A 104,552-nucleotide genomic window follows, 5' to 3' on the forward strand; every position below is an offset into this window, starting at 1 on the left:
TTTGTGGAAATCTGAGTAGTTCAGTATTTCATTTGATAGCAGAGAGATCTTTCAACTACAAAATTCTGATAAACTTACACCTGGATACTGTATTCATCCATTATTATATTATATTCAAGAATAAGCATTCATTGATACATTCTTGCTATATTTATTTACTGCCAACAAGTCCTTCATACCTGAGCATGCAACAAGCTGTTTTCTTGTCTTATTTAATTACACTGTGTAACAATTTATTTTTTTTTTTTTTTTTTTTTTGGTTCCTGGGTAGTAAGTGTTATTTCCTAATTGCTTATGCCTCAAAAGTATAGAAAATGGCTATTATTCCCCACAAACTTTGCTTTTGTGAACAGGACAGTGATATTTCAAAATATCACTATTTCCAATGGGAAAACGGGCAAATGTGTGTCTTTTCGTTCACATAAAGTCAGAAAAAAACAACATATGAATCCAAATTAACATGTATTTATACTAAAGTAATATAAAAATGACTACAAATGATTTAGAAGTGAGTAAAAACTACTCACTTCTAAATCTTTTGTAGTCATTTTTGTATTACTTTAGTATAAACACATGTTAATTTGGATTCATATGTTGTTTTTTTCTGCCATTTTCTATACTTTTGAGGCATAAGCAATTAGGAAATAACACTTACTACCCAGGAACAAAAATTGTGTTACATAGTGTTATTTTAGCCACTTGGTTTCTGATAACAGATAAGAAACTGTAAATGAAGTAGCCATTTATTCTGAGAAATCAAAGCTGTTAATTAATTTAATTGTTCTGCAAATTATATTTTGCCGAGTGGCAACTGCGTTAAAGTAACAGAGTACTTGGGGAGCTGTAATGTGTCCCTATAATTAGGACTATACTTTTAAGGAGAAACAGTCCTAAATGATTTGCCTTCTTAACCATTAGGAGCACTAGAGCAAATGGAATGCCAATTAAACAAGTCATGCCTTATCAGTGCCGCACAGCAGAAATTAAGGTCTTAGCCACGAAAAAAGCACTATACAAAACCAGTGAGCCTTGGACCTCACTGCCGCCTGGGGACGGCAATTCAGCAAAGCTTTCTGACTTTTGTAGTCCATGATGGGCGTTATACATACCTCTTTTCAACTGCTAATACCTCATAAACCATTCATACAGTTAAAGCAAGAAAGTTAAACAGCACCCTTCACTTTGATCTGTGACCTAACATAGTTGCTATATATTTTTGGTGTACAGATTGCAAATACCTACCGCTATGATAAGTGTCTTCATACTCTATACACAAATGTATTCTACATATCTCTTACTCAAGTATTTTAATTCAATTTCTATTTATTTTATTTATACTGCATAGTGCCTTTGATACAACGTATCTCAAAGCGCTTTACATGCCAGTTAAAACAGAACAAAAGTCAGCAGTATCAAGAAGTAATAAAAATGACAAAATAGCAGTAAATAGTTAATAATAATAATAATAATAATAATAATAAATAATAATAATAATAATAATAATAATAATACAATCTAAATAAAACAGTCAAAAATAACAAGAAATGAATAAGAGTACTAGATAAAACACAATGTCTAAAAACACATAAATAGTCAGATAAAATAGATCTAAATAAACAGTTATGCTTGTAAGTCAGGTTAAAAAGGCTAACTATAAAAGTACAGCTATTTCACAAGAAAAGTTGTGCTAGCCCTGTATGCAACACCTCACTACAGCTGTGAGATCAAAAGATTTGGTTTGAAAACCAAAAGCATTTTGTATAGACACTAAGCAAACAAACAAATAAACAAATAAATAAATAAATAAACAAACAAATAACAAATAAATAAACCGTTTGCAGTGGGAAGAGCTAGTATACAATCTACTGCAACAGTCTTTAAACAGTTTTTTTGTTTATTTTATTTTTTTTTTTTTTTACTGGCCTGCTTTAGAGAACATATAAACCAAACATTTCAAATTCAAAACAAAAATTGTTGTTTTAATAAAACAAGATAACAGTTTACAAAAAACGCTCGCCATCACAACAATATAAATGGTTTTAAAACACACTTTTTAAACTAAAACTATTTTAACAGCTTACGTAATTATAATGGTTAACAATTAACTTGAGTGTATCAGTTGGAGTTCCAAATGTGCCAGGCATGCATCACAGGCCTTGTGTTTATAAAATAAAACAAACAAACAAAAGAAAAAACATAACAAGTGTTCTGGCTTTTCTATTCCATACCACATCATGAATTGTTATTGCTGTGTTACCCGTGTGACAATGTGGGCAATAATCCTGACACTATCAGTGCACTAGAGCAGACATTTTGAAGAGCTTTGAAACAGACTTAAAAGTTATATGTAAAAAGTTGTCAGGATGTTAACAATGAAAAAGAAAAATTACAGATGTGTTACTGAAACAGTTGTAGCAACACAAGGGGACGTGTAACATTATATTTTTCTGAACCACCCTACTTACTCTTTAAAACTACAGGTGGCCTTTCTATCAATGTGAACAAATAATGGAGTTCACTGTATAACTTTGTCTTTTGGTTTGGTTAAATTGAGCAAGCATCTCAATAGAGGCAAAAAAAAACAAAAAACAAAAACCAAAAAAAAATAAAAACAAAACAAAAGCCTTGGCTGCTTGACACCTTTTTTATTTTTAATTAAATAAAATATGATATTCATGTCACTAGGAAATTGTTGCAAAATGTTATGGATACAACTTTGCATTGTGTTCATAAAGACTTTAAACTTGTAACTTTTTAAATAAGGACTTGTGTCACTGTTAAATGTTTGCAAGTCATTTCTGTGTCAGACACATTCAAGCTCTGTCCTGGGTCCTGGAAGTCGAAGCCTCCTATCTAGAGAAGTTCTTTGTTTTTGTCGCCAGGTGGCAGCATTACACAAGCAGAGCAATCTCCAGAACAGATTACTTAATGTGAAGTTTGAGAATAAATCAATTCTAACCAAATAATAAATGCTGTCCAAAATGTGATATGTTTTTTGATACCACTGAAACTGGAATCCAGAAGATATCAAAGAAAATATTTTAACATTCTTTGGACAATTATTATTATTTTTTTTTTATGAAAACAAATATGTACAGGTGTGTACTGTGTGTGAGAGAGGTGCATTGCGCAGGGCGGCTGTGTGTGTGAGAGGTACATCGAGCAGAACGGCTGTATTTGTGAGAGGTACATCAAGCAGATCGGCTGTATTTGTGAGAGGTACATCTAGCAGAACGGCTGTATGTGTGAGAGGTACATCTAGCAGAACGGCTGTATGTGTGAGAGGTACATCTAGCAGGACGGCTGTGTGTGTGAGAGGTACATAGAGCAGAACGGCTGTGTGTGAGAGGTACATAGAGCAGGACGGCTGTGTGTGAAAGGTACATAGAGCAGGACGGCTGTGTGTGAGAGGTACATAGAGCAGGACGGCTGTGTGTGAGAGGTACATAGAGCAGGACGGCTGTGTGTGAAAGGTACATAGAGCAGGACGGCTGTGTGTGAGAGGTACATAGAGCAGGACGGCTGTGTGTGAGAGGTACATAGAGCAGGACGGCTGTGTGTGAGAGGTACATTGAGCAGGACGGCTGTGTGTGAGAGGTACATAGAGCAGGACGGCTGTGTGTGAGAGGTACATCAAGCAGTGTGGCTCTGTGTGAGAGACTTTGGGTCTTTAAGAATCCCAATGATTCAACATAAACAACACGACTAGGTATCTCATTCTATACCCCCACCAGCGCTTAGTGTGAAGTGTCTCCTACCCTCTGAAGCTGAAAGTGAGCACAAGAAAGTAAAAACGGTGAGCCGACACTACTGTGAGAGTAATTTGCATTATGGATTTTCTTTTACTGGTAAACCATCTTGCCCTATTCCGCTATGTCTCGTGTGCAGGAACAAACTTTCGAATCAAGCCATGGTGCCAAGTAAGTTGAAATGACACCTTACAACCAAGCACCCTTCTCTTGCCAACAAGGATTATTTCAAGCGTTTGAAAGAACAAAATGAAAAACAGGTGCAAATGATGAAAGCCGTAACAGTGTCTGATAAAGTGCTGGAAGCTGAGCTTGTTGCGAAGACAAAAAAGCCACATACAATCGCAGAGTCTTTCATTTTACCAGCGTGCAAAGACATTGTACGAGTAATGTTAGGTTCAGATGCAATCAAAGAAATTGCAAAGGTTCCCCTTTCAGACCATAAGATAAGTCGCCACATTGACGACATGTCTTCTGACATTGAAACTGTTGCTCAAGAAAAAATGAAATCAAGCAGAAAATTTGCATTGCAGCTTGATGAGTCAACAGACATCTGTGGTCAAGCTCAGCTCTTGGCTAACGTCAGGTTCATTGATGGAGATTGTATAAAATATATATTTTTTATTTTGCAACCAGCTGCCAGGTAAAACAACTGGAGAAGAAATATTCATGGTGACAACGGCCTGTCTTGAGTGGGGAGAACTGCACAATGAGGGGAAGATGAAAAATTTGTAAGCAAAGTCAAAAAACAAAACACTGATGTGCTGGTGGCCCACTGTTTTCTGCACCGGGAAAAGCTTGCGGCCAAAACATTGCTTGAAAAACTCTCTTTAGTGTTGGATGGAGCAATAAAGATTGTGAACTTCATAAAAACATGCCCTTTGAAAAGTCGCCTTTTCTCTTGTTGTGTGAGGATATAGGAGAATTAATTATTTTTGTTTGTTATTATCCCTGCCATGGTGGATGTATTGTCACTCTGTAGCATTTTGCACACATCTAAAGAACCATTAACTTGTTTAACACAAATTGTTCATTTATCTAGACAACTCAAATGTCAAATACTGTCTGTCAATTTGTGGTCAAGCCTGGACAGACAAGCCTTAAGGCTTCTTGTTAGTTTGTACACAATGACACAATATTTAATAGCTGCTTTATAAATGTATTTGAATGTACTGTGTCCTATGCTTGCACTGTCTGCATGGGACCACTGAGTTTGTAGCCCCTGAGGCAATTGCTTTTAAGCCAGTGGGACTGGTCATGGACATGTGGACCATTGGAGTGATCCACAAGTGAATAAGGGAGCCGATGACAACATACACGTGGTCTCCCTGTGTGTACCAGTTCACTGAGAACTTGCCAGAAAAATGTGAGGAGCAGGCAAACAACTAGAACACTGGGTTCTGGTCTCTGATATCCATCTCGTCTTTGATGCTAAACAGAAAGGCACCTTTTACTCTGCCTGCTGGCGGAAGGAATACTCACCTGACCTCTGTTTGACGACAACAGCAAAGGACTGCTGCTCAATTGCTTCCAGGAGATTCGTAAGAACTAGCCCCGCTCACCACGTCGAGCCAGCATCGTACATGTAGGGATCATGGTGCTGATAGTCGCCTCGATCCCGAAACCAAAATAAAACTTCTGAAAGGCTTCATGGTGCACCTTCACGAGAATTGTCGACTGCAATAGTGGCCATGCGCAGTAGGCAAAGTATGAAAAATTGACGTGACACCTGTATTTAATTCTAAATAATAATACACTACAACAGCACAATTAGTTCTAATGTAATTTACAGACAGGAAATAAATTTTAGTTCAACCAGAATAATAGCAGGCATATGTTTTATATAGATATAGTGTATTTGATTTTCGCTACACAATATAATACTATTAATCCAATTCACTTCAAAGCTGTATTTGTAGGCTACAGTAAACAGTTTGGTCTTAAAAGTTACATAAGTCGGTTTTAATTGTGATTGATAAAAACGCAATTGCTACATTTTTATAATGGTTTTAGTTTTGGTGTTTTAGGCTTCTGTGATAGTGTTACGTATTGTTACTTTTCGGTGTGTAAAATTGCTGTCATACTTTTTCAGACAGGCGTGGCTGCCCTTAGACGCTGAGTAAACTCCAAAGTACCTCCCCGTAGAGAATAAAACATTCTAACTTCTGCATTATTCAACCTGTCTGGGCTGAAGCAGAGAACTGAGCTCTGCATGCTGTTTTTACATCTCGTGTTTTACAGAGAAGGATTCGACCCACAACATAATAAGATGTTTAAGATGTTCAGTTGGACTTTCTGGGTCTTTTCTGTGCTCTTACTCGTTACTTCTGAAGTTTTGGGTAAGTTTACGAATGTTTTCTAATGTTTAACACGTCTCTTTTTTTTAATAACACATTGGTTTTGGTACCCCGTGTTTACGATGTTATTTAGGTGTTTTTTTTTTTGTTTTGTTTTGTTTCGTTTTTGTAACTTGATATCCGCACATTCTTTTGCAGAGTAGGTTTGTCAGAGCACACATTGTACTGCATTTATGTATTTAAAATTCCAGAGAAGAATTTTCCAGATTTGTTTGTACTATTATTTAATCTGTGAAAATTCTCTGATCACAGTTAAATCATAAATATTTCCAGACCACAATATAATTATTTGATCTGATTTGATTCTGATGCTGTAAGAAACAGCAATTGTGGAATTTGTATTAACCCATTTAGTACCAAACAGTTTTCTTTGAAAAAATCAGAACACCAGCAATGTTTATGTAATTGGATACATTACTTTTGGGGTTATCAAAAATTTGGTTAAGTTATCATAACAATATCGTTAAAGAGAAAATTTAAATATTAGGTAGATGCCAATTGAAAATGCTCTAAAGAATTACAAAGCAGCCTGTCTGCAAATGAGGACAATGGCACAATGAATTAAGTAATAACAAACTCACAATGTGCCTAATGTTGAGCTAACCTGGTTACAAACATGGAAATATATTGCAATCTTTGCTGCTGTTTTCATAATACCAATTTAGAAATAGTTGTGGTTATATATCTCAGAATTCCCATGCTACATTGATCTAATGCTGCTTAGTTAAGGGCAGTTGCCATGTGAACTAAACTAAGGGTCCATATCATGCAGAGCTGCCAAACGCTCCTTTAGAATGATGTCATTAAAATGTTTAGTTTTTCACTTTAATACTGTATGAACTTTGCTTCACAGTTTTGAATTCTCTATCAGTAGTAAACTTTCAGTTCAGGAACTTTGATATTTCAGTATTAATGCTCTGCAGTTGGTAATTTCTTCTGAAGTACAACAGAAAACACAAGACAACTATGCCAAAGGGTTTGCAGTTAAGTGACTAACACTGATGCCTGCAGGCCCCAGGTGCAGAACAGCCACTGTTGCTCACTGTGGAAATGCTGTGGAAATTTTGTCAGCTCTATTAGTAAAAAGCAGCTGACCTATGACAATGTTCTGAAAGTACAATGAAATATAATGAGTGATACGGTTAAAAGGCACTACACCTCATTCTATAACTCCAGACCAACACCATCCCATTGCCTCTCCCTAATCTCCCCATAATTCAAGCAATCCAGCTAGGAATAGCTCACCTGAATGGAAACACCTACTTCTGAAATGACATTCACAATGCCAAACAGCACACCTGTAATACGAGCAGTATGCTTGCCTTGGGAGAAATCTTTTGCTGCCATGCCTCTTGTCACGATTTAATTGTATAAATAAACTAAAATGGCAAATTACTAAAGAAGAAAATAGGGTTTTTTTAAGAAGGGGGTGATGCAGGCTTGTTTGAAGGCAGAGGGGAAACAGCCAGAGAGCAGAGAGATGTTGAGAAGATGAAAGGGAGTAGAGCAGGGTCAGTAGCCTGGAACAGGTGAGTGGGGAGGGGGTCCAGAGCATACGTGGTGGGTTTACGGCTCAGGAGCAGGGAGCAGAGATTGGAGTCCGAGAGGGGCGAGAAGGAGAAGGAGAAGGATGGTAGAATATTTGGGGTTGCAGAGGGTGATAGGGAGGGAGTGAGCAGAGGATGGTATGGTGGCGAAGGAGGTGAGGTAGTGAAGGCATTGCGGATGTCTGTGATTTTGTAGGAGGAGGCAAAGTCATCATCCGAGATGGAGGAGGATGGAAACTTGGCGTCAGTGCTTATATAATGCCCTACAGGTTGAAAGCTGGTTGAGAGCTTATTCTAAATCCAGTTAGCTGTGCCCTGTGCGAGTTGCTAGATTGTTACACCAACACAAGTCGCTCATGTTACAACCTCAACTGGCAATCATTCACTTTACAAATTAAATATGATTTACCTGCAAAGCAATCGGTTGGTCGACTTCTAGCCTTCCTGCAGTATTGCTACTGCAGACCCTGACAGTTGCTGGGATATAAATAAGTCCTAGTTTCAAACAAACACTTGTGAATCGCTGGGAACAGCGATTGGTCTGTCGACTGCTAGCATTCCTGCAGTGTTAATGGTTTTTTATGTGTTTAAGCGCAATAGGCATTTACATGGATTGTGCTGTAGTGTATATCTAGCCGTTGCTTGGAGTTCATTTGATTGTAAAGTATATTTTCAGTTAGTATTGTGCAATATGTTTGCATTGGGGTGCAACCCGGCCGTGAAGATTGTGTATTTTGTGTGTGTGTGGGGGGGGGGGGGGGCTGCTTTTCTGCTATGATGTCCTGTGGGCAAAGCTACCTAAATCCAAGACCAAGGGCTGCTGCAGGTATATAAGTTTGTTTATTTGTTAAATGTTTTGTTCAAAGATTTGGTTTGTTTACAAGGCTGCACTTAAACAGCACTTTGTTGTTCGTGTTCCCTGTCTCGTTTTCACACTATGTCAACTCCTTTTAAAGACTTCAGTCATGTCCCCCCTAAATCATCTTCGTTATACGAGAAATAGATTCAGTTCTTCCCACCTTCTTCGTAGCTCAGTCCTTCAATCTCTGGGATTAGTTAGTTGCTCTTCAAACCCTGGGATTAGTTAGTTGCTCTTTAAACCGTGGGATTAGTTTGTTGCTTTTCATGCCCTGGGATTAGTTAGTTGCTCTTCATTCCCTGGGATTAGTTAGTTGCTCTTCATAACAAGAATTTAAAGAAGAGCAATTTAGTGATAATAAAATAAACAATCCCTGCAATATTTAAAGACAAATCTGCATAATTCTAACTTGTAAATATAGGGCCTAATTCCAAAGTTTTGAATTTGCAGCCATCCAAATCGAGGCTTAGTTTACTAAATTAGTCTGATTGTCTTTCAGTCCTTCTTGCAGGCTGTCAGCGCTATATATCATAAACAAGCCCATGAAACACTAGGGGCCGGTTTTTCAAAACTTGTAATCCTATATTTTATGATCGAGATTTCGTAATCATAATGATTCGTAAAATGGATAAATGTAATCCAGCAGTGACAATAATTTAAAACTTTAAACTTTGTTTCAAAGCTCTTTTCAAAATGGGTGCTCTAGTGCACTGATAGTTTCCGTATTATTTCTCACAATGTCAGACATGTAACACAACAATAATGATCCATGATGTGGTACAGAACAGAAAGCCACAGTACTTGTGGAGTTTTTTTTTTTTTTTTTTTTTTTTTTTTAAATCGCTCTTCCTGCAGTGACTTAGAGGACAGATCTCAAGCCCCAACGCATTAGAGACACCATTTTGAAACAAGCTTTGAAACAGAATTTAAAATTCTAAGTGTAAAAAGTTGTCAGGATGTTAACAATGCTAAGAAAAATTCCAGGTACATTATTTAAACAGTTGTAGCAACGTGTGGGCATGTAAGGCTATATATTTTACAGTGTCCCTCCCTATAACAGGTTTCGGAACACACACAATATGAGCATTATAACCGAAGAGTGTGCCTCCCTATAACAGGTTTCGGAACACACACAATATGAGCATTATAACCGAAGAGTGTTATAAATGGGGAAGGGGTGGGGGTGCCGCGGGACACATAACAACACACATCTGACTAAAATACAAAATAAAATAACTTCCTCTCTACAAGCACACATAGTGAAGCAAAAATCTAACTTTCCATGAATTAACCATCCATAAAGCACCATGTAATCAAAGTTATATTTTTTACAAAAAAAAAAAAAAAAAAAAAAAAGGTAACATTCCCCCTTGTGGATCATTTTAATTAGCAGTTTTTAAACTATAAATAGCCTGGTTAAATTGCGGTCTGGAGTCCAGTTTGAAGCGACAGACAAGCAAACCAAGTGCGAGAAGGAGAGCAGGTTGGGAGAGGGGAAGAGGGCATGGACTCGCCCCAGGTTTGGCTGTCGGAGCGGGGCTGAAGCGAAGCTTAAGCGTCTCGCCTCCCAGAGAAAGCCACAGCTCCTCTTGCAGCAAAAAAGTAAATACAGTAGGAAAGATAACCACGTAATAGGCCTAATATTTATTTAGTTATGAAACGAATGCTGAATAAGATGTCTGTTATAAACTGCCAGGGCAGCTTGTCTTCAGTTCAGATACTATATCAAAAGGGAGAGACAGAAACGGAAGTTAGACTGCAAAGTTGTTTATAGTTTGAACACTGGTACTGTATTTACTGTAGTAATATTGCATGAATCACTAGTATAGGGAATTGGGGGACATGCTGTAGGAGTGTTATATCCGAGGCACGTTATAACCGAGAGCCTTATAGCGATGGAGCACGGTATAAGTTTTCTTTAATCCTTATAAAAGTTTTTGCACAGTAATTTTGCATTGTTCCCATGCTTTTCTCAGGGTTATACTATGCATTTACCATGGTTCTATCTGTCCACTCAATTGCCAAGTGTGTTCTCTTGTCCTGGTCTCTGTGCTATGTTAGAAATAGTGGTTAGGGTTAACTGTATCAACTCTTTTTAAGATTGATCCAATAATGCAGAGCATTTTGTATTCAGCTGTCAGTGCTTTCAAATAACTTCAATCATCTTTAGAATAATTTTGTGAAAAAGAATGTAACTACAGTTGTGTTTCAGACGCCCCTGCATTTCTTCTTAATTACAAAATTCTACTTGCTGTGTCATGACCAATGATAGCTTGTTGGCCATATTTTTTCTACAATTGCCTCATCACTTTGTACATTACCAGTGGAAACTAGCAATGATCAGCTTCAGACAAGAGACAGGAATGATATGCTCCAGATGGCCTTGGGCAGTCGACAAGGGAGAGGCTGTGTCTGCATTGGTGTTCTGTAAGAGAATAGTTGCAGAAACTGTATTTGAAATGGTATGAAGAGGATGGTGTTTTTTTTTTTAATTTTCTCAGACAGACACATTTGAAACCCGCTTCTCCACTTATCCCATCAGGAGGGATCAAACTCGGAGCAGTTTGTGCATATCTTGGAAGACGTTGATTGCATTCAAACCTGCTGTACATACAATTACATTGTTAGGTAGAAGCATATGATTTAACAAACCTATACACTGCTAGGATCAACCACCACTGGATTTTACAACATTTGATGGATGCTAGAAGTCTACTATAGTAAAAGAATAGGAAAGTGTAATAAAGCATGGTAAAGCATAGGGAAGCATAGTAGGTGTAGTAAAAGGCTGGAATGTATCAACCACCTATCCTTGATTTTCAATTACCAACAATTATGTGATTGATGCAATATAGGTGGATTCCCCAGTGCTGTAAAAGACTGTAAAACAATCCATCTATCAATGACGAGGTTGGTCATGGATTTATAGATAAGCAGTGGATTGAGTACATTGCCATAGGTGTGTATTATGGTAGTATTAGCACAGGTTACTAAAATTGACATAAGATGTAGAAATGTTTGGAATAACATCATACAGACCATCACTGTTTGCCTCTTGCTAGTACGCTGTTAGTTGTTTGGTTTTACATTGTTACCTGTCCTTTATTGGATACAATTTAATCCTGAATCCAATTTTTATTTGTAAAGAGGGCCGAAGTGACCAGAACTTAGCAAATTATTCTTAGTGGGGTGGTGTGACAGAGACAGAGTGATTCTTGGTGATAAATCTCCCTCCCGACCTGTGAGGACGCTGTATAAAGGGGACAGAGTGCCCCGGACTGATTGAACTGACAGTTCATTCCCAGGGTTAGGTTGAAGTCGGCCATCTATAAAGGGGGCACAGCTGTGGTACGTTAAGTAATCGTTCCAAGGGGGCGTGACTGAATGTACGAGAAAGGGACATGGCCAGATGATCTGTTGCTTTGTATTTACCAGACTTGTATTCCACACCTTTGACTATTTCATTTAGTACGCCTGTTCAAACAGTCGAGGTGTAGTCTGTGAGGAAGTGACACATAGGAGTTAGACATGAGTTAATTCAATAGGGGGGATGCAAAATACAGGCCATAGCTATGCATCTTGAGAACTGTTGGTCTAATAGTTTTAATAATCTTTCACACATATTCTTAGGGGTATCAAATTTAGGAGGTCAGTTAAAGTCAGTTATTTACTGGTCTCTGATTATTTAATGATGTTGACATAAACAGTTTCGATAACTCAGTGGCAGAGTGTGCCGTGTTGTGATTTTGGATCGTTTGTGACGTTTGTCAATCCAAACTGTATCCCAATTAAAGTGAATGTTACAGACATTTAATCCTCATGACAGTTGATGTTGGCAGCAGTGCTAATTAGCTCAGACTAGGCAAACACTAATCTGATTCTAATGTGAGTAAACATAAATCTGCATTATTACTTTTCATCACCATTTTAGTAAACCACATTAACATTTTCCCAGGTACAAGCCCATGCAACAGATCCCTCTGGCTACAGAGGCAGCAGGCTGTAGCTTGCATTAACAAAACACTACAACACAAAACAAAAAGCAGCCAAGTTTTCTCGTTCTCTCTCTCTCTCACTCTCTGTGGGATGGAGTTGCATGTGAGATGCTGCAAGTTTTTTTTTTTTACTCTGTTTCTCTATTTTAATGTTTTTTAAAGGGTACATCAGCAATACATGAAAGATAAAACAAAACCTTGCCCACCTTGCTGTTCCGAATGTATTTGGTCATTGTTTAATAACCTGTATGCGCCCAAACATCTGCATAATGCCACACTGCTATGTCTAAAATTACTGTTCTTGAGGATCACTTCTGAGACAAAAAACATGACTTCCACGTGTACCCTCACATGTACTCTGAAACGTACCAGCGCATGCCCAATGAAACTTGTAGCTGCTTTCATTTTTCATACTGTCCGAATGCCCGAAGGATGAATTTTCAGCTGGAGCTATATCTAAGACTTTGGGGACGTATAGTGCAATAACACAATGCTGCTATAATTGTGGGTAGGTCCCTTCATTAGTTGAAAATGAGAACAACTCCATCTTGGTTTTCTTTTCCCCGCAACCACTTACACAGCCCAGATGCTTTTGTTTGTTTGTTTGTTTTTTATTATTGAATGCAATATTAACCGTAATGCGTCAAAATACAACATGTGAAGGAAGCATGTACATTGTGAAAGATGTCTCTACACAAAACAAAAGCAGGTACAAGTTCCTTATGGAAAATTAGACAGACCATGTTTGTCACACAGACTAGCATGTTTCCACACAGAGGTATTATAGCTTACACAACGCTTCATTGGGCATGCGTCAGTACATCTGACAGTACACGTGGAAGTCAAGTTTTTTGGCTGAGAAGAGATGCTCCAGAAGAATAATTTTGGACATTGGTAGTGTGGCTTTATGGAAATGTTTGGACACATACAGATTATTATACAATGACCAAATACATTTGGAACAGCAAGGTGGAAAAGTTTATGTTTTATTTTTCATGTAGTGCTAATGTACCCTTTAACAAGTTTCAAGCTACAGTAATCAAACAGTGCAGTGGGTCCTTGTTTCCACCAGGGGACCCAATATCTAATAGAGTGTAGGTCAGCTTGGGCCCTGTTACTAGCACTGGCCGCTACATTTTCAGGAATATCTAGTGGAATATTATGCCAATTCTCCTTCAGAGCGTTTGACAGTTTAGCGAGAGCTGGTGGTTTGATGCTTCAGGTGGCATTTCAAAATATCCCACAGTGGTTTGATGGAGTTTAAAGTGTCACTTTGCGCCAGGCGCTGCAAATTTTCAACATTATTCTCCATGATCTACTGATCATGCCGGTGCGGTGACATGCAAAATCTGGTCTCCCCAGGGAAAGGCTTGTGGTTGTTCAGCCTTTTGCTAAGCAAAAGACGCATTGAAGTTCCTTGCTTATTCAAATGGGATGGGGCATTATTGGATTTCATTTAATTACCCTGAGAATGTTTTGTGTTAAATAATAAAAGCATTGAAACTCACCATTTTGCCTCCGGGTCTGTCATAAAGATAATCGAAACGCTTTACCGCATTTATATCAGTATATCCACCCTTACTCTGGTCCCACCACAGTCACTATATGGGACCCTCTACAATTTTACATTCAGAAATATATACTGTATTCCATTTTAATAACATTGGTACACACATTGTAATGATCTCGGTTTAGATCAAGTGACCATGCAAGAGTACTAAAGACAGATGAACGCCTCAATAACAATGTAAATCTATCTGTTCTACAGGTGCTAACATTTGCACGTCCCGAGGAGTGAACATATGCAGGGAATGCCTCGCGGTCCATCCCAGCTGTGGCTGGTGCTTTCAGGAGGTAAGAGACACATTGGAATAGGGGTGGGACTCCCTCAGGTGCAGTGTCTACGGAATCAGTTTAGGCGTTGTGTTGTTATCAATTTACAGTTGTGAGACAAGGAGCAGAGAGAGTGCAGGACTCCATTCCCCAGAAGGCCATGGGCTGAAAAGCTTTAATTGTAAGCAGAGTAGCTGCTGAAAAAATGTTGCCATTACTCCGAATTAGGTTTTGTTTTCAGTTTGTTTATTTTGTCTAAAAATTAAAGAATAGCATAACCGTGCTTTGAAAACTCAAGTCCTGTGTGTGTCTGGGTCAAAGTGCTGGAAAAAGAACCAGAGAGAAGCAGCATCTCTCACTCAAGGGTGAGGGTGTATTTACAGCTGTGGTAGGGTAACGTGCATGCTACTGCATGTTATTATACACTGCAATAAAAACAAACCGGTTAAGTCCATTCAAAGCCCTTATAAAGACTACGTTTGAACACAACTCGTATTGATTGATACCTTTAAGATGTCACAAGCTTCTGCAGCTGTTGTCTTCCATGTTCAGTCTCCTCACTAAGACTGATAAATAGTTGCCATGGTGGTTTGTTTTTCAAAAACCTTTGACGCCTCTCTGACGAGGATATTTATGCTTAGACGAAACATGTTTTTGTATAAAGTATCCTCTTAAAATTTGTGGCTATAAAATTTTTTTGTACTGGATCATGTTTAGCTGTTACCAGACTAACCACTGTTTCAGAGCAGGTGCCAAATTCAAATTTCTAGGAACCAATTCAGAAACTCTGTGATAAAACTCTATGGGCCTGATTTTCCACTAAGCAAATTTCCCATGTAATGCATTTATTATAGATGGACTTTGTGTGTGATTCACCAGCAGCGAAAATATAAAATACATTGCTGAAACGGCACTCCCAATTTAGTTAGAATTACAACTGTTAAAAATTCAGAGTAAAGCAAAAAAATACCCTACTTACAGTTTTTGTCAATCATTAAAGCACAGTTACTGATATCATTAGCACAATTCTCAAAACAGTTAACAAAAAAACAGTTACGTGATTTGCAAAACATCGTTTCATATCGTTTAACTTTTAAACCAAAATAAAATACAACTTTCAATTGTAAATAGACCATGCAATCCAAAGGCTTACATTATCAAACAGAAAAGCGGTATACACAAAACTTATAATTTTTTCGTCATTTCATGGACACTATATTTAGACATTAATTTATAATTTTAAAAAACAATATACTTGCATGATCAGTGTCTGGTACTACAATTATATTTTCATTTTGCATCACTAAGCCGCTCGGCTCTGTTTGGTCACATCATTTAATATAGGTCACAGCGGGTGTTCTTCTTTCAATCCTAAAAAAAAATAATAATAAATGGAATACTGATATATTAATGCTGCAAACTCTATAAACAAATGTAATAGGTTACATAAAATACTGCTATTCAAACGTACCTATTCTCAGTTCTAAATGTACGAATTATAGATGTTGTTGTTGTTGATCGCTGCATATTTGGTTATTGTTTCCTTATTGTCATAACATGGTTGATGACATGGTCCACAACTGTTGCAAGGATTTCATTTGTTCCAGCAATATTCTGTGGTTTCAACTGGGCTGGCTGTCTCCTGTGTCGAATACCACGACCATGATCACCCCTCTGTTCACATCCGCATCTACGACCATGTCCACCAACTTGCTCATCTTCTCCTGAACATTTGATTATAGATTGATAAATTGTGAAATTTGCATTTCCATGTGTGGAATTTTTATTTAAAATAATGAGCATTCATTGTGAGCAACAGTGTACAGATAAGTGTTTTGAAAACAAGACACTCGCATATGAAACTTGTATTAAAGTGATGGAATTGCATTAAGTGAACCATAGAGATGGTTTAGAATTCAGCATTGCATGTGTTAACCAGAGAAATGTGTTAGTAGTTTTGCAAATTTTGGTGTTTGTGTTAACTGTTTTGAGAATTGTGCTCAAAGTTTTAGGAATTTTGCTTTAGGAATTTTGCTTTAACAATCGAGAAAATCTAACGAATTTAGTGGATAATGTTTCTGAGTTTAGCAGAAACAGTTAGGGATCATTAAAAATGTCATAGCTGTAAACTAAATGTAAAAGTGTACACGTTTTAATTTTGGCACCAATGCTCTGATACCTTTTTAAAACTACTGTAAACATTTCATGTGTTCCTCCTAGCATTACCAAATCTGGATCTGTTGTTTAAGACTAGTTAAAAACCTGGCATTGCTACAGTGAAACTAAAACATATGGTGAAACTCCTTCAGCTGACAGAAACACAGCACTATTTCCTCAGCGTCAATAGCTACGGCCCGTAAATGGGCATTTTCATTAAAGCACTCTTGAGTTCAGCTGGCATTCTTGCCATAACTATTATGCCGTTCAAACTGTTATGACAGAGGACACTGTGCAGTGATCGTTAACATAATGTCAGAACATGCAAGAGGAATGTTTATTCTAAAAACAGCTAACCCTTTTACCATTCCCTATATATATTATTTTGGAATTGTTTTTTAGAAACAGTAACACATTGCTTGACAGTCTATAAAATCCCAAGACACCCGTAGCTCTGTGGAATTAAAGAATGTGTTGATTGTATGAAATTGTAACTCTTTGTTTAGCACAACCATATAGTGGTAAATGGAGGTGATCGTACACTTTACATTTTTCCATCTGGAAATGCGCTAATCCAATTATGATGAAACTTGGTATTTCATGTAAAACAATTTAGCATAAGTGAGTATTAGATTCTGGCAATAGATTGAGGTGTCTGTCTGTCCGTAGATACTGTCCATCTGCATGTCACAATTACAAATATCTGATAAACCACTTACTAGATTGCAATTAAACGTTGTATTGTTTTAAAATATTTTAAAACGTTTTAAAGTATAGTGCACAAACAGTGTTATAAAACGCCAAATAGAGCACCAGATATGATCAAATACATGATTTATTCATATTTTTAAGTGGTGACCAGTCAACTATTTTTACCTTGACTATTAGACTGAAATTAGTAGCTGTTCTACCTATACTGCATACTGCAATTCAGACCAATGTACTGTAGAGACACACTCCCACTCCACACCCTTCAAACTTGCTTTTAAAACAGAAATTAAATGTGTTAAGATGACTGTTTAAAGGATAGCCATGTTATCATTTGGCAATTGATGAATAAGGTCATTAAAAAAGTGGGGATACTGTTTAACATTGAACGCCACTAACACCCTTTGCTTAATGTTTGAGTGATCTTTTTTCACACATAGCACTAGGAAACAATGTCTGGATTTGTTGATGTGTTGCAGGACTTTGGCCATGGAACAGCAAGCTCATCTCGCTGTGACCTCAAGGAGAATTTACTCCAGAAGGGGTGCAGTGAGCAGTTTATTGAATACCCCACCAGCACCTTGAGTAAGCAGCAGGACAAGCCCCTGAGTGGAACGGGATCCGGAGCAGGGTCGGATGCCACACAAATTTCCCCCCAGAAACTGGAAATTAACCTGCGACCTGGTAGGGAACTGAGTGTTTTACTGACTTGTCTTTCCCTATTGTATCCTGTTTTACAGAAATAAACAAAGCACAATCTGGGCTAACTGAAGTTTATGAATAGACAGAGGGGTTCTAGATAACTCTAATTGCCTTGTTTTTTATATGTCTCAACCAATTTAGTTTTTGTTAAGATAAACTAACTTAAATAATTATATAATAAAACTGTTTGATGTCGTGAAACCACTAAAAGGCTTAAAGATCACAGTAAGCATTGTAAATTGTAGTGGAAGTTACATAACAGATTAGAGGCTGATGCCTTAAATCCTTTTGTAAAAGTACACAAACCTATTGTGGACCTGTTTTTCCTAGGTGTCCAGCAAATTGTGTTGAATTGTCATATGTCGGCCTTTAAGGTTCAAGGGACATATGTGTCGTGCAATGAGGTGCACGAAACAGGTTTAAAATTGATTGACAGGTTGGATCTGCTCATTCAAATTATCATTTTCCTCTCAAATGTATTTTAAGAAGAAATGGTTTGAACAACTTCTCAGTTTCTTTTGTACCTTAAGGGGTGAAACTTGCTGCAGCATTACCACTGCCCCCTCAAATTTTGGCCCTTTGCATGATTGCACTTTCATTCCGGATCAGATTTATTAATTATAACGCTATAGAAAAATAAAAAATATTAATAATTTTTCCTGGTATCTAGTCACTACCTGTGCAGATGGTCACATGGCCTGATTGCAGTGAGACCAGTGAAGTGAAACAAAGCTGCAGCACAGGAAGTAGTTGGCACAATGTTGATCTGTTAAAAAATTTACTAATTTCAGCAAACAAATAGTGCATTTAGTGTGCATGTCCATTAAGACATGAAATATTATGTGGTACTTTTGCACCTGCTGAGATCTGTTTATTTGACTTGGATCTTTAAAAAGTGCAATAATTTGCAATAGTAGACTTTAGCGTTGTTATATCTGTATAAAATAAAAGCAAAGAACCCCTTTTTTTTTATAACACGAAGCTTATAACTAAAGTTCGGGGGGAGGGTCAGACACCAATCTCCGCATCACCAAATTGAATCATTCAATTTACACATTAGATAATTAAGATTACTAGCACTATAATACCCTCTTCACGTACCTCTCATTTGCGTTTTGATTTCATCGTACCTACAAGCATCATGGATCATATCATCGACTATTCTGTATCATCGGATGATGACCTGTTCACCATTTCCCCTGAGCCAGCTCCTTCTGCGCCTGAATGATCAACTTCACGACAACTTAAATCTACGATGTTTACAACACCAGCCTTCCTCACTCGCATGTCTACTCTTCCAGCGCCTTCATCTGATCCCCTGTCTCTCCTCCATAACCCAGAACAACAGCCATCTCGCTCTCTGGCCATCACAGCTTCCGTTTGGCCAGAATTTGTTCAATATCCTTCTCGTCGCAGGCGTTATGACGACATTACAGATCGTCGCTTTCCAGCTCACCCCGCACCCACTGGCCCATCTCTACAAAGCTCACTGCCTACATCCGGGAAACGCAGGAGGCCTTCATAACACCAGCCAGTCAAAGGCTCATTCAGCAGTTCCCGAGCAATCAGATCCAGAGACTGTTTCACAGTACCAGGGTGGTTCAGTGTGACGACCTCTCAGTTATACTTAAAACCTCCGACCCCCGCTTATTCAAAACACTCAGCATTTCCAAGTTAATTTTACCTTTCAGCAATTTCAGGAACATCATTTGCGAGTTCTATCCCGCCCACCAACATTAGCTGAATGATTATTCGTCCATAATTTTAAACCTGTCAGTTAGATTTGGCGGCTCCCATTTTTTCCAATACCACAAAGCCTTCTCTGCCAAAGCTGCTGCCTGTCTCCAACAGTGGAACCAGAGAATCTACTGGGGGGCCCTTGACCAAGACATATTCTCCCATTTTTTCACAGGTCTCCGGCAACTAGCATGCTCTGTATGTGGTTCCACTGCTCACCCAACCATTTCCTGTTTCCTGACCGACCATCCACCCCATCCCCTCGTGTTCCTCCCTTGCAATTCTCCTCATTCTTTCATCCCCTCAAGATCAAAAAACAGCCAGAGCTGAAATATTACATTCTCTGGAGGCCGCCAGATTTGTAACAATTTCAATGAATGAATCTGCTCCTACATCGCATGTAACTTCCTTCAAATATGCAGTCACTGTGGGGAAGCCCATTCCCAAATAGTTTGTTCCCTCCAACCGTAATCTTTCAGGTTACCCCCCGCCCTCACTGCAGGCACAGCAGGCAACTGCTGTGATCTCACTGGCCACTATGAGCGTCCAGCAGGCCACCTTAGTGGTCCCTTCTCTGTCAAATGCTTTTCATCCTCTCGCTCATTCTCTTACACAGTTGCAGATTTCAAGTTAGCTATAACATTTTATAAGTAACTTGAACTTAAGAGCTGAAAACAATTAAAAAGGTCTAATTAAGCAAACTCTCCGTTCAATTAAGGGTCTAGTTAAGTAATTGAGAGGTCAGTTGGAATGCAAACCAGCAGACAGAGGATCCCCAGGACTGGGGTTGAAAATCACTGATTTAAAGGACATTCACTGGATCTAAGTGGCCATTTTGAAAAGAGTTTAAAACAAAGTTTAAAGTTCTAAGTGTACAAAGTTGTCGGGATGTTAATAATGAAAAGAAAAATTTCAGCTGTGTTATTTAAACAGTTGCAGCAACATTTGAGGAGGTATAACAGTATATTTTTCAAAACCCCTCTACTTACTCTTTAAAGTGAGTGTAACTAATAAAATAATAGCTGTGCGCATTCATTCCCTGTACAGGTCTGACATGTGCAGGTGTGAATGAAGCAGATTCCCTATACAGGTCTGATATGTGCAGGTGTGAATGAAGCAGATTCCCTATGCAGGTCTGATATGTGCAGGTGTGAATGAAGCGCATTCCCTATACAGGTCTGATATGTGCAGGTGTGAATGAAGCGCATTCCCTATACAGGTCTGATATGTGCAGGTGTGAATGAAGCAGATTCCCTATACAGGTCTGATATGTGCAGGTGTGAATGAAGCAGATTCCCTATACCGGTCTGATACTTTCATCCTCTCGCTCATTCAGCAGTTTCTGAGCATTGGATCTAGAAACTTTTTCACAGTCAGGAGCGTCTGCTCCCACGATCCATCCCGGGGTCTCATCGGCTGCCACTTGTCCAAACCCCCCCCCCCCTCTGCGCCATTCCAGCTACAGGCTTTCAACAAGGCCCAGCGCAGCCCTTTCTATACCTTACGTCTTCACGGGTCTCCAGCTCCTAGCATGCTCCGTATACGGTTCCACTGCTCACCTCACCATTCACCTGCCCCATTACTGACCCTCCACTATTCCCTCAAGTCCCTCCCTTGCAATTCTCCTCTTTCCTCCCATGCATTCCCCCCCTTCCTTTATCCCTTCCAGATCAAAAGACAGTCAGTGCTGCAAAAATATGTTCCCCGGCAGCTGCCAGATCTGCAACAATTTCAGCGAAGAAGCCTGCTCCTATTCTTTCTGCCATTTCCTTCACATTTTCAGCCACTGTGGGGAAGCCCGTTCACGATTCATGTGTGCATGTAAGCCCAAAAAATCAGCCGAATTTTAGAAAAACAGATCTAATACTACCAATACACCTAAATCACCCTCGTCAAGTGATTAGTTTGTTATTTTTGGGGATTATTGAGGTTATATTAAAACAAATATGTAGATCTTAAAAAATATGCTCTTCATGTTAGTTGCCTGCCCCGGAGGAAGGGTAGTCTGATCAGCCAAGGAATCCCAGAGTTTTATTTCCCAAACTTTTTACTGTGATAAACTCTCATAGGAAACCAAAATAACAGAAGAAAGGGAGTTAGTGACAATATCACTGGTGCCAGTGAGATGTAAGAAAGTGGACTGGTTAACACTTCAGTTTCATAGTGACACGGTTTGCTCCACAGATGACTCTCAGAAGTTCTCGGTCCAGGTGCGGCAGGTGGAGGACTATCCTGTGGATCTTTACTACCTGATGGATCTGTCCTACTCCATGAAGGATGATCTGCAGAAACTCCGCACTCTGGGCAACGATCTGGCCACCGCCATGGGCAGACTCACCAGCAACCTGCGCATGGGCTTCGGGGCCTTCGTGGACAAGCCACTCTCCCCATACATGTTCATCTCTCCCCAGGAGGCCATAGCCAACCCCTGCATAGGGTAAGATCTGATACCATACAAGCCCTTTACTGCACGTAAAGTACACTTCTATGGGATTTGCAATAAATCAGATTCAACACTTGCATCTTAAATAGTAAATGGTGGGGTCCTAAAAAATATAGCGTGTTATACATCCCCAGGTGTTTAATGTACCTGTAGTTTTTCTTCTCATTGTTAACATGACAACTTTTTATACGTATAACTTTAAACTCTAGTTCACAGCTCTTTTCAAAATGGTCGCGCTAGTGCACTGATAAGGATTGTGGTCCACATTGTCAAACAGGTAACACAGCAATAACGATCCATGATGTGATACAAAACAAAAAAGCCAGAGCACTTATTGTTACGTTTGCTTTTTGTTTTGTAAATCACTCTTCCTACAGTGATTTAGAGCAGTGGTTCCCAACCCTCGTCCTAGGTCTGCTGGTTTTCATTCCAACTGAGCTCTCAATTACTTTACGAGACTCTTAATTGAACGGAGAGTTTGCTTAATTAGACCTTTTTAATTGTTTTCAGCTCTTACACAGTTGCAGATTTCAAGTTAGCTATAACATTTTATAAGTAACTTGAACTTAAGAGCTGAAAACAATTAAAAAGGTCTAATTAAGCAAACTCTCCGTTCAATTAAGGGTCTAGTTAAGTAATTGAGAGGTCAGTTGGAATGCAAACCAGCAGACAGAGGATCCCCAGGACTGGGGTTGAAAATCACTGATTTAGAGGACATTCACTGGATCTAAGTGGCCATTTTGAAAAGAGTTTAAAACAAAGTTTAAAGTTCTAAGTGTACAAAGTTGTCGGGATGTTAATAATGAAAAGAAAAATTTCAGCTGTGTTATTTAAACAGTTGCAGCAACATTTGAGGAGGTATAACAGTATATTTTTCAAAACCCCTCTACTTACTCTTTAAAGTGAGTGTAACTAATAAAATAATAGCTGTGCGCATTCATTCCCTATACAGGTCTGACATGTGCAGGTGTGAATGAAGCAGATTCCCTATGCAGGTCTGATATGTGCAGGTGTGAATGAAGCGCATTCCCTATAGAGGTCTGATATGTGCAGGTGTGAATGAAGCGCATTCCCTATACAGGTCTGATATGTGCAGGTGTGAATGAAGCGCATTCCCTATACAGGTCTGATATGTGCAAGTGTGAATGAAGCGCATTCAATATACAGGTCTGACATGTGCAAGTGTGAATGAAGCACATTCCATATACAGGTCTGACGTTGCAGGTGTGAATGAAGCGCATGTTATAATATTCATTTTCATTTTAAATCTGGAACTATACTAGAGTTCTCAGTTTTCATGCATCTGTAACGCTTGCACTTCCTGGGTCATTTCACTTCAGCATTGTCTTCTGGGTACTGTTATTGACTGAAAGCAGGTCAAGTAATAGGAGAAGCAGCTGGTTAATCTTGGCAAATGCTAAAATAGAAATACAAACTCAACTTCCGAGAGAAATGATTGAAAAATGATCTGCAGGCATGACTTACAAAAATAAATAACCAGTGTAGTACCGGATATCAGATGTCTTTCAAAACTGCACATTTGAGGCCTATATAATGAATACATGTGCACGTGATTTATAGAATTATTGTGTTGGGTCTTTTTTCAGTAACTCGGCAACAATATTATATTTGTCTTTAGTTTTGACGGTTCCTTTTCTTTTCTCAGCATTCAGACGACATGTATGCCCCAGTTTGGCTACAGGCATGTTCTGACTCTGACGGATCAGGTGAGCCGGTTCAATGAGGAGGTGAACAAGCAGGATGTCTCTCGAAACAGAGACGCTCCCGAGGGGGGGTTTGACGCCATCATCCAGGCTGCTGTCTGCAAGGTAACTCCCCATACATCATTCCCATTTATAAGCATTTAGAAATACTAAAAGAAGTTTTAAGCAATTGTAACTAAAAAAAATATATAATCTTACCCATTTTGTACTTTCATTAGCTTCATACTGTAGGTCTCAAATGTGCAGTTTTCAAAGAAAACAAAAGATGTTCTAGCACACATGTATTTAGTCTATTATTATGTTTTATTTTTGATTGATTTTTTGTTTTATATATTTCTGCTTGAGGCAAGTAACTCTTGAAACTAGGTCAAGTAGACACACGTTACATCTAGCGGCTTCTTCAGTGTACATTATCCTTTGTTAATGCCTTCAGGAGAAGATCGGCTGGCGTCAGGGTGCTTCTCATCTCTTGGTGTTCACCACTGATGCCAAGACCCATGTGGCTCTAGACGGCAGGCTGGCAGGCATAGTGCAGCCGAACGATGGGAAGTGCCATGTCGGAGAAGACAATAACTATGCAGGGTCCACCACTCTGGTAATCGTCTAGTAAAACTGTACTGTATAGACAGCCTGGCAACTTTATGAGGTCCAGCCTATGGGACTGGATGTGGCATTGCTCTGAATTAGACATCCGTTTTAGTTGATCATTGATGTGACGTGATCCCTGTGGGAGCAGCACAACTGCAAACAGTCTACAAGAAATGGGGAAAGATCTAACAACATTTGATATAAGCATAATAATGGGTGCATATCGAGAAGGTGCCACAGCAGCTATGACAGGGAGCCTGCTCAGATACAGCAAGCATCAAGAAGTCAAGAAAGGCAGCTATGGCCGCAAACAGTTATTTGTCGTGATGATTCTGCCTACAGTACCTCTCTGCATAATGACTGAATACCATTCTGCGAGAAACCACACCCTCCAGCACCTTGTGTTACCATGTTGTATCAAGGCTTTGATCAGAGCAAACAGTGGCCAAAGATTAGGTACATGTCTTAACAAAGTCGCCTGGCAATGTATACACAGGGCATGGACACTCCCATGCAGGCAACCTGGAGGAATCTTTTTAGAAGCATTTTTTGCTGGAATAGTTAGTAAGCATGAAAAAACACAATAAAGCAGAAACAGAGAATGATAGAGAACACACATAGTTAAATATTGAATTAAATATTAGGAACATGTAATGATATTAAGTATCCTGTAAAGTCTTAATTTGCTATTCCTGTTTGTTACAGGAAAGAAGTCTAAATGCAGTAGTATTCTCAAAGCAAACTCACTAAATTTAAACGCATAGCAATTTTGCTGCACAGCTTGTCTGCCTCCCCTCCCGCCTCCCCTAAAACTTCCACTGACAACTAACAAACTGTATACAAGAAAAACCAACTCAACAAACATTATCCAATCTCTGGATAGCCCTGTAGCCTTTGTAGCCAATCACAGTAAGAATAAGAAAAATTGGAAGCTACACATGTTGAAGCGTAAACACCCCAGCCGAGCTACCCAACTGGAACCATCATCCGAGGCAACCGCTAAAAAAGGTGCCTATAATATTAAACATGCTGTTTTATAACTTATTAGTGCATTTTCTTTTTTTTATTTGTCTGTATTGCTTTATATTGAAGTTTTAACATGCTCAGTGAGTTTAAGAATGTAGTGTTAAAATATAAGTAACTTAATTAATTTGCAGTCAGTGTGATACCTCGAAAAATTGTGCTGAGCCGATAAAGAGCATTGGAGAACACATGCGTGTTGTACAGTAGTTCAAAGTAACATTACAGTTAAAATGGAAGGCTCTTAATGCCTACAGCATTACCATTAAAGATTGTACAGTATTTATTGAGCTTATGCATGACTTAAAGGTAATGTTGCATTTTACCCCTGAAAATACATCTTACTGTCTGTGTTAAAGTTTGAGGATAAGTTACTTCCAGACCCAAAACCTTATGTGGAGCGCTAGCCTCAAGTTACAAACTGTCATTCGAGATGCTTTATTTTCCCATGCCTTCAAGCTAACTAACTTCCTTTACCAGGACCTTCATGACCTTAGATCTCATTCACAGACTATAGACTGTGGGATCCTAGCTAACTCAGCTGGTGTGAAATTGATAGAGCCCATAAACTCAATTCATAAAATACATCTGAAATAGTTAATCATGTGTCCCCTGTATATTAGTTATTGCAGATACTTTTTTTTCTTTTAAAAGGGATTTACTGAACCACCCTACTGTGTGTTGTATCCATAAGACTGCTCTAAGGAATGTCTTTATAAGGACTATTTTCTCTCTTCGGTTAAACGGTGCTACGAAGAATGTGAATAAACTGTTCCAGTTTGTATTTAACTAGTAGAAAGCCTAGAGCCCTCCACTGTAAAACCAAGCTGTGCAGTGACTGTTCTTACGGATTGATGTGAACCTACCTTACCTGTATGAATAAATACGTCAAATGAACTGAACAGAGATCCCTTCCAATGCAGGCCTGTATTATACTGCCTATAATAATAAAACAAAATGAAGGGATGGCAAATTTATACTTTGAAGATTCCAAAATGTGGGGCTGTAATAAGCTTACCAGGGTACAGAATATTCAAGTAGAGTACGCATGCAATGCTGTTGCTGTTCTAGATGCATGTTTCATTCTTTATGTTCAATGATTCTGTGCAGGATTATCCATCCCTAGCCTTGCTGACGGAGAAGATGTCTGAAAATAACATCAACCTGATCTTTGCTGTCACAAACCCTGTGGAAGAGCTCTACCGGGTAGGATTACAAACTAGAACCAATAGCAATACAGTATATTCACTGCTCCCTCGCTATAAGGCTCTCGGTTATAATGCTACTTGGATATAACACTTATACAGCATGTCCCCCAATTCCCTGTACTAGTGATCCATGCAATATTTCTACAGTAATTACATTACCAGTTTTCAAACTAAAACAATTTCTCAGTCTAACTTACGTTTTTGACTCTCTTTTAATACACTATTTGATACAGTATACTTTTAACACAGACATCTTATTCAGCATTTGTTTTATAAATATTAGTAAATATTAGGCCTATTACGTGGTTATCTTTCCTAATGTATTTACTTTTTTGCTGCCAGAGGATCTGCAGCTTTCTTCTGGGAGACGAGACACTTCAGCTTTGCTCCAGCCCTGCTCCGGCAGCCAAAAATGCGGCCAGCCCATTCCCTCTACCCCTGGCCCACCCGCTCTCTCTCGCACTTGGTTTTCTTGTCTGTCGCTTCGAACTGAACTCCAGACCGCTGTTTAGCCAGACTATTTATAATTGCTGTATTAAAAACTGCTAATTAAAATGATCCACGAATGGGAATGTTTTTTTTGTAAAAAATATAGCATTCATTTCATGGTGCTTTATGCAAACCAGTCACACACCATTCTGGCACGGTGCATGGGTCCATTATAGTCTTGAAAGTATCCATCACCATCAAGGTAGAAGTGCAGCATTGTTGGATGGACCGCGACAATGCTTTGTGAAACTGAGACAATTGTTCGGCTTTTCAGTTATTGCAGATAGCCAGCCTCCCTGATGATAACACTGTAGTTCATGTATTTATTTTATCAGAATTGTGCCATTTTCAATACGACAGTACTGGTATCCTAGTAAGACAGTAGCAGCCACCATGTGTTTTAAGTTCACAAAACACATGCAGTTGAAAAGAAAAAATATAACCTTACAAAGTGATTAAGACAGATGATATAACACAATACAATATCCAAATGATTCTTATTCAATTTATCAGTAAATGTACAGTATTGAATGTCTCTTTTTTATGTAACCTCTTTGCTTTCAGAACTACAGTGAGCTGATCCCCGGTACCACAGTGGGGATCCTATCACATGATTCAGGGAATGTCATCCAGCTCATTGTGGATGCCTATGCTGTGAGTGCCTCATGTTTTCCTAAAGTATTTCCCTGGATACCTTTAAAAACAGTATATTGGTGAATTGAAACAGTAGCAAACCACAGACCATTAGCATGCATGATAACAATTTCAGGGCCATGAGATGTGACAAAAACAAAAGATGGCGGTTCACGCACTCTGTTCTAGTCAATGGGTTAATTAGGGGGAATGCTGGTTGACAAATGAGGGAGTGGGGGGGGAGAGCTGGGAGGGATGTCTATCGGGGGCTTAGGTTATATCTATATTTAAACATTGTTGGGTTGAATATATGTCTATTTCAAATTAAACCCTTGTCTGTTCTTTTAATTCAATTTATTAAGCAGTCTGTAAGGGGAGTCGCACCTACTGCTACTAATATCTCAGTATTTAATATAACTATTTAAGCTGCCAACTTCATACATTTGACAATGTTCTGGAAACTCCTGAGGAAAAATCGAACAGCATTAACCAAGCATACTTTATGTGTTGGTGATCATGACGTTGACCATTGACCTAATATGGCTGTCTAATTGTGGTCAGGTGTCATTTGAATTTACAGCTGCATTGAGAACCCTAATTATATTGTAACTGCTTTTAGGGAGGTGAGGCCAGGCTGAATTAAAGCTGTGTTTCTCTGCAGAAAATCCGTTCGAAGGTAGAGCTGGAGCTCCTGGATCTCCCTGATGAGCTGTCCCTGTCCTTCAATGCCACCTGCATGAATGGAGAGGTCATTCCCGGGCAGAAGTCCTGCTCTGGGCTGAAGATCGGAGATACAGTGAGTCACACTTATTAGGATCTGTTTTATTACTGCTGGAGGTGCTGGATCAAAGCAATAAGTAGACACTGCAGCAGTACCTGCAGGACAGAAGGACAGAGAGAAAAAGTATTGAGTTATGTTGTAAATAAGGCAAATTGAGACTTTTTTATCCTTCATATTCTACAGGAACCACTGTAGAGTAGGTACTGGTGTTTTTCCTGTTTTCATTGGATTATTGGTTTATTTCAATAAAAGTTGCTGTCAGAACCTCAAATACAGTTGCCTGTAGCGCACATTTAAAAAAAAAAAAAAAAACAGGGATGTTAAGAATAATTAAGTAGCAGTGTATTTTTAGAAATAAATATTTGCACACGGCCACAGGAAAAGTGTAATAATTCCTGAGGTTACCAGGTGATCCGGCTTGATTTTTTATTTTATTTATGCAACACTTTGGATATTATAGTTTACGGTTCTTCTATCTCTGTAGTTTAAGAAATGACAGGTCTTGCAATCTCAAGATGAGACAATTTTGCTGCATTTGCATGGTTTGTGTTGGTTTTAGGCTCCTGCTATGTAATAAAGGGATATTTATCTGTGCTCTAATTGTATACAGATGTTTTACTTGTTTATGAAGCCTGGTATTCAATGTTGTTGAAGCTGACACCCTGGGAACCTTCAAGAAGCTGCTTGCTGAGATTTTGGGATCAATAAGCTACTAACAACCAAACGAGCAAGATGGGCCGAATGGCCTCCTCTTGTTTGTAAACTTTCTTATGTTCTTATGTATTTCCTTAGGGTGGCCCCTGTACAGGGAGAAAGTCTGGCGATACTGGTTTTGTCTTTAATAGTGTAGATGGAATGTACAGCACTTTGTGGTGATCCTGCTGTGACAGACGTTCTACAAAATCAAGTTTATTGTTGTATAAATCCAGTGAAACTTCCATGTGGAATGGGAACAGAGATGGGCATTAGGCTCAAAGATCAGTTAGGAAGCTTGACAAGGACCTGTTCTGTTGTGTGACATCACCCTGACTTGCATACAACCTCATGGTGCCTAAGACAGACTTCTCATTAAAAAATACCAGACTGTTACATCTGGGCAGCCTCTTCACACATTGTTGTGGTCATGCATCATGAGAAACAGACAATAGAATATCACAGAAACTCCCATCCCCTGAAGTGGCCTTTAAACTTGCTTGTATTTTCTGGCATAGATGTGCAGTAGAGCTGGTGGCATCCATCCCATTTTAAACTCAGCTGGGATGTATTGCTATCTCACAGTGTTAACCACTTTGCTGGCTGTGCCAGATGCTTATTTCTGTTTTTCTAAGTACAATGGTCCCCTTTGTGTAGTCAGGAGCTATCGGTAAGAGACAAGGATACAAGTGTGTGACAGAAAGCGAATGAATCCAAGTCAACAGTCTTCCTCCCGGCCTGTGAGGGCGCTGTGTAACAGGAACAGTGTGCCTTGTACTGAATGGTTGGGTAGTTCATTCCAGGGCCATCTTGGAAGGATCTGAGTCACGGTGCCAGAAGTCATCGCCCTAGTACGGTAAGCGATGTGTCAGTCATGGATTGGAGGAGACGTGATTGAACTAGCTATTGGAGGGGGCGTGACTAAGGTTATTTTAGGCGACCTGACACCGTAATCTGTTCCTTTTGATGTGATTACTGAAAGGACCTGTTAAGGAAATGGAGGTAATTAATTATCATTAATGTTTCGTGTTTTGTTTGTTTGTTGTGCTAACTGTTTGCCGGGAGTTGTCGCTACAAGCCAGCACTAAACCTGGACTACTCTACACCACTGTTTCACGAACTGTTTGTCTTTCACCACACCTGCACAAGAGTACTCACTATCGGGAGAAGTGGCCGAGTCTGTGTTGTGTGTTAATTATTAGTGTCTTATTATTTCAGGACTGAAACCCTTGTGTTGCACGGAGCCGTACACATTTCTGTGCCGCTCCTATGCTTATTATTTAAGTGTTGTTGACACACAACCCAGCCAAATAAAGGAACTGTTTTATTGAACTTTCACTGTCATGTGTATTATTCTTGAGCACTGCACCAACTACACCTGCGCACTACAAACCACTTTGCCACAAAGTGCTAGTGTACTGGCATTATGGAGCACCTGTTAACCTGTTCTGGTATAAAGGGCTGCCTTATAACCAGGCAGCACTGCAGGGTCCACTCCACAAAACAGCCTTTCTTGTTTTGAGAACCACAGAATAATTACAGGAGGGAACAGTGTAGTCCTTAAAATTTTAAAAGGAACTGACAAAGTTAACCCTAACCAAGAGGACACAGTTGGAAATTAAGTGGTGATTAACTTAGGACAGAGGAAAGGAATACACTTCTTCACAGTTACCTAGTCATGCTGTTAACGCTGAATTATTGGAATCCTTTAAGTCCCAACTTGACAAAGTTTTGAGATCAGTCAACTACCACGAACTGAACAAGCATCCAATATGTTCTTCTGTTCTCATGTAACCCTTTCCTTTTTCCGTAGGTGACCTTCAGTGTGGAGGCCCGTGCTAGAGGCTGCCCCAAGGAAAAAAATAGGACCTTCACCATCAAACCAGTGGGCTTCAAAGACTCTCTGCAGATCACAGTGAACTTTGAGTGCGAGTGCAACTGCCAGGCCCTGGCAGTGCCCGACAGCCCGCTCTGCAATAACGGTAACGGAACCTACGAGTGCGGGATGTGCCAGTGTCTGCCAGGGCGCCTGGGCCCACGATGTGAGTGCTCTGAGGGAGACTACAACCCCAGCCAGCAGGATAAGTGCAGCCCCAAGGCTAACAGTTCCATCTGCAGCGGGCACGGAGAGTGTATCTGTGGCCAGTGCGTCTGCCACAACACGGACTTTGGGAAGTACTGGGGCAAGTTTTGCGAGTGTGATGACTTCAACTGTGTGAGCTACAAGAGCAAGCTCTGTTCAGGTAGGTGACATGAGTCCACTTCGGGGTCATCTCTAATAATACAATGAGTTTCAGTAATATGTTTGATTAAATCATCGGCCCACTTAAACCCTGAAGCATTTTTCCTGCATTTAATACATCTCAGAAGGGATGTAAGTACGTCACACTTTTACATAGATATCTTAAGTACATTGTCATGGAATTGAACTAGATATCATAGGAATGTTTATAACAGAAAAAGAGGTAGCAAGCTAGGATAGTAGTTCTGTTGTTCCTGAAAAAACAGTCTGACCCTGTCCTTTTTGCATTATGGCTATGTAACAAACTTTAAGTGCCATCCTAGTAGGGTTCATTTTATGGTAACTAAGCAAGGGCTATGATAATATTTAGGATGTCACACATCATAAGAACCATGAATTAAACTTGCATTGCTGTGTAAGATGTTTCAGAATGATTTTACAAAAAAAAATGTATTTACCTAAGCGTGGCACTCCATTAGCGGGATTTGACGGTAGAAGTTAAAAACCACAAGCAAAGGCTTTATTGATTTGAGCTGCACTGAGAGTTTGCTGTTCATTCAAAATGTATAGAGAGATTCTAATGTGTGGAGATTACTCAGGGCAGTGTGTTGTGAAATGCCTGAGAATGTACTTCTTTGTTTTGATGTTTTGTGATGTGTATGCGGATATTAGAATAATCATTCATAACTATCAAACTGTTAATAGTGCTAAATATAGAAATACGAAAAGAATAAATTCAATGATAAAAGTGCTAACAATTGAAAACCTTGAGAAAAACTTTTAGTTAGAACGCATTTGCATTAAAGAAATGGAAGATACTATGGGATTTTAAAAGAGGGTGTTCATGCAGCATGGTTCAGCAGTATTGTCAGCTTCCTAGTAGTCTTATCTAATTCAGTGTTGTTTAAGTTGCAACTTTGTTTTTTGGCAGCTATCAACTGAAGTTATTACAGGATACCAGTTTGCCTTATCTATATTTAACAGGTAGACATTGCACTTTCAAAAAAGCACCTGCTTTTAATTTTCTTAAAGTTGTAATTAATAAGACATATTTTTATTAAACTCTTTTCATGTGTCACCTAAATCGGATTCAGCATCAACAGCGTGGTGAGGTTACCTTACCCCTTAAAGATAAAAGGTTGTTTGTAAGGGCTTGTAGTGCTGTGACGTTTCTGGTGTAATTCGTTGATGTTCTGTTTGCCCAGTGCCTGGGGTGTGACTAGCAGTCTGTTAGATCCTACTTGGTGAATGTCCTGTTTTGCTAGCAGAGCATGTATGTTTGGAACTGTTCTCAGCATTGCAGCTGGTTTCAATAACTTGTTTCAAGAAAAGTTCAATGAACTTTTACTGGATTAAGTCGGCTTAAGGGAACAGAGGTCTTTCTAGCACTCCACTATTCATGGAGTTAAAATCCCTGTAAAACAGCCAACTGCTCTTCTTTTTTTTTTTTGGGGGGGGGGGGGGGGGGGGGGGGGGTCTGAGAGGATTGATTTCCAGTGTTTCAAACGGCTGGCTTGTTTGTCCATAGAGAATTAAAGGGAAGGGTGGAGTCCACATTTTCTTATCAAGCCCCATGCAGGGTAACCTTGGTAGGGAGTGACTTTCCCATTTTAAGAAAGAAAGTGCACAATCTGCTCCTGTCAATGCCCAAGTTGAGGAGGGATATTATGGTTATATCTAGAGCCCTGTGTTTTTTTTGCAAATACGAAGTAGCACGAAATAAAACGAAATGCAACCTACTTCGATTGCACTTTGTTATGTAGGCAATATAAACCCATTTATTAAAAATGATACTTATTTACATCGTTTCGGTTGCACAGTGTTGTATGTATATGATATACCTCTACATGCACAAATTTATTTTCAAATATTTGTTTATTTCATTTTTTTGAGGATGCGCGTTATGTAATATGTCTGTTCACAAGCACATTTCTGTTCAAATGTCAGTTTATATAAAATAAAACTACGACTTCTATTCAATTGTTTGTCCTTTCATTGTAATAGTTATGCTGTTTTTAATGCGCCGGTCAAACTGACCGGTCATAGTTGTTCTAGGTATGCATATAAATGTGGTCTATCTAGTCTTAAGCATTAGCTGTTCATTCCTTTTTGGGAAGATATGAATGTTTGCTTATATTTTGTATTAATATACTAATTCTTTGTTTTATTTCAAATGGTGGAAAGTTTGCACTGGAGCAAATGCTATTTTGGTTTTGAACGAATTGAATGAATGAATCTGCTTTGCTTAGTGTTTTCAATACTGAGAAACCCCAAGCTTGCTGTACACTATTATATACATGTATACTTCCCCAAGCTTGAAATGCAATTCCTATAGAGTTTTTTTTTGTTTTTTTTAATGGGTAGATTGCTGTATGTGCAATTATTATGACAGCCCCACAATAGTAGGGCAGTGTGTGTGTTTGTGTGTGTGTGTGTGTGTGTGTGTGTGTGTGATGTATATATATATATATATATATATATATATATATATATATATATATATATATATATATATATATATTTATAATTACATACATTACATTTTTATGTTATAAAAAAAAGCAGAAATTAATACAAATTCTGTATATAGTTAAAACATGACGTGTACTATACTATTATTTATATAGAGTTGTAGTCCAAGGTTTACATACCCCAATGGAAATTTATAATTTCTAGAAATTTCTCTAGCAAAGAATTTTAGGAAAAATCTTTGGTAGCAAAAGTTTTGCTTTTGTGGATGAAGCAAAAAAGTTACAAGAAACTCTACAGTTATTTATTTGAGCAATTATTTTGCAAAACTCCAAAAATGCTAATTCAAAAGTATTTATACTTTGACAAGGAAAATGAATATCTAGTCGAGTCACCTTTTAGCAATAATAATCTCATTTAAATGATTAGGATATTTGTCAATGTGCTTTTGGCATGATTCTTTAATGAATTTTGACCATTCTTCATTTAAATTCTGAGGACTTCTGTTGTGCACAGCCTTCATCAACTCATACCAAAGATTCTCAGTTGGATTTAGATCAGGACTTTGATCATCTCTGCTGATTTTATATTATAAAATATGCCCCATGCCCTATCGTTGGGACGACAGTGTTGGGAAAATTGTTCTGTTAAAATGAAAAACTGTATTTAGCACAATTTGAAATTGTACTAATTTCATCAGACGAACATTTACATTTTAAAAGTGCAGCAAACTTTTTAAACATTTGCAAGTCATTTGTTTAGTTTGAGAAAAATAGGAACTTTCCGAATGGAGGCGAATTATTTGTTGTCTCCTGTGATCTAGTTTTGACTTGTTAATTTTAGTGGTTGATTTTTTAAAAGCATCTTTACTATACCTACAGTACACATGCTCTGGTCATATAAAGGGGATGTGCTTGTGTGTGATCTCATACAGGAGGTCTTCAAGTAGACGCAACACATTTTTGAGCAAATAGTAAAAAAAACTCATTGTCAGTCACACTAATTGAAGCCGTTGAGAATACCCTGATGTACCTTATCACTGACGAGGTAGCAGCTGGGGGGGGGGGGGGGGGGGGGGGTCAAAGCTATACAATAGCTTTCAGTGAAAGGAGATGCATGTGCTTAAAAAATAAAACATTCTGTAATGAGAGTTTAGTCCAAAATGCATGATGCTCCAAGTCAGCTTTGGTACACACTGTACTGCTGAGTGATTTCAATCATTATAACATTGCAAATATTGATTTTATTAAGCTTTACTTGACATTTTGCAGATGTTTGGGTTTGTTGCTACAGTGCGTGTTGTGCCTGTGTCTGTTATTGTGGTTTTAAGAAATGCAGTGTTCATGCCAGATGGCTCTTTCTTACACTATATTTGTAAATAGTAACCCCTTCACTGCCCACAGTTCAGCCTCTGTGAGTGAAGAAGAATGACATGTATTTTGAGCTCTTTCAGTTCTGGGTTTGTACTTTTTTTATTTATTTATTTAACTGGGAGATTTATCGATTGAGACAAAGGCCTAATTTACAAGGGTTCCTGGAAAACACTTTAAAAAAGTCTTATAATGTATAAAAAAAACCTTTACAATGTACAAACACACTATAAAAATGATCAGCATCATACAGAGATCTAAGAATAGTATAAATAAGCCGCATCCATTTATTAACGTGGACTGAAGGAGAAGCATTGACAGGAGGTTCTCAGCAATTCCCAAATACGATGAACCAGAAAAGGCGATATTATCAAATTCCATCTTCATACTAAGATGGAAATGGTTCCATGCAGCGCTCGAGATACGCTGCGTACTGGGTGTTTTATATGGGTTATGCATGATATTTAAATGTAATGCACAATGAATATGCATAGCAATTTGCTGCACACCCTGAGCTTGCATGTTATCAAGCTTCTTGTACTTCTTTGGTTCCCGCCGTCTCAATGTCCTATTGTGAATATACAGCATGTGGTAGCTATCTGTATCAGGGGTATAGCAGAATCTGAGATTCAGATGGTGGAATCTGTCTACCCGTTCATACATTATTCATTTACAAAAACACTTTTCTAAAGAGCAAGTTATTAAGAGAATTAGGTTCTAGAGACACTGCAAATAGAGGCACTTGTTAGTACATCATATATAAGTAATAATTTCTTACCTTGATGTATCCAGACACTTTCATTCTGTGCGTTTTAAATAACACTACCGTTTCCATGCTGATAAAACATCATCCACCCATGTTTTATACTGTTCTACTTATGAGTAAAATAGAGCACAATAAATAGAGTTACACACGTGATATAGTTACAGTGTAATCTCCACTTCATTAAATACATTGACAAGCCAGGAATCAAACCCTGAATGTTGGATAAAAAGGAAATTGAATTTATCACTGTGCCAGTGCTGCTATTTCCCAAGGGCTGAAGCTAATAGAGGTGTTTATCTTTCCAAGACTCGAAGTTACAGTAATTCCACTTTAAACAGTGGTTTGAAATCTGTCAGTACTTACATCAGTGCACATCTGATATAATCAATGTACTGTATAGAATTTGGTTTTAAGCTAAATTTCTGACCAGTGACATATTATATTGTACACAAGGAATATAAAAGTGTATTACACAGACTTTTATAGAATAGATTTACAAGTAAAAAATAATATGCACAGAACAAAACATTAGATAGTTGAACAGAATTAACTTGCACTTCTCCGAAGTCTGAGCTCCACCCCTCTCTTGCATCAGCATAGCTGGAGTCACTGAAGGCAAGGCAGATGGGCCCGCTTCGTCCTGACGCAGAGATGTCAGCCGTCAATCAGGGTATTGTGCGCAATACTCATTAAGTGTTTTCCTCTTGCCCCCCATTTGCAAGTCAAACTAGGAACTGTCACCGTATATACATATAGTAAAAAGCCTACCTACACCTTAACCAGCTAATTTCAAAGTAGGCGCTTTTAATGACAGACACTGTAGCTGAAAAATGAAAGTGCTCAGCTGGTGCAGTTTTGATGATTGACAGTCTTTGCCATGAATGAGAGCATTCTAGTGCTGCTTCAGTCAATGAGATCTGACCGAACAGGATGAAATGACTGACGGTGAAACAACAGTAGCCACTGAGTTGACTGACAGCGACCCTTAGCCATTCAGAGCGGGACAGAGATAGGACAGACTGCAAGTATAAAACAGACCTAAGGGAATAACTGTTCCACAAAACAACTAAATGCAATAAGAACTGGGCACCTCTGCATGCAGTTTTAAGAAACGGAGCTCTCCAGGGCAGACTTAAGCTGCTCTAATAGACATTTGACAGATTGTAACCAAATCCATTAGGAGAAGAGACAGCATCACAACCTATGGGGACCCAGACACTCTGGGCTTCAAAGAAGGCTCTAATTTGTATAACAGAAACAAACCGGTGAGTTTTTCCTTAAAATGGTTATGAATGAATTTGATTTAGAACATACAAACATAAGAAAAGATACCAAGGAGATTTGTCCTACAGCGCTTGTCTGGTTCCTAGTAACTGATTGATCCCACTACCTTGTCTAGTTGGTGCCTCTACCCAATTTCCAGCTCCTGGTCTCTGTGTTGTGCTAAAGTATAGGCTATGGTTAACTTTGTTAACTCATTTTAGGATTTTGAAAACCTCTAGTCTCCTATGACTCTTCTTTGTTATATGCTAACTATAATCAGTTCCCTAAACAGAGCACCGAACAGCCTTGGCACAATAACCACTTAAAACAGGAATGGCTTCAATCAGGCCAGCAACACCCACACAAAGTTGTTTTTTTTTTTATATATATGTGGTTGTGTTGTAACAAACAGCTATTAAACTCTGGAAAGATTCATATCCCTTATCCCCCTCCTTCTTTTGTAACTAGTGTAGTTTATCAAAGCATACCCACCCCACAGTGAACCATATGGTACACAGTAACAACCAGAAATAGAACTTGATGTCATCCTCCGTCCCTTGATAAGAAATCCAAAATACAGTACCTATAGGGCCATCTATTTGCTTTCCCAGGTACTGTATGAGGTACATGTATTTGATGTTACTAGTTTTTGCCTGCGGTTTCATATATACAATGATATATGAAATATAAACAGATCAGTATTTGTTCAATAAATAATTTTGACAGCAAGGCAATATGTCTGATTTGCAGTGAAACTGCGTTCGAACAGAAGAACCTCATCCCAGCTGTCAAGCATGGTGTTGGGAGTGTGATGGTTTGGGGCTGCTTTGCTGCCTCAGGACCTAGACGGCCTGCCATCATTGACACAAACATGAATTCTGCATTGTATCAGATGAGTTTCTGTGAGCTGAAGCTGAACTGAAAGTGGGTCGTGCAGCAAGACAATGAGCCTAAACATACAAGCAGATCTACAAAAGAATGGCTGCAGAAGAAGAAAATCCGCGTTTTAGAATGGCCTAGTCAAAGTCCGGACCTAAACCCCATTGAAATGTTGTGGCAGGACCTGAAGCGAGCTGTCCATGAAAGGAAGCCGTCAAATGTCACGAGTTGAAGAGTTCTATAAAGAGGAATGGGCCAAAATTCCTCAAAACCAATGTGAGAGACTGACCAACAATTACAGAAAACGCTTAGTTGAAGTCATTGCTGCTTAAGTGGGTGTCACCAGTTACTGAATCTAAAGGTTCACATACTTTTTCACACATGGATATTGAATGTTGAATCATTTGTGGATAAATGAATGTTGAAAAACTATCATGTTTTTGTGGCATTTGTTTAATCAGGTTATATGTATCTATTAGGACTTAGATTAAGATCTAATCACATTTCAGGTTTGAAATATATGAAATATGTGAAAATCCTAAGGGTTCACAAACTTTTTCTTGGCACTGTACATACATTTTACGATGCGGTTCACCAAGATTTCTGTTCAAACACATTTTCATAACCAAGTAATTCAGCAAGATATATTCATTTTGCATTAGTGAATCAGTTGTTAATCAAGATGTAAACAGTACATCCAGTCCAAACTAAAGGACTCCCACATTTTGCAGCAGTTTGTGTCATGTAGGAAATTTACTTACACTTTAAGACACTGTTATCTAATACCATTAGAGATTTAGGACTGTAAACAGCTTGGTATTTATTTAGATTTGTATCATTTTTTTGTTTTGCTTATAACAACCTGGGGATACGCTCTCAGAATCATGCATAACCTGTATTACAAAAAACATAGTGGTATATGTTTCTGATTGTTACTTATTGCAGGGAGACGATTACCCTCTGGTGTAACTTATTTACTTCTACATGCATGAACTTCAGGGTTTTAAAAAGGATGTCATGTAAAAGTAAGCATTTTATTTACACAGAGAGGTATACATGAATGGAATAGTCTACTAGATGATGTATTAGGATTTACATTCTAGATTCTGTCCTGTTAAATTAGTCACCCCTAGTAGGGGCAAATGGTGTGCTAACAGAGCATAAGCCAACACCTTTTTATCACATTCCCAAGCTTTTCTTCTCTTCCTCTTCCTGAAACTGACAAAGTACACAAATTACAAAACATAAAAGTCTATTCCACTATGCCTTCTGTTTTATTAATATTTTATTGCTTATAGTTAGTTTCTCTTACATTTCTGTTCAGAAAATTGGGGCGAGTGGTTGTTTTTAACTGAACTTTCTTTATCTCAAATTCCATTCTTACATGAAAGTAGACCTCTGGGTCTTGAAAGCTTTTTTATGTATTTAAATGTTCTGCTCATCCTATAAAAGATAGGTTAGCACTACAAATTCATATCTTTAACCATATATGGCCCTGGTTGTGCATTGGATGCCAAATTGGAGTGCTTTCTGGGAATGAAAAGGGGACCCATGTTAGTCATGATTATTAGGAAATGTTGATGAAGGTTCAGTATTCCCAGTCTTTGCTGTGTTCCCTTTAGCTTCGTCACCCAGTGTTTATTTTGGTGTTTCCTGTAGCGTGTGTATTTTTGTCTGGCAGGCGAGAGAGCTGTATCCTTGATTGGCACAGAGTCCCTCGCCCCTCCCACAGTTTCCTGAGAAGGGTTGTGGTAGTTGAAGGTTGACTTTGTTGTTGATTACACTATGTAACACAATTTTTGTTCTTGGGTAGTAAGTGTTATTTCCTAATTGCTTATGCCTCAAAAGTATAGAAAATTGCTATTATTCCCCACAAACTTTTTTTTTGTGACCAGGACAGTGATATTTCAAAATATCACTATTTCCAATGGGAGAACGGGCAAATGTGTGTCTTTTTGTTCACATAAAGTCAGAAAAAAACAACATATGAATCCAAATTAACATGTATTTATACTAAAGTAATACAAAAATGACTACAAAAGATTTAGAAGTGAGTAGTTTTTCGAGATTTGCAATTATACTGTATTTACAGTAAAAATGTAAATCTCGAAAAACTACTCACTTCTAAATCTTTTGTAGTCATTTTTGTATTACTTTAGTATAAATACATGTTAATTTGGATTCATATGTTGTTTTTTTCTGACTTTATGTGAACGAAAAGACACACATTTGCCCGTTTTCCCATTGGAAATAGTGATATTTTGAAATATCACTGTCCTGGTCACAAAAGCAAAGTTTGTGGGGAATAATAGCCATGTTCTATACTTTTGAGGCATAAGCAATTAGGAAATAACACTTACTACCCAGGAACAAAAAAAAAATGTTACACTGTGTTATCAGTTACAGTTAAAAAAAAAAAACAGAATCTTTGGTTATTTGCAATTTAACTCTATGCTCGTTTATAAAAATACAAGTTAGGTTTTCAGAGACACGCAGGCAAAGTTCTATTTGACTGTTTATACTGTTTTGAGATCATAGTATCCTTTGACAATATGTTTTCATCATCAAATATTTTCACTGATTTTAAAATGCAGTAGAAAAAAAAACAGTATACAAAACAATACAACAATATTGCCAGGCAAATAAAAATGAGCTCATTTAAATGTAAATCTAATAATTTACTGTAACATATAATCACGCAGGTAGGGATTGTTGCTTATGTGTGTACAAATGCTTGTGCACAAGATTAGTCCATGGTATAATTTTAATAAGACTTGAACAGAAAGCAAAAAGTGAAAATCTATTCCAAATCCAAATTACAAGGCATTAATGTGGTCTTTTATTAATAATACTGACATGTGACCATGCTGGAGTACAGTAAAGAATGTTTACAAACATCTCGATCCCCACACCTTGAATTTACAGTTATCTTTAACTCATTCATGGGCTTACAGAATGAATGAAACTAAAGGATTTACTTAATTTTGTCAGAAACCTTTGAAGAAACCCAATTGATGGTTAAGGTGAGGGTGCAAGTTTGAGTGCAACCTCTGATTTCCAGTTTAGGAGACACAGCATTTGGAAGGGAGTTCTGTAGACTGTGTGTAGTGATTCCTTGTCATTTAATGAGCACTGTGTTTGTTCTGCTGTGCAGGCCATGGGAAGTGTAGCTGTGGAGACTGCCTGTGTGATCCAGAATGGAAGGGGGATTACTGTAACTGCTCGACACGCACAGACACCTGCATGTCCAGCATTGGGCTGCTGTGCAGCTCCAGGGGACAGTGTGTCTGTGGGACGTGTGAGTGCACCCAGCCTGGTGCCTACGGGGACACTTGCGAGAAATGCCCCACCTGTCCTGATGTCTGCACCTTCAAGAAGTAAGCCTTTGTGACTCTGATACCATTCCCTTCTGTGCAATATATATTGAGGGGTTTTATTTCTAGCAATACTCAAAGAAACTTAATATATTGAAAAACATTTTGACTAGAAGCCTTTATCAATGCCTTCAAATGTTTAAACAAGTTTGATAAATTCATATGCAGTACATGTTCTTTCCTTCATCAGACTAAGCCCATTGAATAGTCCTCATGAGCAGTTACCATAGGGTCACGCTATCTATAAAGTGAAAATCTACTTTTTTTTTTCTGTGCGACAATTTCACTACAGACAGATTAATCTCAGGGCTAAAAGGACTGAGCTGATCAAATAGGCTCTGAAGAACTGAATCTGTTTAGCCGAGAACAAAGAAGAATTCTGGGGGACATGGTTGAAGTCTTTAAAATTATTAAAAGGAGTTGACAAAGTTAACCCTAACTAATACTTTAACATAGGTGAAGGAGCTGCCGGGGGGGGGAATATGTTTTGGCCCCCCAACTCTGTCTCTTTAACCCTTTGCAGTCCATTTATTCAGCGCCTGTCAGGCACGTCGGGTTCAATTTATTTTCACACGTGCTGTTTATTTTACACGCACTGTTTTTTAATTTTTTTTTTTCTGAGTAAAACCGGTTTAAAGGGCATTGCAATGATAAACGACATCAGCCAAGCCCCACCAGGTGTTCGCTGTATTTCTCACATACCTCTTTATAGACGTGCATACTGATAAATCCTCTGCTGATCACATGTTTTATCACCAAACTCCTCATTAATGAGATCCAAGTCATTATTTTATTACTATAGCATCTCAAAAAGCTCTGCAAATGTCTGATATTCTTTGAGCGCTGGATGCAGAAGCAGCTACCTCCTTTGTTTATGTCTGCTTGTCTCTGTATGGTGCAGCTGCTAGGGCTATTGCTCACACGCCCCTTTCCTTTTTTTGTTTCGGTTTCATTTTGCCATTGAATTTTCTCAGCTTTTTCCGGAGAAAAAATGAGTAGAAACCTGTGCTTTACGTCTTTTCGATGATGTCGGACAAGGTCTGACATTGGACCGCAAAGGGTTAAGGCATGTAAGGGTTATATCGGTGTATTAAAAAATGGATCGGAGAGTCCCTTTAACCTGAAAAATACGTAAACACAGTATTCTTTTTATGTATTTAGCCTTTTTCTGAAAGAAAATCTTCGTTCTAGTCACACCCTCTGGATGCTGTCTGTCAATCGGCGGCAATACAGTAAGCACAACAGTTATAGCGACAGTTACAAAGGTGACTTTTGTGACTGTATTGTCACTCAATGATGAAACATTCCTATTGGCTGCATGAATCAAATTCGGCAGGGTTCTCAGCTGGTTTTCTAGACGACTAAAATCCAAGTTTTTTGCATAAGTGACCTTGATCAGTTGTGGAATAATATTTTCTCCACTGCTCTGCAGCTGATACCAAGTAGGTTTTCAATTGCCCTTGCAGCAGCTAACAAAACGCTGTTTTGTCACCTGTGATAATACTCAAAGCTTCAAAATACTGCCATTTTAAAGAATACTTTTGGCGTTTGAAATCGATGAGAATATAGCTCAATTGCGGCTGAAGCATGAAAAAAACACAGAAATGTATTTCTAGTGCCTTATTAAGGTTTCATTTTCTTATTTCATAACAATACCGAGCTGAACTGTCGGAAACATGAAATAACTAGCATTATTTTTTAATGGCAATTTTACATGTACAAGTAGAGATGGTTTACAGTAAATTGCTTACAAAACATCAAATCTAATAAACTTTGTAGACTGACCGGTGCATTTACAGTGTTTCACAGAAAATAAAGTTGGAACACAAAAGCCCAGACATATCTGTATGTTTACAGTTCACACCACAGGCATTACATTAAATTTCAGAAACTGCCAAGCATGGTCTATAGCACTGACAAACACACTTTAAAAAAAATGTTGCAAACTTTTTTTTTTTTTTTCATGCTTTGGTCGCAATTGAGCTGCATTTTTTGAAGATCTCACCACGATTTAGATGGGGCCTTAATTATTTTCAATAGTAACTCACAAATTGTGTTAGGTGGGAACACTAAAAATACCGCTAAGGAAGCTTCGCCCTATGCTTTAAGAGCAGTACAGAAACCAGGACGAGATTTTAAATTAGGTGGAGATAGGCTTGGGACAGAGAGTAGGAGACATTAAGAGGGTATGGAAATGGCTACCTAGCCATATTGTTGAAGCAGAATCACTTGGATCCTTTAAAATCCATCTTGACAGTTCTGAGATCAATCGGCTACTTGGAACCGGAGGAGACTAGATAGGCCAAATGGACTCCTTTTGTTCGTAGATGTTATAAACAAAAATGTTTACATGATATATTTTCAGAGAGTACCTCTATTTTGTCATCTAATCATTATATTGCTATTATAGCACTGTTTCTTTCTTTCAACCACCAAACAATCCACTCCCACATCACACCAATTTCCTTATTGCTTCAGTGCAGAGACCTAGGAGGCTTGCTGCATACCTCAATGCTAATATGCTTCCCTCCTACCTCACTTACTTCAGTCTAGAGGAGACTTTGAAATGTATTTTGCACTAATAGTAAGCAAAGCAAATAATGATGTAAGCAAAAACAAAAATATGGAATCATACAGAACACAAATACTGTAATAGAATATGAAACATGTAAGAAACATTATTAGGGAAAAATTACTAAATTATTTAGAGTAAGTTGAGAGTATAAAAAATAAAATGATCTGATGATGTATGGAGTTGCCTGTCCATTCCTCCAGATATACAGTATGTACATATTCGAATGCCCAATTATTTTAGCCCTGATTCCCTCCCCAAACCAGTTACTTACCACAGCAATTTCCTACACAGCTCAAGAGCAGTGAAGGTCAGTGGGCATCCTCCAATCTCATGACCTAGCCAACTGCCTCTTTACACCCAGGAACTAGAGAGCAGGTGTCAGTGAGCTCACCAGGTGCCTGGCCTGTAGGGTCTGCTGTATTTTGATGAGAAGAAGCAGTGCAAGAGTGCTAAAGCCAATGCGATGTTCCCTGTGGAATCCCCAAAAGACCTTCAACTGCGCACAGCCTGGACGCTCCCCTGCTCTCCCCTGACTATATGACTCACTATGCACACCAGCAGCCATGCTTCACTTTTATTTTGCTCTATAGAAAGAGAGAATTGCTTATCCAGTAGAGATTAAATTGGTCACTATTCGAAAGCATCAACTTTATTTTTAAATGAATTCCCCACTTTTCTTTTCTGTCTAGGGATTGTGTGGAATGCAGAAATTTCCAGAGGGGCAAACTCAGTGATGATAAGACCTGCGCCCGAATTTGCCGAGATGAAATTATACTGGTGAAAGACCTTGGTAAGGACAGCCACGCAATCCAGCAGCTTTACAACAAAAAACAATATAGTTTTTATTGTTTTCTTAATTGGTGTAAAGAGTAATATTTTGGAACACATCATAATGAAGTGCATCTGAATGACAGAACTCTTCAAGCCCAGTAAGCTCACTAATAATGCCTTCTCAGCAAAGCAAGTGAGTTGCAAGTCTTTTCCTCCCAGCCATTTGATCTGCACCATGGTATCTGGAGCAGCATGCTGCAGTAAATGACTTCTGTGTAGCAGAAACAGTGAGGTCTGTTCTATTGATTTTCAATGGCAAAGTACCTAAATACTTTCCTTTTTAGAGTCATTAAAATATGACTCTCCATAGCTTTAAAATATTTTATACAAACAGACATACACTGCATACATGTTAGATGTTGGATTTTCGTAGCCTTGGTAAACAAAAGGCTACATTTCCCAAGTTAATTACTCCAAATGGTCAAGGGTATTATTTTAAAAAAGAAAAAACTCCCCCCAAACAACTCAGGCAATTATGGGTACTCTGTACCCAGTGGATGGAAACAAAAAAAAAACTATGTTTTCTATGTGGTATGTTTTACCTTTGCATTTCTTCCATCCGCTGGGGGCGCAGTGTTGCAGGAGGACAGGTTAATGGTTGCACTGTAATGGTTGTGCTGTACTTACAAGGAAGACATTCTGGGGAGGTCTACTTTGAGGCAACAGCTGTGCTTTCAACTTCTGACTTAAAAAGTCTCCATGATGTGATGACCTAAACAAGAAGTCGAAAATTTTGCCCAAAGGGATTTATATCAAATACTTTGAGTTGCATGATGTAAAAATTACAAACCTTATAAACAGCCACATTGGAGCGGTCTATCAAGCGCAAATTGAAACTCCTCTTTATGCCAGATAGCAAAATAACAAGGGAGTTCTGTACAAAGGTGGTGATAACCCTGTTTCCTGTTGTGTTCAGGTTTGCATGATAAGAATGCTATGAACTGTACCTACAAAGACGAAGATGACTGCGTGGTGAGGTTCCAGTACTATGAAGATGCCAGTGGAACATCAGTCCTCTATGTGGTCGAAGAACGAGGTGAGGGACTTTGTTACATAGGATTTATATACAAAGGAACCTGCTGCAGGGATCTTTATCATGATACCAGTTGCTGTATTTACAGACATGCTACAGGATGCATGTTCCTAACAAGGTATTACGTTGTGTGTGAGGTGTCTCATTGCATAACAGATGTCCTCTCAAGCAGACTGAGCGAGAATTAACTTGTTAAGAATACAAAAACACTGCACTCAAGGGACTACTATGTAAAAAGTGTTGTTTTGTAGAAGTGTGTTATGTTTCATACACATCTGCACACAAGGTAAGCACTGTGACAGTAACAGTGATCATTTGACTTGTCATAGGTGATTTATAATTCTTATCAGTTGGCCTCGGTTGTCAGCACTCATTTTCTTGCTGGTTGCATATGCCTCTAGAATACTCCCATTCCATTACAGCCAGTTCATTTAAAGGCATACACTCCTTTTTTAATCTACCTAGGTTTAAGATCAGTCTAGCTGAGCTGTTATCAGCAGCGGGGGAATGGAAAATCAATTTACAGTTTGGGAAAACGCAGCAGAATTAGTGTCAGTGTGTAATAAAGCCAGCCGGGGTGTGTGTGGGCTGCGCAGCACTGGTTCTAATTGCCAGGCTTAAGCAGTGCTTTGAGTGTGGTTATGTAGGAGTCTACCCCACCTGGTAGGTCTGGGACCTGCAAGCACTGCAAGTATTTACAGAGGCTCATTTTGTGTTAGTGTTAGTTACCTGCTTATCCATGTCTGTTTGTTAATATATCCCAAACCCAGAGAAACAGGGAGGGGCTCCCACTAATCCAAAATAATGCAAGTGCTGTAATTACAGCTAATAAATACAGCAGTTTGGTAGCTGTGTTTGTCAGAGACAGCTGATCAACACCCAGAAAACAAGTGAACACGTGTTGCAGGGTCTGTAATTACTGTGCTCATCTATACCCGTACACATGAATATCAGGATTTGTGCATTTTTGTAATCTTTCTGGTAGGTGCAATGCAGTGCCTTAAAAACAAGCAAAACACCTTTTTAATGCCACTTTTAAGGGACTGAGCATAAATAGGGACAACAAATATCCCTGTTTTGCTGTGGAACTGAAATATAGTTCTAGATACTAATAGTGTTCTTAAAAAAATAAATAAATAAATAAAAAAGACATTTTAAGTCTGTCATACTATACGTGTACAGCATGTTGTAATAATTAAATACGTAGGGAAGGTGTAAGTATACATGTAGCAGTGTTTTCTCTATGCTATGTGTTACTGTACAAAATTCAGAACATTTCAGTATTGTACAGCAACGTGCATGTAAATATTATGCTTTTAATTAAGTGATATAAAATGGATTGGAAAACAATTGACTGGTAAATGCAAGAGATATTACCAGAGTGTGATCCTAACCAGAGTGGCAGGTTCCAGGACCTGATGCCACTCATACCCCTTCTCCACTGACACACCCGACCCATGAGGGCTCGGTACAGTACGGATGCGGGTGGTTCTCCATTGGCTATTTGTCAAGCCAAGAACCAAACTGAAACTCCGGCCTCACAAGACATCTGAATCTGGCTCCAAGCCAGGCCGGGCCAGGTGCGGGGTTAAGGATGTTCGTCATTACGTTGCATCAGTCAGTACACTCTACAAAGATAAACAACAAGGAACATGGCAGGCAACAAACGTGATGTGCGAAAGGTACACCCTTGGGATGCTGAGGAAGTGCAGGCTCTAGCTTATCTGTTGGCAGATAGAAGTGTTCAGGAAGATGTGACGATTTGAAGCAAAGGGACATAAACCATGGGTACGGTACACAGGGCCGGATTAATGCGTAAGCAAACTAGGCATGTGCCTAGGGCCTGAACACAAAACGGTTATGTGTGTGTTTGTTTGTGTTTGTTTGTTTGTTTGTTTGTTTGTTTTACATCTACATACAGATTTGCACCTACACTGGAAAAAACTTCACTCACTGACATTTGAACCAAGGCATGTATCTCAGGTATAATGCAGATTTCTGTACCCCACAGAATTCTGTATCCCTCCTTGATACCATGCCTGTGCAGATGCAGTTTTTCAAAAATCGCTGGACGTGCACGCACGATATTTCTGTGCCCGAGCCCTGCTGTGTTCTCAAGCACTGCTATTGACTTTTGTTGCAGTTTGCAACAGATATTGTAAACAAGACAAAACTAATTCTGAGGCTAAATAAAATAGCACTGCGACCAGCCAGCGACCTTTACCTTACATATAACTATGGCTCTTGTTGAGTTCGCACAGCTTCTTTTTTTTAGTACCCATACAAAAAACAACTCTCCTTGAACTGGGTATATTTGACCAATCATATTTTTAAAACCTTCTTTTTTCTCTTCAACAGAACTAATTGAACTTTAAGTCACTATAATCAGTAAAATTTGTGGATTATAAAGAAATATATTCACAAAATGTAGCGTTACACGATATGGCTGCACCGTTGGTCTATTAATTTTTGAACACCATTTGTTTGCACACATTTTGGCAAACTTAGTTAATTAATAACAATATTTAATAACAACTGTCTGTTGCGTGTGACGTCAGTAGCACGGCTTGGCTGTGCAGTGATAAAACAACCCAGGCTCCCCTTAACCGCACCATGAGGGCTCGGTACGGCCCCGGCGCCGCTCGGTTGTACAGTGGAAAAGAGGCATCAATGTCCTATGTGTAGCTGAAGGTTGAAGATGTAAAGTCGGTTCTTATCACCTGCTCCACAAGGAGTGAGTCTGCAGTGTGCTGTACGAGAGTCAAAGTGAAAACATGATTTTCACAATGATTTCTAGAAAAATGATAAGAGATTTGCAAAAACAATGTGTTGTAAGAATTTTTTTTAAAGCCTTACTCCCTTTAACCTTCCCAGTAATATAAAGCAGGATTCAAACCTGCGACTGAAATACAGTAGAAAAGGAGTTGGCTGGTTGTTTTTCTGCCAGCCCAGCTGGTATTCATCTTGTGAAACAATTTGATTACACGGTGCAGGTGATCCAATAATAAGCAGGCGTCCTGACTCAGACTGCCTTTTACAAGCCTGCCGGTCATGTTCCATTGCTGATGTGTTGCAATTGTCTAATTGTGAAACTTACACAAGCTGAACACTCCCATAGACCGCACTCCCAGGAGCTGTATCATCAAACACTTTCAGAGATGCATGTTACTACTACCAGAGTCACACATTAACACTTTTTTTTTTTCAGATTTCTAGCAATTTGGTCTTCTAAATCTATTTTTGTTTAGAATTTGTTAAAACTCATCTTCAATAAGCTTATTTTTAACTGTCTGATGTGTTTGTTTGGGCCCGATTTCACAAAACTGTTTGACATTTACTGTACATAAAGTTTGCAGTAACCATTTCCAACTGTTTTTCCCCAAAAAATTTTTTGCAAAATGTTGTGTGTATGTGTGTAAATATATCAGAGCGAGAAAAGCATAAGTTAAAGCAACACAATTGGAAATAAAAAAAAATGTAAGAATAAAAAGAAGCCTTTTTTTTTTTTGAGGTTTTTCTGTATGTTTTTCATGATGTTTTTCGCAAAAAAAAATGGTGTTAATAATACATTGGAATAAATAACTTTGTGCATTCCTCTGGGGTAATTTAATTTAATAAGGTCTCTTAATCACATTGTTAACACTGTGCTACCATGTTGTAAAAGGTTTGTAGCATTGCAGCATTCCTATAATACTGTCACTGACTGCCATACAGTTAATGTGCTTAGGGGAATATGACAAACGAAACAGCATTAATTTTGTCTTGGTCTATCTGTGGTCCACAGAATGCCCGAAGGGTCCTGACATCCTGGTGGTCCTGTTATCAGTGGCAGGCGCTATCCTGCTCATCGGCCTGGCTGCCCTGCTAATCTGGAAGCTGCTCATCACCATTCACGACCGCCGCGAGTTTGCCAAGTTTGAGGAGGAGCGTGCCCACGCCAAGTGGGACACGGTGAGGGGAGATAAGAGGGCTGTGGGTTCCGGGAGGGACAAAACAAGCTGTCACTCAATATGCAGGATATAAAAATAAAGCTGGTTAACATGCAGCTATCCACTAAAGTGCAACTAGAACTACAAACAGAGAGAGATGCATAAATATAGATTCTACAGAGAAAACCAGCTGAGTTCAGTTATTGGTTTACAAAGTTGTTGTAACGACACTGCCAGACACCTACAGTACTTTGTTACTCTAACTGCGTAGTAAGCATTTATTTTAAAATGAGACAGATTAACAATGAGTTTACTATTTAAAAAAATAATGTTTTGGTTTTAAAGACCAACATTCAGAGGCATCATAACATTCTGATTGTGTTTTTACTTATTATACTACATTTCGTAATTATAAAATAATTATTTCAAATGCATCCACTATGTTAACTTTCCCTAACCTGCAATCTAGAATGTACAGCCACCCCTACATTTCAAAAGGGTCACAGTTAACTAAATATGTTCAAATGGGGCTCTCCTTTTCCACTGAGTAAAACTGCATCGAGTGGGGAGCATAGTCACGTAGTTGTTGGTGCATCTGAGAAAATGTATTACAGAAACAAACGGTTACTCCTCAATTATGTGTACTTCCTTTCACAATCTTTTTTGGGAGTTCATATAGCCCAGCCCATGTGTCATTATTCCTACTTCTAGTCCACCAAATGGCTGAATGAACAATAAATGTGATTTATAAGCCATCAGCCATCAATATATCATTAATGATCATTTGATCAGATTTGAACATAATACAAAGTATAGGTACCATAACGTGTTTTGTGATCCGTGGTGTATCATTCTATCACCACATACAAGTCAAGGTGCCTCAGATCAGGTGATCTGGTAAACTACATGTGCAGGCCACTGAAAAGTGAACTTAAGGAGGTCTTGAAGTCTGGACGGTACCCAAGCAGCCACAATAAATCTTTAGTAGCATGAATATCTGCAGTGAGTCTGGGGTCACAGTCTTATGTCCATCACCCACAACTCATTGCATAAAACCAAGGAGCCTAAGTGTTGAGGTTATGAGAGCCGCACAACACTAGCCAATGCACTGCACTTAATAGGGCTAAACAGTCATCCCTGCCAATTAGTCCTGGACCCTTCTAATATACACTTTGTCTTTCTAATCAGCCTTGAGACCACCAAACGCATTTAGCTTGGTCCTTATTAAAATCTACATAATAAAAGCATAGATAGTAATAAAGCACAGTGAAAGCATGTTAAAGCATAGATAAGCATTGTAAAGCACAGAGAGGTGTGGTAAACCATGATAGTGTAGCATATAGCATAGTCATGGGAGAGGCATTGGAACTTTACAGTGATAAACCTTTTATAAGGGGGATTTTTGAGGTGGATTTGAACCTAGCGCAAGGGGAAGACATACATTACTATTTCTAACAACTGTCTTCATTTTCTTCTAGGCCAATAATCCGCTGTACAAAGGAGCAACCTCCACCTTCACGAATGTGACATACCGTGGAAATGCAGAGTGACACTGAGGAGCATGGAGACTCGGTGGGGGGGCTGTTTACATGGGATTGTTGGGGGTTTGCAAAAGTAATGTTGCATGTTATCAAAAGCCAAGTTGAAATGGAACTCAGGGTAATCCTTCACCTGTGCATTGTCAGTGACATTTGGTTTCTCATACAAAGGGATGGGGGAATAGGGGGTATCAGTTTTGTGGATGTGGGGGAGGCATGACAATTTAACAAAAGGAACCCAGTACTGAGTGGTTAATGTGTAGTTTAATTGTTACATTGCTGTACATCATTGATAACTTCCTATTTTAATAATTAGCAACTGTGTCTAGGCTTCTAGGATGTTGTTATTTTAAATGTCATACTAGTTAGGACTATGTAATGAGTAGGGCTACACAGTTGGAAATGGTTTAGGAATTACTGGTTTGAGCCGGTACTGGGAAATCGGCTTGTTCTCTGAGCTTGTGTTTGCATGTATGTGTGGATGGATTTGTAAAAACATTGCACTGATAGAATACAGTGATTGGGGGTGCAATGGACATCCATTTTTTTAATATTGGTAGAGAATATGAGGGGAACAATAGGCAAGGCTAGTGTGCTATCTTTGTTTAGCTACTGTTGTTCATTATGACTGTTTGGACAATTTAACTTGAGGCACCTTTCAGGTAACCTTTACCTGGCAACTGTATAGAAACAAAGTTTTGATATATCCTTGAATCTTTAGCTAGTAGTTGATTTGACTGATGCCAAAAAAACGTCTTGTGTTATTTCATTGTCAAAATACCCATGCTGAAATTCTAAATATGACTTCCCCTATCAGAGAAAAAAAAAAAGATTGTCTTTGCAAATGATAGAACTATTACAATATTATGTTACCAGGTGAATCCAGAAAATATAGTGTTACATGTGTTGTTGCAACTGTTTAAATAACACAGCTGTCATTTTTATTTTCCTTGTTAATATCCTGACAACTTTTTACACTTTAAAGTCTGTTTCAGAGCTGTTTTCAGAATGGCTGCTCTAGTGCACTGATAGTACAAGGATTATTTCCCACATTGTCAAACAGGAAACACAGCAATAACGATCCATACGGAATAAAAAAGCCAGAGATGTGGTGAAGAGGACAGACCTCAAATGCCATTTTGAAAAGACTTTAAAGTTCTAAGTGAAAAAGTTGTCAGGACATGTGGGAACGTGTAATGCTATCTGTTTTGGAAACCTGCTAAAGTGGAAGTGGATATCAACCAAGCTGTTTTTTTTGCACATCCTTACTGGGTAGTGCAGAGCTAATTCTGTTGTATCCATAGTGTTATCCATATGTATTAATCTATTTATAACATTATAAGTCTATGCCTCTAATAGTTACATTATAACACAGGACCAAAACTGCTTTGGTTTCTAGTGTCAGACTTGTTCATTTCCATCAGCAGCAGTTCGAGATCAAATTGATTTCTAGCGGGACCCTGTCAGGCCCAGTTAAGATTGTGGGCTGGCAGGACCCGATCTCTCAATCCATACTAATAGTGGAAGTTACCGTCTGAGTGTCCAGAGTGAAGGCCTCTGTCTCTCTAACTCACATTTATGGTGGAAGGTACCTATTCAGTGCCCAATGAAAAGTGCAAAGGACGAGAGAGGCGGGTGTAGTCTGCAGAAAAAATATGTAGACAGAACATTAGGGATGTGAATATATAATATTATCAGGAAAATATTGGAAAATATTGCGTAACATGTGACAGATAGAAAATACTGCATGGGATAGGGTGTGATATGAGAATGGAATGTCCATCCGTGGGGTGGGATGCTAACGATGGAGGGCATTAAATTCTCATTTATCACACACTACCCCATACAGTATTTTTTATAATCTCTGGTGAGCATTTTTTTCTTGCCAGAGTAATTCAATTCTGTGTTGCTTGCTGTGGGGGGCTTACTCTGCTTAGGGGTAGGTGTACTAAGATGGGCCAGTCACAGTGCAAACATACCACAGTTTGCATTTCCATTGCGACACTTAGCAAAGTAAACATTTTATCATAGTACTAAGAGAAAATATGTTAATGAAGAGAGCTTCAGCATGCTAATTTAAATATTTGTTGCATCTTTTTAGTAAGGTCTCTAGCATTATACATTGCGAGAGTTGTGGTTTACTGCAGCAGAGGGAGCCCTAAGGATAACGTCTATACATGCAAGAATCAAAATAACATTGTTTATGTTAAATGTAAACATCATCTGTACAATGCATTCTGTTCCGCCTTCGTTTTACCTCTTTTAATACAATATATATATATATAAAAAAAATCCCATTAGTTTAATCCCATCAGATTCTATAGTGGGACCCCCAACTTCACCCCCCAAAAGCTTTTCATAATCATGCAGTAGTCCCTTGCTAAACCGGACATGTTTGTCCAACATAAGGAGGTGTCGTATTTATAAAAAAAATAATAATAATTTACACACACATAAATTTATAGTGCTCAATGTATTGTAAATGTATAAATTATCGTGCTGAAATAACACTAATGTGTTTTGGGTTGGCTGCACATTACATTATGTAAAAATATGAATCTGTATAGTAGGCCTATACAGTATACAGTACAGAAATAAAATTAAATGATACCTAGCACACTTTTTTTTACTTTAACCTACTAGCAGCACACAATAAATCATGCTGCTGCATTGAGCACATTGGTGTACAATGCAAATAAAATATTCATTTAAATTGAAACTTAATGATTTTACCATATTAAAATCATATTAAGTTTGTATTATTATTGTTATTATTATTATAACTTGGCCTACTCAGTAACCTAGATAATTGACAAAAGATCATGGTCCTATACAGATGCTCAGAATGAACTGGAGGGGTTAGTGGCACATGTGCGCAGTGTATTGCTTCCAGCACGCTGGGGCAACCAGAAATGCCATAGAAATTTGTTTTCAAGGCTTGTAAGTGTAAATCTTGCAATTGCTGGGAGCTTTCATACATCTCATTATAATATTTGAGAACCCTCATTTGCACTATGCCTTCCTCCTTTTTGTGAAGTTATGCAGGAACGCCCATAATTACATATTCATCTAAGCTTGAACCACAAAGTAAAACTGCTGCCGCAAAGCATTCCCTAAAAAGTTGCAAATAGCATGGCGCTAGTTTAGCACATTTCACCCTAGACTTTCAACTCATTTGCAACATTTTAGTACACCTAGCCCTTAGCCTATCTCAGCGAGTTATTAGCTCGTACTGGTGTCACATTCTGTTGCTTGTGTTAATGAGCGCAGGTTTCCCGAAATAACCGCCCAATTACTATGAGAAATATCAACTGAATGAGCTCATTGACAAAAATTGCTCACCAGTTATTACATACAGATGTTTTTGTGTGATGTGCAACAGCCCAGTATTAGAACAAGAGTTGCAGTTTTACTGACTGGTTTCAAGGTGCAGATGGAAATGTGGCATTTGTTCAATACCTCATGCGTCAAAGTAATTGCACTTGGAAAAAAGTTTGTGGAAAGCTCCCAGAATTCTATTTACTGCAGATTTTGTTTCCAGTTTCTGCTCAGTTTCATTGCCCACTGAAGCTAACGGCCGCAACAGTGCAGCTTTTCCTTCTTAGAAAAAATGTAGAAAGTGTATTTCCACCAGTCCAATAGCACTGTAATAATGTAGCTGCTGTTTACTGTATGGTAAGACGAGGAAAACGTGGGTTCACTGTAGATAACACAGGAGTATGTCTTGAATAGATCACTTCTTGTGAACTCAACAGGAAATGATGTACTACTTGTAAATCACTACACATATTATAAAGTGTTACAGCCTAACTTGTTTACTTGGAATCTGGAGAATATGATCACTCTCAAAATGTCACACTACTGATGTCATACAGGTATTTTATTAATGTGAATTAATTGCTCAACCTCATATTAGACAGACGGGCCTAGCCTACTGTTTAGCTATAGAGCAGTATAGCTTGTTCATGGAAACATTCACATTGAAATGCATTGGTTGTTTTGACCTGTGGATACTCATCATGAAAGGCAGGAAGCATTCCTTTCCCACTGTCTCACATGCTTTATTAGGTACTAAACAGGACCTAAAACATTCCAGTAATACATTATTGTATCTTCAACTCAGGACATCCCAGTCCTGCCTTTTGATCACACTGGTGTAGAAATAGAACTCTGAGTGACTGAGCTGTTAAAGGCATATGTTTCTTAATAAATTATGTATGTCAGTGTAATAGTTGTACATTTTTAATTATCGGTATGCTGAAAAAGCAGAGCATGACAAATATTAACAGTATGTACAGAATAGTATAGAATAAGAATTGACAAAGAAATGTTTAATGGTCATCCACAGCAGGGGATTGGTTGGTGTCTGTTTTTGTGTTTACTACAGTCTGCCATAGCTTTGTGGACTTTATCAGAATGAACTCTGCTGGTTTACATTTGGGCTTCACTGCACAGAGCAGGGAACTGTGGTCCTGGTCTGCTAAAGCATTGGAGAGGTTTAGTGCTTTAGGACTTTGTCAACCAAACAAGTCATCTTTTGCAGAGTATAGTGGCTTTCTATTATTCTTATAGCCATGACTCGTAACCCATTGTAAAGGATACAGTAATGGGCCGAGGCTATATATCACATTCTGATGTAGTTCAGCTACTATGGGAGTTGTTTAAAGAATACTTTTAAAGTCTGTTTTTATGAATACAACCCAGGTTGATATTTATGAAACTATTCTTTACTGTTGTTAATAAAACCACCTATAGTGCAGAACAGTTTTGGGAATGTCAAACTTGGTTTTATTCAAAGCAACAGACTGAAAAAACATTCTTTTAATGACTCACAAGTTAAAAGTTTCAAGCCTGATATATTATACTTATATTTGCACCACAACACGTTTAATACATTGGGAAATGATCACACAAACCAATCATGTTGCTTGTTTTCCTGTGTTGTTAGATTGCATAACTACAGGGGGTGTCAGATAGCTTCTTAGAGGACAAAGCCATGCTTTATATCTTTATAAAGGAATTCATTTATTTTATTCACATTGTATTTTGCTGTTTTAGGAAATTGCAATATATGATTTAAATGTGATTATCATGGTAGTAGAATAAAAATAAATATTTCTTCACTTTAGTTTGTTTATTTAAATTATTTGGAAATAGTAAAAGAAACTTATTCAATCAAAAAAAAAAGTTCCCCCAATGACTTCTTGTCAAAACGTTCGGCATTGAATTGATTAGGTTTTTTAAATATTTCTAAATTTAGTGTTATTGAGTGTTTAATAGTTATGGAAGATTGTTTATATAATTTAATTCTGTTTTCACCAGGTAAAGTTAATTGAATTGGGACCTTTGCCACTTCAAGTTTGAGGTTATTGTAAAGTTATTAACGCTTTTTTAATGTGACATTGTTGTCTCTGTTTATTGTATTTGTTATCCATAAACCAATAAAGAAAGGGTCAGCTGTTTTAAACTTGGATTATTTTTTTCTTTCAAGTTCATAAATCTGTAAGGCATCATAAATAATAATCATTGAACTGTTCACATTCAGGGAATATTTCCCACAGCTACTAGCAGTGGTGTAATGGTAAATAAAAAAAAAAGTTGTTAAATGCCCATTTGGTGGCATTGAATAAATAGACTGAACAGATGCATTGTTATTGTTAACAATAATAGACTGAACAGATGCATTGTTATTGTTAACAATAATAGACTGAACAGATGCATTGTTATTGGCCGTCAGCCAACCACAGCACCCCATACAGTTATTTCTCCTTTCAGGTTCATATGAAGCGCACCGTCAGTTCTGTGAGCATCTTTTTGCGGGATAGGATGAAGGCTACTAGCACCGCCCTGCAAGTCCAGCGTGCCTAACAACAGAACATTAACAGATCATAAACAACCAATCACAGAACACACACACAAACAGAACACGCAGTTCAGTGACCAATGCCAGGGCTAAAGGGCATGAGTTAGGGGGATAGCTTGGGGGCAATAAATGTATTTAGTATATAATTCTGAAAAGGATAAACAAAGTCAATCCCCTGCCATGGCAGTAAAATCAGAATTAGAGCTATCAAATTTTGTGAAGAATGTGTACACCAAGTTTCATCTTATTCTCTGAATTTATGCTAAATAATGTTGTGATATATATATATATATATATATATATATATATATATATATATATATATATATATACACACACACACACACACACAGGGATTTAATCTCCTGTGTCTGTCCATTTACTTTCAAGCTGTTTTTAGTAATCCACAAACTATTAGCCAGTTAACTTGAGCCGCTAAATTTCTCTTTGGCAGGAGACACACAAATTCAGTTCAGCTCAGGACAAACTGAAATTAAGCACCCAGATTACATAAAATAATATTACCTCTGGCTAGTGGTGCAGTTGTGTGGGTTGTAGACGAGTTTGACCATTTAATTTTAAAAACAAAAATGACTACACAGTATAATCGTAAATCTCGAAAAACTACTCGCTTCTAAATCTTTTGTAGTCATTTTTATATTACTTTAGTATAAATACATGTTAATTTGGATTCATATGTTGTTTTTTTCTGACTTTATGTGAATGAAAAGACACACATTTGCCCGTTTTCCCATTGGAAATAGTGATATTTTGAAATATCACTGTCCTGTTCACAAAAGCAAAGTTTGTGGGTAATACTAGCCATTTTCTATACATTTGAGGCATAAGCAATTAGGAAATAACACTTACTACCCAGGAACAAAAATTGTGTTACATAGTGTTATCCGTTCTATATCCTCCGGAGATGCTGGGAATCTTGCTGTTTATTTAAACTCTGCATGCAGTTACAGGCCTGCTACGAATTCAACACACAGCATGCACACCACTTGTTATAGTAATTATTTAAAACACACACATAACTGATATGTAGACACATGTAGTTGAGTATTACCTCAAATACATGTGTCTACATATCTCTTTTGGGACGTTATATGGCCGTTATCAATTTTACCTATTTAAACCTATGTTACTGCAAAACCCTTTCAACTCATTGGATTTTTTTGCTGGAGCAATCAGCTAAACCGTAAACAATATAAACAGCCGTACCCGAGTACTATTACAATATAAGCTAGTAAAGACGTTTTTTTTTTGTTTTTGTTTTTTTTTAAATTATATTTACATGTTAACACAAATAAACGCCAGTAATTCAAAATGTGTAAGTTATGTGTTGATGATTTATTCAGTTTTGTAAGAGTTTCGTATATATACAAGAAAAAAAGTTAAAATGATAACACTAAGAACAACATAACTGAACTCTTTCAATTAAGTTTTGTTTATGTCCTTTTGACTTTATAGGATATAAAAAAAAAAAAAAAAAAACTTACAAGTGCTTTGAAAAAATGCATGCTAATAATGAAGTAAAAATGTCAAATGAATGCACACATTACCTGCTTTCAAGTTACATTTATCTGATGTTCATACTCATCTCAGTGGGAACGGCAGAGGAGCGTTGATTTTTTTAATATACAAAATATGGGGTTAATCAGTTTTCTTGCCAGGCCACCTCATCTCATCTAGACTTTCCAACTGGCTCCACTACTTACCAGACACTTTGAGACAGGACAGGATTTTGAAGTTGCCCTTAAACTGAAAGTAAAATGTTCTAATCTGAATTGACTGCGATTTATGTGTATAGACTCTCCCAAACACAGCGATCAGCTGTTCACTCTTCAGATCTCTATAACAGGCATAGTCAACAGCTGATCATTATAATAATTCTAGATATTATGTATTATCAACTACTACAAGATAAAAAAAAAAAAAAAAAGCTAAAGTACTGATAAAAAATACAATGTAAAATAAATACTGAAGACGGTATTGTTTTTTGTTTTTTATTCTTTTAAAACATTGTGATGCTGGCTAGCGGTAAGGAACAAAATCAATTTAGCAAAGGTTTAACCCTCAATGTATAGAGGATGACTCGGTACTCTTTATCAGTAATGTGTTGATTTAATAAAATTAACCTAAACACAATTTATCTATGTGATTTGAATAACTTATTACAACAAATAAAACATTTCTGTACCACAGAGGTTTGGTGACCACATGGCGCCTGTGACGACAGTTGGCCAAACTCTCCATACGGATCTGCTAATACCTAGGATACATTTCCCTCTGCTGGTGAATGTTAAAATAGTCTCCACACTGAGATTTTTAATACATTTACACAATACTATTTTCATTGGGCCTCCCTTCCGTTTATCCTCACGGCGGTCCACAGTGGAGTAAACGTGTCTGCAGATCCCGTAGGCGCAGACCTGGTCCAGAATCGGAGGACTGCAAGCGGCCGCAGTTCGGGACCCGGTTCTTGATCACCCCAGTCAGGTTTTCCAGCACAATACCTGGTACGTAACGTGATGTCAGCTTCTGCTGTACAACTGTTCTGTTACGGTACTGTCTGTACTGGTAGCTGTGCCAGGGCTGTGTGAAGCCAGCAACAGTTGTTGGCAACAATAAGCAACTTCAAAATAAAAGCTCCTTGTGGAACGCAATTGTACATACATTAAACAGTAAAATGCATACAGATGGCATGGGTATATGAATATAATATGGACAATGTTTAGTTAACAAAACAGTTCTTAAAGTTTTGTGATTAAGGCCTGATATCACTTTTTCATAAGGAAAAATGGGTAACAAAAATATTCAATCTTGTGATTTACTGTGTTAATCTGTTAACAATTATACCTCTTAAAACGGTGGTAGCTAACAAAATAATTCTACAAATCCTACCTGTTGGGCACTCCCATTCACTGCGTAGATCTCATGTGGTGTTTCGAAAGAAACACATGTTATACATTTTATAAAACATGACGTCTGGTACTACACTAGGTTTTCAAAAAAAGCTAACAGTTTGCTTGTCTTGCCTTCCAGGAAGTCTGTTACTGCTTTACTCCCTTTATCATTTTACACCAGCTGTGCATCTCTGGCTGCAAACAATGCCAGTCATTAGAGGTTAGTTACTGACATGTAATAAGGCTTGGAAGGGGTGATCCCAATTTCAAGACATTGTAAAATCATTCCTTGCCAAAAGAAAAGCCTTTAACCTTGTGCAGTGCCAGATGTCATGATTTAAAATGGTGACTACAATATGACAGTAAATGACATGAAACGTCAAAGTGAATGATTTTTGCATTCAGAACTGGCTATAGACCGATTTCCACCAATTTCAACCATTTTCCACCACAATGTCAAAACATCTATTAAAAATTAACATTTATAGTGACACTATAGAACAATATTGAAATGAATAAGAGTGTTAATGCTAATGGACATCACTGCATCTAACAATAATTAACCAAAGAAACAACAGATTTGTCAACGTTGCCAGTAGTAAAGGTACAATATTTACCCAGTTTGACTGTAATACTGACTCAGTGGGATTTTGCCTCATTACGACTGACAGCTTTATGTAGAGCCAAGTATTGCAACTTGCTAGGATCTTCTTTAGCACAAGTTAATATATCATAAGTTCATGTTTGTTGGATTATCCGACTGTCTCTTTTAGATTTTTTTTTTTTTTACATATAGCTAGAGAACCGCTTGAGTTTGAGGAAAAACAGTAATATTCGGAACCCCATCTAATTATATTTGAGTATAAAATTAAATATGACTGTGGAATATCTGCTGCTTTAATTATATGGTACAAAAAAAAAAAACAATTCTTTAGCTTACAAACAAATCTCTTAAAAGTCCTACTAGGTATATCAGTACTACCGCTGAAGGGGAACTTTAAAAAGAATCATAGAATCTAAGGTGTAACAAACCAAGCCAAGTAGAAAAACATTACAGTAGAATACCAGGAAACAAGCTAGACATGTTTTTGCTTTGTCAGACAACAATAGTTTAATGTTAGGGTATGGGGTGTTAGTATCATGGTAAATTACTATGAAATAACTGATTTACAGTATGATCAGTAACTTAGTATGTTCTCAAGTTACATGTAAAAATGTAAGTGTGACATAGAGACAGACGTATGTACGTACAGAGAGACCCTATATGTATGCTGAGAATCTAATACTCTCAACAACTTATGCTTAATAATGTTAATACCAAGTTTCATCACAATTGGACAAGTGGATTTCCACTGGAAAAATGTAAAATGTGATGACTGCCCTCTCTATATTCCATCTGTGGGATTCCATCCCCTGCAGTAAATAATATCTTCACGTTTGTACTGTGTATATTATTATTATTATTATTATTATTATTATTATTATTATTATTATTATTATTATTTATTTATTTATTTATTTATTTATTTGGCAGGCTCCTTAATCTAAGGCTACTTACAGATGTTATAGGGCAATACAGGGTTACAAAAACTTTTATCTACGATGACATATTAGTAGTATAATAGTGCAAGGATAGTGCATTAGTTGAGGATCCAGTAACATGGCGTGTAGGTCAGGCAAGTCCAATGCATAGTAGGAGTGGTAGACCAAGAGATCTACAAGTGCAGTCTAACAGGGGGGTCTTGAGCAGGCGGCAAAAGGCAGTGAGAGACGGAGCAGTCCTGACGTTCTCCGGTATCTGGTTCCACCAGAGAGGGGCTAGGGAAGAGAATGAGCAGCATGGGAGGACAGAGATTGGAGGGAATGCATGACCAACCGGCCCGTAGAGTAGGAGCGGAGAGGGCGAGAGGGGGTGTAGGGAGACACGAGGGATTAGAGGTAGGAGGGGGCAGTGTGGTGATGAGAGTGGCAGGCAAGAACAAGTGTCTTGAATTGAATGTGAGCAGAGATAGGGAGCCAGTGGAGGGTGTGAAACAGTTGGCTGAGCCTAAAAATAATAGGACATTACTAAATGGGGGAGAAAACAATAAAAACTAATAGCGACCACTAAATTAAAAAAAAAATAAAAATGCTGATGTAGCTGAGATGCAGTCTGAGATGTGGTAGTCAAAAGAGGGAAAGGAGAGGAAGATCTGAGCATCATCAATATAAAAGTGGTAGTAGAAGCCAAAAGAGATTAGAGTACCTAGTGAGAGGGTGTAGAGTTAGAAGAGGAGAGGTCTTGAGACAGACCCTTGAGGTACACCTGTAGAGATGGGGTGAGGGGAAGCGAGAGAGTCACATCAGGAAACCTGGAAGGATATAGGAGGAAAACCAGGCAAGAGCAGTGCCTGAGATACCCAGGTCAGAGAGAGAGGAGTGGAGAATAGCATGATCAACAGTGTCAAAGACAGGAGAGGTCAAGATAATTAGAATGGAGGAGAGGGAGGCCATCCAAGCAGAGAAGAGAGGCAGTGTGGTCCAGTGGTTAAAGGGCTTGTACATAGGGAGTTCAAATCCCCACTCATTCACTGTGTGACCTTGAGCAAGTCACTTAACCTCCTTGTGCCTCCTTCAGGTGAGATTTTGTTGTAAGTGACTCTGCAACTGATGCATAGTTCACACACCTTAGTCTATGTAAATCGCCTTGGATAAAGCTGTCTGCTAAATAAACAAATAATAATAATAGTATTGGATAGTGGAATTCCAAGGGTTACATTTTGAGCAATTGTTCTAGCGCTATTCAGTTTGGAGCACAGAGGGCTTATTTACAGCTTTTCCGTTATCTTTGCCAGAAAGCTAACCTTTCTAGAACATTGAGAAAACAAAAGACACGCATAAGAGCAACACAGAGTGTCTGTATAGGGGTTTATACCAATACAAAAAATACTAAGTACATATCAGTGCATACGGTATATGTTACTAAATACATTAATAATGCATTTATTCTATTTGTTGTAAACATATATAGTTGCACCGTGATTTCTGTTTAGTGTCAGGTGTAATCGAAATTAAAAATTAATAATCCACACTCAAAATTTCGGGACCAAATTTTTGCGTTTAAATCTTTTGGTTGGTTGAGAAAGAAAGAGAAGGCGGGTTAAAAAAAAAAAAAAAAAAAAAAAAAAAAAAAAAAAAAAAAAATAACCTAGAGAATATGGTCTCGCGAGAAAAAATATGGTTTCCCGATTATTGTTTACATTATTGAAAAAAAGAGAACCGAACCAGATTAACACTAATCCGAACAGGACCGTTCCTCTTTACGAGCAGAGAGGTAATGGAGAGAGGGAGTCAAAAGTCGGTTGTAATAGAAGGGATTCTCTGAGTAGTGCATTGGGAGTCAGGTCCGGGCTAATCTATTGAAAACAACAAAAGTCAGCAGTTTTTAATATTGAAGCTGAAATAAACCACCAGGAGGACAGGACAGGTCATGTTTGAGCGAGTATATAGTGATTGTAGGCCGGGAGGAAAGGGTTACAAGAAAACAACAGAGTCCGTACATCCTTCACTTTGAATCGACAACTACGGGTCAGGAAAACCCGAGGATCTCCAGGCCGCTGGAGCGAAAACCCTTCAAGAGTAATTCAGTGCCACTGGGTTCATTAGGCTAGTGCATCTAGCCTTAACTTGACAGGGGGTGAAGACGGGGATCGAAACGAGGCCTCATCGTGGGTTGGGAGTGTTGGAGGGGGGGGGTGGGGGGCTGAGAACAGAAAGAGGATAATCAATCATCGGTCAGACCTCAATCCCGGGATCTGAGAAACACGAAACCGCCACAGGTAAACACGAGAGGGGGTAAACAACATCAGCCTAGGGGGGTGAAAAACATGACTTGAGTGCTAAATTATTATTATCGAAACGTGTTATGCATCATTAAAATTGTAATCGATTATGTTGGTAGTACATCATTTAAGCGATTGATAACCATCGTGTTTTGGGGAACTATACATTCAAGTAAGTAAAGTTGGGGTGTCAGATTTCTAGTATGGTGATACATGGATTTTAATGTGATCACTTATGGTTCTTACAGCAGAGATGTATTTGTGGGGGTGTAGGTGATTGCATTATTTAATCGCAGGATTTTATGTTTACTAATACATTTTAAACTCGTGACATTTTTCAGGGGATATGGCCTGGGTCGCACGTTGAATCCCCGAACTGGTAGGAGTCCTGATCCGACAGCTAGTTTGTGAAAAACCTGCAAACCTCATGTAGCACAGACAGTCGAGCTCAGGGATGCTTTGGTAGCGTTCCAGTCTTTAAAATATACACGTAATAAGTTTTGCGGATTCTACAAAATGGTGCCTAAACATTGTTGTAGTTGGCAACTTTCATTATGGCAATCACGTATTGGCAATTGTCTTGATTAAACTATTGTCAGTTTAATAAATGTAGTGCAATAACATACTAGTTAAATTAAACTGTTACATAAAAAGGCAGGGTAATTGAGAAGTAAACATTTCAAAGCACCATACAGTAGGTGCTATTCGTTTTTTCTTTCACAATTCTTGCGATATTATTGTTATTGTTTCTGTTATTGATGTTGTTGCTTTAATTTTTTAAAAATTATTATTATTGTTATTTATTTATTTATTTTGCTGTATTATTTACTATTTATGACGTTAGATAAACTGTTCATTGGTAAAGCTTGAACATTCTGGAAAAGGGGATTCAAGCTTAAAACAATTTGACACTTCACAAATGTGGGGACTTGTTTTTCCAGGAGGTCATAACACTGATAGTTATATAGACAGAACTATGGCAACTGGCTAGACACCACTAATCAGCCCTGGTCATTAGGAAAAATGATTTAATTAAGTCATAGCTATTTCTGTTGCCTGTTGTCTTGTTTTTCTTCAACAATAACATAAGCTGATAGCTGCTGAGACACCAGATTGTTTTAATTTCTGATGTTTCCTTGGAACCAATATGTTTTGTAATAAGCATGTCAGATTAGCAAGATTGTATGTATTGTGTTTTATCTGCCACTTGTTTGTAAAGTGGTTTACAAGAAATCAGCTGCTGTTACAGAAAGTTTTGTGGGAGTGGATTTTTTTAGAAGTAGTGAGTCACAAATGGGGACCTTTTTTATTCTGTTTATTTTTTAAATAGAAGCAGGCATGCCAAATGTACTGTCTTGCCACACAGATTTCATAGCAATGGAGAGGGCATCAGTTAGCTTCTTTTTAATACATGCTTTTAACCCAGTCATTATTGATAAGGCAAGCATATAGAGCGGCTTTGGTGTGGATCTACCCAGACCACATTCATGGGGGCCTAAAGTTTATGTCTCATCAATGAACGATTAAGTTCACCAAAGTAAAAGTCCCTCTCCCCTTTTCTGTGTCCTGTGAGTTTTCCATGACCATGTTTTTTTACCCATGACCCCATAGAAATGATGGAAGAACTGCATAGTCTGGACCCCCGACGCCAGGAACTTCTGGAGGCACGATTCATGGGAGCTGGCGCCAGCAGAGTGAGTCAAAACCTGCAGCAGGTTCCTTTTGTATATTTGAATATATGGTAGTGTTAGAAAAGGAGGGGTTTTTCCAGCAAATGTCAGAAACATACATTCTTCACCATGGCTTTACATTTACAATTGGAGCCATTGGTGTAGAGAAAAAGTTGATAACCCTAGCGTACATCAATGGTGTGCCAGAGGGATGTCGCTGGATTACATTTTGACGGTATGGTAACCGTCAAAAATTATACAGTGGTTATCGACATGTCACGGTATAATGTCATTTTTTAAATACCTTTTTTAAATGGCTATGTGACAGGGTCTTCGTCGAGTCACGCGTGTGGGTCGCCGCTGTTCAAGCATACAGAGAGACAGAGGTGGTGGTGGTGTTGAAAACGCCGGCACAGGCGTGCAGGTTTCATTAACAAAAACAAACAGAAAACAAAAGTAAAATAAAGGTGGTCATATGACGTTACCAGCGATGGTAACGCATAGAGGACGAATACAGCAAACTGTACAAAAAGTGCAAAATAAAACACAGTACAACAAACTATAAATCAAAATGTGCCGTGAAAAGGGTAGGCCTTGCAGCAGCCCCGATCACAGCGATCGCCATGCTTTTATACTGACGCTCCGCTGACACACCCACCCGCCTGCTGGAACAGCTGATTGCTTTCAGCTGCTGCTCCACGCAGACGGGTAATCGTCCCCAGTGGAGCGCCACAGCAGATAAACAATTAAATCAATATTAACAATCAACACAAAAAACATACAATAAACTACATATTTCATTGTGCAAGGCTTATGCTTTGCCACAGGCTATTTAAAGAAACACGCAGTGGTAAGCTAATGTTTTTATTAATTAATGTTTTAAAACAGCTATGTTTAGCAGTTTTATTTAAGTGCTCTTACTGTAGTTACATTTTTCCTACAAAACTTACTGTGCAAGTCTAAATATTTTCCATCAATTTGAATTTGAACTGTGTTGTGTACAGAATTGCAGTTGAGAAATGTGATACTGCTATAGTGTTAAATAAAGAGAATATTATGTACTGGGTGTGCAAGTTTTCAGATCGTCTCTGAATTTAGTATTCATAATCCATAGTAAACTGTTCATCTGTTCTGTATTGGTGATACTTTATTAATACATTTGAATAACTCATCAGCTTTACATTAAATGGCAAAAGAAAAATAAATGTGAAGGATAACATTCATGGAACTGCCACTGTTCAATCTGTTTTGACCAAGTTAGTTAGCTGCAGTTATTTACTTGGTCACGATGTGCTCCTGCAATACAAGCTTACTGTATAGAGTTTGCAAGCAGCATATAATGCCTTGTGCTATTGTTAATACCAGGTTTCATCACAATTTGGTAAACGGTTTTCTAGATATATAAATATTAGGGCTGTCAAATATCCAATGACAATTAGATTTTTATTTCTTTCTGTCAAACAACTGGGCTTTTAAATAGACCAAGCCTTCATTTTTCACTACAAGCAGAACGTACAAATGAAATCGCCACATGTTAATAAGCGCCTATTCTTTATTAAAGCTATAATGAAAAAATACAACGTTTTGCTGGACACATTATTACAATCATTATGACTCGTAACTGTATTTAAATTAATAAACATGAGTCACTTCATCATTTAAATGAAAACGTAAGGCTTCCGATTTAAAAGCCCATTTAGTGGTTTTAGAGAAAAAAAACAAAACTAATTAAACTAATTTTACTATTAACTCGTTTGTCAGTTGTGATTGAGATACACAAATGGATTAACAGGTATCAATTGCATTTAAGTAGAGTTAAAGCTGATGTAAAAGACCTATTTATAGACATGTATGCTGTAATTTATAGAAACCTATTTATTTTAAAATGCTCAGAGCCCTTGCAGCTTGCACTTCCCCCAAGATGGTTGACTTTTGGTTTTCTTGTGCTGTCGAGACCGCACCTCGAGGGGGGCGCATACTACCCCCCTTGCACAGTGTATTTTTATTTTAACGTTTAAACGGTATTTTTTAAAGTTTTAAACTTTTATTAAATTAAACGGAATCTAGTACCCCTAAGGGCCAGCTCCTATATAGAAAATGGTGATATATGAAATGTTACCCCATTACCGTTCTTGCTGGGGAAAAATACAGCTCGTAGTTAGATTCTATTTATAAAGTTGTTTATCAGTTGTTTATCAGGCATCTTTATGTAAATGTAATCACACCTGGGTTGAACTGCTGCAATTTTTACATATACATTCTGAAGGCTGCCTTAGGCTAAACTGATGTAAGAACAGTGGGACATATTCAACCTCTGACCTTAAGGTCAATGTCACGGAATATAAGGTCAGTCATTACTTTTCAACATTCCGTGGAGGAGCACATGCTCACATGACTCTGTTCAATTACAAAGTTAGATACTAACTTGGTTCCTAAAGGTGGTGCATGCTTTATATGCACATTGTGACAGTGTAAGGTAATGAAAGTATACCATGTTGGCTGACTGGCTGCAAATGTTATGCTCACCATATAGAGTATGACAGGCCGGTAGATGGACAGGCACGATCAGCGCATAAGGATTCCCATTCTTTTCATTTCCATTCACTTTTCTGTCAGCTGCACTTGCAGATGCTTTGCACGTATTATAAAGTTACAGCTGCACAGCCACGAAGCACATTAGCATGCAAAGCTGCCATGAAAGTCTGGAAAACCAAATAAGAGGCCTGTGAAAATGTGGTTTAATGCTAATGAGAGGCAATACAAATGTTTCAAAGATGGTACTTGTACATGTAAATGGTACTTGCAAGTTACTGTAATGCCTGTAGGCTACCAAGAGGGCACTAGGTATATTAGATTTGCGCTTGCATTGCATTTAAAATAAACAGAAAAATTGCAAACTGAGATTTGAAAACTGTGCTTATATATTTTTGTTCAAGATTTACGAAACCCAATGCAATTTTCTGAAATATACTGCAATCTGCAGATCTTTATTTTTCTCAATGTATAGTATTTATACTATCGGCACTGCAAAAGCTACAATTGTAGTCACTATTCTAAATAATCAATCAGCCACTGAACTGAAGTGCACCTCAAAGCACTGTACAGTTAATTTAGTATTTCTATCATAAATAAAATGAAATCACTGTTTGTTAGTCAGTATTCTGAACTGTTACGACTCATGCTCTGTGATAAATGAACAGCTTAGTTCAACGATCTTGCTGGAGAACTTGAGTGAGGATGAAGCTTTAGAACTTGGGTATGTTTAAATTTACAGAATTTAAGCACTAAAACATTTGTATTTGGTAGCCTACCATTCACATGTTTAAGGAAGGAGGACGTTTTTAATTCAGAACATGTAATGTCCAATTGTATTACACTTTTTAACAAACCTGCGGTTTATTTTATATAACCGCATACTAGGTGAGCGAGGCGGTAACCTGCTGCCAGTACATGGCAAGTCTCGCTTGTAATTGTAGCTCGAATTCCTATACAAATCACAAATCTTCTGTTAAAAAATGCATAATATACCTAGGAAGATAGGAATCATACACATGAGCATGGTTTAGTTTACAGATGTTTATTATTACATGGATTACAAAAGGACAGTAAATCATTAGGGTCACTTTAATACCTGGGTAAAGCAACAACCTTCAAAGGAGCTTCAACTACTATAGGGAGATCCCGAACTGGGCTTTAAAAAGGTGAAATAAATAGACAGTGAAAATGTACCAGTTGTGCAGATATCAAAGTGACATGACATTAGCAGTATACAACTGCACAGAACAGTGCATGCATTTTAAATAATACAATAGATTCACAGGGAGGAAGCTTGATGGGGACCGTTTGTCTCATGTATAAACATATACCCAGGTCTTGCACAAGTCTTTGAGTGTATCACAAGTAGGCTTGCTACTTTTCAATATTAATCGGTAAAGCTTGTTAAACGTCGAATTCCCCAAAAATAAATATATATACGATAAACATTTCTTACCAAAAATAATCATTTACAAATCATCTCTGTTGTGTAGTTTTTATACTTGCTGTCTGCCCTGTCTCTGTTCCACTCTGAATGGCTGGCTGTCAGTTCTGACAGATCTCATTAACTAAAGCAGTACTAGAATACTCTCATTTGCCAGCTACAGCGCCTGTCATTCAAAGTGACTACTTTTGAAATGAGCGGGTTAAGGTGTACGTAAGCTTTTGCTTTAGATGTACAGTGACAGTTACTAGTTTGATTTGAAAATGGAGCGCAAGAGAAAAACACTTAGTGAATGTTATGCACAATACCCTGACCGATGGCTGAGGTCTCCGCAGCAGCATGAAGTGGGTCCGTCTGCCTTGCCTTCCAGTGACTCTGAGTCCAGCTGTGCTGAAGCAGGAGAGGGGGAGCTCAGGCGCTTTGTCAGTGAAAATGGCAAGTTTCTTGGTGTCTAAAAAGCTTGGCGGGAACGCTGTTCTTTAGTACAAATTACAGTATGAAAACTCTGGGGCCTAAATTGAGGCATCTTCTCTCTCTGTCTACCACACTCTTACCAAACACTTATTCAAATTTGGTTTGGACGTTCTGTGGAACAGGTTATTGAGAATCATTAGTACATTGACGATGGCACTACTTTTAATATTTGCCTAGTTAGTTTCTTATAATTTTAACTTATTGAGGGTAAATATTACATGAGCAAACAGTGGTGATGTACTTTTTCCAAGTTACTCATAGCTACAATTTGGTGTTTACAGCTATGGCAGACAATGAGTGTAACTGATAAACTTGCTCAAAAAAAGGAAATGTTTGGTTTATGATTTTCTCAGAGCTGTTATGAGTTCATTTATCAGACTGTAGTTGTGTTTGAAAATCAACAGTTAGGGTGTTGTCCAGACTTTTGTCTGGTGTTTCATTGACATCCCATTGCAGCACATTCACCAGTTGTTTATTTAACTCGTCGGAAACACTGCTTTACACCATCTGGCACAAAGTCAAGCAGTGGGTTTACAGGGGAGTGTGATTTGTTATGACTAATAGTTTTAAACAATACAGATCTAATGCTAGCTTTACTACTGTTTTTAGCTGCTCTTTCTCATGTGATCCCTCTGTTGTTTCTTTCAGGGTCCAGTAAATAACGAGTCTTCCAACCAGAGTTTATGCAGCGTGGGGTCTCTCAGTGACAAAGAGTTGGAGGTTAGTATGTCCCCATGTAGGAGTTCAAATGTTTGTAGCTAACCAAATAATTTCATAAATCTTACCAGTTGTACTCTTCCATTGTTATATAGGTCTCAAATATCCAATTTTGAAATAAACCTAATTATGCTAAACATGATATATTTAAATACGATATCTGAGACTACACTTGCTTAAAGAAATCGCAGTTTGCAAGACATGCTTTGTTAGTCTTGCACTTGCTTGGTCAGTGTGAAATTGTCTCCACCTCTTCCTGTCATTAGACAGCTCTTTCTTGTATTTTACTGACATGCTTTCAGCCAGTATCATGACCGAGAAGAAACTGAGATGAAATGACCCAGGAAGTGAAAGCATAGCAGACATCTTGAGAATATGGTATAGAAACGAAGAGTTTTTTTTTGTTTGTTTGTTTTTTTTAACCTGAAGTAGTACCAGATAAAATGAAATTGCTTTCTTAACATGTTTCTTTCAAAACTGGGTCAGTCCATGTCACCGAGGGTTCATGGATTTTGTAAGAGATCACCAAATATTTGACACAAAATGGCTCCTAGATCAGACCAATGACATAAGTGCCAATAACTTTTTTTTTTAATGCTACAGTAAAAAGTAAACTATTGTTGGAAAGCTGTCTTTGTGCTCTATCCAAATATGCAATGTTTATATTTAAAGTTAAACAGAATTTTGACCTTGAGTTGTTGAGCTTTGACCTCACTTGCACTGTCAGCCCCAACACGGATGACCAAAATGAAGGTTGGATACTGAAGTTCATACCATCCTCTAAGTTTCTACCAAAAATCAACCTGGGATCATGATGGAATCAGGAGGTATTCCTTCAGTACATTGTTACATTGTAGTTAAATGAGTGATACATTTAGGAATGACTGGAAAAGAAAAAACAGCTTGCTCAACTTGTGCTTTTAATAATGCGATAACATTGGCACAGCACAGGATGTGAATGGTTATGATTCATACACATAGTGGAAAGGCTGATGTGAGATAAGTTCACATAAATGGCAAAACTTGCAACATTATTACTGTCTATATTGACTCAGTTGATGACCTTTTTGAGCACTGCTGTTGCCTCCTGCAGTTTTTTCTCTGACAACTGTTGCTGTGGTGGGGGTCACCAACAGGAAGATTTGGTCTTAGACAAACCAAGATGTCTGAAAGCTTTGGGAATGAAAAAGTTTGTGCTGGTCTAGCAGGATGCAAAAACTTGACTGACCTCATCAATTTCTGACAGACATACTTCAACATTTACCATTGTATTCGCTGGCAACATTGTATTCACAATATCTTCCATCAGGATAAGCTTTCAAAGGCTGCTAACTTTCAGTTTTCTCCACATTTTGGGCAGAGTAAACCCTCACCGTCAATTTTGAGAGGGATCCAGCATCTGGACAGAAGGATTGGAACAGGTGTTCCTGTTATTGTCACTGGTGTATTGAGTTGAGCTTGCAAGATTTTCTCCTCAGTGTCAGCTTCGTCTGTTCTGATGTATTCAAATTGAATACCGGGGAAGGGCATCCCTAGCCCATTCAAAAAGGGCTTTTGGGGTGAGGATTGGAGCATTTGGCCCGTTCCCATGGCGTAGTTGCAAAGAAGTGCCATACTGGTGGCATTCCAAAGTCTTGCGTGTAAGATGCAAGGTTGATTAAATGTTTTCGGTTCTTGTACTGCAAAGCAGCACCATCCGAAAAGTAAAACCGGTATTTCAGTTCAGTCTTTGTTTTCAGATATGCAGGGAGCTTCTTCAGAAATAAATGGACTGCAGCGGTGTCATGGGTCAGCGAATTTGAAATGGCAACAAAGCTCAAACTTTTGATTCCTTGAGTGTGTTGGGCAACGGTTGTAACAAATAAAAGGATGCAATATGACACTGTACTTTGTCTAGTGAAATCTCTGAGCTGCGTCTTGCACAAGCAATGTATAGTTTTCAGAGAAAGCTCCTATCATTACTTGTCCTTCTTCCAAATTGTCTTTCTTCTCTTTTGAGAACTTTGCCTGTTGTTTAGATCATGAGCAACAAAGCTGTCAATGAGAGCATCAACCAAATCCTGGCTTGATTTGCTGATTGCCTCAATAGTTGTCCTGTCTACAGGCACCCATGCTTTGTAATTTACCTTGTCCATTGAGAGACCAACAACAGTTTAATTCATTGCATCCTTCAAGAGCACTGTCTTGGAGCAGAAGGGACAGGTCACTTTAGTCTCCATTGTTGTTTCATTCTCATTTATTTCTCAGTAGGCACAGTTGGATTGAAAGTCAGTACTTTTACAAATGGAGCATTCGTTCAAAAAGCAAGCGGCCTGCATTAGATTGCAAGTTATCAGGGCTAGATGTTTATAGGCAAGATCTCCTTCATAGTTCCCAGTTAGACCTTTGAAATTAGGAATCGCCTTCATTCTTGACCATTCCATCATGAGTTTGGTGATCTGGGCCCAAGTTCAGCAAACTTGCTGGACCCCACCCTACCTTGACATTTGAATGCTCCTGTTTGAACATGGTGTAGACCTCTGACAAGTTGCTCAGAGTCAGCCTTTTTCCGTACCTTCACCTTCCAGTTAATCTTCAGTGACATGCAATCTTTCTTTCCGGGCATGACTGCTGACCAGAGGTCATACTAATCTTTCACTATTTTTACTGTGTTCTGGCTGAACGGTTTTCCTGGTCGAGGGTTTGGGGTGGCAAGTATGCCTTTATCTTCCACTAATTGTTTTGCTGTCTGTGCCATATGGAATGTTATATTGAATTCAGCAGTGACATGAAGAACAAGTTACAGTCATTGAAACAAAATATTTTCTGCATCGGGCCATAAACACTTTCCTCCTATCAGCTTGTTTTTCTTTCGCAATATTTTTTAATTTGTCTTTGTTTCGTGGCTATAGCAATCCCATTGGTATATTATTGTTTGTGGGACTGGTACAGTAGTTTAATAGATATACCGGCAAATAGTCCCCCCAAAACATGCCTAGAAAATCAACTTTTTTTATAGTAGTTTATTAATGTTAAGTTACCCCTAACCAACGCCCATTATTTTTTCTTCTGCCATTGTGATAGCTGGAACACACCCGCCAGCTAATTTTCATAGTACATAGCAATTTAAGCTTTTTGACTGTTTTGCTTTGGTTTTATTAACGTTAGTTAAGCAAATGAAAACTAAAATGTAAACTTTAAACACTCTAAATTAAACGAACGTGGAAATGGCATTGTAAAATGAAGGTGAAAAAAAACTCGGTTTAGCTTCTCGTTTATTACATTCCACATAACCAAAAGCCTCAACAGAAAATATATAATGTCAGGGCTAGAAGTTAACTTTTTAAGGCAAGTATTGCAGATTTGCTACCTGCCTGGAAAGCAGGTAGCAAAATGGTCCTATTCGGTAGCAGTTTATTCAGCTACTAATTATATAAAAATAATTAAAAAAGTAAACACCTGCCTACTGTTTTAAATAGTCTGAATAGCCCAAACTATCATATATTATGCCTGTATTTAAATTTGAAAGTATTTATTGAAACCACCTTGTGCTCAACTAAGTAGTGCAATTCCTTGTCAGTGTATTTTGTTTTATCCTTAAAGTTCAACAAGAATGCAACCAAATCTGTTATTTAAGCATTTGATATGCCATCAGTACAGTTAACCAGGTTATGTTTCATCGGTGCGAATTAAGTGGTATGAAATTATCCTCTTATCTGTCTTCAGCTGTTGACTGAGATTTCGGTAACTAACCAGTCATACACGACTATAACAGCAAGGTATTTTTGTCATTTGTAGTATGTACGAACATCTGATTTGTGTATCTCAATACATGTAAAATAATATTTGTTTGAATATTCCGCTTGAATATTTGTCCCAGCACTAGTTATACTGCATCCACAACCTCCAGTTTTGCTGCAAGCCACCACAGACAGCATACCGAAGAGGTATGTAAAGGTATGCTTCTCTCTGTAAAGATCCATTACAGATGGAGACCAGTATAACATTTTCACTGTCACATTGTTTTTAACCCCAGTTTAAAAACCATTTGATCAGACATGACATACCCCTAAGATTATGCTACTTGGGATCATTTGCTTTTGGGGTCTAATTAAGAGTGTTGCAGTGGAATCTGAGAACTGGGTTAGAAGAAAGTGACGTGCACAAAATGGGGACTTATTTTAAGGTTGTTGCTGCAGTTCCATAATTCAACCGCCATAACAATCACATTTAAAGGTAAATTGGTTAGTGATTCAATGACACGTTGAAATATTTATGAAGTCAAACTGCTCGTCCACATTATTATCACGGTACAAGCAGCAGATCTGGCTGGTCAGCATTGCAAGATATGTCAGAATCGAGTGCCTGAGATGAAGGTAATTTGTTTCAGACCCTGGTCATTAACTAAGCCCTGAAACATCACAAATTGTTCATAAGGAAAACAGTTGAATTTGTCAATTTTTCTATACAATAGACTCCTGAGAAAAAACCGAATGAACAGAGGAACAGGAAGAGGAAAGTAGAGCCGTATGACACCAGCCAAGGTAAAGGCTCTTTTTTCTGTGAACATATCTTATATAGAGAACATTTGGTTTACATGGCGGTGTCATAGGTGATATAAAACACTCATGGTTAAGTCTTAACAAGTATGTTGTTGCCTTTTAGCACAAAATGAATGTGCAGTAGTTCTAAGTAGAAGCTACATAATAGAATTAGACTGCATGTTTTGATAAAAGCCTTTGTCAATCAAGTCTTTGGCTTCAGTGTTATAAGATTTGGCACACAATCAAAACAAGGCAATACATGAATGCTTCCCTGATTCCTAGTTGATCCCAGGGCTTTAAGTTTCTTTTTTAGTACATTTTTTTTTTTTTTCTAAATTCAGCACAGTGATGGATGATCCCAGAACTGTCTGGTTGGTTCTTAAAGGATCTCAATGATTCAACAGCAACAACATGTCTTGGTAATACATTCCATGCAGCGAGTGATTTATAACCCTTAACATTGTATTTATGTCCAAAAATACATACAGTACCAGGAAGGATTGTGTTTTAATTATGTAACCAGTGCTTTGCATGTTTACAGTACGATAAAACTCTGTCTTCAAGCGGCCCTGTTGTGAGGAAGAAGGAGTAGCTTGGTTACAAGCTACTAAGGATACTGGGGTGTTAAGTTAGTTCAGGACTAGGAGCCAAGCACATTGATGATATCAACTGCAGTTCATATTTGAAAATACATTTCAAGTTACCTGCAGTAATACACTGTGACAAGTTGACCACATTGATTCTTGTGTGTTATAGTTAGATTCAGATGTTGGGATCAAATGTGTATGTTATGTTTTAAGGTACTTGTTCTTAAGATTGTGTCTCTTGTGACTTTTCATTCCCCAATTCCTGCACACAGATAGCAATGTTTTACCATTCCTGGCAAACTGACGGTGCCTGTGGTAACGGCACTGAAACGCAATTGATTATACCAGCAGAGCACTGTGACGTTGCTGTTGCCACACTGTTTATATATTCCTGCCAGCATTCCAGAATAAATATTTGTTTTTCCTTTCCTAGGGAAAGGCACAACAAGAGGGCATAAAATCAGTGATTACTTTGAGGTGAGAAAAATATATATATTTAAACTTTTGTTTTTCCTTTTTTGTTTCACAGGGGAACCCAAATAAAAATACATTACAATAGGGATGGAGAGACTTTTTAATTTTGTTTTAATACATTAATATCTAAATATTCATAAATAATAAACATGAGAAATGCCAGCTTTACTTATAATCTTCTCAATCGTAACAGTGTCTGTTGTTCTGGTGTTTCCAGCGTGGGATCAAGGATTCAGTAGTCTGTTTGATACTGGTTCTGCAATCTAAATAATGCATACTGTGAAAACCCTGCAGTGTTACAAGAAACACCTGACTTTATCTTTGCTGTGTCCCCTGTTGTCCGTATCACAGTGTTATATTTTTAAGTGCTGCTGACTCATGAAATTTAAATAATGTGAACTGGGAATGCATTTACTCTGGAGTGTTCCCCTGGATAAAGGAATGCATCTTCTAATTTTAAATAAACCTATTGCCGTTTGTTTTTTTGGATGTGCTGAAGTGTTTGACTCACCTGGTTGGTAACCCTGGGATTTCTCTGTGCCAGTTTGCAGGTGGCAGTGGCCCAGGAACGAGCCCTGGCAGGAGTGCCCCTCCTGTGGCTCGGTCTTCACCACAACATTCCTTATCCAACCCCCCTTCCGTGAGTATTGAGTATTCAGCCTCCTTCCTGCAACCGCTTGCTCATCTGCTGATGACTACAGCTATAGTTATATTCCATGTGAACACATTCAACCCCTTCCACCCAATCCATTCCTCTGAATATTAAGATGAAGTACACCAGTGGTGTTTTTTCTCTTGTGTCTTTCTGAAATGTTGGAATTAAAACCCAAATCTTTTGACTGGTGTATGTTTAAAAATAAGTGAATTAAAAAATAAATAAATAAATGATTATAGCTATTTCCTGGACATGTCAGTTTTCAGATTTTCCACAAGCAGCACACAATATTACCATCCTGTAACTTTTTTTTTTTTTTTAGATGATTCACTCCAAGTTCAAAGGGGTATCTTATTTGTTTTTGTTTAATAGAATTTGTGGAGGGGGGAGGATGTTAAATTTTTTCGGTGATTTGTCTTGGAATGACCCTATGCAATTAAGTGCTGTACACTTAGTCTAATAATCAAATACATGTTGACGTTGTATGTATGTATGTGTGTGTGTGTGTGTGTGTGTGTATATATATATATAAACCTAAATGATGGCTTTTCTGATTAGTTACAAACATTCCCAATTTGTTTTAAGCTTACCCTACTCTCATGTAGATACACATACAACTTGTTAATCTTCAGGTACAGCAAGGCAGCCCTTCGTCTACAGGCTCGGCAAACACTGATCATTCCTGCAGCTCCCAGAAACCCATCTCTGTCCTGCACAAATCCACACAGGTAAAGTACTTTTGTTTGATGTTTTTTTCCCCGTCCAAGCGACAGAACTATGAAACAGGACCGTTTTTTAATTGTTCATTATAGTTTTTTTTTGTTAGTGCACACAATATGGCACTCATTTACTTCCTTTCAGAGAGTATTTTGAAGTAGTGTGATTGCTCTTGAATTAATCGTTCTAACTGCAAAAAAAGAATAGATTGACAATCCAGCCTGATCCAGTCTTGGGTAATGGAAGTCATGTGCTGAGAACTGCTTCAGCACTTCCTTTCATAAACTCACACACACACGCACACACACAAACGTACATGACATATACATGACATGCTTTTGTGAAGTGTACATATTTCAGTTACCATTCTTGGTCTCTGGTAATTCTTTAAGAAGCCAGATCTGTTTAGCGCAAAGATTGGTACACATGTATCATTTTTATAGTTATTAGCTTTATCTGTGCTGTAAAACTTGTAAAGTTATTTTACATACTTAATCTTCAATCAAACAGCTGTGTCTTTGTATTTTTCTAAGTTAACTATTGTGGTTAAAGCAACTATTTTAAGGGTTAGTATGAAAATAAACATGCTATGAAGCCAGCTATTCTTAAATATACATCACTGTACACCCAGATAATGAACAAGTCCTGTTTATGTGACTTGTTAAAGAAAGGTAAATTAAGGTATTGGGAACAAGGCAGAAATTAGATGGGGGACATGAAGACCTAGCAGAAGTACAGTTTCTTGTTTGTTAACGTCATGTATTGGTGTACTTGCAGTCAGACCTCACAATAGAGAAGCTCACTGCTCTGGAAAACAACAAGAACTCTGACCTGGAGAAAAAAGAGGGCAGGATAGATGATTTATTACGGGTAAGAATGATGCTTCCTCTGTTAAGCATTTAATACACACTGTAGGTTAAGAACCAAGAGGCAAGCAATGTACACTGATGTGTTTGTGTGTGTGTGTGTGTGTGTGTGTGTGTGTGTGTGTGTGTGTGTGTTTTTAACTAAGTCCTGTGCCAATTCCAACATTTCAGACATTCCTATAGTAGCGATACGTATTTTATTTCAAAATCCTGTCATCAAGGAACTTCCAGTGGCTGCCTCCCAAGACAGCAACTTAATTCGAGAGCTCCTACACTTATCGCCCAATTTATTATAAAATATGCATATTATTTCAGTGAAGGGCACGTTTTGCTGTTAGAATCACAGAATGGAGAAACCAGAGAAAAGGGATTTGTCAGCTATGGACCCGAACACCCCTTCCCCAGCTACAAAAATCAAGAGTAAAAGAGCCAGATAATCTGTGATGACGCAGCATCGAAGGTATCAGAGCTCACCCACGAGGATTCACGGGCCAGACACTGCCCTGGCTAACAGAGACACAGCTTAATTCCCTGAGAGATTTCATTGTGGGATGCATCAAGGAATGTTTGAAAAGTGAAATCGTAGCTGACATTAAAACTGTTTGTGCTGAAATGAAGTCTATCCAGGCTCATCTCCAGCAAACAGAGAAGAAAATTATTGCTGCTCTCTCTTCTGTTGATAAGCAGAACAAGTGAGTAGACATTCATCAGGCTGTCCAGCGCCAAAACCATTAAAGAAGCAGATACAGAGCTTACTTAAATCTCATCTGGATAGAAACTGCCAATCACAATATTTTGGAATTGTAAAGAGCACTGTGACTGATATTAAAGTTTGCCTCAGAGATTTAAAAGTTTGCGGTCTTTGATAGCAGAGGTGGGATTTTTGAAATCTGTTGCTCGAGAATGCTCAAGAATTTTAAATGCCAAACTAACACACAATCAAGTAATATATTAAGTAATTTCCTTCTTGTGCAGTTAATTGTAGATGGTCAGGTGTTACTAAATAACGTAACATATTTAAATTCACGTATCCACACAACTTTACATTAAATTGTAAAAAGCGATGCCTGGCCTACCTGTTTGAAGTGTGTCTCAGGGGTCCTTTACTTTAGTGCAGTAGTTCCAACATACAAATAAAAACTGTACTAAACATAAACGGCAGTTCTGTCCAACAGTTTAAAGAACAATTTAAGTGAAAAAAGCCGTCCTCATAGGAGATATGACCTGAAATCGAATGTTTCTGGAAATGCAAGGCTAATGTGCTTACTGGTGTGAAAGTGCCGCTGAGTCCCCGACTGCTCCTTCTCAGTGACGACTCCCACGTTTTAACATTGACCTTCAAAAACGTTGACTTTTGTTGGCAGACCTAACAGCAGTTAAAAAGTCAATTTTACGAGGTTGGATAGAGACTGAAATGCCCTTAGATCGCACTCAGTTGTTTGGATTAGTAATTCATTTTGTATTCCTGTTACTGTTTTACTTCATTTTCTGGAAAACAAAAAAAACAATTGTTAAAAAAAAAAAAAAATCCCGTCATCAATCTTTATCCTCAACTCTTCTGTCTTCAGTAGTTGCTAGATTTTGTGTTTGTATTTACTTGTGTTTACTCCAGTTCTAATATGATCTTACTAATGGTGCTCTGATGTATTGGTTTATTTACTACAGGACTGTAGTGATCTGTGATCTTCACTGATTCCCAACATTGTATCCTCAGGCGAACTGCGACTTGAGGCAACAGATTACTGAGCAGCAGAAGATGCTGGAGAAGTACAAAGAAAGGTTAAACAATTGTGTGACCATGAGTAAAAAGCTGCTAATAGAGAAGGTAAGGAACCATTTGAACTCTGGGGACACACGGTGTTTAAGAGCGCTATCCTGTTTTTTGTGTCAGGTGCCTCCAAAAATTGTTATATTTCCTGCTGTCTGTCGAAGCTAGCATAAGCTATTAAGGTTAAAGTAGGTGTGCACCGATAAAGATTTTTTTTTTGCCGATGGTTCTCTACCCATATCGGTCGATACCGATAATAATACAGTGCAGGTAAGCTATTGTAAACTACCAGAACAAGACATAGGGCCTTTAAACTGTTAGAATTATACATGTTAAAAAATGAACAGATATCGTTTAAGTGTTGTATTTATGACAGAAATAAACAGGGATTGTTTACTTGTTGCATTTACTTGAGGAAATGAATACAAAAAATAACGTAATATTATATTGTGTGCTTGACAGCAGTTTATACATTTGTTTTACAACAGTCACACAAATAACATTTTGCATTTGTACTAGTAAAAACACTTCTGCAGAAAAAAAAATATATAATTTGACATTAACTTTTAGAGCTACTTTGTCAATCGTTGTGTATCATAACTTCTACCTGAACTGTACAGACAAAAAGAAATGTAGTTGACGCTGGGTAGGCTACAATAACGTTAAGCATACACTGCTTAAATGCAGCACAACTTCAGTTGTTCCTTTAATGAAAATAATGAGGTCAACAATATTAAATTTTTATTTACAGGTTCAAACTGCATGGTTTCCAAAGTTATTACTTTTTGGGAAAATATCCAATGTGACCTTTCAGCTCTGCCAGCCCCCCCCATACTGTGTATATTAATGTAGACTATGTGGTTGTAAGTTGAAAGGACACAGTCATTTACATATTTGTTTACTTCTAGTGTAAGTACTGTTACAGTAAAATACATGACATCTACTGGAAAGTGGGTAGAATTACAGTTAATTCCAAAGTGATTTTATTTATGAGGGAACCTGTATCACACAAGGAGGAGGTGTGAATTAGGCACAATGTATCATCTGCCAATATTCCAGAGCTCTTGGAAGTCGTGATGTGTTGGCTTTCTTGTTCAGTCCAAACAGGAGAAGATGGCATGTCGAGACAAGAGCATGCAGGACCGTCTCAGACTGGGGCATTTCACTACTGTCAGACACGGAGCCTCCTTCACAGAGCAGTGGACAGATGGATACGCCTTTCAGAACCTCATCAAGTAAGGAGACACAGTCTCAGACTCTTTGTCAGTGTTGCAACCATTTTCTGTACAACACAACCAGCAATGCCGTTGCAGCTTCATTTCCCTAATTTAAGTGGTTGACTTTTATCATTAATGGCTCCTTCTGTTTATTAACACATACCTGTAGCACGCTAAAATATCTTCAGGGGGAGATGAATACCTTAAAAGAAAAGCAGATGAAAACAAAGCAATGAGTTTTTAAGGGTCCCATTTAATTCTCCCCACCTTTTTTTAAATGGTATTTTGGTGTTAAATGTTTAATATTTTAATATGTTTATTAGATACTAACCAAATTACTGGCCATCTGTTGGTTGGATGTCTTATTTATCCAGTGAAATTACCACTGGACGCTGCTGTTGTACTGCAAACCTCTTTAATATGCCTGCCAGATCCTGACATGCTGCTAGAAGAAAATGCATTGGAGACTAATAATATACCAATTCATCGCTTCATCGTATATTTTCGCAGAGGTGTTTCATTATTACAGTTAATATGTTCTGTATTGTCTTTTTGATCTCAATTTCTCAATTACATGAAATTGATCTGTGATCTCAATTTCATGTTATCTGTTTATGTAAAACATGCCACTCCTGCCACAAGTAATACACATTCTCAATAAATCATGTTGTTAATCTTTTTTTTGTTGGATTATTTCAACAACAAATTAGAAAATGTAATTTTATCATGAAGGATAATTGTTTGCTAAATCAGAAATACCAGATTTAATTCCGATAATCAGTGCAACTCCACTGGTAGTTGGGGCTCGTATACAGTAATTCTGTGTACTTGGTGCACTTAACCCCACCATTTACATCTGTGGTGTTTTTCCTTCAGACAACAGGAGCGAATAAACTCTCAGAGAGAGGAAATCGAGAGGCAGAGGAAGATGTTAGCCAAGCGAAAACCACCAGCTATGGGCCAGGCGCCACCCCCAAATATCGAGCAGAAACAACGGAAAAACAAAACCAACGGGGCTGAAAATGAAATGTAGGTCCATGTTGCTGGGGTCTCTAGTGATACTAGTTTACTGTGATGTTTTTAATAAGGCTGTTCAAAAAGCCCTTCTATACTCGTGGCTGTTTAGTAAAACGGTAATGTCTATGGAGTCTGAAGTGAACTTCAGTCGTGAGGGTTTCATTCTTCCATCTTCTACAGGGTGATTCATAATCTGTGTCGGAGCATCATTAACACTGCAGGGTACGTGAGGGATGAAATGCAAAGGAAAAATGTCTGACAGACTCTGTGATGTATTGTTTGGCCACCAATGGGTTGTTCAGGTAACATTATGTCGTGTTGAAAACAATGCGAAACAACAATGTTGTGTGAATTATGAAGCACCCTGTATAGCTCATCTTTACAACACAGAGCACTCTTTGGACCCATTTCCGCTGACCTATATGGTAATTTGTTTGTTTTCTTGCAGGTTAACTTTATCAGAGTATCACGAACAGGAGGAGATTTTCAAGCTTAGGCTTGGGCATCTTAAAAAGGTAATTTCAGCTAGCATTAGGCGACAGGAATACAACACCAATCCTGTTTTATTAGTACATAATGCAGCCCTTTAGACCACTTAAACACTGCATGAACAACACATTGTGAAGACATTATTTTGAAATGAAATCGAAGTTCAGATTGGACAAAGTGACTTCCTGTAATATTGATGTTGTCATTTAAGCTGTTCTCTGGTTTACTAACTCTGTTATCCATTATGATTCATACTTTCATTAAGGTTCCTACTTTCAATGAATTGCAATCTCTCTTGAGTTACAGCAATTACTTCTAATATATGAAACCAATGCTACTGTATTGTGTGGTGCTGTCAACATGTTGTGACATACAGTGAACTTTTTGCAGAAACTTAACTGAACATTTATAGTTGAGCTCAATAAAATCTGGATATTTTCTACATGTTGATTAGAACTTTGGTTGAAACTTTCAGCCTGTACTATTGTGTGTGTACGAATGTGTAAAGCTGGTTTTGTTTCGTCACAAATATTCTTGCAGGAGGAAGCTGAGATCCAGGCTGAGCTGGAACGGTTAGAGAGAGTACGAAATCTGCACATCCGAGAACTCAAGAGGATACACAACGAAGACAACTCGCAGTACGTCAGTCTATCTTCTCAATCCAGAGTTCACACTTTAACACAATGTAAACATATCTCTTGAATAATGGTTATGCTTGCTATCATGGACAATTGACAGGAGGTGAGCAATGTGGGTGAATAATGTCCAGACCAGGTGTCCCAGTTCAAAACGATCTGTATTTTATTAAACCAGAACAAAATCTGCCCCTTTACCGTTAGTGGTATCGAGGGGGGGTGTATGGCCAGATTGCAGTCTCGAAATAAAACATAATGCAACAGTCCACATCTGTGCACGGAAAAGTGCTCTGTCCCTCGTTTAGAGCTTACCGTGCTGTGCAGTGTTGTGTGGTGCTGGGAGGTTGGTGCTCGGGTTGTAGTGCTGGCTTGCTGGCTGCAACTCCCTGGCCCCTACTCCTCTGCAAAAATTTAAATAAAACAAACATACAGCGCTCCGGCTGGTTAGTTATTCAGCATAATGGCCCGTACTCACGTAGTTACGTCCACTTTGTACTTCCAAACTCCTCCCTGTGATCAGCGCGGCACCACGGTCTCTCCAGTCACTGCATGCTCCACAGCTGACCACAGTGGAGTTCTTCAGTGAACTCGCAGCTACACGCTTCCTCCAAAATGGCCAACTTCCGGTTTTTACCTACCGTTGAGTCAGCCAATCTATGGGAAAGCATACCACCAACCTTTTACAGTGCACTTCCAGGTCAGGAGGGAGATTTTCGGCTCAGATTTTTTCTCGCTCTGTCACAACAGTGCATTAAGTTTTGTTATGTTTTTCAGGTTCAAAGATCACCCCACACTGAATGACCGGTACCTCTTGTTACATTTGCTAGGAAGAGGTGGATTCAGTGAAGTGTACAAGGTAGGATGTTTCAAATGTTGAACAGTACGCCACATTTTAAATGTGTGGTGAGGGTATGGAATGGGTTGCCTAGACATGTTGATGATTCTGAATCCTTTGGATCCTTTAAGACCCAACTTGACAATTTTGAGATCAGTCAGTTATTGAGAATTTTTTATGATCTTACAAAGACTAGACTAGTATTCTAGAATGTTACTTTTTTCTGCTGTTTTTTTCTTCATTTTATAGTGATTTAGCTTGTATTTGTTAGAGAATAAGATATTTGTTAGATCTTTGATGCTACAGTAAGTAGAGTGCTATGCCCCATGGTGCAGTAGCTCTAACCCAAAACACTTTTTTTGAAATACGCATATTCGGTTTTTAGAAATGGTGCTGTCAAATCCAGATCACTTTCAAATGGTATATATAAAAAATGTTTTCCACATATAAAACTTGTTTTATTGTTGTCAGCAATGGCTTGGTTTACATGCAAAAATAAAACTAAGTTGAGATCGGTAGCCCACTGCAATAATATAGGATAATTCCCAGCTATGCTGTAATACATTTTGGGGTACAAAAGTGACTTTTTTTTAATTCTTGGTCGGTATCCATGATAGATGCTACTTAAAACTAGTGTAAAATGGATTGCATCTTATCTTGCTGCTAAGAGACTGAAAAGTCAAAACCTAAAGTAATCTGCTATCCGGTCACCAAATTTGAAAATAACAAAAGTGTAAAGGATAAAATAATATATATTTTCTATGCTTTGCAAAGGGCCATATCTATTATTATTGTGTAAAGGGTTGTGTTTCTTATTTTTTTGTATTAGCTTCAGTATTTTTTTATTACTTTGCTCATAAAACAACAAATCAAATCACTTACAAATGTCAATAATTTGAAACGTTGAGTAAATGATATCACATTTAAAAAAACAAAATGAAGATGATCTCTAAACCCCCTGTATGCTTTTTTTCTTTTCTATTTGGTATGAGAATTTTGTCAGGGCTACTTTCAGTAGGTCTCGGTTGTTAATATCGTTTTGCTTGGTACAGCCTTTAGTTGTGGTACCAACAGCCTTAAGTAGTTGGTAAGGTTACATCAGACAGGATTTTCACTGCTCAAGTCCGGCTTTTGAACTTGTTGCCATGCATAAAAAATGAGTCTATAAAATGATGAGCTCTTTGTTGGGACACACTTAGGCTTCTTTCTTAATCAGATTATCTAAAAAGCTGAAATGTTTACAATTCCATTAAAAGAGCTTTTGTTATCAGTAAATCTCTCTTGTCTATAAAGGATTTAACAGGCTACAAGGAGTTTTGTAATGTTATGTTTCAGTTGCTAGTACAAATAATTACAGCAACGAATTTGATTACACAACTTTCTTTTGACATGACACATACGTAAGCAAAAACGCAGGAGAAGGGGTGCAGATAACTTTTTTTGCTTATAAAATGTAAAATAAATATATCAAATAAAAGTGGTGTATTGTGACTAATGAGGTCCTGGACCTGCAGCACTAAGATAATGTTGGTATCCTTATTATCCAATCACAGTGCTCGGTTTGCCTTGGTCATTGCAAAACTCGCTCTTCCTTTCACCTGGGGTTTTATCTCACTTGTTTCTTTTTTTGTTACAGGCTTTTGACTTAACAGAACAGAGATATGTAGCTGTAAAAATTCATCAGTTAAATAAAAATTGGAGAGATGAGAAGAAAGAGAACTACCACAAGTATGTTAACCTTATGTGTGTTTTTGTTTAGGCTTTTGGGGGAATGTGTTATTATGGTATCTGAATTATTTTGTCATTGAAGAAGCAGTGTGGTCAAATGGTTATAGGGAGACTAAAAACCACTAAATCACTCAGATGTAAAATTGCAAAGAAGCCACATTATCCATAGTTCTGCAGGTAGTTTAGAACTGAGGTATTTGACCATGTTCAGGTGATGTCAAATAAGTGGACTTGATCAGGCCATCTGGGATCGCACCTTAAAAGGTACTGTAAAAAGAGCCTAAGATAAATATTAGGTTTATATTTGCAATGTACTGTTTACAAATAGTTTTACTTTTATCCTGAGCAGTTGTGTTGTGTTTTCAGACATGCCTGCAGGGAGTACAGAATCCACAAGGAGCTGGATCACCCCCGGATAGTCAAACTGTATGACTACTTCTCACTCGACACAGACTCGTAAGTGACTGCTGTCTGATCTAGGACACACGCTCGTAAGTGACTGCTGTCTGATCTAGAACACACACTCGTCGGCTTCAGAGATCTTGTTAGAGGCAGATTTCTGCTTCTGCTTCTGATTTAAACACTGACCACAATAAACAAAACCATTGTATATATGTAAAAAAACAACCTCCTGGTTTCAAAGCCTTGGTTCAGTGCTTTATACTTTTACTTATAAACAAAGAAAAATACACTTGTCTGTACAGTAGAATGTGTGTTGTTAATTTCAGACTTTTCTGCATTTGTTTCCTTCAAATGAGGATTGTCATTTTATAAATGCTGTTTGGCCTAAAATATTGTCAATGATCTAGAATTCCTACCGATACTCTAAAAGTGCCACTGACTAGGCCATTTTGGGGGTATTTTCATAAACCAGTAAGACTGTAAGCCTCTTACTGCAAAATATAAGTTTTCAAATGTGAACATTTAATTTGAAATACCTGCTGAAAATAAATTTAAATCAGAATTTCAAACATTACTGATGAAATACAGGTTTAATTTAAATTGAATTATAATTTCATAACTGCTGCACTCCTTGGAGTGTGTTAATTTGTACATTTAATGCAGTCATTTGCAAATACAAGCACACAAGAGATCTAGTAATCAACCTTTTGATTTTGTTGGTAACTGAAATGCAGTTTTCATTCAGTACATGTCATTGCTGTTAAGGTTTGGGAGGCTGGAATTCTGATTCCTTTCACAGTGTCCCTTTTTTTGGTAGTAAGAGATTGCAAGTGTGTGGATTCAGTGTTTTTCTTATTGAGAACCACTGCTTTAAAATACTTGAATGATAAATGAAAGTTGAACCCTTGTACACTAACAGTATTGTGCTTGTTGTGCAGGTTTTGTACAGTTCTGGAATACTGCGAGGGGAACGACCTGGATTTCTACCTGAAACAGCACAAGCTGATGTCAGAGAAGGAGGCTCGTTCCATCATCATGCAGATCGTCAATGCGCTCAAGTATCTCAATGAGATCAAGCCCCCCATCATCCATTACGACCTGAAGCCAGGTATGAGCAGAAACCAGGATACAGACAAGCAAGCAAAGCACAATGCATTCTAAAATATCTGACATTTGCTGTCCCATTTGGTTACATTTTACCTTAATTACCTGTGCTGAACAAAAAAGAAATTATATAATGTAGGCAAAATAACAAGGATTCAGGAATATATTGCCAGACCTTTGAAGGAGAGATCTGGTTCTGACCTCTCCAGTGTCTCATTAGAATCATGATTAGATGCTGCTGTAGATCCCCTAGGAAAATGACAGTTTAGTTAGAGCAGCGATTCTCAAACTGGGGACTGCAAAGGTTGCCTAGGGGGTCCCCAGGGCATTCTAGAAACATATCTTTTTTACAACAAAATACATATTTAATGGACAGAAAATATTCTTTCACTGTTGCAGCAAGACAGACTTTGTTGTACTTGCAGACAATATACTGTATACAAAACAGCTACTTGCTGTTTTCATTTATTGTGTGAAAATATGTTTTTGACTGTTGTGGGGAGAGACAGGCTTTATGACACTGACAGTGTTCTACCTAAACATTTAGTATAGTATACTGCAGTATAGTGTATCGTTGTTTGCAATGTGCCTTTTCCTCAGATTTCAGTTGTTGGTCCATTATATAAAAAAAAATTAAAAAATATAAAAGAACCTCTGATCTGTTTGGCAGCTGTGTGATAGTAGCATGATGTAATCTTCCTGGGTAGTTATCTAAGATTACATTGAAACTGCTTGGTAAACAGGCAACAAAAGCATAGCTTCAGCCATTTTGGGTGATATTCATGCTTTTTACTGACTCAAGGTTTCTTATTTGCAGGTAATATTCTTCTAGTGAACGGGACTGCATGTGGCGAAATTAAAATCACAGATTTTGGATTATCTAAAATAATGGACGATGACAGCTATAATTCTGTGGACGGAATGGAGCTGACATCACAAGGAGCTGGCACTTACTGGTAAACACACTGGCGTAAGAATTCCAGTTAAACTTCACAAACACAAATGCAAAGGGAACTGAACCGGACTGAGCAAATTCAATTTACATTTAAACATGAGATATTTTGAAGAGAATTTTGAGCTATAGAAGTTTGAGTCAAGGAAGTTTTACTGTATACCTACCAGGCATGTCATACAGTGGGGTCAGATAATGGTTTACTAGATGAACAAACTCATTTCTTTTATTTTTGGTCTTGTACTATCATGGAAATTATTTTAAGCGTCTCATCTCAGAAATTGTAAAAAAAATAATACCATAAAACATGGCTATGTATCGTTTCACTGGCCCCAAGCAGAGCCAGAGTGGTCGTGTTCAAATTGACCCGTAAGCGATCGGGTTGGCATGCACATAAGTACCATAGAGATTGTTGATAGACAGACAGGCTAAACATCCCTTTAGTCCCTTCTGCAGTGCCCACGCTTCTAAAAAAGCCATTATTTTTAAATACTAAGTCTGTATATTATAGTCATGTATTGTGCCTTTTTAATTGTTTGCAGTGTACAAATAATGAACTTGACGGTGAGGCCTACAGGAGCTGTTTAAATAAATGTTAATGTTTAGCAACTTGCCTGTGTAATACTATAAGCTGCTTCTGTTCCCTGCTGGCTCTGCAAATGCAAATGACCCGCTTTGTTTTAATTACATTTATCCAAGCATCCCACACCGAGGGTGGACGTTCAATTCTCATTTATTACACACTATTCCTGGTACAGTTCTAAAGTTCTGTACTCAATTATAATGCATCTGTAAAAAAAGTGAACAGTTTAAACTTGTAACTTTTTTAAACAGCTGTTTCATGTGGTTTTGGGGGAATCAGGTGTCATAGAGCTGAATGTTTCTACTTTTGTGCTTTAGTCAGTTTTTTTTTATTTGGTGCGGTCAGATTTCTGTGGCAATTTTTTTTTTTTTTTTTGAGGGTTGGAAAAAAAAAAAAAGGTTAGGGACCATGTTTAAATTACACGCTTTTAATATTTTGCCATTTCTATGTTCACTAGTTTATTACGAGGGTGTTTGTGTTTGCTAACATTACTTTGTACCGTTTTGTGAAAAGTGGCTTACCTTCGATCAGAATCAGATTGTATTGGGATGGGAGATTTTTCAGGTGGATGTTTTTTATTTTAGGTGACTGCCTCATTGGAAATGCTGTTTGCAATCGGCCAGAAGTTTCTCTTGGGTTTACGTGATTTTCATTGGACATGGAGGGCTCTGGAGAGTTTACCTTATCAAGTGCACACAAGAGAATTGTGGCGATGTGTTGCTGTTTGACAGTTTGATAGCTTGTGGTGGAGTAGTGCGCTGTAGCTGGGATTAATGAGCGTGTTTCTCACATTCATTAATGGCTCTATTGGCTTTATTGGCGGTTTTGATTGGATCGCCAGTAATACTTCCACCAATCGGAGGGTTGCATACAGGTTTAAAAGGCCCCGCTCCCCCCCCTCCCCCTTGTTTATTTATCACAACCCTCTTCATAGTCATGCATCCAGATCCCTTGTTTTATCACCAAACTCCTCAATAATGCGATCTAAGTCATTATTTTATTACTATAGTATCTCAAAAAGCTTGGCAAATGTCCGTAATATTCTTTGCAGCTATCTTGTTTGTTTGTGTCTGTGTTAGGTCTGTGGTGCAGGGACTATGTGTATTGCTCAGAAGTTTTAACACGTGGAAATACTGTCAGACAATATTGCTACATGAACATGATACTGTGTTCATTCTACTGCTATGTTGTGAACCGTAGCTAAGTTTTAAAACCCAGAGATAGCAAATCGTAAACGTTTACAGCTACCTTTAAAATTTAAGAGCTATAACAACAATAAATGCTATAACTGATTTTTAGAAGGCCTTCTTTGTTGTTCTCCATGTTGCTGCAGTGAGATTTTAGGTGCTGAAACAAGTTACTGTAAATGAGAAACTGTTTTTGCAGACGTATTTTATTTGAATTTTTTTATTTAAAAGTATAAATGCAAAACTGTGTGGCATTTTTCTTTTTGAACGTGCCAAGTGAAAAACGGCCATTCAAAATACCAAGTACCACAGAAGAGGAAGTTTGAGAACCACTGTTGTATATACTTCATTAACTTAATTAATGCTGGCTTGGGTTGTAAAGGTCCCATGATGTTCTTAACTGATTTTGAGTGTGTTTCATTTTCCTGAACTGTGCTCTTGCTGTGTCTACCAGGTACCTTCCACCAGAGTGTTTTGTGGTTGGGAAAGAGCCTCCGAAGATCTCCAACAAGGTGGACGTGTGGTCGGTGGGAGTAATCTTCTACCAGGGCCTGTATGGAAGGAAGGTAAATGGCAGTCAAGCCTGATATGTGAAGGGCTTTACAAACTTATTGGTATACATGTGTGGGGATACTGCTTTGTAGTTCTGCTTTGAGGACAATCATCTAGATAATAGCAGAGCAATATCAGTTGTAATTCTGATTTTTTTTTTCACAAGATCCAGTAGTTAAGTTGTGCTGGGCCTAGTCTGAATTTGTGCAACATAATGTTGGAAGTACAGTTTTTAGATCAAGTAGATTTCTTTTTTTCTATCCTGAATATACATATAGATAATCTGTACTCATTCTTATGTGGATCATCAGTTTACAATGCAAATGTAAATTTAAAATGTTTTATGAAGACATGTTGAAATGGTCCAAGCAGTTTCTGACGTTTCTTAATAATAATTCTATCAATCTTACCCATTTTGCACTTCCGTTAGCTACATAGGTCTCAAATGTACACTTTTGGAAGAAACACATGTTGTAGCAAACATGCATATTCATTTTAAAACATCTGTAACTACTTTAGGTTAAAGGAAGTTAACATTGTCTCTGCATTATTCAGAGGAAATCTCTTGTACTTGCACTACCCAGGTCATTGCATCTCAGCAGTGTCTTCTGGGTCATTGCATGTTACTGGCTGAAAGCAGGTCAATCAGTTGGAGAAGCAGGTGATTGGTTATTGACAGTAAAGAAGCCCGAAGGGGTGGGAACACTCTCCAGGTGAAATGTCCATGCAATTGCAACACTATGTGAAAGCATTGCTATGAAACAGGTTTTAATATAACAGTACATGTTTGCAATAACGTGTTTATTTCAAAACTAAACATTTGAGATCTATATAACAAAGTGCACAACTGATATAATTTAAGGACTTGTACAGTCGTCTCTGGCTACGAGATCACACCTCGGGAAGCAAGCGAAGTGTTCTCTTAGTTGAAGTGTTCTCTAAGACGGAGTTGACCACCAGACACAATATGAATCAATAAGTAAATAAATATGTATTACTTGTCATGACGCACATGCATCAACATATGAAATGAATAGAATAAGTAAGAAAAAAGCAATAGGCAAGTGCATGTTAATAAACTATAATAATAAAGTAACAGATAAACTAACGTAAACTGTCAAAATAAATTAACACAGCACCTCTGCACACATTAAAAAATGCAGCAGCAGCTCTAGATTAATTATGAATACATATACAGGAGCAATATAGAAGACATGCACAAGATTATTTAACAAAATGATGAAGCAACTCGCCAGAACAGAAAACACAAATTCCTCTGCGACTTGTCTGATTCAGGTTTTTTACAGCTCAAGCAATTTCCAACTTTTTGTAGCTAGAGAAACAGCAGCACATTTTGCCAATTTATTTGCATGCCATTTTGTAGAGATGTGGTGCACTCGTGGAAATCAGAATACAAAACAAGTCAATGATACAACGGTGGTTCTGGAAAGATTGAATTAATCAATCAGTGTGACACTCTCATGATGACGAGTCTCTGTTGAAAAGACTGAATAAACCATTTTCATTTAAGTTTGGTGATATCAGGATATAAAATAGTACTGCATCAGTTGTGAACGAATCGCTATTGGTGCCAAGAAAGTGTGTTTTTTTTTTTTTGTTTTAAGCAATGTTCCTTTAGCCAGAGCATTTACAATGGGGAAAAAATCAGTTTCACCACAAAGGTGTTCTCTTAGGAGGTGCTCCTGTGTGCAGCGAATACTGTATCTACACTCACATTAAAATGAATTGCATTTGTATCACTCAGGATTTCATCATTTATTGTGTACTCTTTAACCATGGAAAGAGGTTCCTGTGGTTTGGCTTTCTTTTTGGGTTGCCTCCCTCAACTCTGCCTCAGCTTTCAGTTCATGCCTCTTCATATCTGAAACCAAAACTAGACTGAAATTTAGATAAATTTAGATAAATCAAGAAAGTTCCTCTGGAAAGGGGGAAATGTGATATCAGATCGTTCTCTATTTTTCTTGCAAGTGTGTGTATTTTTCTAACATGCTGAATTCCTTCTATTCTTCTCCCTGTTAAGCCTTTTGGTCACAACCAGTCCCAACAGGACATACTCCAGGAGAACACCATCCTGAAAGCTACAGAAGTGCAGTTTCCTCCAAAGCCAGTTGTGTCCCCGGAAGCAAAGGTAACAAGCAGGCCTTGGTTTCTGTGTTCTGGGATTAAAGCCTAACCCACCAATCTGATGTGTGTCGCTGTACCCAGGATATCTAGCCATGCCAAACATTCTATTTTGTTAAATATTTTATGGAACTTTTAAATGTAGTGCCTAAAACTTCAGTCTTACTTATACAGTTATATTATTATTGTTATTATTACTAAAAAAAAGTCACATCATCTGCAATGCTAAATCTAAACCCAGATCCATCAAGATTATTTTAAACACCACTAATTAAATTGGCACTCTTGATTAACGCAAACTAACAATAAACACAATTTTTCATAAATAGAAAAATACAGATAATGCTACTATTAAACAATGGAGGCACACGTTTTGAGATGTTGTTACTTTTTTTTTTTAAAGAATTAGTCGATAGTTGTATTGACAAGTTGTGCCAAAACCAGTACAGGAACATCTATGACCTGTAGCATTGTCAAGCTTAGAATGCTGAATGGCTGCAATACAAGTTCAGTTCAGAAGGTGGTGGTGTTGTTGTTTTAAAGGCATTCCAGTTTGAGCTAATGATGTGCAGTGGCTGCCAACCTTTTGAGAAGCATTACAGATTGAGCACTGCTAACCCTGGCTCGTTTACCAAGCTTTAGGAGAGAGACTGTTTCCTGTCAGTTTAACTGTTCCTTCAGTTACACATATCTCAGACATCATAATGAAATACATTTTCTGAAGTACTGTATTAGTTAATACTCTTCACGCTCCACAAGCTTAGTGAGTCAATGCCTATCCCCTTGTACACACTTAGTTTCACAAGGCATAGCAAATGGATTTCAGCCTTTGTGATGCTGAACTATGTTTTTTTAGGAGGAAGTCTCATTAGATTGGATTTCTCTTGCCTGAATTATGCTGCCCGATACAGACCAGCACACATCTGAAATATTTTATGTTCGTTTTTCAACCTGATGTACACAGCCCATGACAGAATTGTACTGCAGAATTCAGAGTATTTGACATTTGTGCTGTGGTACTCGTTTTCATGACTATCACGTTTGATTGTCCCATTTCTGTTGGAAGTGTGACCCAGAACCAAAAGTCAAGGTATTTTTTTTTTTTTTTTTTTATTTATATATATATATATATATATATATATATATATATATATATATATATATATATATATTTTTTTTTTTTTTTTGCAAAAGAAATTAAGCTTTTAACGTTACAAAACTAGTAACTACCAATCCAGAAAGTAATGTAAGTTCCTAAAAACCATGTCTATTGTTGAACATTAACAGTTTTTTTTTCCCTTTTGCAAAAATGGTACTTCTTGCATTTTGGTATGAAAGCCATGCCAAGATATTTCATCCATGCACTTGCCTCAAACTAAATTGATGTGTGGTTTAACCCTTACATTTGATTTAGGTATATAAAACAGTACATAACTCCTTAATAAGGTTGCCCTTTATATTGCGGAACCAGTTATAAGGTGGTAGGCTATGGCTCCCATAATGCTATTTCTCTACTACTTGTATTCTCGTTTTTAATAATTTATTTTATTTTTTCAGGCATTCATCCGCCGCTGCCTGGCATACCGGAAAGAGGATCGGATAGCTGTCCACCAGTTGGCTAGTGATCCGTACTTGATGCCTCACATCCGAAAATCTGTCTCCACCACAGGTGCCCCTGGGACTGCCATCCCTTCAACATCCAGCTCCTCCAATAGCAGTGCTTCAAACTGAGCTGCTGCTCCTGGATGCTCACTCTGAACAGTGTCAACAAAGTCCAAGTAAACCAAGTGTGGACCAAGTGTTTCTCATTTCCTTTAACATGAAAACATCCACTCTCGGGAAGACACGTGCATCCATGAGGGTGCAAGACAGAAGAAAAAGGAGAGAGGACGAGATTTATTATCAAAAAGCTAAGGCTGCTGGTAAAAAAAACTAGGTACTCATCATTCTGACTGATTAATTCAATCAGAACAGCTTAAGATGGTTGAAAGACAGAAACAGATCTATCTGTGATCATCTTCAATTGAACTCTGAAACTGAAGTTGGAATGTTGAAGATTTAGTTTCTTTCATAAAAGCTGTTGGATTTCTGCAAAAAAAAAAAAAAAAAAGTTAACTAAGCACAAGTCTTAGGCTTGGGAACAATTGCATTTTACTCCCTTGACTTTCAAAGTTTGGGACTACCCATTGGTGGTTTTAGAACTAGTGAGCTTTATTTATTTTTTAATCCCTTTTATTGTTTTGTAAGGTGAGGCAGGGGCTCACTCCTGAAGTGAACCGGTTACATTTTGTGGATTGTGTTTTTGAAACCAAACTGGAAACTGGCCTTTTAGTCTGGGAAATGCATATAAACCATTAAATAATATTATTGAAAGGTATCTGTGTTTTCAACTTATTCCAGTTGGTTTATAAAGGGTAATGGCTTTTTCACATCTGTGGATGAGAATCTTGAGTTTTATTAAAAAAATATACACCATGTTGAGTTTGCGTGCAATGTACCATTATGTAATATTAAGATTTCATAAATAGTCGAACAGACTAGGGTCCGAATTAGGCCTGTCACGTTCGGTACTCCTTTAATTCTCTAGTATAGTATACGGAGGCAAACAGGAGGGCAAATAAGATTGAATAAACTGCTATAGTTAGTGTACTGGCTTACAGATTTGTTACATGCCCAGACAACAGTTAAATCAAGAATAATCACACAGACTCAGGTATTCAAAGTATAACGAAACAGAGTATGTATCTCCAACCAAGCCCCACCACTTGTTCTCTGTATTTATCACACACCTCTTCATAGTCGTGCATATTGATAAATCATCTCCTGATCACTGATTTTATCAACAAACTCCTCAATAATGTGATTTGAGTCATTATTTTATTACTATAACATCTCAAAAAGCTCTGCAAATTTCTGCAATAGTCTTTGAGCGCTGAATGCAGAAGCAGCTATCTTCTTTGTTTATGTCTGTGTTATCTCTGGTGCTGGGGCTATGTATTGCTCAGATCCGCCCTCCTTTTTTTTTCAGCTCCTATTGGTCTTACTTGGCCATTGAAAGGTTTTTTTGGCTAGAGACCTGTGCTTGATGTCTTTGCGATTTATGTCCAACAGGAAAGGGAAAATTGTAATGTCAGACCTGGTCCAACATAGGACCGCAAAGGGTTAAAAGTAGGGTGAGCAAACAGAGTGTGATCGTGTTCGTCGCTAATGAGTAGAACTGTGTTTGCTGCAGCAGTTTTGATCAATGTAAGGTTATACCAGTAATCATCCATTGGAAAACACATTAATACAACTTTGTCTGTCAAAATATTTAAGTATGTTTGTGTGGTTTTATGCTTAAAAACCGTAAAATACAATGAATACTGTTATGTTAATAGTATAATAATTTCTCAAAAAGAGATATGCCTCACAAAATATCGTTCTTTTGATTGTACTGTTCACCTAAATTACATTCAGCACAAAAAAAAACAATTCGAACTGATTTTTATGATTTAATAGTTTGTTTTTCAGACAACTGTCACAGTCAGTTTTGGGTTTTACCCACGCTGCCATGTCTGTGGCACAGCTATTTTCAGATACATACGCTTTTAAATCAGCGCAATATCATTATGTGCTGTCTGCAGACCTGACCGTAACAGACGCGTAAAACGTTTTTTTAAATTGAGATGCTATTTCGAAGCCGTAACCACCTACCAATCGACACAAAAGTACATTATTGGTTATTACTATGTGTAAGTAAGACAGACCTCTCTGAATTATTATCCTATCAGGTGGGAGTTGGAAGATATGTGGGTTCGATTAAGAGCTGCCCATTCAGTACAATTAGCAGGAGTTGACAGGGAGAGGTTAGTTGTAAAGCATGAAATTCAAAGGTGCTCACAGAGTGAGGAGAGGTCAGAGGGGAGAAGACCTGTCCCACCTCCCTCTCCAGTGAGACGCAGAGTATGGGACAGGACAGTGCAGCAGGTGTTAGTGTTATCAGGAGAGCGCCAGGTTTCAGTGAGAGCAAAGAAATTGAGAGAGAGGAGGGAGGCAAAGGCAGAGATGAAATGAGCTTTGTTAGCAGAATGATAGTTCCAAAAGGGCACCAGAGAGAGTGGGAGGGGGAGAGGCGCAGAGGGGTTAGTGGAGCAGCAGAGAGAGGACAGAGGACGGGAGTCAGAGCCAGTCATAGGACAAGTGAGATATAGGTACAGTTTTAGTGGGAGCAGGAGTGGTGAGGTGGGGGTACAACCTGTCTCGTAGTTGCTGCCTTCCAGAGCGCTGCTAGGTTCGGCTGGGCTAGCTGTATATTATACTAACTAGATGGATAAAGCTGTGTGTAAACCAATCAAATTACAAATCAGCCTCTATTCAATTTAACCACACTTATCTGGTACTAATGACAACAGTGGAGCACCGGGATATTAAATAGTTATGGTATGTTGAGAGGGTCAATATCACAGTAGAGGTGAGTAAACTCGGTATCCCTTGCATGAGAAGTGAGAACCTGCATTGAACCGTGGCCGTTTGGTGAATAATAATAATCTTTTATATAGTGACTTTCATAGTCGACCACCATCACAAAGCACTTTACAAGATATGAGACTAGCGTCTGTGAACTATGCATCAGCTGCAGAGTCACTTACAACAACATCTCACCCGAAAGACTGAGCAAAAGGAGGTTAAGTGACTTGCTTAGGTTCACACAGAGTCAGTGGCTGAGCTGGGATTTGAACCGGGGACCTCCTGGTTATCTTGATAATTATTTTTGTAAAAGTTTTGAGGTTGAATATTTCAGTCAAGGTTTGATAGCACTTAAGAGATTGTCTTCATTAGTAATATTTATAGTAAAAATAATAAAATTCAAAATACAAAACATAAAAAAAGTGTTGAAGTATTTTTATTTATTTATTTATTTTATTTGTAAGTGCCTTGTGTTTACAATTAGCAAAATTATAGTCTGAACTTCAGAAATGAGGTAACTGGCTTGCCAGAGCCTAAGAACCTTTTAATTTCTAGGGGCTAGCAGCCACTGGCCTTTTTTTAAATTATTTTTTAAACTTCCTCAGCACATTCTCTATTTTCTCCATTCATAAGGCATCTCTGCTTACAAATTATTGATGATGTGTTTGTAGTAAAAGTGATAGACACACAATTGTATTGAGGACTGGTATAGGTTTCTGATTAACTCATTGCGAGGGCAACTCTTAAGACACAACCTTTTAAAGCTGAATGGTCAAGTATTAAAAATAATTAAAAAAAAACGCAGACTTCAAATATAGTTTGTGAGCACGAATGCAGACAACAATTTGTTAAAAAAAAAAGAAAAAAAAAAAAAAAAAAAAAAGAGTGCTCCCAAATCGAGCAGCAGCCATTACATCCCATAATAACCTGAGCTGCTTAGTATCTGAATACATTTCAGGATTGCCTAGAAACCGTGACACATCACAATTCTGATGTTCTGGATATAAGAACTGTCCAATTAGGTTTTATTGAACCCCTGTAAATAGCTGAATTGATTAATTGATCATGACAAATCATACTGAGATCAAAAAACAGTAGTTTTAATTGTTATGCTAATAAAGACAGACTGTAATTTTCAGTCCATTTTCAGACCCTGGCTGCATGGGTTCCAGAAGTGAATTGAAAAGTACTAGCAGACATCCAGTTAAGGCATGACTGAACTGCTATTACAGACCTCTTAATGACCCGAGAGCAATACCTCACTGATTATATCTGTATAAAAAATAAAACAAATCTTAAAATACATTCTAAAATAACAATCCCAGCAGTATATTTATAGATGTTTGTGTAGTCGTAGTGGTCCTGTAAAATAGCTGCTGCTACCTTTTGGGTTACTTCTGTTTATTTATTTTATTTTTTTAAATACATGCCCACAAGTGAAGGTAGAATAAATGGAGATTACAGATTTAAACTCACCCACGCATCGTGGGAGTTTGTTTGTGATTTTCACCACATCCTTGAAATCTACTTTTAAAAGGTTTGCTCTCAGTGAGACCATTTCAACTCGCTTGTAGTTAGTTTTCTGCAAGGGCTTTTTGTATTATCAATATAAGACCAGAGATAAGAGTGAGACTAATTTGTTTATAAAGAAAAAACTTAATTGTGCATCTTGTTAGGAACGAACACACAGACATGTAGTAATGGGGTTGAAACTGAGGCGCTGTGGCACTCAGTGTTTTATTAAATAAACAAAATAATGATTTAAACAAAACAAAAAACAGGCACATTGGCCAAACAAACAAAACAGCACGGAACAGTCAATGATTAAACACAAGTATTATATGTAGCAATTCTCTCTATCTCAAGTTATTCAGACTAACATCTTTTGTCTCACGACAATCTTCCCTAATGAGCCTGGAGTGGGTCTTCTTTTCTGTGGCTGGAGCCTTAATTACCTATTAAACAATGACCTTGTTAAGGCTCCAGCCACATTCCCACAAGCTACTCGGGATGGGGATTCAACCCCATCCTTACAATTACAAATTATGAGATCGGTTTTTCACCGGTCTCCAATAATAAGCAAGGGGTGGGAACTTTGCCACAAAGCGTTACTGAATTTGACCATTGGTGCCCAAAGTGTACGCTACCTGCTTGAAAGGCTGTGTTCAGTTGTAAACAGAGTTTTCAGACTATACCGAGTCCAGAGCTAAACAGTGAACACCCTGTCACACTGTTGCTGGCCTATTTTTTCCAACTGTCTCAGTCTTGGTTTCTAGAAAACATTTTCACACCACAGCTATGCAAGGAGTACTGTTCCAAAACGCAGTCAATGCTTCCTGGGGCCAGCATTCGACACTCCCCCCTCAACAGGCCAGGCCTGCAGCTAGTCTCTCACTTTATAAGCCTGTCCATGTACATCTGGACAGATTGTTAACAGTAATACCAGAAATAAGTGAAAAAGAAAACCATCCTTAATAGAAAAAAATATTTTTCATTGTGGCCTTTTTAGCACAGCAACATTGTTTGGCCACAGCAATGGCCTTTATAAGGGAGATCTTTAAGCTGATCATTCTATTAGTTTGTTATCTGAAAGGTCAATGTTGTGACAACTTAAAAGGAGTTGACATAGTTAACACTAACCAATACTGCACATACACCAAGACCAGAGGATTAAGTTGAGAAAGACTTGGGGCAGAGGAAAGCAGACAGTTCTTTACACAAAGATTGGTGAGGTATGGAATGGACTACATAGTCATGTTGTTGAGGCAGAATTGCTTGGATCCTTTAAGAAGCAACTTGACAAAGTTCTGAGATCAACCAGCTACTAAGAACTAGATGAGCTTAGATGGGCCGAATGATTTCATGTCGTTCGTAAATGTTCTTATTTTCTAATGTAACTTTGTGTTGAAGTAAAAATGTATGCATACATGTGCTCGACTAGGGGGAGAGCTGCATAGTGGACTAGTCGAATAGCACATTGACAGCCAACTCAGAAACTAGTTGTGAAGTAATCGTGAAGCCAATGGTTTCAGATAGAAGTGCAGGAGCAATCCACTAACTTACCAATAACATAACAAAATTCCAAACAGTTTTAAAATAGTGTTAAAAAACAGTATGTTCATAAATAGAGCACCAGATATTATTAAATACATGATTTGTTTATTTTGATTGGCAACTAGTCGACCTATTGAACTATTTTTACCTCAGCTCAGTAAAATTAGTAGTCATTTTACCCTATATACTGCCACAAGGTTTTTTGCCTCGTAGAAATAAAAATAATTAGGAATAAAAAGTTGACTGTTTGACCAGAAACATTTAGAAAAGAAACAACAAACAGATACTGTGCCAACCATTGTCTTTTACAAGCAAGCACTACAGACAGGCCAGATGTTTCTATTCTCAAAGGCGCTGTCAGGTTGGGAAGACAATTTTCTATATTTGCCTGGGTTGCTTCCTGCAGCCTTGCATTTATAGCTTTTGAAATAACTGAATGCCTAGTATTTGACATTTCTGAAGGTGTGATAAAAAAAAGATATGAGTGAATATGTATTACATGTAAAACGTGTGTAATATTGCATCATCTTATTGCAGCTGAAGTTAGAGTGAAGTGACTAACAGCACTGCAGCATTTTATTAGCATTGAATTGGATATCCTGAATAAAAACACACAAGTGACTGTATTGCTAGTTCTAACAGAGGTAAGGAAAATGATTTAAAACTTTTAAATGTGCAATGTTCAACATAGTATTTAAAAATTGATTACTCTCATGGAAAACTGTTTTCTGTGAGAAACTTAGATAAATTATTTCTAATTCCTGCTTAACTACAGTGGTTTGCAGAAGTATTCACCACCCTGCAAAGTTTTCACATTTTGTTGACACCTGAGCGTACTCCACGTCCATGACGCTTTCAAATTACACTTTACATGTAGAATCTACACAAACTACTCCACATTGATAAAGTGCATAAAATGCATATAGAATATAAATAAGTAAGATTTACAGAGAAAAACAGATTCATCTCAGTTGCATAAGTATTCAACCCCTTTGCTACTGCAGCCCTAAATCAGCTCAGGTGCAAATGATTTGTTTGAAAGGTCACAATTAGTGAAATGGTTTCAGCCTGTGAGTACTTAAAGTGGTTTAACTTGTAGATCATTTCCTTAAGGAATATAAAGGCTTCCAAGCAGCAACACACATAGTGATCCAACAAAGCAAACATTAAGACCAAGGAGCTTTCAAAACAAGTCATGGATAAAGTGGTAGAGAGGTACAGAGCAGGAGAAGGGTACAAGAAAATTTAAATGATTATCCCAGAAAATGTGCAGATTACTCAGTTTGGGATAGCCAGGCAAGCAGGAAACTGCTTTGGGATGTCACACTGAAGCCAACAATGACCTTGAGAGATCTGCAAAGTTCTGTCTCTGAGATGCGAGTCAGTGTTCACACATCAACAATAAACTGGTCCCTACACAAAGCTGGCCTGTATGGACGGGTGGCATGAAAGAAGCCATTACTCAAAAAGCCTCATCTTAAAGCATGTAGATGATACTGCAGACATATGGAAAAAAGATTTTGTGGTCAGACGAGACAAAAATTGAACTTTTGGTCTAAATTCCAAGCGTTATGTCTGGCACAAGCCCAACACTGCACATCACCCAGTCAACACCATCCCAACTGTCAAGCATGGTGGTGGCAGTATCATGTTATGGGGATGATTCTCTTCAGCAGGGACTGGGAAGCTTATCAACATAGAGGGGAGAATCCTTGAGGAAAACCTGTTTGAGTAAGCCAAAACTGAAACTGGGGAGGAAATTCACATTTCAGCAGGACAATTACTCGAAGCACAAAGCTAAAGCCACACTGGAGTGGTTGAACAGAAGAGAATTAATGTTCTTGAGTGGCCTGGTCAAAGTCCTGACTTGAATGCAATTGAAAATTTATGGCGAGACTTGAAGATTACAGTCCATCGACGATCCCCAACAAACTTATCAGAAATGGAACAATTTTCCCATGAAGAATGGGCAAAAATTTCACCATCCTACTGTGCAAAGCTAGTAGAGACCTATCCAAAAAGACTCATAGCAGTAATTGCTGCAAAAGGTGCTTCTACCAAGTACTGACTTAAGGGGCTGAATACTTATGCAACCAGTAAATTTCATTTTGTACATTTTCTTTGTTTTGCTGACATTTAACCACCTCCTCATATAACAGTGTTTGGTTTAAGCACTACAGCTTTGAATAAAAAAAGTTTGTTTGAATTAATGCATAAATTATTTGTAATTCAACAAAATGTGACATTATTGGTAGGGGATGAATACTTCTGCAAACCTGTGTTTAAAGAAATGTACACAAAAAGGTTTAAAAGATTTCAAAATCTTATTTTCAGGAGTTTATAAAGAAAAGTAAACACAGTGCAGTAAACTTGTTATTATTCAAGATTGGTAATTATACAAAAATTCTGTGGATGGTGTCATGATTATTAGAATAGAATGTTCATTCCCATAGGTTCCAAACTTCCCAGTTTGAAGATGATAGATGAAATGGTAGCCATATTGACCACGAGATGATAGACAAAGAGAAGGAGATGTGATACCTTTTATTGGACTAACTAAATAATTATTCACAAGGTTTCAAGACCTCAAAGGGTCTCTTCGGGTGAAAGTAGGAAAGATGTCTTCTCTTTGTCTACCAGTTTGAAGATAAACACTCATTCCTTTTGTTTCAGAGCAACATTTGTTCCATAGCATTGAATGATCTCACATACTGTGGACCCCTTAGGACAGGGGCTCCCAACTCCAGTCCCTCCTGTTATTTTGTTCCAGCTGTACCCTAATTACTTAATTGGACCAATTAATCTTCTAAAAAGTGCATAATTAGTCCAATTAAGTAATTTAGGATACAGTTGGAACAAAAACCAGGAGGGACACCAGCCCTCCAGGACCGGAGTTGGGAACCTCTGCCTTAGGCAGTGGTGGTGCTAGCTGATTGGGAGCAATAAGCTGAAATATTTAAGTTGTAATTGCTCGCTATTAAACTTGTAAATTGTGAAATGAGTTTAGCTAATACAGTAACAGTGTGATTTTTAAAGCTTTTTTGCTCCAGATTTTCTGAAAGTAATTATAAAAGTATAAAGGTGCAAATCTAGCAAGAGACAACAGATATGGAAAAAAAGAAATACCTTTGTGTCGCCCCTGTGATTGGTTGTTGTTTGTCTGTGCCCTTTGGTCCTAGTGTGTGGCTGTGGCCAAATGGGATGTGGGTAAGCTCCAGTACACAGTTAGCATGAAGGGGCACTGTGCCACCATTGTTGTGGTTGTTGCTGTTCTGGTTGCCATGGTTGCTATGTTCCTGTATTTTGTTGTAACTCAATCCTGTGTTGCTGACAGAGCTGTGGTCTCTGATCTGGCTGCTGAGAGCAATAAAGAAAGGTTTTGGAAATGGAATGAGCATCTTTCTGTTTTCTGTCTCCTGAGAAACGCTACAGTATTCTTTACTCCTGGGATATTTGTTTTTATTTTAATGCATTACACAGTGTAAAGTCTTGCTGTAAAATAAAGGCACACACAGGTGCCACACCCCCCCTGCCACTGCTGCTATGCGGTCTCTGCCTGCGTTCTGAGCAATATAAATTTATTACTTTTTGAAAATGAACAAATATTTAAATTGAGTGAATATCTGAACATGAAAATCCTGCGTTTGTCCCAGCACTACTAAATTGTTAAACAAATATCTGTAAATGTATT

The 104,552-nt window shown here is 38.0% G+C and overlaps 2 protein-coding genes across 6 annotated transcripts; both read left to right on the plus strand.

Annotated features, from left to right (window-relative positions):
• Positions 1 to 5,179: 5,179 nt before the first annotated feature.
• LOC121324050 (integrin beta-3-like) lies at positions 5,180 to 52,454 on the plus strand. 2 transcript variants are annotated; one of them, XM_041265464.1, is made up of 16 exons: positions 5,180 to 5,456; positions 5,991 to 6,088; positions 14,276 to 14,361; positions 17,685 to 17,889; positions 21,829 to 22,081; positions 23,754 to 23,916; positions 24,245 to 24,406; positions 26,530 to 26,625; positions 27,681 to 27,770; positions 28,411 to 28,545; positions 31,037 to 31,466; positions 41,367 to 41,589; positions 44,851 to 44,951; positions 45,909 to 46,028; positions 49,810 to 49,976; positions 51,433 to 52,454. In XM_041265464.1, the coding sequence occupies exons 2-16, from the start codon at positions 6,019 to 6,021 to the stop codon at positions 51,502 to 51,504; spliced, it is 2,373 nt and encodes a 790-aa protein (XP_041121398.1). In that variant the 5' UTR covers positions 5,180 to 5,456; positions 5,991 to 6,018; the 3' UTR covers positions 51,505 to 52,454. The 2 variants fall into 2 exon arrangements, with proteins under 2 accessions (XP_041121398.1, XP_041121397.1); XM_041265463.1 differs by lacking the exon at positions 5,180 to 5,456 and having other exon boundaries at positions 5,887 to 6,088.
• A 7,277-nt stretch (positions 52,455 to 59,731) lies between these two features.
• On the plus strand, positions 59,732 to 95,734 carry LOC121324441 (serine/threonine-protein kinase tousled-like 2). Of its 4 annotated transcripts, none has more exons than XM_041266328.1 (22): positions 59,732 to 59,880; positions 65,700 to 65,782; positions 70,860 to 70,931; positions 75,382 to 75,451; positions 76,472 to 76,515; positions 77,057 to 77,152; positions 77,800 to 77,895; positions 78,662 to 78,754; positions 80,465 to 80,575; positions 81,617 to 81,753; positions 82,612 to 82,764; positions 82,933 to 82,974; positions 83,201 to 83,267; positions 83,782 to 83,879; positions 84,651 to 84,732; positions 86,348 to 86,439; positions 86,806 to 86,895; positions 87,780 to 87,949; positions 88,763 to 88,901; positions 91,122 to 91,233; positions 93,261 to 93,368; positions 94,919 to 95,734. In XM_041266328.1, the coding sequence occupies exons 2-22, from the start codon at positions 65,702 to 65,704 to the stop codon at positions 95,090 to 95,092; spliced, it is 2,127 nt and encodes a 708-aa protein (XP_041122262.1). In that variant the 5' UTR covers positions 59,732 to 59,880; positions 65,700 to 65,701; the 3' UTR covers positions 95,093 to 95,734. The 4 variants fall into 4 exon arrangements, with proteins under 4 accessions (XP_041122262.1, XP_041122261.1, XP_041122264.1 ...); XM_041266327.1 differs by lacking the exon at positions 59,732 to 59,880 and adding an exon at positions 63,447 to 64,085; XM_041266329.1 differs by lacking the exon at positions 59,732 to 59,880 and adding an exon at positions 64,160 to 64,260.
• Positions 95,735 to 104,552: the final 8,818 nt, after the last annotated feature.

This window comes from Polyodon spathula, chromosome 12, assembly GCF_017654505.1.
Source record: "Polyodon spathula isolate WHYD16114869_AA chromosome 12, ASM1765450v1, whole genome shotgun sequence".
Lineage (NCBI taxonomy): Eukaryota > Metazoa > Chordata > Actinopteri > Acipenseriformes > Polyodontidae > Polyodon > Polyodon spathula.

Excerpts from the sequence above, each read along its gene's own strand:
- LOC121324050 (XM_041265463.1), top strand. The coding sequence starts at position 5,962 with ATGCTGTTTTTACATCTCGTGTTTTACAGAGAAGGATTCGACCCACAA. Across the intron at positions 27,771-28,410 it reads TCATTGTGGATGCCTATGCT|AAAATCCGTTCGAAGGTAGA; the intron begins GTGAGTGCCTCA and ends GTTTCTCTGCAG. Across the intron at positions 49,977-51,432 it reads CCCACGCCAAGTGGGACACG|GCCAATAATCCGCTGTACAA; the intron begins GTGAGGGGAGAT and ends ATTTTCTTCTAG.
- LOC121324441 (XM_041266328.1), top strand. The coding sequence starts at position 65,702 with ATGATGGAAGAACTGCATAGTCTGGACCCCCGACGCCAGGAACTTCTG. Across the intron at positions 65,783-70,859 it reads TGGGAGCTGGCGCCAGCAGA|GGTCCAGTAAATAACGAGTC; the intron begins GTGAGTCAAAAC and ends TGTTTCTTTCAG. Across the intron at positions 75,452-76,471 it reads GCCGTATGACACCAGCCAAG|GGAAAGGCACAACAAGAGGG; the intron begins GTAAAGGCTCTT and ends TTCCTTTCCTAG.